Source organism: Saimiri boliviensis, chromosome 10 (genome assembly GCF_048565385.1).
Source record: "Saimiri boliviensis isolate mSaiBol1 chromosome 10, mSaiBol1.pri, whole genome shotgun sequence".
Lineage (NCBI taxonomy): Eukaryota > Metazoa > Chordata > Mammalia > Primates > Cebidae > Saimiri > Saimiri boliviensis.
Window position 1 is genome coordinate 84200091 of NC_133458.1, and position 140167 is coordinate 84340257.

Here is a 140167-nt window from a genome sequence, read left to right on the forward strand (position 1 = left end):
ACATGTCAAAAGCTGAGACAGGCTGAAAGCTAGGCCTCTTGCACCAACAGTTAGCCCAGTTGTGGACACAAATAAAAGGTCTTAAAGGAAGTTGAAAATGCTACTGCAGTGAAAACATAAAAGATATGAAAGTGAAACTGCTGTACCACTAGTACGGAGAAAGTTTGAGTGATCTGGTTGGTCTGGTAGGTCAACCCAGCCATAACATTCTCTTAAGCCAAAGCCTAATGCATAGTAGGGCCCTAACTCTCTGTAAATTCTGTCAAGGCTGAGAGAAGTAGAAGAAAGATTTGAAGCTAGCAGAGGCTGGTTCAGGAGGTTGAAAGAAAGAAGCTATCTCTATAACATGAAAGTACAAGATGAAGCATCAGGGGCTGATGTAGAAGCTGCAACGAGTTATCCAGAGGATCTAGCCCAGATCTTTGATGAAGGTGGCTATATTAAACAATATATTTTCAATGTAGATGAAGTAGCTTTCTCTTGGAAGAAGATGGCATCCAGGATATTTACAGCTAGAGAAGAGAAGACAATGCCTGGCTTCAAGGCTTCAAAGGACAGGTTGACTCTCTTGTCAGAGGTGAATGCAACTGGTGACTCTAAGTTGAAGCCAGTGCTCATTTATCATTCCATAAATCTCAGGGCCCTTAATAATTATGCTAAATCTACTCTGCCTGTGCTCTAGAAATGGAACAACAAATCCTGGGTTACAGCACATCCGTTTACAACATAGTTTACTGAAACTTTTAGGTCCACAGTGGAGACTTACTGCTCAGAAACAGGGATTTCTTTCAAAATATTACACTTACGGACAATGGACCTGATTACCCAAGAGCTCTGATAGAGATGTACAGAAGAATAATGTTATTTTCATGCCTGGTAACCCAACATCTGTTCTGCAGCCCATGAATCAAGGAGCCATTTCAACTTTCAAGTCTTAGTATTTAAGAAGTGCATTTCATAAGGCTGTCGCTGCCATAGATTAGTGATTTCTCTGATGGATCTGGGCAAAATAAATTGAAAACTTTTTGGAAAGGTTTCACCCTGCTAGGTGTCTTTAAGAATATTTGTGATTCATGGGAGGAGGTCAAAATATCAATATTTATATAGGAGTTTGGAAGAACTTGATTCCAACCCTCATAAATGACTTACAGAGGTTCAAGACTCCAGTGGAGGAAGTTATTTCAAATGTGGTGGACATAGCAAGAGAACTAGAATTAGAAATAGAGTCTGGAGATGTGACAGAATTACTGCAATCTCATGATCAAACTTGAGTAGTTGAGGAATGGTTTCTTAGGGATGAGCAAAGAAGTGGTTTCTTGAGAGGGAATGTACTCCTAGTGAAGATGCTGTGAACACTGTTGAAATCACAACAAAGGATTTACAATATTACATAATATTATTATTAACATAATATAATACTAATAATATATTATTAGTTGGTAAAGCAGCAGCTGGATTGGTTAGAATTTCAGTTTTGAAAGACGTTCTACTGTGGGCCGAATAGTATCAAACAACATTGCATGCTGCACAGAAATCTTTTATGAAAAGAAGAGTTAATCAGTGCAGCAAACTTCGTTATTATCTTATTTTCAGAAATTGCCACAGCCACCCCAACCTTCAGCAACTGCTAGCCTGCTCAGTCAGCAGCCATCAACTTTGAAACAGGAACCTCCACCAGCAAAATGATCACCACTGGCTGAAGGGCTCAGATGATTGTCAGCAATTTTTAGCAACAAAATACTTTTAAATTAAATTATGTATATATATTTTTAGATATAATGTTATTGCACACTTACTATAGTTTCATATACACACAACTTCTTTTTTTCTTTTTTTTTTTTGCTATTGATTTTTTTTTTTTATTATTGCATTTTAGGTTTGGGGGTACATGTGAAGAACATGCAAGATTGTTGCATAGGTACACACATGGCAGTTTGGTTTGCTGCCTTCCTTCCCCTCACCTGTATCTGTCATTTCTCCCCATGCTATCTCTTCCCACCTCCCCACCTCCCCGTCCCTCCCCCATTTCCCCCCAACGGACCCCAGCGTATACACACAACTTCTATATGCACTAGGAAGCCAAAAATTTGTGTGACTTGCTTTATTGCGAAATTTGCTTTATTGCTATGGTCTGGAACTGAACCTACAGTATCTCCTGCATTCAAAAACTTAATTCTTCAATTTAGCAAATAATTTGCTCGCATAAAGTTGTTCATTGACAAATGAGTGAAGTTCTGACATTTCACTTGCTAATGAAAAAGAAAATATCAACCAACACTCATGTTTATGGAATACTATTTATTAATTGCAACCGTAATTTAGGGAGGATAGAGGAATTCAGCAAAAGCATTAGAAGATATTTAATTGGCTATATGAAGATCATAAACATAATGAATATTATATCATTTTTAATAAACTGTGTGTCATTTATTCTTTATACTGAAGTATATTTCAAAAATATATACTTATGTGTGTTTTCTTTCCTAGAGAGCAAATTTATCAGCACAGCACTAACACTCTTTCATACTTTACACTGCCTTAGTTTATCCATTAACTGCCAGCTCATTTTCTTCTTTGGTATTCTCACATTTGTTTGGCTGAAATTTGAAATAGTTCTCATATAAAAGTTGAAAAAGGTAATTCCTTGTCATTATCCCTATTGTCTTAGGTTCTTGATACAGAAGCTGTGGATATTGGTTACAGTGCTTAAGGAATTCCATTTTCTTTCTTCTAGTTACACACTTTGCCTCTCTTGCCTTCCTGCCACAGAGGAGGCTATGGAACTCAGACTTGATTAATTTTCTCGACAGTGATTAGTGGATTATCAAGTGTCCAAGTCAGAGAGAATTTGTCACTAGGTTTGATACACAGATGCTCAGGGCAACTTCTTCCTAGGGTGGCTAAGCTGGATCTGCTGGCAAGTAAGTTCTCCACCATGTGAAAAAGGTATCTCTACAGCAGGAGAAAATGAGATTACTATGCCAAGAAAGGTAATTCCCATAGTAATGAACAGCAGTTAGAGCATATCCTGGTAATGCTGACTCTCCAAATCCAGTTCTTGTAGGCATTACTTCATACAGCCATTGAGTTATTCTAATATATTTCCAGCTATATGGGCAATATATTGATCTTTGCCTTAAGATAATATGAGCTGGCTTTCTCTTATTTATAACATTAGGGTTCTGACTCATAAAAATTCCTGTATATTTGGTGGGATTGGCTTCATTGAGTCTGCAAACATCCTAAAATTCTATGCAAGATTTGTGTGTTTCCATTTAGGTGTATTTTTACCCCCTGGGCTAGGATTCATGGCTTTCCTCAGATTTGAAAAAAGACCCATAAGCCTCTAAAAACTGACTAAAGTTAATGTGAATCAAAATAAGCTAAATGCATAGCTTTCTATATCAGAATTTGTTCAGCATGTACTACACAAATCAAGTGGTGGTTACATTCACCTGAGCATGAATTTGAGTCTTTCTTTGATGTTTTTGGCCTAGATTTCAAACTTTCCCATGAGTTTTAAGTCCCAAAGGCACTTAATTTTCATTTGATTTCTTCCTTGTTACTTTCTTCACATAGTAACCTATTTGTATATGTGTGATATGTTAGCATATTTCTCAGCAGAGACTAAAATGGGAGACACTTGTTATTCACTTAATTTATGAAATTTCAAGGATGAACAGTGAATAAGAAGTCAATGTCCATATTTTATCAAAACTTTTAAAAAGGACTTTTATCTATCTTTAGAAATAATTTTCAAGGAAATGGCATCAGGCATTAAACTCAAATTTGTTAAGTATGTCTCAGATGCTTTAAGATTACTTTGAGACTTCTGCGTTAAGAGAACAATGAAATTAAGTTACAGAGTGGGAAGAACCTTTATTGGGGCAAATTAAAACTAGACTTCATGTGAATGAGAAAACAGTAACACATAAGAAACATATCTTTTTCTCTTGTGATGTTAGCTATCAAGTGGAAAATAATTGCATTTACTCAAAAGCAAAATAAAGTGTTCCCAATACTATGCATTCAATACCTTTGCTTCAGAAAAAGCTAAAGCAATTTTAGAGGATGATTTTCGTCTAAGAAAGTAATTTATTGCTTCAATAAGCATGACACAGAAGGCTGTGCAGGTCCTGTTCGCCTAACTGAAGCAGTATTTTGTCAGCCTCTGTAAGAGTTTTGATTGATTGTATCTATGGTACTAAAAAGAAATTATTTAAGTCTTCCTTAAAATATAATGCACACAATAAAGTAATATAGTGACTTCTTTGAAAATAAATCCTAATTGAAAATGAAAATGCACTATATTTAAGTTTCTGAAAAATAAAAACACTTTCTCACCAAAGCCAATAGACAACATTATAAATATCCTGTCAAGGTTGAAGTAAATAAACAATGTTTAAGGCCTATAGAAGAATACAAATAGTCTAAAACATCAGATTAATGGATAAGTGTAGTAATGAGAGTTTAAGAGCTAAACATATGAAACTAACTGGACCCTTTAAGAAAATTTACATTTAAACTTCTGCATTTAGCTGAAATTTAGTTTTGCTTCTCTAAATCATACAAACCATTAAGTTACTAGTTGAGAATGATTAATTGGTACACAGAAAGAAATTCTATCCTTAGTTCTAACGCTGCAGTCGTTTATACCTATTTAATGGGTAGTTAGGGTAGTCTTACTTTTAAGTCTAGCTCATATTCTTGGAATCTATATCTTCACAAATACTCTTATGCTGTTGGCAATCATATTAATTCAAACTTATGCATAGATAGGTTAATACATAAGCATGACCCAGAAAGCTATTAAGTCCTTGTTCACTGAGCCGAAATAATATTTTGCCATCCTTTACATGACTGTGTGTATATGTGTGTGTATGTGTGTGGGCGTGTCTAAAAGAAAGATTTGGGTACAAGATTAATGAATTGGCCCTTGAATGTTCCTGATGACAGAACTCAGATTTTTATGAAAATTCATTACAACAGAACTGCAAATTAACATGGCTTTAGGTGTTGTGTTGGGCTCCAAGAAGAAAAAGTTAGATGAAAAGTAATCTGGTTTGAGACAAGAAATATGTGACATATTAGTCTTTATTATCTACTTACTGAAATTTTTTATTACTTCTGTAAGATGCCTTACCTTGATGTCGAAAGTAGCAACTGATCTCAAACTAAAGTATGCTGTAAAACAGTTTGGCACGTATTTAAGTTGTTATTCTATGTGACATACAGATGGAGTTTTAAAACACAAAATAAATAACCAACAGATCCATGTGGGAACTCTTCATACCAAAGACTTTATAGATTCTAAGGAGTATATAAAACACTGCACTGTCACCCAAGGATAATACTAATACAGAGTTAGAAAGTTTTCACCCTTATACTGCCAGAAAGGAAATTGCAAGCAGATGATATACACAGTTCATTGGTATGCTTAATACACTTACTCCATGAAGTGTAGAAAAACTGTCAAAAAAGAAATTACGAACAGCATTCCAAATGCTTAGGAAGTTAATGTTATATTTTAGAAAAGTAATGACAGAAAACCATTTTCTCCTTCATACATGCTACTTAGATATCTGCATAAGCTTTCCCCTCACATATAAAAAGGTGAAAATAAATAGAAAGCACCAATAAAGTTTGCCATTAATATTGACTTTTCCAGAAGAAGGACAATAATGTGACATCTTTCATAGCTGACAGGATTTCTGCCAGAGAAGTTGGTAGATTGTCCTCTACTGGGTTATTTCTTGTATCTATTTCTCAATTACAAGCTTATGTTCCTGAAAAATACTAACCTAGTCAATAAATAACCTTTGTTTCTGAAAAAAGCATCTGCCCTGGGTCCCTTCTCCTATTCTATTTTAATAAATAAGGGTCAGTATATGACAAAAAAAAAGCTGAAATCTTTTTTACTAGTCTCTCCAGAAATACAGCAACTAAAATTAGTCCTAAACATCCAATTTTGTGCTTTCTCCCCCTCCCCCACATACCTGATAATGATCACTCTACCTTTTCTGATTCACAGGTAACTCCTAAAGGTACATTAGACCCAACAGGCAGAAAAACAGCCTGCAAGGCAAGAATGTGAGGCCCAAATGCAGCCACCAGTTCAAGCTGAAGTACAAAGGAAGCCAAAAGTTTACCCTACTATGTCTGATTTTTAAAATTCTATAGCCCATTTTAAGTTAAAAATTCTATCTCCTCTTTTTTCAAAATGTCTACCCCCATCCAAGACATGAGGATCATTTTTTCTACCCTCTTCCAAATGTGAAACCTGCTGAGAGATTAAAAAGAAAGGAAGTCAGTAGGCACTGGGGAAAGACATAGGTCTCAGAGTTGGTTTGTTGTAGGTACAAAACATTCGAAGTATTGGTGTAAACATTTTAACGAAAGTAAGAGAATTATTTTATTTTCGGAATTTTTATGTGCATAACTTTGCTTAATAGGCAACTGACTGAACTTTGATCATAAAATAACTATGAAAACCCCAAAATGAATTTGACTGCTTACCATAATTGATACTGCTACACTTTGAAAATAACACATGAGGCAAGGAAAGAACATAGCAGAAAATTTAGAATCATAATATTTTAGGCAGTAACTGTTGATTATTTTAAAAGCCAGAGACTAATAAATAGTTTTATAGGATGCAGTTTTATAAAACTTAAAAGTAAGTTTTTTTGTGAACTCTCTGGAGAATAACTTTTGGCAAATACACTAGTGATGGAACACTTTCTATTCTGTAAAAATTATATTGTATGCAATCATTACTTTGTAGGTCTTTCCTCTACTACATTGAGCTTCTTAAAGTAAAGAGCCTATCTTTGTATCTGCAGGTCCTACACAAAGTGCAACTCAATAAATGTTTGTACACTTTATTAATTTACTTATTTATGCCTTATATTGTTATGGAATATATTCTTGAGAGTTTACATTAGAATCAGTTCTGAAGCTTTTCATAAAACAAATGATCAGGACCCACTCTGCACATAGGGCTAGATATGCTTAAAAAGCTAGAGAAATTGATACACATGCTATGACTTGATGGCTATATAGAGATATGATGGAAGCATTCCTGCCAAAGTCAGAAGCAAGATAAGGAAACCTATCAGCTCCACTACTGCTAAACTTGGACCAAAGCTATTAGCTCATGAATCTTAATAAGCAGCATTGTAAGAATTTGAAAAGAAAGAACCCAATGCAGTAGTGCGTACCTGGCACCCAAAGTAGTCCTAGCTACTTGGGAGGCTGAGAAGGGAGGAGGGCTTGAGCCCAGGAGTTCAAGGCCAACCTGGGCAACACAGGGAAATCCCATTTCCAAATAAATAAATAAATTAGAAAAGAAAGTGTAAAACTGTATGTAATGACATATTATTAGTTAGTGTACCAAGAACACAGAAGATAATCAGTAGGAAGACTAACACAAGAAAAAAGATTTAATAAGGTAGCAGATATTAAATTAACATATAAAAATCAATACCTTTCAAAAATAGAAACAATAACCAATTAAAATATATAATTAAAACAACAAATGTTTAAAATAAGGACAGAAAGAAAATACTTGGAAACAAATCAATAGAAAATGTGCAAAACCTATGTAGGAAAAACTTCAAAATATTCAAATTCAGAAAGTTGGCCTGAAGTAATGAAAGACATCCCTTCTCTTTGGGAAAGAAAACTCGATATTATAAAAATGTAAATTTCCTTCAAGTTAATATATAAATTAAATGTGATCCCAGTAAAGATACTCTGAAGTTGTTGTTGTTATTTGATGAAGATAGATAAATGCTAAGATTCATATGGGAAAATAAACATGCAAGAATACGTAGGGAAACTCCAAATAAAGAAAAGCTAGGCCTGGTGCAATGGCTCACGCTTGTAATCCTAGCACTTTGGGAGGCCATGGCAGGCTGATTGCCTGAGCTCAGGAGTTCAAGACCAGCCTGGGCAACACGGTTAACCCCATCTCTACTAAAATACAAAGACTTAGCTGGCTATGGCAGTGTGTTCTTTGTAGTCCCAGCTACCCAGCAGGCTGAGGCAAGAGATTTGCTTGAACCCAGGAGGTGAAGGTTGCAGTGAGCCAAGAACATGCCACTGCACTCCTACCTAGGTGACAGGGCAAGACTCCATCTCCAAAAAAAAAAAAAAGCTAATGAGTGGGAAGTAGACTTACATGACATAAAACATACTTTAAAGCCTCTATAATTAAAAAAAAGTAGAGTGTGGATGCATGAATAGAGAGACCAATGGAACAGAATACCAAGTTTAGAAATAGATCCAATAAAGTACATAAGGAATTTAGTAAATGATAAATGTGCAAGTTTGCATCACTGGAGGGAAATGATAGACTTTAACAAAAATTGTATTGAAATATTAGAATTTTGGAGCCAGGCGCAATGGCCCATGCCCCAGCACTTTGGGAGGCTGAGACAGGAGGAACACTTGAGGCCATGTGTTCAAGACCAGCCTGGGCAAAATAGTGAGACCTCATCTATACAAAACATTCAAAAAATTAGCCAGAACTGGTAGAATGTGCCTGTGGTCCCAGCTACTTGGGAGGCTGAGGTGGAACGATCACTTGGGTCTTGGAAATTGAGGCTACAGTAAATGGTGGTCACACCACTGTACTCCACCCAACCTGGGTATCAGAGCAGTACTCTGTCTCAGAAAACAAAACAAAACAGAACAAGAATTTTGGAAAAAGACAAAATTAGATCCATCCTTCATCTATTCAAAAGAGAATTCTCAAAACACATCAGGTATCCAAATATAAAATAATAAATTATATAATTACTAGAAGACGACATGAGTGAGTTCATTTAAAACATGAATGCCAGGGTCGCTACGCACATGACACTGTATCAGACACTGTTTTTAGGTGATCTCAATGAAAAGTTGCTCAAACTTCAGTGAGGAAGATACACTGTCATCATACCCACTTTATTGATGGAGAAACCTGACATGGATAAGCTACAAGATAGAAGGCCGCATAATTCCCCAGGTGGTCTCTCTCACCCTGATTATATAAATTAACAGCTTATATTCATAGGTGTATTCACAGCCTAAAGGAGATTTTAAGAAACAAGGTATCATACACATTACAGGCCTTTGCAGCCTTCTTCAAACTCGTCATGCCGAATAGTTAAATCCAGGCTATTTTGGGAAAAACAAGGGAAGATCCTGCTGGAAGGTCTCACAGACCCTCTAAAGGCTGGAGTTGTGCCAAAAGTTTTCTTCTCTAGCTATCTACAATACATAAAGAAGCAAAGAAGTTGCTAGTCGGTGAGCTGAAAGGTGTCAGCCTCGTTAAAGTGAAATTCAAGGACGTCAAGGATTGGTCCAACCTAGTAATGCCATGAAAATAATGGGGATTTTTGCCAAACCTGACCATATTAACATGACATATTCAAAGACTCAGCTTTAGCATTACTGACACTATTATTGATTTGTGACAATCTTTGTGACCCTGGGAGCCTGGGGACAATTCTGAAATCTACCGCTTGGGCAGGTTACAGCGTTTCAAACTTTGAAAGGCTATGTGATTGCCTGGGAGCCCAAAGTGCTACAGGTGGGTATGGGTGCACGTTTCCAGGTACCCAGTATTGATAATCTGAAAGCAGAAATAGTGCCATATTACTTGCCCCCTGACACCCAGGTCTATGTGGCTGACAACTAAAGCCTTTATGCTCAGGCTCAGATTTCTAATAAAGCCAGTGACTATGGCTTGGTGTGTAATTGGCAATACCTGATGTTTCACAAGTATGAAGAAAAGTAAGGTCCAGAAACTGGAGCCAGTAAAGGTTGGCTGTCTGATACTGAGGTTCAGAGTCACGACTTGGACTGGACAGAGGCACCAGCAGCTGTGGTGGTTGGCAGTGAGACCCATGGCACCTGGAGTCTCTGTAGCTGGCTGAGAGCACTGGCAGCAAGAGGCTGCTGATCCCTGTCGCCCCTGTCATGAACAGCCTCAACCTGGCCATGGCTGCATGCAGCCTGCTTTTTGAAGGGAAGAGACAACTATGGGTGAGGGCGGAACACTTAAGCAGGGACAGGAGTTACCACGGAGAGGTACCATGTTCAGGAGGCAAGAGGTAGGCATGATACCATCATATGGTTGTAGGAAAAATAAGAATTTCCATAAATTTCTGCTATTCCTCAGCAATAACAGGTAAGAATCATTCCTGAGATCTCCCATCTCCCCTGATTTTGAGGTTATATCTTTTTTTTTTTCTTCATGACAACACAAATAGGGGATTCATGTGGCTCTATATGTGTATTTTCAAAAATTGTCCACTGAGAAGCATTTCATGCCCAGAAAGCTCTTGAAAGCATCATCTTGGGCAGGGAGGAATTTGCTCCACCAGCTGGTGAGTGTTTTGCAATCATCAAGCACTGGTTATAGGTCATGGCCAAGTCACTCACATCTGATCACTGGTCACTGGTAAATAAAATAAACTATAAAGTGTAGAACCAGCAGATTACATTAAAAAGTTGTATTTGTGTGGTCAAAAAGCTAAATGAAAAAAGATGAATTTAGGGAAATCCTTTCTAACTATGACTCAAAATGTAGAACCATTAAAGAAAAATATTTTACTTCGCCGCTCTTATTGCCAAAGGGATTTTTATCCCATAGAAGGCTGAGCCTCTCCTCACTAGAGCATGGAAAATCAGTCAGAGGTATCTGGGATGAATCTTGCAGCTACAGGACCAGTACCCAGACATCTGTGAGTCTGGGCAAAACTGCCCATCAAGTGCAGCCTACCTCTGCCCCTCAGAGTGTTTGCCCACTTCATTCAACTGGGATTTTGCCTTTTCTTCCCTGCTAGTATTCCACCAAAATTAGGGCCTCTAGTCTCTTTCTCCAATATCCAGAGGCTCTGCACAGAATTTACTACCATTTTCCCACCAAAGGCCACATTCTACTCCAGAATTCTCCAGATTATTAGTCATTAACTGAGGACCTGCTTTGAAATAATAACCCATAACCAGAATGCCATCAAATTGACTTCTTCTGGTATTTATACTTCTTTGTACATATTTATACCTTGATATGACATGGACCCCTTGCATTACCTGTCATCTCTAACCATTACTGCACAATTGGTTCTTCTCAAATAATGACTCCTGTTAGGACCAAGACCAGGACTTCTTTCAATTTTGCGTTTTGGACTACTGGCTTGGTTTCCTCGGTGTTTTACCTGCAGTTAAGTCACTATTCTCAGTGATGCTTTTCCTACACAATCCTGTCTTTCCTTTCCTATGTCCACTCCCTATGGCTAGAATTCATTGGCTTTCTTTAATCACCAAACTGCCTTTCATTATTCTGTGGCAGACATTATAGGTCTCACTTGTATGAGTACTTTGTTTCTGGAAATGTGATGCATTATATTTCTCTGTCCACCTTTTAGTTAGGTGACATTGTCTTAGGTCAAGTTTCCCAGATCCAATCTGTAAGACAAGAATGTATATGCAAATGATATATTAAGGAAATATTTTCAAAGAAGACTAAGGAAGTGATAGAAGCAAGATAGACAACGAAATAAAGCCAAATGAAGCAAAAGTCCCACACAGGGTAGGCTTTATTAAGATCCCACAGGAGAATTTTGAAGGGCAAGCAATTTCTCTGCATTGTCCCAACCTGAAGCAAGGGACCTGAGCTAATATTCCTGTGCAAGACAGCCTCTAATCAACAGCCATGGCCAGGTGCAGTGGCTCATGCCTGCAATCCCAGCACTTTGGGAGGCTGAGGCAGTCATATCGCTTGACCCCAAAAGTTTGAGACCAGCCTGGACAACATAGTGAGAGCACGTTCTCTACAAAAAATTTAAAAATTAGGCTAGCATGATGGTGCTCACGTGTAGTCCTAGCTACTTGGGAGGCTGAAATGAGAGGATCGCTTGAGCCCAGGAGGTTAAGGTTGCAGTGAGCTGTCAACACAGTAGTGCACTCAGCCTGGGTGACAGAGTAAGATGTGTCTCAAAAAAAAAAAAAAAAAAAAAAAATCAACAGCCACTTGGGTGTATGCACCAGGCATTTGCAGCTCTCAGTGCAAAGGGGCTCCAGTAGCCCAAATGGAAGCCATTGAAGAGTCCCAGGTGCTGGCCATTGAACATATGCCAATCAGGAATTTAAGCCAAGGACAGACATTGTCTGTTTCAAGTCTCAAGTGAGTAGTTCTCTGGCCAATAACTTTTAGATGGAAATTATAATTACAGTGAATTTCATTTTCAGTGTGCACTCCTCCAGCATTTCTCCTTCCTTGTTAATTGAGAAGTTGGTCTGCTTTAGACAATGCAGCACCATAAGGTGGTGGAGTCTAGTCAGATTGCATCTTTGAGTTATGGAGGCAGAGCATTCTTCTGACCTATATTAGACATGTCTATTAAGTGAGAAATAAACTTAGTCTGTTTGTTATTATACCACATCCTCTCCTATCCTAACTAATACATATTCCATTTATGTACTTTTCATTCAAAAAGATTTGCTGAGCAAATATTATGTGCTAAATATTATGCTAGAGAACATAAAGATAAAAAAGAAAAGTTCCTTTTCCTCAGCAAGCCCCTTATCATAATAGTCTAGGTAGTGCCATGATGGAGATATGCTGTGGGACCCAGAATGCTATGTGAACAATGAGTAGGAGACTCTAAATGAGACAGCAAGGTCAGGCAAGGCTACTTAGAGGTTCCATATGAGTCATCTTATAAAGCATGAGTTAAAATTAGCTACAAAAATAAGGGGGCTGGGAAAGGAAGGTCAACAGGGGCAGTCAGAACATGAGATGCAAAGTTCTGATTTGTGAAGGACAGGATACAGTGATGACTCACTAATGTATAATATACAAAGTAGTATTTTGATATTTCATTTGTTGCAGCTTGGCCTGCCGGATTGAACCACAGACTAGTTAATTGACCGGAAGTCATTTCAAATGATGAGCTAGTTTATGACCTAAGGCAAATTATTATTTTACTTCTCTGTGTCCTGTTTACCTACTAGGAAAGATGAAAGTACTGACCTGCTTCACAGAGATGTTGTTTAATTACTATTCAAAGTTGCTTTGAAAATATCAAGCACTTCTCGAATGTAAAGAACTGTACGATTTCCTTGGGAGCTGTGGTAACAGAAGACACCGTAGGTTTAAATCCTTAGATTGCGATAAATCTAAAGAAGAAAATAATTTATTCCTTTCCACTAGTATTACAGAATTTTCTACTGATATGTCTTTAATTATGTCAGGCTGAAAAAAGAAATGGTAAAGGTATGATTATTCCACAACAAGAATAAGAAATTTTCAAAGTTACCATCATGAGCCAGACACGGGCTCACACTTGCCGTGCTAGTACTTTGGGAGGTCAAGGTGGGCAGATTGTTTAAGCGGAGGAGTTCGAGACCTGGGCAAGCAAAACCCCATTTCAACAAAAAATAAAAAAATTAGCTCAGTGTGGTGGCATGTGCCTTTAGTCTCAGCTACTCAGGGGACTGAGGTGGGAGGATCACTTGAGTCCAGGAGGTCGAGGCTGCAGTGAGCCAAGATCCTGCCACTGCACTCCAGCCCGGGTTGCAAAGTAAGACTCTGTCTCAAAGAAACAAAAAGTTACCAGGAGCATCCAGGGAACAAGTACTCAGATGACCCATTTTACCATTTTAAATTTGAATGCAAATTATGACGAACTAACATCTAATGAGCAAATACTATGTTCTAGAACTGTTCTGTTTTTCCACATATAATCTTTTGAAATTATCTGGCATCCTTGTGCCTACATAGTAATAAAAATACCTATCTAGGTTTATTACTAACTCTGTCTTACAGATAAGGAAATACAAGCAAAGAGAGTTTAACAGTGTTCCCAGCACCACTCATTAACCCCGACAGCTCATGGGTCTAGCGGTATTCTTGAGTACTTGTGTGGCTCTGAGAATCTCTGTTTCTCTGTATCTTTTTTATACATTCACAATTCTCCTTTAGGGCTCATGGGAAGAATAGTATCTTTAAGCTATTTCTATACTTGGGTTAAAATTTCTGCTTATACGACCAGATTAATAAAAGCAGTTATTGTAGAAGGCAAACTGTATAGAAAAGTTCATCTGAATTCAGCTTTTCCCTGGCCACTTTTATTGACAGTACTCAGTTGACCCACCTGTTGCCCAATATAACTTCGCTCAAGTTTGTGGGAAATCTCTGATTTTTCTCGGGAACATTTGTGGATACGTCTTTTTTGTGCACCACTATTCCTGAAACTTCTGCCCACATATAATGCAGAAGTTTTACTGTTAGAAAACTTCCTTATTAGAAATTATAGTGATGAATGCCACTTCCTTACTAGTGTCTCTAATTTGTCTCTAGAATTGAGGAAAAAGTAAAAACCCTGCCATAGTTTCATTTTACTGTACAGGCCAGTTGCCAGCGTTCTTCCTTGCTTATGCTTGGATATGACATTGAGCAATAATGCACACTAAAATAATCCCCTATATTTTCTGTTTTCTTTTTCTTTTTCTTTTTCTTTTGAGATGGAGTCTCACTCTGTCACCAGGCTGGAGTGCAGTGGTGCGATCTCGGCTCACTGCAAGCTCCATCTTCCAGGTTCAAGCAATTCTCCTGCCTCAGCCTTCTGAGTAGCTGGCACTACAGGGGCACACCACCATTTCCAGCTAATTGTATTTGTATTTTTAGTAGAGACAGGGTTTCACCATGTTGACCAGGATGGTCTCAATTTCTTGACCCCTCACGATCTGCCCACCTCGGCCTCCCAAAGTGCTGGGATTACAGGCGTGAGCCACTGTGCCCAGCACATATTTTCTGTTTTCTTTTTTTTTTTTTTTTTTTTGAGACGGAGTTTCGCTCTTGTTACCCAGGCTGGAGTGCAATGGCGCGGTCTCGGCTCACCGCAACCTCCGCCTCCTGGGCTCAGGCAATTCTCCTGCCTCAGCCTCCTAAGTAGCTGGGATTACAGGCACACGCCACCACGCCCAGCTAGTTTTTTGTATTTTTAGTAGAGACGGGGTTTCACCATGTTGACCAGGATGGTCTGCGATCTCTCGACCTCGTGATCCACCCGCCTCGGCCTCCCAAAGTGCTGGGATTACAGGCTTGAGCCACCGCGCCCGGCCGATATTTTCTGTTTTCTAAACACCAATAATATGCATCTTCCTGTAGCATATATTTAGTATTCTCAAAGGTATTGATGTGTGGAACTAATCTGTGATCTACACACTGATCAAGCAATATTAGTATTGCTTAATATTTCCCTTCATAGGATTTATTCTGAGAGCCTTATTTAGACTACACATTAAAGAAAAGCTAATAATTCAAGAGATTATAACTAGCAGTGTGTGAGCAGTGTAACCAGTCAGATCAATCTGAAAGATGCAATTATGAAAGCAAAATTGTGTCCACTTCTCTAGTGGGCATGTCCAATTATTTTTACTTGCGTGGAATATTGGTCAGACATGTAGTAATAAAACGTAGATTCACTTATAGAACAGTAATGCAAACGATAGCTAACATTTATTTTATTTTATTTGTTTATTTTTTCTGAGATGGAGTCTCACTCTGTCACCCAGGTTGGAGTGCAGTGGTGTGATCTTGGCTCACTGCAACCTCCACCTCCCAGATTCAAGCGATTCTCCTGCCTCAGCCTCCCAAGTAGCTGGGACTATAGTCACGTGCCACCATGCCCAGCTAATTTTTCATGTTTGTATTTTTAGTGGAGTCAGGGTTTCATCATGTTAGCCAGGATGGTCTTGATCTCCTGACCTCATGATCTGCCCACCTCAGCCTCCCAAAGTGCTGGGATTAGAGGCACAAGCCACTGCACCTGGCTTCTCAATAGCGAATATTTATTGACTATTTACTATGTGCCCAGCACTGTGCTAACCATTCAGTTTGCAGAATTATGCAATATACCCCAAAATCTATGATCCATATTATACATATATATGTGTGTATATATATATATATATGTATGTATTTCATATACTAGTTGATACACTGATTGATAGATGGCAGAACGTACTCCCATTATATAGACCAAACAGATGTTTCATTGACACGGTTTTATGAGGGCTTTGAAAATTTATCTAGTCACCCTACATTAACATGCAGTTTTCCCACTTATTGCCTATTTCATATAGAAAATATATTTTGTTGTCTAAGGGTTTAATCATTTCTTCCAGTGAGTTCTATCAGGAAAATTAGCCTGACATTTAGCAGGCTTTAGCAAGAGTCAAAATTTACCAGAATGAACCACAAGGAGAGATTCCAGGAGGAAAGGATTGTGCCTGGAGCTTAGAATCTTTACAGTTCAAAGAGCAGCCAGCCAAAAGACAGTATTAGGTTGGCAGAGGCATAACTGGGAGTACAAAAGAAGGAAAAAGAAAAAAAAGAAGACAGACACAACTTTGGATTAGAATCATAATATTGGCTAAAGGCAGATATTTCCGTTTCATACAAGGGGAACTTCAGAGATCAGTAACCACACAAAGTTACACAGGTGGTAAAGCCTGGAATCAAATTTTAGAAGGAGCCTGGTTCCAAATCCTTCCTACCATTTTTTAAATTATATAAGAGTGCTTCCTGGATCCATTGTGCTTTTTTACTGCAAAGTTTAAGGTGAGATGACTTCCTAAACCTTTCTTTAATCACCCTAATTCTAGGCTTTCTCATGTCTTTTGAGATTCATGGCTAGCATCAGGTAGAAGTAGTTAGAAAAGTTATATGACTAAAAAGCAGTATAGTCTAGCAACAAAGTCTACGGAGTCTGGAGTGGAAACTTTTTGAGTTTCAAATTCCAGCTTTATCACTTACAGACTGTTCTTTTGGACAAGTTATTTGAATTCCTGCATAGCTTTCCTTATCTGCAAAATGAGTACAATAATACTAATCTCATGGAGCTTTTTAAAAGGAAAAAGTAATAAAAAACTGCAAAGCATGTAGAAGAATCCTTTTCACAGAGGGAGTGTTCAAGTCATGTTGTAAGCTATTTCAACATAAATGATAAGACACTCATGTTAGAATTGGATGTGGAGATGAAAACCATGAAGGCCATGAGGGTATAAATCCTCTAAATTTGACAAAAATGGCTTCACGAAAGTGGTAGAAGAAACAGAAGAGATGCAGAGGTATATGCTAGCAAGCTGACTGAGTAAATAAGGTGTAAGTATTAATGAGAAGGAAAATAATGCAGTTTAACAATGCAGAAATTTCTAAGGACTAAGGAAAAGTTTGCTTTACCTCTGTTTTGGCTGTTTACTGAAGCAGTGGAAGGCAAGAGCTTCATGGAGGAAGCTGTAAGAGATGCAAAGATCTGGAAAGAGCTTGGAGTAGATGGAAGAAAGCTATAGAAACAGGTAAGATTAAACACAAGTTTGTCATTTGGGGATGGGGCCACCGAAGTCACAAAGTGTTAATGGAAAGGAATGTTGAAAGAGATTTTTACGGCAGAAAATGAAGACAAACTTGTCATGGGAAAGTGGGTGGGGAGGATAAGAATGAGGAAGTATTAGAGGAAAAGAAAGTAGAACATTGTATTTGGCAGAAAGAGTTAACAGCCTATTTTCCATGCTCTGACAGCCTTAAACATAAACCAGGTACGTAGCCAGCGTTAAAAATTAGGGTAGTTGGCTAGGTGGCTCACACCTGTAAGTAATCCCAGCACTTAGGGAGGCTGAGGCAGGTGACTCACTTAAGGTCAGGTGTTTGAGATTAGCTTGGCCAGCATGGTGAAACCCCGTCTCTACTAAAAATGCAAAAATTAGCCAGGCATTATGGTGGACACCTATAATCCTAGCTACTTGGGAGGCTGAGACAAGAGAATCACTTCAACCCAGGAGGCAGAGTTTTTTGTGAGCCAAGACAGAACCACTGCACTCTAGCCAAGGTAACAACAGCAAAACGCCATTTCAAAAATAACTAATGAAATAAATAAAACAAATTAGGGTAGTCAGGTGGCACAGAAAATAGAATTTTCCAGACAAGATATTAGTGTTGGCTTTTTTCTGAATCTTTATCTCATAGACACCATCTGCTTGGCCCAGAGAACCAACTCTTCCATGACATACACACATGCACAGTTAAGGCTTGATCCCTGCTGCGCGTGAGTAGTTTTAGGTAGAAATTTTTTCTTCTTGTGACTAGGTGCATATTTGGGGCAGGAATGGCTGTTCACAATTTATGAACTGTTTGGGTTCTTTTATAGCTACTCCATTAATTTTAGGGGTTCTAACAAGAGTGTGGTTTTAGAGTAACCTAGTTAAGGAGGTGAAATATAAGCTTTCTAGACCTTACAGCAATTAAATGTTTTTTTATATTTATTTTTAAAAATTTATTTATTTAGTTTTTTTTTTTTTTTGAGACAGTTTCACTCTTGTTGCCCAGGCTGGAGTGCAATGGCACAATCTCGGCTCCCGGCAACCTCCACCTCCCAGGTTTAAGCAATTCTCCTGCCTCAGCCTCCCGAGTAGCTGGGATTACAGGCATGCGCCACCACGCCTGGCTAACTTTGTATTTTTAGTAGAGATGAGATTTCTTCATGTTGATCATGCTGGTCTTGAACTCCTGACCTCAGGTGATCCACCCACCTCAGCCTCCCAAAGTTTTGGGATCACAGGAGTAAGCCACTGAACCCGGCAATTAACTGTTTTATTTAAATCTGATTAGTTCAACCAGTGAACTGTTTTGACAGTGATCCTAGTGAGTGGTAGAAGCCTCTGACCTACAGTGTATATGTAAGTAAAGCAGGAAGATAAATAGATTATGATTGGAAGAGTTGGACTGAGTATTTACTATATTATATACTTTTATGTAATATACATAATATATATTATAAAAGTATATGATATTTAAAAAGTATGTAATGTATTAAATATTTTTAAAGTATGTATTAGAAAAGTATATAACATGTAGTATTATACACTTTTGTATAGTATATGTTATATATACTACATGTTATATCTACTATATACCTTATACTATATATACTATATACTAATACTATATATTCTCTCTATATTATATACTATAATATATACTTTTTTTTTTTTTTTTTGAGATGGAATCTTGCTCTGTTACCCAGGCTGGAGTGCAGTGCCATGATCTCGGCTCACTGCAACTTCTGCCTCCCTGGCTCAAGCAATTCTCCTGCTGGGACTACAGGTACGCAGCACCATGCTCAGCTAATTTTTGTATTTTTAATAGAGACAGGGTTTCACCATATTGGTCAGGCTGGTCTCAAACTCCTGACCTCAGGTGATCCACCCACCTTGGCTCCTAAAGTGCTGGGAGTACAAGCATAAGCCACCATGCCCAGCCTGAATATATTGTTGTTGAAAAAATTTAGAACATAAGACATTTTAAATAATTTGACCTTTTGTCTGTGAATCATTTGCATATGTTAATATATTAATATACTTTCCCAAAGACTATTTTTAAAAATATAACCAACAGATAATAACATATATAACATCTTTTACTTCTAGCAGTCTTGTATTTTTCTCATTATAAAAAATAAGCTTTTATTTTTGCAGAACTTCCAAATTTATAGAGACATGGACTCTATAGATAAAGGATTAAATGGACTCTATAGTGAAGGTCTTTGGTGTACATGTTAAATGTATGAGCCATTTAAAAGTCTTGGACCAATAGGGTCGTTTTATGTTAGATACTGAACTGAATTTAAATCTCAACTCTAGGTGGCAGTTTACACCATCACTTACTTATGTTCTTTTAACAAGCAGTAGATTCATTCACAGTTTTTCCATGAATGCATAATTTTGTGAAAAAATTAGTCCCTGGCTCTTGGTATCTGTTAAAAATAGACTTGATTTTAGGAATAAAATCATGGCTTGAGATGCAGGTTTTCCATGTATCTTGTCATTCTTGGTTTCATTAAGGCGAAAGAATAAAGCAAAAGAAAATAGATAAAAATGAATGTATTAACTGAATTTTGTAGAGAAATATAATATTTTAAAATCATAGCAATAGTTCTACATCAAGGTTGTGTTTCTATCATGCAGAATAGATCTTAGTAGGAATAATTTTTCTATGAATATCCTGATTTTCAGAACTATCAAGGATATTCGAGACTCTGGATTTTCTGAGATTGTTTAAGCATATTGATTTAATTGAAGGAAAAACTATCCTATAGAAAAGGAAATTGACTCATATCTGTGTTTCTTTGCATCTTGTTGATGAAAATAGCCAAAGCTGAAGTTTAATTGCGTTGTCAAGGACCAAAATACTCAGGCTGCCCAATTAAAAACAGTATATCAAGCTGGGCGTGGTGGCTCATGCTTATAATCCCAGCACTTTGGGAGGCTGAGGTGGGCGGAACACCTGAGGTCAGGAGTTCAAGACCAGCATGATCAACATGGAGAAATCTCATCTCTACTAAAAATACAAACTTAGCCAGGTGTGGTGGCGCGTGCCTGTAATCCCAGCTACTCGGGAGGCTGAGGCAGGAGAATCACTTGAACCTGGAAGGCAGAGGTTGTGGTGAGCTGAGATTGCACCATTGCACTCCAGCCTGGGCAACAAGAGTGAAACTCTGTCAACAAACAAACAAACAAACAAACAAAAACACCAAAAACCAAAAACAATATATCAGGCGGACATGGTGGCTCATGCCTGTAATCCTAGCACTTTAGGAGGCAGATCACTTGAGGTCAGGAGTTCAAGACCAACCTAGCCAACATGGTGAAACCCTGTCTCTACTAAAAACACAAAAATTAGCCTGCTGTGGTGGCAGACGCCTGTAATCCCAGCTACTTGGGAGGCTGAAGCAGGAGAATCACTTGAACCCAGGAGGTGGAGGTTGCAGTGAGCTGAGACTGTACCATTGCACTCCAGCATGGGCAGTAAGAGCAACACTCTTTCTCAAAGAGAAAAAAAAAAAAAAAAAAAAAACTCCACCACCACTTATCCCAACATTCCTGTATGAGGTATTTTGTCCTGATTTATATTGCCAAGTGCCCCAATGACAGCATATACAGAACAACTCCTGGGCATTTACCACATAAAAAACTTACTACATTTCACAGTTCTTTCATTGTTTCAGTTATAGCAGGAGAAAAATGCATAAAGGATTTAAATTTTATCCAAAAATTAGATTTTCTTTAAAATGGAGGTAATAACAGTGTGTTGTGAGCATGAAATAAGATTATATTTGTAGGCCGGGCATGGTGGCTCATGCCTGTAATCCCAGCACTTTGGGAGCCTGACGCAGGTGGATCATGAGGTCAGGAGTTCAAGACCAGCCTGGCCAACATAGTGAAACCCCATTTTACAAAAAATAAAAATAAAAAAATAAAAAAATTATGTTTGTATGCAGTGACTGACACCTGGCACTCTACCGATTAGTTATTCTTATTCTTACTATTCTCATTTTTATTAATAAGGAATGCTAACTAAAATCTCAGAGACTGGCCAATCTAACAAACTCATGAAGGATTTTATTTAGGGAGTTGCATGCCTTTGGATCCCTTGGGCCTATCCCTGTCTCTATACTCTCCTATGTGTAAAAGGAACATAGGAAAAAGCCATATGGCATGGGCGTAGGGGGTGAGGATATTAGTCACTGGAGTGTGAAAATTAACAATTTCCAAAATGTGTTTAATTGTTTATAAAAATGAATACAAAATTATATTTGGCAAAACTTGGAATCGTTTCTGCATTTCTCCTTGTTATATATGTGTGCGTTATGTGTATGTGTATATATATATATATATATATATGTGCATATATAATATAAATGCATGTATATTTATAATATGTGTGGATGGAGAGAGAGGTATACATTTTAATGTCATCACCATCTGTACTCTCAATTTATTGAATGATATTCTTCAAGATTTATGTAGAAATCAAAGGTACCAACCCTATTAATAGAATGTAATCTCTCATTTCACTCAAGTTCCATTTCTAAATTATTCACATAAATATTTCTAAATAAAAACATCCTCTATCTTACAACAGAATTGATCCCCTACGGTAGAGTTCCCTAACTGGAATGCCACATAGGAATAAGTAATAGCTATATTAGTGTGTTCATCCTTGAAGGCCTCGGGCTCCCAGGTGGGGCAGTAGCAGTTGTGCATGGGCCAGTTGCCCTCAACAGTTAAAAGCCTTATCTATTTAACCCAATGTGCTATAAAAATATTATTACTTCTATGCGTAGTCTTGTGAAAAAAGTTGGAAAGACCTATTCTAGCATCACCAGGTATTCTCATTATCAAGTTCTGAATATGTTCCCCCATCCCCTGTTGAACAAAGGCCAAACTTCTTATGGCGCTATTCAAGTCCCTACACCAACTGGCTCCAGGCTGCCCTTCCAGGACTATTTGTCACCAGTAACCTTCCACATCCCACATAGGGATGCACTTTTCCACCTCATTTCCACGTGCCCAAATCCTAGGTGATTTAAATGCAACTGTCTCTACACAGTCTTGATTCCTCCTAATCCCCTCCTGTTGTAGAGCGTTTGTCTCTCTGTATGGCTATTCTCACGTTCTTTAGCATTTTAAATCTTGGTGTTAACTAGGATTAAGCTCAGCTACATGTAACTTAAAATTATCAAATTATCCAAAATAATAATACCTTAAACACATATTTTTTTTCTCTTTCACATAATGAAGTCCATAAGGAGGCAGTTGAAAGCTATTTCACTGCTCCATGGTGTCACCCACCTTAGGTTCTTCTGTCTTGTTTCTCTGCCCTCCTTGGCACATGGCTTCAACCTGGTAATCCCAGCACTTTGGGAGGCCAAGGCAGATGGATCACCAGGTCAGGAGTTCGAGATCAGCTTGGCCAATACAGTGAAACCCTGTCTCTACTAAAAAATGCAAAAATTAGCTGAGTTTCGTGGTGCATACCATAGTCCCAGCTACCCGGTTGAGGCAGAAGAATCACGTGAACCTGGGAGGTGGAAGTTGCAGTTAGCTGAGACTGTGCCACTGCACTCCAGCCTGGGTAACAGAGCGAGACTCCATCTCAAAAAAAAAAAAAAAAAAAAAAAAAAAAAAAAAAAAAAAAAATGGAATGAACAAATACAGGGATACGAGTAAGGCATGGGGATACTAGTCCTCTGCCCTTTCATTGACCCTGTCAATTTGAGTGACATTGAATATTGAGCTTGAAAACATCTGGCATTGATTTTATTTTCTCTTTAGTTTTTACTTTATTTTTGAGACAGGGTCTCACTCTGTTGCCCAGGCTGAACTGCAGTGTCACAATCAAGGCTTACTGCAGTCTCCGCCTCCTGGGCTCAAGCAGTCCTCTCACCCCAGCTTCTTGAGTAGCTGGAACAGGCATGTGCCACAGTGCTCCGATACTTTTTTTAGAGACCGGGTCTCATTATGTTGCCCAGGCTGGTCTTAATCTCCTGGGTTTGAGCAATCCTTCTAACTCAGTGTCCCATAGTGCTGGGATTACAGGTGTGAGCCACTGCACCTGGCTTTGATTTTATTTTATTATGCTCACTGCCTACAGGGCCTTGAGAACCAAAGTGATATTTAAATATAGGGAAGTGAGGACAGGCACAGTGGCTCATACTTGTAATCCCAACACTTTGGGAAGCCGAAGTGGGTAGATCACCTGAGGTCTGGAGTTCAAGACCAGCCTGGCCAGCATGGTGAAACCTGTCTGTACTAAAAATACAAAAATTAACTGGGTGTGGTGGTGTGATGCTGTAATTCCAGCTACTCCGGAGGCTGAGACATGAGAATTGCTTGAACCCAGGAGGCAGAGGTTGCAGTGAGCTGAGATCATGCTTGAACCCAGGAGGCGGAGGTTGCAGTGAGCTGAGATCATGCCTCCACTCCAGCCTAGATGACAGAGCGAGATTTTGTCTCAAAACTAAAAATAAATAAATATAGGGAAGTGAGATCAAAAGTGATTGCTCTGAACAGTTCGAACAATGGACATTTGGAAATCATGTGTGTTATACTTGTGTTAACAACAAATTTAAATGCCATTATTAGCAAACTTACTACTCCACTCCAACTATCTGTACGGTCCAGATTTAAAATTCACAAATCTGACCCTTGCTGATTATCAGAAGCATTGGAATTGCCAACTGTAATTTAAAAGAAGAAGAAATGTGGATGACTGTCTTTCTTGTTCCTTTCCCTCTGGGCCAATGACAGATTGTGTCATCCTGTCACTGATAGCTTTTTGGATTTAAAGAAACTTCCTAAAATATACTCCTCCATTACCACCCCCAATAATGAAAAATGTTGAACTTTCGAGGAATTAAGTCATATCCTCTTAGGTACCCCCACATACTATAATTTATAATTTGAATTCCCTAGCTCCATCTTAGATTGTGGTATGGAAGGAAGACTGTTGAATTTCCAGTTCTCTTTCTATTGGTCACTAGGGACTTATGCCTCTAGGGCTTCCTATCCTGTTTTGTGTCTGCATGAAGATATCAAGCATTTCTTAACAACTCTCAGATATACAGTTGGGAAGTAAAGGCCTTCCATTTGGGCAAGAACAGTAAGAGGAGGGGATTGGGAACTAAGTACTATGGGAATTTAAAAATAAAATAAATTGTATCTCTGTCTCTTACATTCTTTCCACAATGGCTACAATCTCTAAATTTTGTTTGACTTTCTTTTATGTGCCTAACACCATAGAGCAGACTTTATCATTAAAACTCATATTTGTTCGGGTTTTGACGGAGTTCAGAAGCTTAATCTTCTACACACTGACAGGAATATTTAAAGTTGAATCCACCCACCCATTCAACAGTTGCCTATTGAGTGAGGATAATATGACTAACTTAAAATGAACACAAAGATGAATCCCATGTCAGGCTGGCTCTCAGGAAGATGACAAGCTAACCACACAAAATAAATATCATACACGAGGTATAGATTAGCATGATTCAAAATAGCGATGGATTAAAGAAGATAGTTCTTTTCCATTTTAAGAAATTTAGAGGTGGAAAACCATGGTGACAGGGTTACTCTGCCATGTCTAGCCATGTGTAGCTTTCATTTCCAAGGCTCCTTCATGGTGTCATGCTGTTTTGGGAATTCCAGGCTTCAGAAAGAGCAGGAAAGAAGAAGAAGAAGAATGGCATATTAGATTCCTAGGGGGGCTGTAAGAAAGTGCCACAAACTTGGTGGCTTAACACAACAGAAACATATTCTTTTATAGTTTTGGAGGCCAGAAATGTGAAACAAGGTGTGAACGATCAATCAAGGCATGAACAGCACCATGTTTCCATCCAAAGCTCTACTGGAGAATCCTCCTTGCCTATTCTAGCTTCTAATGACTCCAGGTATTCCTTTGCTTGGGGCTGCGTTAAGTCCCTGTGTCTTCATATTGCTGTCTCTGCTGTGTGTCTCTGTGTTTCAAATGTTCCTCAGCCTTCCTCTCATCATTGGATTAAGGGCTGCCCCTCCTATATTTAGGATGATCTTATCTAAGGATCCTTCACTCCTACACATGCAAAGAATCTTTTTCTCATTTCCAGGTGGACTTCTCTTTCAAGACGCTATAACTCAACCCATTGTACCCTCTCACTTTTGATAGAAACTGTTTCATTTTCATACTTAACTACATGGGCAGCTGAGAAATGTAGTATTTACTCAGTGTACATGTACTCAATTAAACACCAGACAATCTGTTAATAATTATAGTAAAAGTGATATTGTTTTCCTAAAAAGTTACTTGGAAAATGTGACAGATTATTATAACACTCTGCTCATTTGGACTAATGCCCAATTCTAATGTTAGATTTGTATGCTTTATAAAAATAAAAAGTAGTAACCTCATATGAAACAAAAACTGTAAAAGTCCTACTGGGGGCTGGGCGTGGTGGCTCATGCCTGTAATCTCAGCACTTTGGGAGGCTGAGGAGGGTGGATCATGACGTCAAGAGTTCAAGACCAGCCTGGCTAACATGGTGAAACCCCGTCTCTACTAAAAATACAAAACTTAGCCAAGCATGGTAGCTCATGTTTCTCAAGCAATTCCAGTTACTTGGGAGGCTGAGGTAGAATCACTTCAACCTGGGAGGCGGACGTTGCAGTGAGCCAAGATTACACCACTGCACTCCAGCCAAGGTGACAGAGCAATACTTCATCTCAAAATAAAATTTAAAAAAAAAAAGGCCTACAGGAGTCTTGGTACCTAACAAATTCCATAATTGCCACATTTTCCTAATGTGTTCATAGATTTGGCAAGCTAGTTTATAAGCTTCTTCAGCTCCTCTTGTTATTTCTTCTCTATGCCTTAACTCTAGCACTAAGGAACTCTGAAAATCCCATATTTTTTTGAATTAATTTTTTTGAGATGGGGTCTTGCTTTGTTGCCCTGGCTGGAGTGCAAGTGTAGTGGTACAATCATAGCTCACTGCAGCCTCAAACTCCTGGGCTCAAGCAATCCTCCTGCCTCAGCCTCCTGAGTAGCTGGGACTACATGTATGTACCACCACATCTGACCAATTAAAGAAAACAACTTTTTTTTGGTAGAGATAAGATTGTATGGTATTTCCCAGGCTGGTCTCAAACTCCTGGCCTCAAGTGATCTCTTTTCCTCAGCTTCCTGAAGTGCTAGAATTAGAAGCATGAACTACTGTGTCTGGCCTCCGACTTTTTTTTTTTTTTTTATTCAAGAGAGAAGTCAGTCTACATTCGAGAAGAAAAAGCTGTTAATCTCACAGGGGGATAATGTGGGGGCAATAAAGTATTTCTTATTGAAGAGTCAATTGATTATCTAGTCAGTCCATCAAATGGAATCATTTGCATAGAGTTGAGAAAAGTAAAGAAAGCCTTCAGGTTTAAAATAAACTACACTACATGAAGAGATATTTCTGGGACTCAGAAAGCAGAGAGCAGCCTGATACTCAGTTTTGGGTGGTCAATCTTGGTTTATAATGCTGAGAAGAGCAAAGTCAAGATATAGGCATACCTCAGCAACACTGTAGGTTAGATTCCAGACCAGCTCAATGAAGCAAATGTAACAATGAAGCAAGTTTACCAATTTTTTGATTTCCCAGTGTGTATAGAAACTATGTTTAGGCCAGGTATGGTGGCTTCTACATGTAATCCCAGCACTTTGGGAGGCCGGAGTTTAAGGATTGCTTGAGGCCAGGAGTTTAAGACCAGCCTAAGCAATGTAGCAAAACCCCGTCCCTACAAAAAATTTTTTAAAAATTACCTTAGCATGGTGGCACTCATCTGTGTGTCTAGCTACTCCAGAGGGTGAGGCAGGAGGTTCGCTTGAGCCCAAAAGTTTGAGGCTGCAGTGAGCCTTGTTTGAGCCACTGCACTCCAGCCTGGATTACAGAGCAAGACTCTGTCTCAAGAAAAAAGAAAAAAAAAAGTTATGTTTACACTATACTGTAGTCTATTGTACAGAATAGCCTTATGTCTTAAAAATGTACATGTTTTAATTTTAAAATACTTTATTGCTAAAAAATGCTAATATCATCCAAGTCTTCAGCGAATTATAATCTTTTTGCTGATGGAGGGTTATGCTTCAATTATGGTGGCTGGTGACTGATCAAGGTGATATTTACTGAAGGTTGGGATGCCTGTGGCAGTTTCTTAAGACAGCAATGAATTTTGCCACATTTATTGACTCTTGTTTCTTAAAAGATTTATCTGTAGCATGTGATGGTGTTTGATAGCATTTGACTTGCAGCTGAACTGCTTTCAAAATTGATGACAATTCTCTCCAATTCTGCTACTGCTTTAGCAACTAAGTTTATGTTATATTCTAGATTCTTCATTGTAATTGCAACAATGTTCACAGCATCTTCACTAGAAGTAGGTTTATCTTAAGAATTCACTTACTTTGTTCATACAGAAGAAGCAACTCCTTATCCATTCAACTTTGATCATGAGCTTGCCACATCTTTAGGCTTCACTTCTAATTCTAGTTCTCTTGCTGTTTCCACCACATCTGCAGTTATTTTCTCCACTAAAGTCTTTAACCCCTTATAGTCATCAATATGGGTTGAAATCAGCTTCTTCCAAACTTCTATTAATGTTGTTATTTTTATTTCCTCCCATGAATCACAAATATTTGCATCTAGAATAGTGAATCCTTTCCAAAAGGTTTTCAATTTATTTTGCTCAGTTTCATCAGAGGAATCACTATCTATGGCGGCTATAACCCTATGAAATATATTACTTTAAGACTTGAAAGTAAAAATTACTTCTGGATTCATGAGCGACAGAATGAATGTTGTGTGCAGAGCTATGTAAAACAACATTAATATTCCTATACATCTCCAGCGAAGCTCTTAGGTGACTCAGTCCGTTGTCCACGGGCAGTACTACTTTGAAAGGAATCCTTTTTGCTGAGCAATGGGTCTCAACAGAGGGCTTAAACTTTTGAGTAAACTGTCATGTAAACAGATGTGTTGTTATCCAAGATTTTCCATTCCAATTCCAGAGCACAGGCAGAATAGATTTAGCATCCTAAGGGCCCTGGGATTTTGAGAATGGTAAATGAACATTGGCTTCAACTTAGTCACCAGCTGCGTTAGCCCCTAACTAGAGTCAGTCTTCCCTTTGAAGCTGGCACACATAGACTTCTCCTCTCTAGCTATGAATATCCTTGGTGGCATATATTCTAATGGAAGGCTGTTTCATCTACATTGAAAATCTGTTGTTTACTATAGTCAATTTCATCAATGATCTCAGCTAAATCTTCTAGATAACTTGCTGCAGCTTCTACATCAGCACTTGCTGCTTCATCTTGCACTTTTTTTTTGAAACAGAGTCTCACTCTATCACCCAGGCTGGAGTGCAGTGACACTATCTCAGCTCACTGCAACCTCTGCTCCTCGGTTCAAGCAATTCTCCTGCCTTAGCCTCCCAAGTGGCTGAGATTACAGGTGCGTGGCACCATACCCAGCTAATTTTTGTATTTTTAATTCAGACAGGATTTCACCACATTGGCCAGGCTGGTCTCAAACTTCTAACCTCAGGTGATGCACCCACCTCGGCCTCCCAAAATGCTGGGATTACAGATGTGAGCCACCATGCCTGGCTTATCTTGCGCTTTTATGTTCTGGAGATAGTTTCTCTCCTTTAAACCTCCTAAACCAACATCAGCTAACTTCAAACTTTTTATTCTGCAGTTTATTCCCCTCTCTCAACCTTCATAGCACTGAAGAGTTAGGACATTGCTCTGGATTAGGCTTGGGTTTAAGGGGAATGTTGTGGCTGGTTTGATCTTCTATCCAGACCACTCAAATTTTCTCCTTATCAGCCAAAGGCTGTTTTGCACTCTTATCATTTCATGTGTTCACTGAAGTAGCACTTTTAACTTTCTTCTATAACTTTTCCTTTGCATTCATAACTTGGCTATCTATTTGATGCAAGAAGACTAGCCTTTGGCCTATCTCAGTTTTCAACATGTTCTCCTTACTACGCTTAATCATTTCTAGCTTTTGATTGAAAAGTGAGCACTGTGTGACTCCTCCTTTCACTTGAACATTTAGAGGTCATTGCAGGGTTATTAACTGGCCTGATTTCAAAGATGTTTCATCTCAAGGAATAGGAAGATACAAGGAGAGAGCTGGAGGAAAGACCGATCAGTGATGCAGTTAGTATAAATACATTATCGATTAAATTGGCCATGTTATATAGAAACAGTATGTGTTTCCCAAAGTAATTACAATAATAACATGAATGATCACTGATCACAGACCACCATAATAGATATAATAATAATGAAAATGTTGAAATATTGCAAGAATTACCAAAATGTGACACAGGCATGAAATGAGTCCATGCTTTTGGGAAAATAGCACCAATAATCTTGTTCAACTTAGGGTCGGCACAACCTTCAATTTGTAAAAAATGGAGCATCTGCAAAGTACAATTAAGTGGAACACAATAAAATAACATATGCCTGTGTTAATGAAGTTCTAAGCTTTTATAAGAAACTATCCTAAACCTATTGACTATGCACATTGCCCTTGCAATCTTAGGGCAAAGTTTATCTGAGGGTTTTGTTTTGGTTTGTGAACCAATAATACATTTAAGGCAGGATGTCAATTTAAAATTGTTTTGGCTAATCTAAAATTTTTCTTCACATAGCCTTCTTTGCCGGTCTAGGGTTTCTTTTTACCACTCTACTGAGGTTCTTCTTCTTCCTTTTTTTTTTTTTTTTTTTTTGGTATCCAAAAGCGGAATAATGACTCATCTTAAAGAAGAATCTTTCATTTGCTACATATTACTCAGCTAAAACTAACAATTTTATATGAGGAAGTGATAGGAGAAATAGAAATTTCTTTCTCAAAGTAAATGAAACAGAATTTTAAAGAAGAAATCCTTGGTTGTCAAAGATGCCAATCAAGTTTAGATTCCTACACCCATTTTACTGTTCTTGACTTTAAACTGCCCATTGGAACAGACTCTGAGATACAAAGGGATAGTGAATGCTTTCCTCTTACGCAAAGGATACAATCAAGGCTGTTAGCCATCAAAGAGACAGTAAGTCTAAGCTATAAAACTCTAACCCACTGAATATATTATATGCTTAGATTTGTCCAGATTTATTACCGTTTAGCAAATCCAGGTGCAGTTTATAAGCGAAGTTTTGTAAGGAATTTTCCATTGAGCAGCCAGTGTTCCATACGGGCAATTCCTGATTTTTAAAAGCCTATTTAACTTTCAGTATTACTAAACTTTAATCCTGCAATATTAGTCAGGCTTATGGGAGCTGAAAAACAGAAGCCTAGTTTTCTCTTGTCTCCTTGGAAACAGGCAGAATTTTAAAATAAAAAAAAACTTCTGGGTGTCCTTTTAGTAGTATCCCTTTTTGGTTTTTCACCATCATTTCCAAGACCACCCAGATATAAACAGCTTCAGTATCTTCTTCCTGCCCTAAGTGCCCTTTGCAGGACTATTCCGGGTCCCATCTTACTCTCAAAGGTATTCTCTCTTCCCAGTAGTCCTATCTCTCCTTCCTAAGTCTAACTCGATTTTCAGCCCCACAGCCTTCCCTTGGCTATTATGAGGAATGCAAACTGATTGAATTAGTTTGAATTCTGTTATCAGAGAGTAATAGTTTCTTCAGTTTCTAGTTGTTTACATTATTAAAGGAGAATGCTTCTTACCCAATCAGGACAGCCAACTGGAAGAATTGTATTCAGGACAACAAAAGGAAATGAAATAGTTTCTACTATAAAATGAAGGAGTCAAACTGGGTGACTTTTCATGTTCCCTTTATCCCTGATATTCTTTAACTTTATTACATAATAAGGGTTGTAAAACAGAAGGATATTCTCAGGTTCTGCAGCCTTTTTCCTCCCACATCTGGACTACCCAGGCTCAGCTCAACTGTCATCCTTAGGACCAATCTGGACTTTAGGCTGGAATTATTTAAGAAGCTCTAAAACAATACAAATATAATGTGAATCATATATGTAACTTTAAGTTTTTTAGTAACCACATTTTAAATGGTACAAAGAAATGGTGCTGGGCACAGTGACTCATACTCATAACCCCAGCACTTCAGGAGGACAAGGTGGACCGCTCTCTTTTACCACACCTCTTGTAAAAAAGAAACAGGTAAATTTTATTTTATTTTAATATTTTATTTTATTATATTTTGACACAAGATTCTCACTGCATCTTCCAGGCTGGAATACAGTGACACAATCTTGGCTCACTGGCTCCACCTCTCGGGCTCAAGCTATCCTCCCACTTCAGCCTCCCGAGTAGCTGAGACTACAGCCAATGCCACCACACCCAGCTAATTTTTGTATTTTTTGTAGAGATGGGGCCTTGCTACGTTGTCCAGGCTGGTCTCAAACTCCTGGACTCAAGCAATCACTCGCCTTGACTCCCCAAAGTGCTGGGATTAGAGGCTTGAGCCACTGCACCTGGCCTAAACTTTTTTTTCATAGTTTATTGTATTTAACCCAATATATTTAAAATATTCAACATGTAGTCAATATAAAAAATTATAATGAATATTTTACATTACTATTTTCATAGTCTTTAAAACCCAGCATGTTTTTAAGACTTACAGCACATCTCAGTTCAGACTAACTACATTTCAGGTGCTTAGTAGCCACATGTGACTAGTGGCTACCTTAGTCACCAGGACAGTGTCATTCTAGACCACGACTTTTCACCTTGACTGCATACTAGAATCACCTGAGGACCTTTTAAAAGTGCTTACATTAAAGCTGAACCACAGACTCTATCTTAGAATCTATTGGAGTAGAACTTGACCTCAGAATTTTTTTTAAGATCTATCCAGGTAATTACAATGATTTGAGTATATTCTAGATAGGTGTTTTTCAACTTTTGCTTACAACACTTGGATAGTTTTTGTTTTAAAGAGCAACATCTAGGCTCCGCCAATGGAAATTCCAATTTTAACTGGTTTAGAACGGGTACTTGGCAAAAATATTTGTTTAAACTTCTTCAAGTGATTACAATGTACTAGCTGGGTGAAGAAGCATTGGCTGACACGTTTGAAGATAGTACTCTGTTACCTCCTTTCTCTACAATTTTCCTGATCAGCTATTAACAGGCTTCTACCTTGTTTCCAAGACCCACTTCACAAACTATACCCTTAGCCTTCTAGCTGGATGCTTGTTTTTCTTCCTCTACTTGACCCTACCTCATATCTAGCTAGTAGTCCATTTCCATAGGTCTGCAGTCCTTTGCCTTGCTGGTTTTTCTTTCAGGCACTAGAATTCTCCCTCAAGTACCCACCAGTGAATAGTTCACCTCTGACACTTCCCTGTTATTAGTTGACGGCCTGTGGGGATTCCCAGGTATTCCCCTTCACTGTATTTTATATCATTATGCTTGATTGCTCATTGGACACCTTCCTCAGACCACAGTAGACTTCCCCATGCCCAAGGGTTGCCTCTACTACCACCTATTGCCTGCCTCTATCTACTCCAGGTGCCACAGCCTTCCTCCGCCTTCAGCTGGGTTTATCACTGTATCACATGAACCCCCCCCCAACCGTCCATGGTATTATATTCAGGTTATATATTCTCCTATTCTGCTCATTCTGATACAGCCAGACAGAGCTAATAAAATCACAGGAGATTTTATGTTATGTTAAATTAAGTAATAATCATAAAATGTCTGAGTCATTTGTAAGTTAAAATATTGAAATATTAATTATTAAACATAATTTTCAGTCTAAAAAATTAAAAATAAAATCCCAGAAAAAGTAATGTCTCTATGATAGGTGCACATTTTATTGTTCATCCTCCTTCCCTGAAAGCCCCCACTAGAGTAAATCTTCTTTTTTTTGAGATGGAGTCTCTCTCTGTCTCCCAGGCTGGAGTGCAGTGACACAATCTTGGCTCACTGCAACCTCCGCCCCCTGGGTTCAAGTGATTCTTTTGCCTCAGCCTCCTGAATAGCTGGGACTACAGGAGTCTGCCACCACTCCCGGCTAATTTTTGTATTTTCAGTAGTGATAGGTTTTCACCATGTTGGCAGGCTGGTCTTGAAGTCCTGAGCTCAAGTAATCTGCCTGCCTCCATCTCCCAAAGTGCTGTGATTACATTGAAATATCACCGCACCTGGCCTAGAGTAAATTTTCTTACACCTTTAATAAACTTTATAGATTTTCCCCTTGTACTGCTTTGTGCCAAACTGTGTTCTTTCTCTTATGAGCTGCATCTCAGGTACTACTCCCACCATCTATACACTAACCCAAGCTAGGAGCATCTGGGATGCCGTTAACTTCTGTGTTCCTACTTCCAACTGGTTATCTTGTTTTTTTAAAAAAATTATTATTTTACCAAATTTCTCCATGTTGTGACACACACACTCTGCACTTATCTCCCTGCACTTATCTTTCCAGAATATTTTGAAATAGCACACACTTCCTTAAAACTTTTGCTGGCTCCCATTTGCTTACAAACTTTTGTACAAATTCCTAAGCATGACACATAGCAATAAAATTAGCAATGTATACTGCTGCCAGGACTGAGTTAAGAGCCTCCCATGTTTCAGCCTATCCCCAGTCTTCCTTTTCAGCCTCACCTTATTACACTTTTGTCTCATGCCTTCTATCTAGTCCTCCTGAACATGCGCTGTGCATTCATGTACTTTTCCCATATTGCTGTTGGCCATGTTGCTGCTCCCATGTTCATGTTTAAATGGAGTAGCCATTCTAAAGTTCTGTGATTCTATGCTTTTCTTCTACGGATCCTTAGGACTTTGTGCTGAATTATAATTACTAGCACTTACCAGATGATTAATTATTTTTGTCTGCCTGTCCAGTTAGAATGTGAGCAGAAATTTCTTCTCCTTTCTGTGTTCTCCTTCCTGGCACATGCTAGGTGCTCAATAAATGTTAGATGTAGTTATTGTATAAGATGACCATAGCTTACTGTATGTGAAACTGTGGAGATTCTTTTATCTTTACCCACTATAGGAGTTAATAATTGGTATGCATTCTGAGAGCATTTAATTTAAAAAAAAAATGAAGATTTTAGTCCCAGGTTTCATTTCTCCTTTTCTATTTATCACATTTTTACCCAATCAGTCTGTGCTATTTATTGTCTCAGATAAAAGTAAAGAGAGGTGGAATAAAGAACTAATACTGGCTTCTGAAATGTTATATAAAAACCAATAATATGTCAAAGAATACTATTTACAAGAATTGAACAATTTGAAGGAGAAAATTATTTTAGGTCTCCAAAAGTCAGAACTTCGAGAATTGAGCAAAATTTATTTTGTTTTATTATTATTATTATTTTGAGATGGAGTTTTGCTCTTTATGCCCAGGCTGCAGTGCAATGGCATGATCTCTGCTCACTGCAACCTCCGCCTACTGATTTCAAGAGATTCTCCTGCCTTAGCCTTCTGCTGGGATTACAGGTGCACACCACCACACCCGCCTAATTTTGTATTTTTTTTTTTTTTCTTAGTAGAGACAGGGTTTCCCCATGTTGGCCAGGCTGGTCATGAACTCCTGACCTCAGGTGATCCACCCACCTTGGTATCCCAAAGTGCTGGGATTATAGGTGTGAGCCAGTGTGCCCAGCCCAAAGTTTATACCAGAACTTTTCAAATCTTTTTGACAGTAACTCCCAGAAATAAATATTTTATACCTTAGGCCAGTGTAAAACACACACACACACACACACACACACAGAGACACACACACACATACAAACACACTCTCTCTCTCATGCATACACAAAGTATTACAAAACAATTGAAAACAATATATACCCTTATTACATGACAGAATAATATTTTCTATTTTGTTTTTGTTTAATTTTAACAAAAAATTGATTTTTTTAAACTATTAATGAGTCATGATTTGTGGTGTGAAAAATCTGGTTTATCCTATAAACCATAAAATGGGAAGAATTTACTGTTAAATGTCACGGCACCTTTTTCACCAGAGTGAAAAGAGATAAAATGTCAGCTGGCTGTTGAAGAAGAAGATGAAACGGACATAGCTAAGATTTTCATCCTGCCTTAGCTAGAAAACCCAAATAGGTTAAAGAGGAGTTTAAGAAAAGCATCTAAGAAGAACACAGACTCCTTAGAGAGGCTTGGCAGAAACCCTGGCGCTGATAGAACTTTAATGACGACAGCTGTTGGGAGTGTCTGGGATGCAAGGCCTGAAAGCACACTTGCAGAGGCCCACACATTCCAGCACAGGAAGGGACACAGCTTAGTGTACTTGAGTTCTCAAGCAGTGTATAGAAGAACTGAAAGTCCCGCGGGAGTAGAAATGGCCTAACATTAAAAGAGAAAACCTCTAACTGCATGGGATCAGGCCTCACAGATAGCAGCAGCAGATGCCAGCTCATAACACCCATCGGCCAAGCAGGGGCAGCTAAGGCATGGCAAATGCCAAGTTAAGACAAGACACATCTAAATGGAGCCACAGCTCTTGGACCAGATATTCCCTGTTCTCACCCTCAACACATCAATTCACCAGGGTGATCATAAATCCCCAGGGAACTTAGTTCACTTTGGGGGAGAGAAGAGAAGATCAAAGATGAGGAAGAAGAAGAGAAGGAAAGTGGTACTTTAAAAAATACTACCTGCATGAAAGTCATGTAATTTTATAGAAGAGTTACAGATATTGAAAAGGCAGGAATATGAGAGTTCCACCATCATTTCTGCACATCTGGGCCAATTTTAAACCTGCTAAACACAACTGCCAAAGTAATACAATATCCAATGGCTAGCGTCTTCCATCACCAGCAGAGGTTTTCTGAATGATATACAAAATGATGAAAATGTTGGTATTCTTCCTGTTTACCTTAACAGAAGATAGCCAGAGGAAGGACACGCTGCACCAGCCATTGATGGTGATCTCTTGGGGTAGCTGCGGCACTAGAGCAGTGAGGCCAAGGCAGAGAAGAGCAGGAAGGCCCATCAGTGGTGGGTGACGTAAATCCAGAACGAGCCTGGGCTACAGAGAGAGATTCAAAATGGAGAGTTTGAGCAGTCCCCTGGGGCAAACCAGTAACTAGAACAGGATCCTAAGAAATAACACTTGCTGAACCCCTTATGGCATAAGACCTGTGCAATGGGAACACACTAGGGTCCAATGCTGGGAGACTGAGGAGGAAGACCCCGAACCATTGCGGAAGCCGGCTGAATAGGAGACAGGCAGTGTATAGGAGCTAGTTTGGTCAAGAGTAGCTGTGAACTTGAATTCATGATACGAGTTTTACTGGTATTTCTTTTCTTTCTTTTTTTTTTTTCTTTCTTTTTTTGAGATAAGGTCAGTGGCAGGATCTTGATTTACTGCAATCTCTGCCTCCCAGGTTCAAGCCGTCCTCCTGTCTCAGCCTTCAGAGTAGCTGAGACTATAGGTGTGAGCCACCACACCCAACCACTGATGACATTTTGAACTCTGAACTTGCCTTACCTGTTTTCAAAAGCACATTGCCTCCTTATGGAAAGAGCCCTCACGGAACTCTTATGAGTCGCTACTTTCCATTCTCACAAACAACTTTCTTCCTCCAACTCTTAGATCACTCCATCTAGTTTCCTCTCTGCCCCTCTTCAATTTGAAAGATACTTGTGTTTTTTCTAACACCTTCACTTTTATCCAACATCTGCCCACTACACTTGCCTCTCTACAGACAATGTACCTTACAGTAGATGACAAACCTGCCTTCATTAGTACTCTTAAAGGTTCTTTGGCCATCCCTGCCTCAACTTTGTGTCACTTGAGAGATTTGTCCTGTTATATCCAGGTTATAAAGCACATCTGTAAGCCATTGTGTAACTGTTTAAAATACCATTCCAAGCACAGGCTACCCAATCTCAACTGGTATTTTAATATTGTGTGATTTTTTTTTTTTTTTTTTTTTTTTTTTTTGAGACAGAGTCTTACTCTGTTGCCCAGGCTGGAGTGCAGCAGTGCAATCTCAGTTCACTGCAACCTCTACCTCCCAGGTTCAAGTGATTCTCCTGCCTTAGCCTCTCAGGTAGCTGGGATTACAGGTGCCTGCCACCACACTCAGCTAATTTTTTTTTTTTAATCAGAGACAAAATAATTAGAGACTTTTGTATTAGAGACAAGGTTTCACCATGTTGGCCTGGCTGGTGTTGAACTCCTAACGTCAGGTAATCTGCCCACCTCGGCCTCCCAAAGTGCTGGGATTTCGGGTGTAAGACACATGCCTGTTCTGAAATTCTCTTTAAAAATGGCATATGTTGATATATATTCTCCCCAAATCTCTAGTAACCTGATCCTCTTCCTTGTATTAATATAAATAATAGTTCATATTTATTGAATACTCCTTGTGATACGTGTTTTATAAGTATTATTTCATTTAATCCTCACAACAACTCTATGACAGATACTATTCTTCTCCTTTTTTTCACATTTACCGGTTTATTATGAGGGATAGTACAAAGGCCACAGATGAAGAGATGCATAGGATGAGATCTCCCATTCTCTACCTGAGCTTGCCACTCTCTGGGAACCTCTGGGTGTTCAACCGGAAGCTCTCTGAACTTGGTCCTCTTGGGTTGTTATGAATGCTTCATGATGTTAGCATTCCTTCCCTGCCAGGCACAGGGCAGGACTCTCTCATAAAACCCTCTAGAATGAGGGTTTTATGTTCCATAGTTAGAAAAGTGGGGAAGATTAGAGTCCCCCCTTAGGGCAGGTGAAAGGAGGGCAGGTGAAAGTCTGAGAGTTTCTGTTTCCTGAGGCTGCCCCTGAGGCCCAATATTATAGCAAAAGATTGTAACAGGGGCTGTGGGAGTTGTGAGCCAGAAAAGATGGAGGAAAGCATAGATGGATGGATGGATGGATAGATAGATAGATAGATAGATAACCTTTTATATATCTACATATATAAACAGATCATAACACCACAGGCCACACCCCTGGCTTTCGAGCACAGATCCATTACATCAACAGAATATTCACAATAGACTCCAGTCTATCATATTGGATGAATGTCCCCCTGGGTGAGGCCATTTATGTTTGTTGGCTTTCTTGTAAGTTTTCGAAAGCAGGATTGGCCTGGGCAAACATATAACTTCACCTTTACAGGCATCTGGAATAATTGAACTAAGAGACAATGTTATCTTTTGCTCTGAGACCCTTTCAAGTTGTTAACGTAATGTTGGATTTCCCTCCATGTATAACCCATTTTTTTTTTCATTTATTTACCCTCAGCTATTATTAGTCTTCCTTTTTCCCACTTGTCATTTATTTTTTACCCAAACTTTTCCACCTTAGGAAGGAATATTAGTTTTGGCCATTGTGCTGGTCCAGATTCCTGGTAGCAATACTAGTCTGGCAAGTGCCTCTCTCTCCATCCATTCCCATCCACAGAGGGTAGGGTTACATGAGTTCTAAACTGGTGAGCCACTTTTACTACTAGGCAATATAGCTGTATTCACTTTTAGCCCCAATTTGTCAGATGGAGCAAAATCACAATCCACTCCCTTTAGGCCCATAGGAATCACAATCCACTCCCATTAGGCCCATAAAGTTTTAAAACATAGGTGCAATTTCTTTATTACAAAAATCATCCCTGCTTCAGCACTTAGGTTGTAGCCCTGGTCCTAGGACCCCTGCATAATGTGGGAAAGGAAAAAAATTCTTTTTAGATGATTTGAGAAAGAAAAAAAAAAAAACTATAGTCATTAGCCAGTGTACTCCACCCTTGATAAGAATTGCATATTCATACTAGCAACAGATACTACTATTAACCTCATATTACAGAAGAAGGAATTTAGGATTAGAGACATTAAGTCATTTGCTACAGGTCACAGTTCGAGGAGCCAGGGTTCAAATAAATTCTTTTCTGATTTCAGAAACAAAAACACATTTTAACCACTAGGTAGCTTTGCATTCCTCTCAACAGGCATTTCTACATTTTCCCTGCTCTCTCCTGTAGCTCTCCAGGACTCCCACTTTCCAGTTCTTTCCAGCAAGTGTTCTTAACTTTCCACAGCAATGCAGGAGGAGAGATTGGCTGGAGAAACTGTTTACACCTTCCCCTTCCTCCACATCTATCAGTGTCTTTCCCCCAATATGTATGTGAGAATTGTCAAATCTAGATGCTCCTTTTTTCTTCTAGGTCTTGCATTCATTCTTTCCTTTAAGTTTAATCTCTCCCTACCAATGCTTGCCTGCCTGCCTTCCTTCTTGCTTTCCTTCCTTCCTCCCTCCCTCCCTCCCTTCCTCTCTCTCTCTCTCTCTCTCTCTCTCTCTCCCCTCCCCCGCCCCTGCCGCCCCTCTCTCTTTCTTTCTTTCTTTCTTTTTGACAGAGTCTCCCTCGATTGCCCAGGCTGGAGTGAAATGGTGCCCTCTTTTGGCTCACTGCAACCTCCACCTCCTGGGTTCAAGCCATTCTCCTGCCTCAGCTTCCAGAGTAGCTGGGATTACAGGTGCGCACCACCACACCTGGCTAATTTTTGTATTTTAGTAGAGACAGAGTTTCACCATGTTTGCCAGGCTGGTCTCGAACTCCTGACCTCAGGTGATCTGCCCACCTCAGCCTCCCAAAGTGTTGGGATTATAGGCATGAGCCACTGTACCTTGCCCCTTACAGATTATGAACATGGTCAAATTCTTTCTCATCTTAAAAAAAAAAAATCAATAAGTTGTCCAGTCCTTCTAGCTACTTCCATTTTTCATGTTCATAGTCAAACTTCATGGGAGTAGTCTGTGCCACTGGTGTCAATCCTCGAGATTAAGACACCTAGGAGAACACAGGCCATGCCTGTCTTGTTTACTGTTCCACCCACCCACACTTCATGCTAAGCACAGTTCCTAGCCTAATAAGCATTTGTTAAAGTTTTGTTAAATTAAGGAAAAAATGCAGAGATGCATGGAAAAAATAATTAAGACTTTTATCACCAATAAGTTTTTGAAAGCTTTGGTAGTTCTGCTTCTTCTAAACCCAAACTCATTATTCCTTTCTTCATGTTTCCCTCTCCTTCTGTATTAGCTTCCCCTCCCTCATCATATATATGCAACAAGTCACCAGGTGAAACTGTTATATCAAATAAGCAAGCATGCATAATATAAAAATAAACACATTTATATTTGTCTCCTAGTCTCCTTTGAAATATTTCCTCTGGGACTAGTTTCCATTTTATCTCTTGATTATATCTAGGGCAAGATCCATGATTTTCTGGTCAATTTTAGTGATCAGCTGTATCACAACCCTGATGCCTCAGTCTCCCAGGGAATGATCTAAAGTCTTCATTCAGAAAAAGTGACTCTCTACTTACAGGAGATTTTTTTTTAATTAATTAATTAATTATTTTAAATTGCATTTTAGGTTTGGGGGTACATGTGAAGAACATGCAAGATTGTTGCATAGGTACACACATGGCAGTGTGGTTTGCTGCCTTCCTTCCCCTCACCTATATCTGTCATTTCTACAGGAGATTTTTAAACCAGTTATATGTGTATTATACATGTGCACATACACACGTACATATATATACACATATATGCATATATACAAATACATGTGATACGTATGTTTAAATTAAATATGAACATAATATAAATCATATATGTTTTATGCAAACATAGACAAATGTGTTTTCCTATATGTAATGTACAATATATATATTGTTCACTTGATATTCTGGCTTTCTTGTTATTTCCTTGATTGACTTGTACTGAACCTGGTTTCTGCCTCTTGGTTCAGACCTTTTGGATTCATGCCTTTTAATGTGAATTTCTCCCCAAGACGGTTTTTTATTTGTCTCCTCTTGCTCTATGCATCCAGGTCTATCAGCCAGTTCCAATCTGTGGGCCCAGATCATCTTTGAAGGAGAGGGTATAGTTTCTACTCACTTGGGAGTGCTTTAAGGAAAGACATCATATCCTTTTATCCCCCAAATGGACCTTTCCTCTTGGCATCTTAATGCTGTTCCCATCTTACACATGTGCTTTAGGACCCAGCAGAATACAGAATCCTAAACTGTCAAGCCATTTATTTTGAATCTGAAGTGATAGACATGTGAAATATTAGGTTGCACCAGATAATCAAAAAAACTCAAGTTATTCACCCCATCGTCTCTGCAATGGGAATGCCACAAATTCACTACTGAAATCTGCAATAATCAAATTGAGAGTTTCAATATTAAAATTTTAGGTAGTTTTTCCCACCCCTTCCCATAACACCCACTGATGGGCTTTCTTATTACTCCTTGCGCATGCCCGCCCCCATGTATTCTACCCCCTGTCACTCACTATTTGGCATGAGTAACTCGGCCTCTGTTTGTGCCTAGGTTCATAATGTGGCAGCTGTTTTCATTACCATCTCATTATTTCACTGAGGGGGAGATGTTTCCATGGTGATACTGAACTGCATAAGTAGAGATTTTACTACACTGAGCTTTTATCTTCTCAGTGTATTAGTTAGAGGGAACTGAGCTAGAACCTTTCCAATAGGAAAAGGGTTTGTAAATCTCCCTTCTGTTTCCTGTATCTGTCTGTGTTTTTTTCAATGAAGGTATGTTGTAATTATGAATTCTTAACAGATGGGCGTTAGTAAAGAAAACTAATAGTTGTTTATCTCTATTTTAATTAAATTGCCCTTTCAACACATTCATAGAAGCTTCCAGAATAGCATTACATAGGACAATTGACTAGCACAATTAATTTTTTTTAAATAGCCCCACCAGGAAGAGAATTTGGAGTCTTGGTAAAAATTCTGGATGGCAACTGGCCCAATTACTAATGTAATTATTGCTTGAGCTTTGATTGCTTCCCAAGTTGTCATTGCCTGAGGAAACAAAGGTCACAACAGCATTGAAATGATTATACAGTACTTTTTTCCACATGTGAATGAGTGATACTTGCTTTCATTAATTGCTTTGTGCTTAATCCTACATTGCCGGAAAGCTTTTAATACGTAAGTTTAATACATTCCCCTTTGCAGTACGCCTTCAATAATTTGATATTCACTGAAAGTAAATCTGCCGATGACAGCAAATTCTTTTTCATCATTTGCTTTTGGACTTTTAGCCAAATCACACCACATTTGTTGAACACTGAAGTTCTTAAGCACTTATGTTCTTATTTAACAACTGAAGTACAAAGATAATCAAAAAGTTTAAAGTAAACAGCATTAATAGTGACAGAATTAGTGCGGGCACAATTAAGCAAATGCAGCAGTAAGATAAATACATTTGATCAAACCAATTATGGCATGGAATTCAATTAAACATAGATTTATCTATGACCTGATTCAACGGACTTTGATAATCAAAACAATACTACTTTCACATAGTTATTGATATGTTAGTGTTATCGCTATAGAGATTTTGGCAAATTTTCAACAAATGTAAGGAAATATGTGGATATTTGATATATCAAAATTCAATGTAACAGAACATTTCTTCATCTTCTTTTTTTTTTTTTTTTTGGAGAGATGAGGGCTGACTATGTTGCCTAGGCTGATCTCAAACTCCTGAGCTCAAATGATCCTCCTGCCTTGACCTCTCAAAGTATTGGGATTACGGGTGTGAGCCACAAGGCCTGGCCATAAAACAGGTTTTGAGGAACTAGTATGTGTGTTAGACATGGTGGTAGGTTCCCCCGACCCCCAATATTTCTTCATTTATTTCTTACAGCAGCATAAAGTAAATATTACTATTTCCACCTGAATAATGATGAAGCCAACATTTAAGATGTGCAACTACTAGTCATATGTCAAATACCCAGTCAGTATTAGAGTGGGGTTCAAATTCTGGTGTTTGTTTCTAATATCTCAGCAGAAGGAATTTTGAAATTTTGGTAGTCACTATTAGTCTCTAAATAAACTAGGAAAGTGTTTTCAGTAGGGGACTTTCTGAACAATTACAGGGTGAGTACCTAATGGAAAAACAGAGTAGATAGCAAAATCAAGCAGAAAAATCTTTTATAAGGAATTATAAATATTAATAAACAATATTCAACAATATCTTAGACAAGTACATCATATATTAAAATGAAAAAATGGTTTATAGTACATGAGAATTGGTTTGGTGGCCAGTTTGAGTACAGTTTTTCCTCTCCATGAGTCCTTATTTAAAATCAAAGTACATTAGAATTGTTCATTCCTGTTTATTCTAAACTGTTTCTATTTCAAGTAAAGTCCCACTTCTAGAAGAGTACATAAATTTAACTCAAATATTCTCTTCTCTCAGTATTCAGGTATAATTCATAAAATACCTTAACTTGTACACTTGAAATAACTGTAGAGTCAAGATATGATGATCTGGCCTAACTGACTCACTTGGCATTCAAATTTCTATTTCATTAACCTGCTGAACTAGATTAAGTAAAATTTAGTCTCTGCTTATTTTTATGTTTTTATTTACATTCCCTGTAACTCTATGTTTTCTAGCATTTAAATTAAAGAGAAATTTTGGGATCAATGGTTAAGATGAAGAAAAAGTTTATTGACATAGGGTTATCAGGATATTCTCAGGCCAGGATATTTCCAAAATAAGCAAGATGAAGCTAACACAACCAAAGTGTTCAGTCAAGTGTTTGTGGAATTGAGCCTTTTAGAAATTGTAATTATAGACAAAGCAGAGCTCCACTTGACTGCTAGCCAATTATCACCTGGTACTATTTTTATACTGTCTATTATTATCAAGAAATGTCTTTACAGAGAGTGCAAGTATAATGGCCTTTTAGGCCGCTAAATGTGGATAAGAGCTCAATGTCAAAACAGATTGCTATGCCTCACCACATAGCTAGAATGAAAATTAATCAAAATTTTATGTGTGCAGATGGAAATGCTTAAGCCAGTTTTACATACCAATTACTGTTCAGTTCCAAAAACCTATAACTTGTTCAAGATTTAATACACACTGAACAGCCTCAGAACTCCTTGAAGAATAATAATTCAAACTTAATGTAGAATGTAAGTTGACTACTGTTTCTGTGTTCTTTAGTTTCTAAATTTTTCAGTTAAGATAAGTTATAATTCAAAGGCACTCAGGAGGTGCCTTTATAAAATATGTTTTCTGCTGACTGGCCTTTTTACAAAGACTTATGCAGCATATTTTTAGTGATGTAGTACCGTTGCTATTACGGGGACTGATTCTGCACTCCTTGTTCAGAATAAAAGACAGCTGAATTTAGGATCAAGAAGCAAGATTTTATTTTAGCATTTGTCATGGCTAAACCTTGGAAATTACAATCAATGAATCAAGTTCTGCAGGGCATTTTTTTTTAACCTTTTGGTGCTATTGTTTTAGTTTAGTAATGCTATTGATGTCCAGATCAAAGAATATATGTTACTATTTTTATTTTAAATAATCTTTTCTTACAGTGTAAATAATGTATACTTGGGACATGAAAATTCAAAAAAAGATAAACTAAAATGAAAATAAAAATTACTTATAATTCTGTCAGAAATAACCATTGTTACCATTCTAGTATTTATATTATAATCTCATTAATATATTTTAAATAATTGACATAATATGCTAATATTAACAATAATTTTAAAATATTAACATCTTCTAGATTTTTTAAATTACAATGTATCATACCATAATTGTCTTTTAGTAAGTAATATATTTTGAATATTTTTCCATGCCTTCAATGTTATGGCCATGAAAATATTTAATACCAAATATAAAGTGTTCCATTTAATGGATCTTCAGGGATTTTTTTAGTTTTATTACTCCCTAAAATGTTTTGAAAAATTTAGGTGCCCCATTGCTAATTTTAAGTCAATTTTAAATTTTTTATCATGGGCTTAATAGTTTCAAGGTGTGCCATTTCCATGTTAAAATATTAATATCTTAAATTAAAACTGCTAAAAATGCTCTTAAATATAGCTAATGGAAACTAGTATCATAGTGATTGGATGCTGATGATCATGTGTTTGAGAAATACATCAAGATCTTTTAGTTGGAAAGTACCGTACGCATTGTTCCTTTTCCTCCCTATATCATGTTTCCATACAACTACCCCACTAATTTTTATTCCAGTGTAATTATTTTATGTTTAAAAGAATTTGTTTTTTGAAAGCTTTTTTTTTTTGTTATATATTTACACATCTTTGAAACGAAACTACACACATGAAATGTACTTGAAGATTTATTTACTGTGGGTAACCATAGAGCTCTAAGTACTAAATTTTCTTTTGAGCCAGGCATGGAGGTACATACCTGAAGTCCCAGCTAGTCAGAGGGCTGAGGCAGGAGAATCACTTGAGCCAAGGAATTTGAGGCTGCAGTGAACTACAATCACACCACAGCACTCCAGGCTGGGTAATAGGGTGAGACTCAGTCTTTAAAAAAAAAAAAATTTCTTTTGGATTGAGTTATGATTACATTTAATACTGAATAATTGATCAAATAATTCTAAACACACTATGCTTTTATAAAATATTATTAAACATTTAACGGTAAGATTTTATCAGAAATGCATGTCTTGATACTCTTTTTCAATAGAGTATATATCGATGAATAAATCCACCTAACTTCTAAAATGAGACAAGTTTTAGTGGAAATTAACAAAATGATCACTAATAAGTGTACAGCTTATATAAGGTTTCTCCAACATTGTTTCTAAATGAATTATTTTCAGAATAATCTATAACACATTCCCTTTAAAGTCATCCAAATTGACTAATAGTGTGATAGAAATAACAAAATAAACAGAGAAGTAGTTGACATGTGATGGTAAACAGGAGACTTATCCAAAGTTAAATGTGAATTTACAGTATTAATAATATTTTAGCAAATGCTAATAAAAATATTTTCTTATGAGCCTGAGTGTATGTTAAAAGACAAAAACCCACTAATTTAACTCTACCATTGTTGTTTCCCGTCAAACTGAGGCCCTCACTGGAAGTAAAAATGGAAGTTTTTGTTAGGAAGCAAATGAGCTTGCTACCAGATACATATATTAGCCAAAACTATGAGGCACATGCTTTTGAGAGAAAAAGGCTTTATATTAAACCCGATTAGCAAGGAGACAAGAGCAGACTCATATTGTTTCCCCATTTTGGAGTTTGGAGCAAATTTATGGGCTCAGAGGTCAAGGAAAATGACTTAGGAATGTTGGTTTCACACGGTCTAATTGGAGGGCCTTATATTTGGCCATTTATGGAAACATATGTTGAGGTGGATTTCAGCCCCAGATCTTACAGGCCACTCAACCCCTCACTTCTGAAAAACTTCGGTGTTCAGGTTCCTGTCATGTCCTGGTCTTTTTGGTTCTAAGGGGAGAATTCACTGTTTCCAGATACTGTTAGAGCTCAAAGCTTTTTCTGTTGCACACGCTGAGACAACATGACTTGCAGTTTGGGGCTCTGTTGTACTTAAAAGGTAACTCAACATTTCGTTATTAACAGAGTAGACTTAGTAGACTGAGTTTGGGCTGGTCCTGAAATTGCTATCTCATTCCTCCCTTAAGTCATTTTGAAAAAAGTAACAAGAGACCCAAATGGTGTTTTGATTAAATGAGTTCCAAATGATGTCTTTATTAAATGAGACTTCACAGGCTCCAAAATTTTGAATTGCGTTTTGTTTGGCAGTCCATTGACTTTATACAGTCTGAAGAAATGCTCAGGATGCGTAAAAGACATGCCTTTCTTTAGTAAAGTGGACAAAGGTATTAGGGAAATAGGAGGTGGAAAAGGAAAACAGACATGATAATTTCACCATAGCACACTCTCAGGGTGCATCAGTTTTAGGGAATAAAAGTCATTAAAAAATGAAGATCTGGAAATTGATTTTCTTAAAACTGTCATTACTTGTGTTCCATGAAGAGCACCTTCGAGTATCCCCAAGGATACTAAACACTGGGTTGGACATCATTGGTGTATTGGTTCCTTAATAGTAAACCATCACAGTAAGACCCGCCCCCACCAACCCAATCTCTACAAAAATACTTTTTAAAAAACTAGCCAGTTGTGGTGGTGCATACCTATAATCCCAGCTACTGGGGAGGCTGAGGTGGGAAGATCACTTGAGCTCATGAATTCAAGGCTACAGTGAGCTATGATTGTACCACTCTACTCTAGCCTGGGCAAAATACTGAGACTCTATATCAAAAACCAAAAATAGGCCAGAATTGGTGGCTCATGGCTGTAATCCCAGCACTTTGGGAGCCAGAGTGGGAGGACTGCTTGAGTCCAAGAGTTCACGACCAGTCTGGGAAACACAGGGAGACCTCATCTCTACAAAAATAATAATAATTTTAAAAAAGTAAAACATTAATCTAAACATATTAAGTCATTTATAGTAAATCACATTTGATTTTAAGAAAGCTACTCAGAGGAAATTCCAACATCCTACATTTACTTACATATTTATCTAAATTTAAAAAAATTCAACAATAAGTTTATGGCTGCTAGAGACTAGCTCAGTATCCAGGGCATATTTGAAAATCCATGAGGCCCAGAGAGGAAAATGATTCTTCACATGCCACCTAAATACTTAATAGTAATGGAGTACTGAAGATTGGAAACTGAAAGCCTTTTTTAAAAAATGAATCATAGAGAAATACTTTTTCATTTAATTCTTTAAAGCTCGTCCTAAATATAGTTTCAAACAGGAATTTAAAAATTGCCAACTGCCTCATGGTAGGAAATTAATCTAAATTTCACAGAACCTGTATTTTAGTGTCATCACCACATTCATTTATTCTTCATGGCTTTTTATCAATGTCTGTTTCCTTGCTTTCTGCCTTTGCAACTTGCCCTCTTGGTATTTGGAGTCTTTAATTTCTGCACTCCTCAAAACTGGTCTGAGACTTTCCCTCTCATGCATAGTGCTTATCTTGACAATTGTGTTTGGGGTTCTTCTTGGCCTCAAGGAGACTGGGCCCAGATAGGTCTTCTGAACCAAGGAAGCCCTGAAGACCCTCTAGAAGTGTTGTTGAGCTTCATTTATGCCACATTTTACTAATGCTTTCTGCTTCTTCATTACTTTTATCTTTTTCATGGCCCTTCCTCTGCCTCATGACCTTTCTTTGCACATCACTGCAGCTTCAGTCTCACTGCCTGATTCCTTCAATATTTACAATTGCAATTTAACTAGAGCAAAAATTTGATTGACCCAGCTTGTTTCTGCCTGGTTAGGGATTTTGATGCCAAACTACACTGAGCCTGTAGATCTGAAGCTCACACTTGTTACAATCAGATTTGATGAAGGTGGGGTATGTTGATAGAGGCTTGGGGCTGTCCCTTCATAAAGGTGGCAAGTGGAACAAAATTTCTATAGAACACAGCTATGTCCTGAAAAATATTGTTTTGCATCTTGATTTTTTAAAAATACAGTATATTGTGAACATTCTTTCATAATATTTTTCTATATTGTTTTAATGCAATAGCTCCCAAATGATATTGCACATTGTATCTGGGAAGCTTAAAACAATAACAATGTTTCATCCCCAGAAATTATAATTTAATTTTTGTGGAATGAAACCTGGTCTTTAGAATTTTTCAAAGATCCCTGGGTGATTTTAAATTGCAGACAACTTAAAAAACCCCACGTTAATGGCAGCTGAGTGTTATTGAATAGAAGCAGTATAACTTATTTAATGAATATTTTCTCAATGGATTATTTTAAGGTGATTGTTAAGTTTTCACTATTTTTAACAACACTATCAAGAACATTCTTTTAGCAAAAATTTTTAGCACAATTATGGTTATTTAGAACAAATTTCTACTACTGAAATTATTGAATTAAAAAGTATGACTATTCCAAACTGCCCTCAAAAAGGATTCACTGATTTATATTTTTGCAAATGATTTATGAATCTTTTCCTATTCCAAGCTAATATTGAGTATTTATTAATTTTTTCTATTTGATAAGTAAACAAATAGTGTGTTTTCTTTGATTTTTTTGCATTACTAGGGAGTTTAAATTCCACTCCCTCTTCAGTTTATTTTGCCCTTTTATTTTTTCTTCTGCGAATTATTTATATTTGGTTTTTTTTTTTGTTTATTTTTCTCTCAGGTGATCATCTTTTGTCCCATTTATTTCGTTTTACATACTAACACTGTAGATTCTTTGCCACATATGTTATACATATTTCTAGCTTGTTATTTGCCTTCATTATTACCTTACCATTTTTTAGAAGGTAAAATAATTTAATGCTTTTTATTATTTCAATTTTTTGGTGTCAACGTCTCCATTTAGAAAAAAAACCTTTTATTATTACTTTAACCCCCTTTAAAAAATAACTTCATAAGACTAAAATTATTTGTTATATTTTAAAAAGGAAAGAAAATTGACGAGTGTGGTATGATCTTTATCACAAATAAATGAAACCTAGAACAATGTAACTGGTCTGTATTATTGAACCATTGGTTGCATCCAAGTCTTACTAGAAGCATACAGTAAAAAACACAAAAGACATGAAAAAGTTTAACCTCATCAAAAGTGTTTCCTTACTGCAACACCCCTGAAATGGAAACACTGGAATTTTCCTGGGTATACAGTAAATATACAATAGGAAAACTGATGGCAGAATAAAGCAGATAATGTTCAACTGAAGACCATCTTGCTTATTTTATTTCATAAACAAATTCCCAAATATAGACTTTAAAAAGGAGTTTGTTTACATAGTGGTACCCTGGCATTTGTATTTGTCTGTAATGTAATCTGTAGCTATAGTTCTCAAGTTCTGTGGAAAGTTAGCATTAAATTCCTGGTTAAAGTTACTCTAGAAGAATTGTGTTCATTACAGCATGTCTTTGAACCAACTCAAATATCCTTATAGTTGTCCTTCAGTTTATGATGCTGAACGTATGGTGCTTTAGCCCTATAAGAAAATAGCAAAGATGAGATTGCTTTGTAGTCTCATTTAGACAGTTAATTTTATCTTTGTTTTCTCAAGTCACATTTCATTGTGTTTCTCGATGGTGCAAAACTAATTGGCTCTTATCACAGTTACATTACCTTCAAAGGCAGATAAAATTAATGCAAAGTAAAAGATCACTACAATCAGAGATATCTAGTTAAAAGGGAGACAGGCTTGCATAAAGTGGCTGCAGAATCTGCAGAAGACTCTGGCAGAATAATAAATCATGACTTTCTCCAGGTTATCATCTTGTGCTCTAGTTCATTATTTTGTATCATTTGTTTTAACCTTGAATTGTCCCTACTACATCTGCTCTGCTGTGATTAATTCTGCTCATGGAAATAAACTGTGGAAGGGCAATGCTGTATTGCATGACTAATTAGCTACCAAATTATGTCCATAAATTAACATTTTGTTTTTATTCATTTAAATAAGTCTAAGTTGTCAAAATTTATTTTGTGTAGATCACTATAATATCAGTTTATATTTGTAACCTTTAACTGGCTCGGTTTACTTACTTTCTGGTCAACTAATTCTTAAACGGTTTTGTATGTTAACTTTCCTAAAATGAGCATAGTTTGGTTATTGTGTCTGCACAAGAGGAAGAAAGTTTTTTTCAGTTAAGCTGTATCTCTCATCAGACTCTCTGCTGTAGCCTACCCCTTCCTCAGCTCCCACTTGTCCCCAGTCCTGGCCACAGCTCCTCATCCTTTTTCTATTGGTTATGTGAAAAGGATCACTATTGTAAAAAACTAAATCTTAATCACAAGAATCTTCTAGGACTTCTACCAAGAGGAAAGACATTTTTAGGTACTGAAGAAAGAGACCAAGCCACTTAAAAAAAAAAAATACCTCAACCTAAAAAAGCCATTAGGACCAAGCAGACTCTCAGCAAACTTTAGAAGTCCACTCAAGAATGCTGTATGAAAGAGCAATATTAGATATTATTTCAGATCCAGAAATGATGAGAAATGTTTCTATATATTCTGTGACATTGCCTTGCTTGTTTCCATAGACATTTGAAGACTATGACTCAGTCTTTCTAGAACACTGTTTCTTTGATTTTATTTTAATAAAAGCGTTTAGCCCTTTTTCAGTAAGAAGGCACTGCCTGCCACCTCAGGAAACTGAATAACATGTCACAAGCCCTCAAGTTAATTTCAGAAAACTCTCCTACTGGCTGTCCTTGCCTTTTATGTAGGGTGGTGGGGGAGCCGGCTGACACTCGTTCACTAGACCCAATTGTGCAAAGCTCTTCCCAATTTCTTGTGCAAAGCTCTTCCCAATTTTTTGTTCACTGAAGGTACATTGGTAGCTTGAGTTTGGCAATGAAAATCTTTATTCCACAGAAATTTTCTAAAACTACAAATCAGGACTTTAATTTTCCAGAGAGTTGGTTGCTAAACATTTACCAGCACTCCACTGTTTAGATGTGAGGTAAATGGTGCTAGAAATGGCTATCTTTTCTTTTCTTTTCTTTTTTTGAAACAGAGTCTTGCTCTGTCTCCAAGCTGGAGTGCAGCGGTGAGATCTTGGCTCACTGCAACCTCTGCCTCCCAGGTTCAAGTGATTCTCCTGCCTCAGCCTCCAAAGTAGCTGGGACTATAGGCATACACCACCATGTCCAGTTAATTTTTGTATTTTTAGTAGAGATGAGGTTTCACCACACTGGCTAGGATGATCTTGATTTCTTGACCTCGTGATCTGCTGCCTCGGTCTCCCAAAGTGCTGGGATGACAGGCCTGAGCCACCGTGCCTGGCCAGGCATGGCTCTCTTATGGTGCCTTTCCCGGTTAACTCTTAACTAGTTCATAGTAGAAGAATCTTTACATTTATATTTTCTCTCTCCCTCCCCTTACCCTCTCTCTCTTCCTAGAAACATAGTTCATCATGTCTCACGTTTCCTTAATTCTCAGCCCTGTTTTAAATAAACATTGTAGGAATTCATGTTTGAAATAAATACCCCTGAAAATCTCTGAGTTAAATAATCAGGAGACAATTATTCCCAGACCTTTTAACTCAGCTGAGTCAAGTACCACCCCAGTTATCACTCCAGTCAGGTTTCCACAATATATGTCTCTGCTTTACATGGGAAGCACCACCTTATGTCTTCCTTGATACTTGGATAGTTTTGACAGAGGAAAGCACCACATTGTTGAATCATGATATCATACGTAATAGAATCACTCCTTAGCTTAGTGACCAATGTGTTTTCAATGCAAAGAAAATATTTGTCTATAGAGCACTTTTAAAATCAACTCTATTTATGTTATCAGTCTATTTTATGCCTCCTATCCTTTTTCTAAGCACCATAAGAAATTTAAAAAGTGGAGCAAATGGTCATTTCTTACAGAATCCTTCCAATCCTCCTATGAATGGCAGGACTAACAAAACATATGAAGCAATTAGGAAAGAACTAATTACTAAACTGTTTAAAAAAATACTGGATCAATGTAGGAAAGAGCTAGAGGGGCCAGAAAAAAACTTCATGTTGGGATTTCTACTGGAGCTTGCCTTTGAGCAATGAGTAGGACTGGAACATGCAGAGAAGAGGAAGGAGGGTAGTTTATGTGGAACCAACAGCATAGAAAAGGACTTGACCTATGAGCTAATTGTATCTGACTCTCAGGAATTCTTGGGAAATTTGATTGGATGGACCATGGTTTCATGGGACCAACAGGTTTATATGCCCACTGCACAGTTATAAACCAATACCCTGAGACAGAAGGGCTTGCAGCAGAGAAAGAGCTTAATAATCAGGGTGGCTGAATGAGGAGATAGGAGGAGACCCTCAAATCCATCTTCAGAAGGAGTTCAGAGCTGGTGTTTTTAAGGGAATCATGGAGTGCAAAGGGCTGAAAATTAGGGTCAGTGATTGGCCCAGGTAAGGCGTATAAAATCATCAGGATGTGAAAACTGCATTCTTTGGTGAGTAAGCATCTCATGGGGTCCTTCAGCTGACATCAGCAGTTTCACTGGTATGCAAGACCTGACTGAATATCTCAAAGGGAAAACTTAACTTTTCATAATATTCAAGTTGTTATCTATAGAGTAGTTAAGGGAACTGTAATCCAGGGTCTATGTGATTCTAGGACAATAGGCACCACACAACTAGGAGGAAGCAGGTCAGAAAGCAAGCTGAGCTAATGATTAATGCAGAATGTGCTGCAAACTTGGTTTATTTTAGTTTCTCCTCTTCTCTTCCTACCTAATTAATTTTATAAAGTTTATAAGGATAGTTTCCCTGGGAGGTTCTTTTTTTTTTTTTTTTTTTTTTTTTTGAGACAGAATTTTGCTCTTGATATCCATGCTGGAGTGCAATGTCGCGATCTTGGCTCACTGCAACCTCCGTCTTCCGGGTTCAAGTGATCTCCTCCTCAGCATTCCGAGTAGCTGGGATGACAGGCACCTGCTGCCATACCTGCCTAATTTTTTGTATTTTTGGTAGAGGCAGGGTTTCACCATGTTGGCCAGGCTGGTCGCGAATCCCTGACCTGAAGTAATCCATCCACCTCTGCCTCCCAACAGCCAAACAGAAGAATTTTTCAAATGCAGTAGGCAATAGAAAATGAATATTGGGCTTTTGAACATCAGAATAATGAGATTAATGATGCCTTTGAAGGTTACTACCAGCATTATGCAGGAGAAAGTGTGTAGATAAGTATTAGTGGCAAGGGAACAGGTAGAAGTGACTTAGGTCAACCTTGTTAGCAAGCACATAGGGACCTCAGCAGAAAGCTGGTCAAGGCCAAAACTGGGTGGAGAGTTACTCACAGTGGCAGAGATTAGGGTATGAGAAGTGAGAGGGTGGGCCCAGTGAGGTCAGATGGGGGCTCCAAAAGCAGAGCACTGGAAAGGCACAGCAAACCAGGGCATGATACCAGCAACTGCCAGCATCAGAAGACTGGATTTGATGAGCAGACACATGACTGGAAATCTAGATAATGATGCAAGAGAGTTGAGCAGATGTGACAGTGCAGTACATGTGAAAGAAACCAGCTTCTCCTCAGGACAGGACATAGGCACTAGGGCTAGCAAGTTTCTAGGGTCTTCAAATTACCTGGGGCTCATGGTAGGGCCACAGTCCAAATGGGTATGAGGGCACAGAGCTGACAGAATACAGAGAAGAAAGTGAATCAAAGGGAAAAGGTAGTCTAACAGTTAACATAAGAGGGGAAATCAGAAGGGGCCAACCCAAAAAATACCCAAACACCTGAGGCTGAGTTCTTATATGGCAGATCTTGGGCTTAGCCACATTGGTGGTAAAGGAGAAACAGAAGGCATGTGGAACCACCACTGTGGGTAGCTGTTCCATTGCTGTGATTAATTTAAAACCTATACCAGGTTGCAGATTCAAAGGTTTTGGTCCTGCTTTTGTTAGGATTTGCTGAGAAGCTAGAAAGTTTCTTTGAGAATAGCCAAGGAAAGGGAGGTTAGAGACAACAAATAGGGGTTGACCTTTGGAGCTGGTGCAAGACGGCAGGTAGCAACAGCCTATAATTTAATTTTTTGATATTTTGGCCTATTGATACATGTTTTGAAGAAGTACACGTTTGAGGAGTAGAGGAAAGACAAAATTTGGGAAAACTTGACAGGTGTACACATTCAACTTCAGTATAATTTTGAATAACTGTCATGTTTAGGAAATGCATTTTCTTATTTATTTAGATTTCTGATTACTTGAGTTATTTAGAAAACATTTTGGGGCATAAGTTTTTTCTACATCTGTTTTTCTTGGGTTAGCTTAACTCTCCTGCCTTATCACTATATATAAATCAGTATTTCTTCAATAATTGAATAGTGCACATTACTCACAGTGATTACTCTTTAATGAAGAAATATAAAGTTTAGTCGTAGACAATACTTTATTAACTCCAGGACAAACATATTTGTAAATGAGGCCCCAATTTCAGCTTTTCTCATCTACTGTGAGAATTCAGTATACCATACTGATGATGTTGAGGGTCCCATTTAACTCGAAGGGACTTTGATTCCATGGTTTCCTTACAAGTCTAGGGCACATGCCCATATACATTAAAAAGGTTACTCAAATATTTTGCTTGTTTGACTATCTATTAATTGTTAAACTTTGCATAAATACTATTTTAGGATAGCTATTAAAATTTCCATGGTATATTACCCAAATTCTGTAACTAAATAGAGGAACACACAAAAAGTCTTATAGTGAGTCAGCTAATGGAGGGAGATTTCTGTTTCAAGTAAACAAAAGGAGAAAATCTGGACTTTATTTCATGTCCACTTAATGTGACCAAAACTGTTCTGGCTGTTTCACACATGTTTATATTAAATTACAGCAGCTGTGTGAGATATTTTGCCTCTTTTGCAGAATTGAAGAATCAGAGATTCAAAGACATATATTTATTGGTTAGTAATATAGCTGGTGACACAGCTAATATTGTAATACTATATAGCTAATGGACTGTAATAAAGTTGTACAGTAATATAGCTGGCACAGCCAGAATGAAGCTTAAGCTCTAATTCTAAAGCTCATTTTTGTTTTCACTGTCCCTCTGTATATATAAACGTCTGTATATATAAACTTTTGTAAAAGAAATTATCAAACTCCATTTTTTTCCAGATACTGCAGTTGTGACATTTATATCAGTATATGTTGCCAAGTTAATAAGTTTAACTGCATAGATCAACCTGAACTTTTTTAATATAATAATTTAATATTTTCCCAAATAAAAATCAGCTAAGCTCTTGTCTAGGGATAACCTTACGAGAGGGATGGCATTTAAGTTTCACCTTCCATGCTAGGTCTTATCAAATGACAGTGGCTGCCTGGATACCTGCATGGAGAAAGAATCTGAGGTCAGGTCTCGAGTCAGCAGAAAGGAATTTTAGGGTCCATGAGAGATGAAGGCCATAGTCACAGGAGGGGAAAGTAGCAGCTCAAGTATTGACCAGAACTGCCACAGGTATTAGTAAAGTAGTATGTGTTTTGCAATATTAATGTTCAAAACTGTCTTCTGCACTCAAAATTATCTCATCAGTCTTGTTTTTGAGACTTAGTGTTTCCTAAGCTTGCCTGATCATAAGAACCATTGAGATAATTGTTTTAAAATATTGTTTTCAGGCTGGGTGCCGTGGCTCATGCCTGTAATCCCAGCACTTTGGAAGGCCAAGGCAGGTAGATCACCTGAGGTTGGGAGTTCCAGAACAGCCTGACCAACATAGAGCAAGCCTGTCTCTACTAAATATACAAAATTATAGGCATGGTGGCACATGCCTATAATCCCAGCTACTTGGGAGAATGAGGCAGGACGATCACTTGAACCCAGGAGGTGAAGGTTGTAGTGAGCCAAGATCACACCATTGCCTGGGTAACAAGAGCAAAACTCCATCTCAAATATATATATACATATATATATATATATATATATATATATATATATATACACATAGGTTAACTATGTATATAAACTATGTATACATACATAGTTTCCCAAGCCTCTTATCTGAAGGTTCAGGAAGTCAAGAGTGGGAGGCCAGGAATTTGATGACCTGGCAAATTTGGTAATGTATGAGTTGCCAGTGTTTTCAGAAAGCCCCTGTGAACTTCGTATTAGTGAGGAATAATTTAAGACATAATTTTCCTAGTAGAGACTTGAGCATTAACAGTCAAGGAAGAAACAAAAGATCAATTCGAGGTTGGGTGTGGTGGTGCACTCCTGAAATCTTACCGCTTTGGAAGGCTGAGGCAGGAGAATTTCTTAAGCCCAGGAGTTCAAAACCAGTCTAGGTAACATAGTGATACCCCATCTCTCTACAAAAGAAACTAAAATTTAGCAAGGCATGGTGATTGTCCGGTGGTCTCAGCTACTCAGGAGGCTGAGGTAAGAGGACTGGTTGAGTCCAGAAGATTGGGGCTGCAGTAAACCATGACTACACCAATGCATGCCAGCCTGGGTAATACAGTGAGACCCTCTCTTGAAAAAAACTAAAATAAAAAAGGTCAATTTGATGGTGATTGACTGGAGATAGAGAAGTTCAGAGTGTGTGATAGCTTATCTACATTATCTGACTGCCCCAACTTGCTGACTTAATCACATTCTGCTGTGCCTCTTGCTCACTCTACTCCAGCCACACTGGTCTTCCTTCTGTTGCTGTAAGGCATGCATGTTCCCATCTTAAAGCCTTTTTTCTTGCTGTTCTTCCCTGCATCTTATGCTATGCCTGGAGACCTTCATAGGGCTGGTTTTCCTAATCCTTCCTGAACTGGTAGGTTATTAGGTGGAAAAGCCAAATGGTAAGTGTATTAGTCAGTTCTCATGATGCTAATAAAGACATATCTGAGGCTGGGTAATTTATAAAGGAAAGAGGTTTAATAGACTCACAGTTCCACATGGCTGGGAAGGCCTCACAATTATGGTAGAAAGTGAATGAGGAGCAAAGTCTCATCTCACATGGTAGCAGGCAAGAGAGCTTGTGCAGGGGAACTCCCATTTATAAAACCATCAGATTTCATAAAACATATTCACTACCACAAGAAGAGTATGATTCAGTTGTCTCTCCCTGCCCCAGTCTTGACATGTGGAGATTATTAAAATTCAAGGTGAGATTTGGGTGGGGATACAGCCAAACCATATCGGTAAGCAAGGCAGAAGAAGAAAAGCACAATTTTCAGTCTGTGAAACAGGCACTACTCATTGCCTATCCCACAACCAGAGACTCTTGAATGTTACAAAAAGGGAGGCTCCCTTCCTGTGCCCAAAGCAGTGAGTTATGCCAGTCATTATATAGCATTTACAGTGAAATCAAGATGGAAAAAAATTAATGGTTTTCCTAGAAAAGAAAGAGACTGATGCATATAAAAACAGAAGAAAGTCACCAGTTGCGTGATAATTAATCAGGATAAAATGTGTTATTTAAAACAACTCAATCATTGCCTTATCTTTTCTCATTCTTACAGAGTACTCATAAGTAAAATCATCTGACTGTTATCTTTGAAATAGAATTAGGATTTGGGAAGCATCTTAATAAACACTAACTGAAGCCACTCTGAAGAAAACATCATTAATCATGTCATCTGATAAGATATTCTGTCAGCATTACATTTAGAAATTTATACTCAGACTAAATTCTTGTAAACAACTCTTGTATGCATTAGGAATTAGAAAAATGAAGGCTTCTTTGTTTACTATAACACTAAAAAATATGTTTAGGCCTAATTTCTCAAAATGGAACCCACCCAGGTACATGCGGTTTCCCAATTGCAGAATCTTTCCAGTACAGTTCAGTTTGCACAATGCTGCTGAATTCTCTTTAGAAAGTACTATTTTTGCTCAGCGCTGTGGCTCACACCTGTAATCCTATCACAAGGGGGGCACATCAGTTGAGATCAGGAGTTTAAGACCAACCTGGGCAACATGGTAAAACCCCATCTCTACTAAAAATACAAAAAATTAGCCAGGTGTGATAGCACACACCTGTAATGCCAGCTACTCCAGAGGTTGACACACAAGAATCGCTTGAACCGGAAAGGCAGAGGTTGCATTGAGCCAAGATTGGGCCACTGCATTCCAGCCTGGGCGACAGAGACTTCATCTCAAAAAAAAAAAAAAGAAATTACCGTTTTCATTGCATCAGCCATTTAATGAAAATCCACTTAAAAAGCTACAAGGGCTCCTCATTGCTTTTTTAAATACATCAAAAAATCTTTATGCTGGTATTTAAGATGCCTACTGAGTTATTTCTAGGTTTACCTATCATTAGGTAAGGTTTGTATCAATTTTTAAAAATCAGCCAAAGCACAATATCTATTTAGTACTCTATTAATTTGTTTAGACTCTATTCCTGCTGAGATGGTTGGCTAGATCTATGAGTCACACACTTAATTTCTTCAGCAAAAGGTTATCTAGCCACACCCTTGGCCTTCTAACCAGAGCATGATTTTCTAGCACTGAATTTCCCAATTTTCACGTTCTTTGCCATCTGGATAGGCTAAGAATATCGACAAATCAAGTGCTGGTTCCTGTTTACTTAATTGTTCCTTCCACATTTATAACTTTCCTCTCCCTTTTTACTATAAGCAGCAAGGAGGAACCAGGCTGCATCTTCAACACTTAGCTTGGAAATCTCAGCTAAATATCCAAGTTCATCAGTTAGAAGTTCTGACTTCCACCCAACAGTAGAACACAATTCAGTCATGTTTTTTGCCACTTACTTACAAGGACAGCCTTTTCTTCAATTTCCAGTAACATACCCCTCATTTTCTTTTGAGGCTTCACTGGAAGCATATTTAATGTTGATATTCCTATCAACAATCTGTTTGCGAGGATACATGTATTCTCTAAGATTAGAGAAGCAATCTTTATCATCCTCTTCCTTCAGAGCCCTCACCAGAATCTCTTTTAACAATTCTGTTTCTACCAGCAGTCTCTTCAAAGCAATTTAGGCTCTTTCTTTCATATACCTCAACATTCTTTCAGCCTCTACCCATGACCCAATTCCAAGGCCACTTCCACATTCCTACGTAGTCTACATAGCAGGACTCCACTTCCTGCTACTAGAATCTGTATGAGTTTCCTGCGGCAACCAAGGCGGGAAAAGGGGCAGGACAGTAACAAATTACTATATACTAGGTAGCTTAAAACAACAGAAATTTATTCTCTAGAGGCCAAAAGTCTAAAATCAAGGTGTCAGCAGTGTTGGTTCCTTATGGAGATGCTGAGGGAGAATCTGCTTCTGGTGTATTTCCCAGCTTCTTGTAGCTGGTGGCAATCCTTGGCATTTCCTGGCTTGTAGGTGTTACTCTAATCTCTGCCACCATCTTCAATGACTTTCTCCTTTGTGTCTTTGTCTCTCCAACTTCCTTTTGCCTGTTCATTCCTGTAATGGTATTTAAGGCCCACCCTAAATCCAGCATGATCTCTCCTCAAAATCCTAAACTTATTTACATCTGTAAAGACCTTTTACCTAAATAAGGTCACATTTATAGGTTCTGGGGGTTGTGATTTGGATATATCCTTTTGGGGGCCACTATTCAGCCTACTAACCCTCTTGCTCCCCAAATTTCATGTCTGTCCACATGTATAAAACCTGTTCACCTCATCTCAACATCTCCAAAAGTCTCAGGCCATAATAAAACTAGGTTCCAAATGTCACCTAAATATCAGCAGCCAAAAGTGTCAGATCTTGTCCTCTAAATCAGGTATGAGTGAGACTATGGGTTTAAATTATCCTGGGGCAAAGATTCTTCTCTATCTCTGGATCATGAACATAGAAAACAAGTTATCTACTTCCAAAATACAACAAAGGGACAGGTGTTGCATATCCTTATGCATGAATTGTTTTTACAATATATATTCTTACACATTCCTATTCAAAAAGAGAGAAATTGGAAGGAATAAAAAGGTCATCAGTCCCAACTCTGAAATCTAGTAGGACGAACTTAATTAAGTTTTAAGATCTAAGACTAATTCTCTGTGGCTTGATGCTTGCTATAGACAAAATGTGTATCCCCAAAATGTATATGTTGAAATCCTAACCCATAATATGATAGTATTAGGAGGTGGAAATTTTGGTAGGCAATTAGGTCATAAGGGTGGAACCCCCATGAATGGGCTTAGTGCCCTTATAAAAGAGACCTCCAAGAGTTCCCTACCCCTCTGTCATGTGAGGACACAGTGAAAAGACAACTGTCCATGAACCAGTAAATGGACCCTTACCAGACATAGAATCTTCTAGCACCTTGATCTTGTACTTTTTAGTCTTCAGAACTGTCAGAAGTAAATTTCTGTTGTTCATAACCCACCCAGTCTGTGGTAGTTTATCACAGCAGCCTGAGTGGACTAAAACGATACTCCACTTGCTGGGGGCACAGCTCCAGCCTCTGAGTCTGCGGCAATGGCTCTGTTAGCCTCTGGGACTATGGCAGTAGCTGATTCTGCTTCTGGATTGTCCTCAGAAGCCCTAGCTGGCCTCTGCACCACTCTACCCTTAGAGTCATTCATTCCTTCTCTCAAAGGGTAGCACGCATTTGTAGCTGAGTACCTTTGTCTGTTTCTGGCTGTAGAATCCCAGAAGTCTTCTGAGTTCGGGTCAGGAAGATGTCCTGTGGACCAAAACAGCTCAGTTTCCAGGGATTGCCATAGATATGCCCACTAGCCCAGGTTCCTGTCACTCAGTCATCAGAAGCTACCTTTATTGTGCCCTTTATTCCTGGTGGGAGAGGGAGAAGTGAGCTCCCTCGGTTCCAGTATTTATTTGGTATACCTGAGTTTGGGGCACCCTTTTTTTTAAATCTTTACAAAGCTTCATTGAAATTGTACATCAAGGTGACAGTAATTCAGTGTTTTGAAAACAGTAACAAAAAGGGTGCCCCAAACTCAGGTATACCAAAGAAATACTGGAACTCAGAGAGCTCACTTCTCCCTCTCCCACCAGAAATAAAGGGCACAATAAAGGTAGCTTCTGATGACTGAGTGACAGGCACCTGGGCTAGTGGGCACATCAGTGGTGATCCCTGGAAACTGAGCTGTGTGTAAAGAAGTCTGTTTTGGTCCACAGGACATCTACCTGACCCAAACTCAGAAGGCTGCTGCAAGTTCTACATTCCTTTTAGAATAAGCAACAGCAACTGCTGCAGCCTTGCCTGCTAACTAGGGGCAGAGGTCCTGAGCAAGGTGGTGCAGGACCTTGTAAAATCACACTGTGTGACTTTACAAGTAGGATGTTTTCATGGTTAACACTGTCACCTTATTATGTCCGGAATATAAAGCTGGACAACCTGCTGGCTAACTGGTCAGTCCTCAGGATCATCCAGCTCAGTGGAGAAATCCAGCAGTGGGTTAAAAAGTCTGTTCTGAGAACACATTATTACTGAGCAGAGTTCATGTGATTTCTAGTCATGGTGACTTAATAAATTGCCTTAAGGCTGCACGGCAAACCACCTCTGTTTACAAACAGTACTTAGTGCAAGTGACTGTAATAAACAATTGTTTCAATCTTATCTTTTATGAGTTGTGAGTTTTATATCCTTCTTAAAAAGGCTTTCTCAGATGGGTGCAGTGGCTCATGCCTGTAATACCAGAACTCTGGGAGGCTGAGTCAGGAGGATCTCTTGGGTCCCAGAGTCCAAGACCTGCCTGGACAACATCATGAAACTCCATCTCTACTAAAAATACAAAAACTAACCAGGTGTGGTGGCATGCATCTGTAGTCCCAGCTACCCAGGAGGATTGTTTGATACCAGAGGAGACAGAGGTTGCAGTAAGCTGAGATCACTTGCCACTGCACTCCAGCCTGGGCGACAGACAGAAAAAAAAAAGGCCTTCTGCACTATAAGAGTGTATGTGATTCCACATTTTCTTCTTGGGCTTTACAATTTTTTTTTTTTAATAACCATTTCTCTGGAGTTTTTTTTTTTTGTGTGCATCATTTGAGATTGAGATAAAACTTTGGTTTCCTAATCAGTAGCTAGTTATTTGTCCCCATTGATTGATCAGTGTCATATTTATCTGTAATATATGCTAGTTTTATCATATGTGTTCATAGTTAATGTGATGCTTTTTTTTTTTTTTTCCAAAGAGATGAGGTCTTGCTCTGTTGCTCAGGCTGATCTCTTAACTTCTGGGTTCAAGCAATTCTCTCATCTCAGCATTTCAGCCTCCGGAGTAGCTGGGACTACAGGCATGTGCCACAATTCATGAGTTGATGTAATGACATTTTGACAGATTCCCCCTTCCTCTCTCTTTCTTTCTCTAAATATGGTTGTCAGATCTCAGCCAATGGTAATTGGTATGTGTGACTAATTGTATAAAACAGTTATCAGGTAATAAGCATAAGAACACTTATAGCTTCAACTAGGAAGCCCACCGCTTAGCTACCTCAGGGTGAGTATATTCTGCAGCATGTGTTATTTACTATTCAATGGCTTGTCTTTTGTTTATTTTGTATTCTGGAGAGAAGTTTGTCCCAGATGGCTGATTAAGTGTGTGAAAATAATAAATGTTGAATATGCTTCATATAAGCAAGAAAGTAGTGGTACAATAGGTCTTAAAAGTAGAGGCTTTGGAGAGGCTTTTGAAGAGGTGTTTACCAGGATAGAATCAAGGAAGCAGAAGGTTAAGATCAGCAGGAACTAGACATTGTTAAGTGCTAACTGACACTAAAAAGGCCATCATAAGCATCACTGAGATCTGGATTGACCAACAATTCTATGAAGACAGCTAGGAACAAACTATCGCAGGAAGTTCATCCCCACTTCAGAGAATCTGAGTAGACCACAGAAGTGGTTGCCAAAGCAGGATATCAGGAAAACATCTCCATAGGGACTTTGCAATAGCAATTCTCTGATAGAGTTGATTCAGTTATGTACCTCTTTCCAGTAACACAGTCCCTCCACTAAATAGGGTATGTGTGTACTAAATTCCTGTAAGTATACATGGATCTGTTTCAGGAATATAAATTCTGCAATATTAATTTGTGTCCATTTCAGCATCAATACCACATTTTAATCCCTGTAACTTTGTAATATTTTAATTTATTATAACACAAAAAATGTCTTGAATATTTTTGCTTATTTACTTTTCAGAAAAGCTTATGTTAAGAACAGAAAACCAAACCCCACATGTTCTCACTTATAGATGGGTGTTGAACAATGAGAACACGTGGACACAAGAAGGGTAACATCACACATTGGGGTCTGTTGAGGGGTGAGGGGCTAGGGGAAGAATAGTGGAGGTGGGGAGATTGGGGAGGGAAAACATTGGGAGAAATACCTAATGTAGGTGATGGGGGGATGAAGGCAGCAAACCACCATGGCATGTGTATACCTATGTAACAATCCTGCAAGATCTGCACATGTACCCTAGAACTTAAAGCATAATACAATAAAATAAAATTTTAAAAAGCTTGTGTTAAGTTCCCTTTTCTTAAAAATCTCTTCAGCCAGTTGCAGTGGCTCACACCTATAATCCCAGCACTTTGAGAGGCCAAGGAAGGCAGACCACTTGAGGTCAGGAGTTCAAGACCAGCCTCGTCAACATGGTAAAAATCTCATTACTAAAAAAAAAAAAAAAGAAAAATTAGCTGGATGTGGTGGCTGGCACCTGTAATCCCAGCTAGTGAGGAGGCTGAGGCAGGTGAACACTGAAACCCGGGAGGTAGAAGTTGCAGTGAACCAAGATCAGGCCACTGCCTTCCAGCCAGGTTGACAGAGGGAGACCCTGTCTTAAAAAAAAAATTAAGATTTTGATTGGGTTTACACTGAGTTGATAGGAAACTATCATGTTTGCAATATTGTTCTTCCTATCCAAGTTCATAATGTATTTATTCAGGTATTTTCTATATCCTTTAGCAACTTTTTCATACAAATCCCACATTTTGGGATTTATTACTGGTCATGTAGATTTTATTGTTTTAGGCTGTGGAAACATTTCTTTCAGTTATGTTTTAAAATTATATTTTTCTGGTATTTAGGAAAGCTGACATTTTATCTTACATACTTTCACTTTACCGACCTCTCTTATGAATTCTGAATTTTTCTTTTTTTTTTTTTTTTTTATTGCATTTTAGGTTTTGGGGTACATGTGATGAACATGCAAGATTGTTGCATAGGTACACACATGGCAGTGTGCTTTGCTGCCTTCCGTCCCCTCACCTGTATCTGTCATTTCTCCCCATGCTATCTCTTCCCACCTCCCCACCTCCCGCCCCTCCCCCATTTCCCCCCAACAGACCCCAGTGTATGGTGCTCCCCTCCCTGTGTCCATGTGTTCTCATTGTTCAACACCCGCCTATGAGCGAGAATATACGGTGTTTGATTTTCTGCTCTTGTGTCAGTTTGCTGAGAATGATGGTTTCCAGGTTCATCCATGTCCCTATAAAGGATGTGAACTCATCGTTTTTGATGGCTGCATAATATTCCATGGTGTATATGTACCACATTTTCCCTATCCAGTCTATCATCGTTGGGCATTTGGGTTGGTTCCAGGTCTTTGCTATTGTAAACAGTGCTGCAATGAACATTCGTGTGCACGTGTCCTTGTAGTAGAATGATTTATAATCCTTTGGATATATACCCAGTAATGGGATTGCTGGGTCAAATGGGATTTCTATTTTTAAGTCCTTGAGGAATCGCCACACTGTCTTCCACAATGGTTGAATTAATTTACATTCCCACCAACAGTGTAAAAGTGTTCCTATTTCTCCACATCCTCTCCAGCATCTGTTGTTTCCCGATTTTTTAATGATCGCCATTCTAACTGGTGTGAGATGGTATCTCAATGTGGTTTTGATTTGCATTTCTCTGATGACCAGTGATGATGAGCATTTTTTCATATGTTTGTTGGCCTCCTGTATGTCTTCTTTTGTAAAGTATCTGTTCATATCCTTTGCCCATTTTTGAATGGGCTTGTTTGTTTTTTTCTTGTAGATCTGCTTTAGTTCTTTGTAAATTCTGGATATCAGCCCCTTGTCAGATGGGTAGACTGCAAAAATTTTTTCCCATTCTGTTGGTTGCCGATTCACTCTACTGACTGTTTCTTTTGCCGTGCAGAAGCTGTGGAGTTTGATTAGGTCCCATTTGTCTATTTTGGCTTTTGTTGCCATTGCTTTTGGCGTTTTGGTCATGAAGTCCTTGCCTACACCTATGTCCTGAATGGTTTTGCCTAGATTTTCTTCTAAGGTTTTTATGGTATTAGGTCTGATGTTTAAGTCTTTAATCCATCTGGAGTTAATTTTGGTGTAAGGTGTCAGGAAGGGGTCCTGTTTCTGCTTTCTGCACATGGCTAGCCAGTTTTCCCAACACCATTTATTAAACAGGGAGTCCTTTCCCCATTGCTTGTTTTTGTCAGGTTTGTCGAAGATCAGATGGTTGTGGGTATGTTGTATTTCCCGTGAGGCCTCTGTTCTGTTCCATTGGTCTATATCTCTGTTTTGGTACCAGTACCATGCTGTTTTGATTACTGTAGCCTTGTAGTATAGTTTGAAGTCCGGTAGTGTGATGCCTCCCGCTTTGTTCTTTTTGCTTAGAATTGACTTGGCTATGCGGGCTCTCTTTTGGTTCCATATGAAGTTTAAGGTGTTTTTTTCCAGTTCTGTGAAGAAGGTCATTGGTAGCTTGATGGGAATAGCATTGAATCTGTAAATTACTTTGGGCAGTATGGCCATTTTCACGATGTTGATTCTTCCTAACCATGAACATGGAATGTTTCTCCATCTGTTTGTATCCTCTCTTATTTCGTTGAGCAATGGCTTGTAGTTCTCCTTGAAGAGGTCCTTTACGTTCCTTGTTAGTTGTATTCCTAGGTACTTTATTCTCTTTGTAGCAATTGTGAATGGCAGTTCGTTCTTGATTTGGCTCTCTTGAAGTCTATTACTGGTGTATAGGAATGCTTGTGATTTTTGCACGTTGATTTTGTATCCTGAGACTTTGCTGAAGTTGTTTATCAGTTTCAGGAGATTTTGGGCTGAGATGATGGGGTCTTCCAGATATACAATCATGTCATCTGCAAATAGAGACAATTTGATTTCCTCCTTTCCAATTTGGATACCCTTTATTTCTTTTTCTTGCCTGATTGCTCTGGCTAGAACTTCCAGTACTATATTGAATAGGAGTGGTGAGAGAGGGCATCCTTGTCTAGTGCCAGATTTCAAAGGGAATGCTTCCAGTTTTTGCCCATTCAGTATGATATTGGCTGTTGGTTTGTCGTAAATAGCTTTTATTGTTTTGAGATACGTTCCGTCAATACCTAGTTTATTGAGGGTTTTTAGCATAAAGGGTTGTTGAATTTTGTCAAAAGCCTTCTCTGCATCAATCGAGATAATCATGTGGTTTTTGTCTTTGGTTCTGTTTATGTGGTGAATTACGTTTATGGACTTGCGTATGTTGAACCAGCCTTGCATCCCCGGGATGAATCCTACTTGATCATGGTGGATGAGCTTTTTGATATGCTGTTGCAATCGGTTTGCCAGTATTTTATTGAAGATTTTTGCATCTATGTTCATCATGGATATTGGCCTGAAATTTTCTTTTCTTGTTGAGTCTCTGCCGGGTTTTGGTATCAGGATGATGTTTGTCTCGTAAAATGATTTGGGAAGGATTCCCTCTTTTTGGATTGTCTGGAATAGTTTCAGAAGGAATGGTATCAGCTCTTCTTTGTATGTCTGGTAGAATTCAGCTGTGAACCCATCTGGACCTGGGCTTTCTTTGGGTGGTAGGCTCTTTATTGCTGCCTCGACTTCAGACCATGTTATTGGTCTATTCAGGGTTTCGGCTTCTTCCAGGTTTAGGCTTGGGAGGTTGCAGGTGTCCAGGAATTTATCCATTTCTTCCAGGTTTACTAGTTTATGTGCATAGAGTTGTTTGTAATAATCTCTGATGATGGTTTGGATTTCTGTGGAATCTGTGGTGATATCCCCTTTATCGTTTTTTATTGCATCAATTTGGTTATTCTCTCTTTTCTTTTTTATTAATCTGGCTAGTGGTCTGTCTATTTTGTTGATCTTTTCAAAAAACCAGCTCCTGGATTTATTGATTTTTTGAAGAGTTTTTTGTGTCTCTATTTCCTTCAGTTCTGCTCTGATCTTAGTTATTTCCTGTCTTCTGCTAGGTTTTGAGTTTTTTTGATCTTGCTCCTCTAGCTCTTTCAATTTTGATGATAGGGTGTCAATTTTAGATCTCTCCTTTCTTCTCATGTGGGCACTCATTGCTATATATTTTCCTCTAGAGACTGCTTTAAATGTGTCCCAGAGATTCTGGTATGTTGTGTCTTCGTTCTCATTGGTTTCGAAGAACATCTTTATTTCTGCCTTCATTTCATTGTTTATCCAGTCAACATTCAAGAGCAAGTTGTTCAGTTTCCATGAAGCTGTGCGGTTCTGAGTTAGTTTCTGCATTCTGAGTTCTAACTCGATTGCACTGTGGTCTGAGAGACTGTTTGTTATGATTTCTGTTCTTTTGCATTTGCTGAGGAGTGATTTATTGCCAATTATGTGGTCAATTTTAGAGTAGGTGTGATGTGGTGCTGAGAAGAATGTATATTCTGTGGATTTGGGGTGGAGAGTTCTGTAAATGTCTATTAGGTTTGCTCGTTCCAGGTCTGTGTTCAGGTCCTGGATATCCTTGTTGATTTTCTGTCTGGTTGATCTGTCTAATATTGACAATGGGGTGTTAAAGTCTCCCACTATTATTGTGTGGGAGTCTAAGTCTCTTTGTAAGTCATTAAGAACTTGCCTTATGTATCTGGGTGCTCCTGTATTGGGTGCATATATATTTAGGATCGTTAGCTCTTCTTGTTGCAGTGATCCTTTTACCATTATGTAATGTCCTTCTTTGTCTCTTTTGATCTTTGTTGCTTTAAAGTCTATTTTATCGGAGATGAGAATTGCAACTCCTGCCTTTTTTTGCTCTCCATTTGCTTGGTAGATCTTCCTCCATCCCTTTATTTTGAGCCTTTGTGTATCCTTGCATGTAAGATGGGTTTCCTGGATACAGCACACTGATGGGTTTTGGCTTTTTATCCAATTTGCCAGTCTGTGTCTTTTGATTGGGGCATTTAGTCCATTGACATTTAGGGATAGTATTGTTATGTGTGAATTTGATGCTGTCATTTTGATGCTACCTGGCTGTTTTGTTGGTTAGTTGATGCAGATTCTTGATTGTGTTGCTGCTTTTTTACCATTTGGTGTGTTTTTGGAGTGGCTGGTACTGGTTGTTCCTTTATATGTGTAGAGCCTCTTTCAGGAGTTCTTGTAGAGCAGGTTTGGTGGTGATGAAATCTCTGAGTGCTTGCTTGTTCACAAAGGATTTTATTTTTCCTTCACTTATGAAGCTGAGTTTGGCTGGATAGGAGATTCTGGGTTGAAAGTTCTTTTCTTTAAGGATGTTGAATATTGGCCCCCAGTCTCTTCTGGCTTGTAGGGTTTCTGCTGAGAGATCTGCTGTGAGTCTAATGGGCTTCCCTTTGTGGGTAACCCGACCTTTCTCTCTGGCTGCCCTTAGCATTTTCTCTTTCATTTCAACCCTGGTGAATCTGACGATTATGTGCCTTGGGGTTGCTCTTCTTGAGGAATATCTCTGTGGTGTTCTCTGTATTTCCTGGATTTGAATATTGGTCTGCCTTGCTAGGTTGGGGAAGTTTTCCTGGATAATATCCTGAAGAGTATTTTCCAGCTTGGATTCATTCTCTTCATCACATTCGGGTACACCTATCAGACGTAGATTAGGTCTTTTCACATAGTCCCACATTTCTTGAAGATTTTGTTCATTCCTTTTTGCGCTTTTTTCTCTGTTCTTGCCTTCTCTTTTTATTTCATTGAGTTGGTCTTCGACCTCTGATATCCTTTCTTCTGCTTGGTCAATTCGGCTGTTGAAGCTTGTGCATGCTTCACGAAGTTCTCGTGTTGCGTTTTTCAGCTCCATCAATTCACTTATTCTCCTCTCTATGCTGTCCATTCTCGTCAGCAGTTCGTCCAATCTTTTTTCAAGGTTCCTATTTTCTTTGCGATGGGTTAGAACATGTTCTTTTAGCTCATTGTAGTTTCTTACTACCCATCTTCTGAAGTCTGATTCTGTCATTTCATCACCCTCCTTCTCCATCCGGTCTGGTTCCCTTGCTGGTGAGGAGTTGAGATCACTTTTAGGAGGAGAGGTGTTCTGGTTTCGGGAGTTTTCATCCTTTTTACGCTGGTTTCTACCCATTTTTGTGGGTTTATCCACCTGTTGTCTGTCTCTGTCCCAGGGAGTTGGAGCTTTATGAGTTTCCGTTGCACTACTGCCTTTTTTGATTTTTTTTTTTTTCAGGTCGGACCCGCCCAGCTGCCCTGAGCTCTTCCCTGTAGTCCTTTTTATATGGGCGTAGTTAGAACTGTCTGGGCAATGGTGGCCCCGCCTCTGTTATGGCGGATTCTCTCTGTTGTGGCAGGTTGCCTCGGCAACGGCGGGTTGCCTCGGCAACGGCTGCCTGCCTCCGTAGAGGTGGAGAGTCTCAGTAATGGCGGAAGCCCCTCCCCCACGGAGCCGGACCGTCCCGGTTCAGCTGTGCTTGGTTTGAAGGGCTCAACCCAGAGGGTTTCCAATTACTGTTTTTGTTTTGGTTGTTGTTGGGGGTGGAGGGGTGGGACCGACTGAGCCTGATCACCTGGCTCCCTGACTCAGAGTCTTTTCTTTTAAGTTGAAAGACCCCGCGTTCCGGTCGCTTGTTGAAAAGGCGCCGGGATCTCCCGTACTGCGACTCACGGAGTCGGCTCGAACCGCGGCGCCAGCTCCTGGCGGATTTTTTGCCTAGGAATCTCCTGGCCTGGCTCGCTATTTCAGATGAATGGGCTATTCTGCCGTCTCAAGGCTCTACTCGCCAGCTAAGAGGGCTCCCAGACCAGTGGCTTTTGTACGGAGAACCGCAGCAACAGGGAGTGGTCACAGCAGCCGCGCGGGCGGAATCAGCCCCGCGGTGGCCAAAACAGCCGCACCGGCTGGGACTGCGACGCTGGCGACCCCTCTGCCTGGGTATCTCCTGGTCTGTGGGCAATAAGAGTTCATCTGGAAATGCGGCGTCCACTCACCCTCTGCACTTTCACTGGGAGCTGAAGTCCTGAGCTGTTCTTAGGCGGCCATCTTGAAAGTCCTCCTGAATTTTTCTTTTGATTGTTGGAATTTTTGTTGGCAATCATGAAATAAGCAAATAATGAAAGTTTTGGCTCTTTCCTTCTGGTATTGATATCTCTCTTTTTTTTCCTTGCCTCATTCTCATTGGTTTAGAAATTTAATGGGAATGTTTTCAGTTTCATCAGAAAGTATGTCCTTAATTAGATCTATGTCAGATTTTCTGCAGCAGGTCAAGCAACCTTTGTTCTATTCCTATTTTACTGAGAGTTTTATTTTTTTACAATATTGTTAAGATGATAGTAGTAAAGCTACTATACTATATATGATCTACATACATTTATTTTTAAAAATTTACTCAGATGTTTTGTGACCTATTATGTATTTTTTCTTTTTTTAAAAAAATCTTTAGAACCTGTGGAACCTATTATATTTTTAATATGTATATTTGCTTCTTGCATGCTTAAAATGTAAATTATGTTTAATTTCTATATTAAGCTGTGATAATGGAATCATTTAAACCTTTTAATTCCTTTTTTTTGATAATTTATGTCAGTTTTGTCAAAATTTCCTTGATTATGATGATTGTACATTATTCATTTCTTCTTACATTCTCACTGTTTTGCTTTTATTTTTATACTTCCATGTTGAGTTGTTAGGTGCATAAAGATCATGATGATTATAACTTATTGATGGGTTTAATCAGCAAAGCATGTTCCACTTTTGTTTTGATTAAAAGTATCATTCCTAATTTTTTTCTGTTACCATTTACATGTTATATTTTTTTCTGTCTCTTTAATCCAAATTTTCAGATGTGTTTCCTATAAGTAGCATGTCATTAGGTATTTTGCCTACTCAATCTAATAATGTATCTTTTATAAAATTAACCTATTGACTGTTGTGATTGTATATATTTGGTACTTTATCTTTGTTATGTTTTCTTTCTTATTTCCTATCTTCAGCTCCATTTGTTGAGTTTCCCTTAATCCCCCACCCCTTTTTTTCTTTCTAGGAGTCTGGAAGCCACTTATCCCATTCTTCTCTTGTTTGCTCCTTACCGTTGAATTTTAGAAAATACATTATTTAAACTCATGCTTTCCTATAATGTGAATAATTGTTGTTGATAACCTCCATCCAAAACTAGACGAGATCCTTAATATATTTACATTAACTCTAACTCCTCCCAGCCTCCCATGTTTTGTGGATATCATCTGGAACTTCATTTACAGATTAAAAAAAATTGTTTCATAATGTGGCCCAATTATTTTATGTGAGTTTTACCTTAATAATTGCCATGATTCTTATGGTAACTTCATAAAAAACATTTTTCCATCAGTTTCACTTTTTTCTTTGCTTACCACTATCTCTTTTATTCTATGTGTTCTTCTTGACTGTATATATTTTTTATTTTCAGTATCTCCAAGAAGTACTTTCAGGAAACATTAATAGTAGTAGTTTCTGAGTCCCTTAATATTGTCTTCATATGTCAATGATAGTATGGTTAAGCACAGAAATTTAGGTTAAAAATAATATTTCTTTAGAACTGTAAGGAAGTTATTCCATTGTACTTACTGCCTAGGAGTTCAAATGAGAAGTTTAAAGCAATCTGAGTATTTTCTTTAAAGCTTTTTTGTTTTTGTTTTTCTCTTTAGACATTCTTAGTGATTTTCTTTTTCTTGGAGATCAGAAATTTCTCTTGATAAATTTAGGTATGGTGTCTATACCACCCCACTCTGCCTCACACATATATGCAAACATTTTACTGGTTTTCCCTAAAAAGGACAATAACATCATTTTAAAAATATAAATCTGAGGACATTTGAGGGGCCAACAAAATACAAAAAAAAAAGAGATAAAAATTAAATGTTTAAATTTAAAAAAAGGCACTACAATGTCACCTAACATCTAACTACCATGGTGGTAATAGACTAAGGAAGATTAAGTTACAACAAAAATAACTAATGTAAATATCAGAGGTTAGGTAGCAAAAAGTGGATTTGCTTTCCAGAAGACTATGGTATCACTGACCATTTGGGCCCAGTAGGATATTTAGCAAGGAAAAGGTCAAGATGGGTGGAGGTAAAGCTAAATCCAAAGGAATAGGTATAACTGAGAATTCAAGATAAACAGTCTCCAAATAGATGGTGACAAATCCATTTTCCTCCTCTCAAGAAGCATTTGCTCTACTTTGTTGCCTCCTCTCAAGATCCCAGTGGCTGCTCAAACTGAAAGTTGCCTATTCCTACCTTTCAGGGGATTCAGCAACCAGATCTAATTTTGTGATTGCTCAGGGCTCTTGCTGCAATTGAGCATAGAACTTGGAGAATCTGAAACAGAGTTGGGGTTGGGGGTAGGGAGTAGATTGGGTGGCTTTGTTGCTAGTTGTTCTGAAAAAAGAAAACTCTGAAGCATTCACATGTAAGCCTTCTAATCACTTTCAAACCCCCTCTACAAAACACCCTCAAAAGTCTGAAATCTTGCAACAGAAGGGCTACAGTTAAAGCTGCTGGGCTCACAAAATCATCAAAGAAGCCAGATGAGACAACCCAGTCACGAAATCCTAGCTATTATTCTTTTTTTTTTTTTTTTTTTTTTTTTTTTTGAGACGGAGTTTCGCTCTCGTTACCCAGGCTGGAGTGCAATGGCGCGATCTCGGCTCACCGCAACCTCCGCCTCCTGGGCTCAGGCAATTCTCCTGCCTCAGCCTCCTAAATAGCTGGGATTACAGGCACACACCACCATGCCCAGCTAACTTTTTTGTATTTTTAGTAGAGACGGGGTTTCACCTTGTTGACCAGGATGGTCTCGATCTCTCGACCTCGTGATCCACCCGCCTCGGCCTCCCAAAGTGCTGGGATTACAGGCTTGAGCCACCGCGCCCGGCCCCTAGCTATTATTCTTAACCTGTTTTCCCCTAATTTAAGGTAAACTCATATACCTGATGTGGGATATAGAAAGTTATACTGAAGCAACCTGGATCTTCTGCGGAACTTCTCATCAAACACTAAAAAAAAATAAAGGCAAGGTTTATTTTTCTTAATCTTACTGTATTTTAAAATAGCATAACCCAGAAGTAATTCTGTTATAAAGGAACATGGCTGAAGAGGTAGGAAACAGATTCCCCATTATGAGTTCTCCTTATGGCTTCTGCGAGGATCATAGAGATGTCAATTACTCGTATTTTGGAGCAATGCTTCATGTTATCCTCTTGAGGTATGGTATTGGTAACTACCACTGCTTCAAAGCATGCAGTATTGATTCGAGAAATGGCTGGGCCAGAAAAGATTCCATGAGTCAAAATAGCATAAACTCTGGTGGCTCCAGCTGAGAGAAGTTTGTCAGCTGCGAGGCAGATTGTACCACAGGTATCTGCCATGTCATCTACAAGGATAGCCGCACGATCATTCACATCTCCCACTAACACCATGCCGTCCACTTCATTGGCCTTCTTCCGTTCTTTATGAATCAAGGCAAAGTCCACGTTCAACTGGTCTGCAATCGAGGTTACTCTCTTAGCTCCGCCGGCATCTGGAGAGACAATAGTGCAGTTCTTCCACTCAGAGATATTCTCCATTATCCACTTCAGGACAGTTGGCTCTGCATACAAGTTGTCTACTGGGATATCAAAAAAGCCCTGAATTTGAGAAGCATGTAGGTCCATGGTGATTATATGATCTGCACCTGCTATAGACAGCATATTTGCAACAAGCTTGGCAGAGATTGGGGCCCGGCTCTTATCCTTCTTATCCTGTCGGGCATAAGGGAAGCATGGGATGACTGCAGTAACTCGGCTAGCTGAAGCTATCTTGCAGGCATTAATCATGATCAAAAGCTCCATTAGACTGTCGTTGATTTCGCCACAACCACTCTGAACGATGTAGACATCCTCTCCACGTACACTTTCGCCAATTTCCACACAGGTCTCCTGGTTGCTGAATTTCTTAGTCACCACCTTGCCTAGCTCCAGGCCTAGGCGGTCGGCTATTTTCTGGGATAAGTCCAGGTGGGAGCGGCCACTGAAGATTTTGATATTTGGCATCTTGGCCAACTACCAGACGCACTCGGTCCAGTGACCCAGCTGCCGCTGAGACTGGAACGGAAGTGAACCACAGATTCTAACAGCTTCAGTTGTTACTCAGCCGTTAGGGTCCCTTCTGCCTCACAGTGCGCAGTCCCAAATTGACCTTTGGTCTTTTGAAAAAAATTGTACCTCCCACTTCACACTTTTAATAAACTAAATAATCAAGTATGTACAGTGTATGGATTTTTTTTTTTTTTTTTAAGACGGAGTACCACTCTTGTTACTCAGGCTGGAGTGCAATGGTGCAATCTCAGCTCACCGCAACCTCCACCTCCTGGGTTCAGGCAATTCTCCTGCCTCAGCCTCCTGAGTAGCTGGGATTACAGGCACGGACTACCATGCCCAGCTAATTTTTTTGTATTTTTAGTAGAGATGGGGTTTCACCATGTTGACCAGGATGGTCTCGATCTCTTGACCTTGTGATCCACGCGACTCGGCCTCCCAAAGTGCTGGGATTATAGGCATGAGCCACCGCGCCCGGCCGGAATTTTTTTTCTATTAGCATCTGTATTAGTTTCCAAGGGCCATTTAAACAAATTTGAACACAGAAAAATATAAAACTTATACAAAGCAAAACCCAACTTTATTTATTTATTTATTTGAGACGGAGTTTCACTCTTGTTACCCAGGCTGGAGTGCAATGGCACAATCTCGGCTCACCTCAACCTCCGCCTCCTGGTTCAGGCAATTCTCCTGCCTCAGCCTCCTGAGTAGTTGGGATTACAGGCACGTGCCACCATGCCCAGCTAATTTTTTGTATTTTTTAGTAGAGACGGGGCAAAACCCAACTTTAAAAGGAAAATTACCTACTAGAGAAAGTATATGCAAGGGATTATTTTAGAAAGAATCTCCCCAATGAAGTGAGAAAAATACAACAAAATAAAAAGTTGAAAAATAGCATAAATAGGCAATCACAGTAAAAAAAAAAATGTATGAGAAACGTGAAACAATGAAAGTAATCAAGACGATGCTATTTTCACACATCAGGTCGCCAAAATGTTAAGATAGATAAGGTCTTCTATTCGGATGGAATATATAAATGTGCAGATTTTGCTTGGGTAATTTTGCACATAACATTTGACTCATTATGTATACTTCTAGGAATCTATTTCAGTGAAATTTCCACAACCACCCCAAAAATACACAGCCACATAGTGGTGTTGCTGTATTCATTGATTCAATAAATATTTTGTGAACACCTCCAATATGTCAGGAATTAAACTACTTTTAGAGTATAAAAATGGTGCATGACAAATATTAATTGCCCTAGAATTGTTTATAAAAGCAAAATCTGAAAACCAACAAATGCTCATCACTAGGTAAATTACCAAATAATTTATTATATATACATATGCAGTCATTCAAGAGTTTAAGTGGAATCATATGAAAATGTCTCCTAGGCATTTTTTTAAAGGTGAAAAGCAAAGCACAAAAATATGCATAGTATTACATTTATTTATTTAAGATTACTTGATACTGAAAGCATTCGATTAGCATGGAAGTCCTCTTTATAATAATCACTTCTGGAGAGGGAAGTAGGTTGTGAGAGTTGAGAATGAAGGAAGACTGTTATATTTTACTGCTCTCTGTGTGGCATTTGGACATTTATTACTTTTATAATTAAAAAGATGAACAAAATATATTTGGTAATTAAATGTTTGTTAGCAAATTTTAAGTACACAGCTTCCATGGTGTACTGGGGCTTGAAATAGAGAGAAAGGAAGTAGAAAGGACCGTAGATACCAATAATTTCATAAAAATAATGGAAGCATCAGATACAAGTCAACCATGTGTATCCTGCTAATTGCGTGCCTGACATTTGGATACCAGGATGTTTCCATTTAGGCTAAAACCAAATCCTCATTTTTTTCATCTTGTAAAATAACCAAATAATTTAATAGGTTTTCTCACCACACTTCCAAGGTTCCTTAATGTGTTGGGTTCATGAATAGGATAAAGTCAGAAGTGGGATAAGAAATGGCATAGGCGACAAAGATGGGTAAGATTTAGCAATGTCTGTGAAAAGCATTAGTTGTTTATTTAGAAAGGTAGTTTTACATATTGAATGAGATATTATTGTAAAGTCATATAAACAGCCATGTTTAAAATATTACTCCAAAATGACTTACTGTTGATCCAATCACTTCTCTCCTGATATCAACATGCTTTTCTCCTTAGTTCAGCCTCTTCCTGGTTGACAGAGTATGCTAGCCCATTTCTGTTCATAACCCTTCATTCATGTTCTTTTTATCAAAATAATCAACTGACCTGTCTATACCACGTAATTCTCACCCTTAGCCAGACTACTACTATTGCTATTTTCTTTAGCAATCACAATATGTAGTCATATCGTGATTGCTAAAGAAAATCCCATGGCTTAATTTAGAAGCACTAAAAAGTATTTGTAGTTTCAATTTATTTTTCTCTTACTGTTCTCAGTACGTCACACATTTTTCATTTTTTAAAGAAAAACAAAACAGGTTCTAAATAGGTGTAATATTACCTAAATAGGATTAAATGCTAATGTAAACATTTAATGTTCCTACTTGGTTGCATTTTCCTTGAGGTGTTAAGGAGAAATTTTTGTCTTGCTGCTATTTGTATTTCAAGCTCTAGCTGTTCCTATATGTTATATTTCCAGAAATTTGTCTAAAATCATAAAGTGTTAAAGATAGATATGGCCTAAGAGACTACCCAGTCCGATATCACAATTCACAGGCAGGGAACTAAGGCTCAGAGAAATGAAGCAAACTGCCTGGGATCTATCAACTAAATAGAGGCAGAGTGTGGATTAGAATGTGGGATTCCTGAATTTCCAAGTAAGGCTTTATCAGTTACACACTTTTAAGGCTTTTCTTTGAGGTTTATCAGAACAAAGAAAAAATTTAAAAGTTAAACAAAATATTTGCATATATATATATATATATATATATATATATATATATTTTTTTTTTTCTCTTTTACCAAGCAACTACAATAAAGACCAAAATCCCAAGCATGAGACTGGAAAGTTTTTTGCTTAAAAAAAAAATTTTTTTACCCAGAAAAAAATGAATCATTAGTAGTGTAAAGGAAACAGCTTTGTTATTCTAACATTTCTGTTACCTACCTGGTCTATTGCAAGGGGATTTAGGATCTGTTTATTTTGGTCTCTGCAGGTTGAGAGGGACATCTATTTTTATCATTGACTGCTTTTCACAAGTTACAGGTAGGAATGATGCCTATTGAATAGCACTTCTATTAAGAACATTGTTTTTTAAATTACTCTGGAAACAAAAATTGTGATATAGAGACAATGCCTTATCTTTCTCCTTCCCAAGGCAAGCATATTTAAATGTCATTTCTATGGATTTGTGAGAATTACTGTATTTTGAAGGTCTTTTGAGTCAATACCCAGAAGATATACACACACACACACACACACACACACACACACACACACATATAATATTACCTTGGTAATAGTTTCTTGCTTTACTGACTCTTCTTTTACCCTTCACAATTTCAACATAAATAATTCAAAGAGAGCTCTGATGTGGCTTGATCAGCTAGAGAAAAAAGAAATTCAGTCAGTTCTTTCAGAAAGTGAAGGAAAATGGATGTTGTATTTTAAATGAAATAAATGCTTTCACTAAACATACTTGCAGTTGACAAAATGCTAGATGTTTAGGTGGCAATTATAGTTTTTTGATAAACTGTCAAATCCTGTCACAACACATGTTACAAACAAGGACAGATTTAGATGTCCTTTATGACAGCTTTGTGTAGGTTGAGAATGTTTGGCAGTTAATTTCAAATGAGGAACATATTTTTCTTTCCAGCAGTTATCTCCTTGTTTATTAGGCAGAGTTTCTTTGTGCCTTTAATCTTAACTCATTTGACTCACAGTTCCAGATCATTATTGTAACATTACTTTACCTCATTTATTTTATTCATAATAATCACCCACAATACTTGGAGAAATCAGTTTCCTACAGTACTTCACATTGATATAAATGCTTTAAGGTTTGTTTTCTGATTGTTTACAATTAAAGTTGACAACTGTGTGTGTTTACTGAGCTTTTCGTTGGAAATCTGTCATTTGACACAATAAATGTGTAGATAGCAACTAAATAAAGCTGAGTGAAGCAAATAGAATAGGAGAATTTTTTTTTTTTTTTTTTTTTTTTTTTTTTTTTTTTTTGAGACGGAGTTTCGCTCTTGCTGCCCAGGCTGGAGTGCAACGGCGCGATCTCGGCTCACCGCAACCTCCACCTCCTGGGTTCAGGCAATTCTCCTGCCTCAGCCTCCTGAGTAGCTGGGATTACAGGCACACGCCACCATGCCCAGCTAATTTTTAGTATTTTTAGTAGAGACGGGGTTTCACCATGTTGACCAGGATGGTGTCGATCTCTTGATCTCGTGATCCACCCGCCTCGGCCTCCCAAAGTGCTGGGATTACAGGCTTCAGCCACTGCGCCCGGCCAGAATAGGAGAAATTTTTGTGATTCAGAAATGTGGCTTTAATTCTGAGTGTTAGACTCATGAGAGTATTTTTGAAATGCACTTTGGAATTAAAAAAAACTCCTTGGTGAACTTATAAATCTTAGTATAAAATAATCTTGGAATGACAACAAGGTTACATGAGCTGAACATGTCATTGGTAAAAACAGACAAAGCAATATATTAAAGGTTCCTTAGCTAGTAAATTGCAAATAAGAAAATATCTTTTCAGTATTTCTGTGAAATATTTTAAAGTATTTCAAAGCAGTTTTTGATAATGAATATTTCCTTTCAATGTTAGTCTCATGTAATTAACAAAAAGGTATGTTCATTATATTTTGACAGAATTCAAGCTTCATTTATGCTATTTAAACCTCTTTAAAAAGGCAGTTCTTCCTCCTCAAAAGTGACCATTTATTTAATCCTAACAATAAACATTGAGACGAGTTGTGCACTCACCTAAGTGAAAATTTAGTACAGGTTGTTTTGGAATGGTTCTGCAGTTTTCAAACTTCAGAGTATCAGGATCACTGAGAGGACTTTACCTACTTGATTAGTTACCTCCGTGAACTTTTACCTCCTAGAACGCAACGTTCAAGCTCTATCCCCAGAGTTTCTCATCAGTAGGCCTGGGGTGAAGGCCTAGAGTTTGCGTTTCTAACAAGATATTAGACAAGACTGATGCTGTTGTTCAGGTGACTACACGTTTGAGAGAATCTATTTCATTTTATCTAAATTTATTGGCTAGATGCTTTCCATAAGATTCTCCTATTATATTTTTAGTATCTGCAGCATCTTTAGTACAATTCCCTTCGTTATTCCTGGTATTAGATTTTTGTAGTTATTCTTTCTTTTTGAACAATTTCACCAGCCATTTATTAATTTTATCAACCCTTTCCAAAAAACCTAATGTTGAAATCGTTGATATATAATACTTCTTTGGCTGCTTGTCTTTAACTTTGTTGACTTCAACTTTATTTACTATTTACTTTCATTTCATCTTTAAGTTTATTTTCCTGTCCCTTTTCTAATTTGAAATGTGTGCTTAGCTTATTATTTATCACTAGTAAAGCTATATATTTTTCTTCTAAGGGCTGTTTTACCTGAAGTTTTATGTATAGTATTTACGTTATTGTTCAGATAAGGCCAGTTTCCAGGTTTTTATGGTAAGTTCTTGGTTTCAGGTGCTATTTTAAAGTTTATTTCTTAATTTACAAATATATGGGGACATTTCTAGATATTTTGTTGTTTTGGGTTTCTAGTTTTAATCACACTTAGCCAAAAACATACTCTGTGTGATTTTAGTCCTTTGGCATATGCTGTAACATTTCTTATGGTCCTCCATGGTCACTTTTCATAAATATTTAGGGTGTACTAAAGAATAAATGTACTCCTGAGTCGTTAGGTGCGATATACATACTCACACATTAGATCTGGGATCTGGTTTGTTTGTAGTATTATTTACATCTTCTATAGCTTTACTGAATTTTTTTCTGTTTTATCAAATACTGAAAGAAATATGTTTCCACAGTGTCTGTTGGTATATATCTATTTCTCCTTACATAGACCTCTCTTTCTTATTTCTCTTCATATGTTGAGGCTTAGTAGTTATCTGAAATTTAATTTGTTATAACTTTTTGATGAACTATGATATTATTTTAAAGTAAAACTAAATTTTCTAGTAATGCCTTTTGCCTTAAATTCTATTTCGTCAGTTGATTATTTTACTATATTAACTATCTTTTTAGATAGCATTTTGCTTATTTTCCTATCTTTTAGTTTCAATCTTACTGCATGTTTATGTATTAAATGTGTTACTTATAAATAGGATATGGTTAGATTTTATTGTCTCTCCTAATCAAAGTTATAAATTAATGAATACCTTTATCCTCTTCTCAGAAAATGCAAAGACTATCATGTCATTTAACTTCATTTAGCCCCTCCTGACATAAACAGTAGCAGCCAGCTATTATCATTTTGTCTCTTTTCTCCTTTCTTTCTTTTACTTCCACAATCACATTATTATTATTGCTTTATACAATCAATGTCCATTTGGATATGTTTGCCTATGTTTTACTGTCTTTGGCCCTCTTTTATTGTCACATTTTAAGGCTTATATTTGGGATGACTTTTCTTCCGCTTAAAGTATAGCCTTAACAAATTTTTCAGGTGCTGCTGGTGAAAAACTCCATTTTTTTCTTTTTTTCTGATAACATATTCATTCTACCCTCATTCTTTTTATTTTATTTTACATCAATAGTTTTGGGGGAACCAGGTGGTTTTTGGTTACATGGATAAATTCTTTAGTGGTGATTTCTGAGACTTTGGTGCACCCATCACCTGAGCAGTGTACACTGCACCCAATATGTAGTTTTTTTTATCCTTCATGCTCCCTTTTACTCTTTCTCCCGACTCCCCAAAATCCATGATAGCATTCTTGTGCCTATGTGTCCCACTTACAAGTGAGAACATAGGATATTGGTTTTTCCATTCCTGAGTTACTTCACTTCAAATAATCATGTCCAACTCCATCCAGGTTTCTGTCAGTGCCATTATTTCATTACATTTTATAGCTGAGTGTTATTCTATGGCATATATATATATATATATATATATATATATATCACATTTTTAATGCACCTGTTGGTTGATGGACATTTAGGCTGGCTCCGTATTTTGCAATTGCAAAATTATACTGCTGTTAACGTATGTGCAAGTATCTTTTCATATAATGACTTATTTAACTCTGGGTAGATACCCAGTAGTGGGATTTCTGAACCAAATGGTAGCTCTATTTTTGGTTTTTTAAGGAGTCTCCTTAATGTTTTCCATGGCAGTTATACTAGTTTACATTCCCATCAGCAGTGTACAAGGATTCTCTTTTCACCACATCTATGCCAACATCTATTACTTTTGGATTTTGAAATTATGATCATTCTTGCAGGAGTACAGTTGTATCTCACTGTGGTTTTAATTTGCATTTCCATAATAATTAGTAATGTTAAGAACTTTTTCATATGTTTTTTAGCCATTTGTCTATCTTTTGAGAATCGTCTATCCATGTCCTCAGCCCACTATTTGATGGAATTGCTTGTTTTATTCTTGCAGGTTTATTTGAGTTTCTTGTAGATTCTGGATATTAGTTCTTTGCTGAATGCATAGTTTGCGGATATTTTCTCTCTGGAATGTCTGTTTACTCTGTTGATTATTTCTTTTGCTGTGCAGATGCTTTTTAGTTTAATTAGGTCCCATTTATTTATTTTTGTTTCTGTTTGCCAGAGTTCATCCCACAAACTCCAGCTGCATGATGGATAAATAAATGCACTCATACATAGAATATAGTGAACCAGTGGGCCAAGGAGTCATGAGCCACTTACAGAGAGAGACTGCAGCTACACAACACTCACTAGCTTGCCCTCTTCCCATTTATTCAGTTTAGAGTTGCTAACAGAGGCTTTAAGTCAACACACTTGTAGAGAAAGATTAAAGGTCAGGTTCCAATACCCAAAGCAAACACCACTAGTGGATAATATCCCTGGTCAGCTTCCTCTCCACCCCAGAAGAGGGCCATCTGGCTCAAAGATTAGTTTTAAGACCATATGAGTAAACAAGTTAGTTAGGTAAACTCTCCCACATACCCTAGCTATTTGCTTTATTTATTAACTAAATGTAAGGGGGATTTAGGCTGTCTTCAGCTGAAACTTCTACTGAAACTATGAAAAAAAACCCTTAGGCCTTCCAGAAGGGTTTGAAACTATAATCTTATAATTTTTTCTACTAATTTTCTCTTAATATTTTTGCCAGCACCCTGAATGAATTCCCACATTTGTTGCATTTGCTTTTGTGTTCCTGGTGATGAACTCTTTGCCTAAGCCAATGTCTAGAAGAGTTTTTTTGATGTTATTTTCTAGAATTTGAATGGCTTCATGTCTTAGATTTAAGTCTTTGATTCATCTTGGGTTGATGTTCGTATAAGGTGAGGGATGAGGATCCAGTTTCATTTTTCTACATGTGGCTCACCAATTATCCCAGGACTATTTGCTGAATAGGGTGTCCTTTCCCCACTCTATGTTTTTGTATTGTATGTTTTTATGATCTTTGTCAAAGATAAGTTGGCTGTTAGCCAACTATACCCTGGTATACAGTTTGAAGTTGGGTAATTTAATGCCTCCAAATTTGTCCTTTTTGCTTTTGTTTTGTGGGTTCTTTTTTGGTTCCATATGAATTTTAAGATAGTGTTTTTCTAGTTCTGTGAAGAATGATGATGGTATTTTGATGGGAATTATGTTGGATCTGTAGATTGCTTTTGCAATATGGTCATTTTTACAATATTGATTCTACCCATCCATGAGCTGGGATGTGTTTCCATTTGTTTTTTTGCCTATGATTTCTTTCAGCAGTGTTATATAGTTTTCCTTGTAGAGATCTTTTACCTCCTTGATTAGGTATATTCCTAAGTATTTTTATTTTTTTATTTTTTGCAGCTAGTGTAAAAGGGGTTGAGTTCTTGATTTGAATTTCAGCTTGGTCAGTGTTGGTGTATAGCAGTGTTATGGATTTGTGTACAATAATTTTGTATCCTAAAACTTTACTAAATTCATTTATCAGATCTAGGAGCTTTTTGGATGAGTCTTCGTAATTTTCTGTGTATACAATCATACTGGCAAACAATCACAGTTTGACTTCTTCTTTACTGATTTGGATGCCCTTTATTTCCTTCTCTTTTCTGATTGCTCTGGGTAGGACTTCCAGTACTATGTTGAATAGAAGTGGTGAAAGTGAGCATCCTTGTTTTGTTCCAGTTCCCAAGGAAAATGCTTTCAACTTTTCCCCTTTCAGTATAATAGATGACTTTTATTACCTTGAGGTATGTCCCATCCATGCCAACTTTGCTGGGCGTTTTAATCATAAAGGAATGCTGAATTTTGACAGATGTTTTTTCTGTGTCTACTGAGGTGATCATATGATTTTTGTTTTTAATTCTGTTTCTGCGATGTACCACATTTGTTGACTTATGTATGTTAAACCATCCTTGCATCTCTGGCATGAAACCCACTTAATCATGGTGTACTATATTTTTGATACATTGTTAGATTCAGATAGTTAGTGCTTTGTTGAGGATTTTTGCATTTATGTTCATCAGGGATACTGGCCTGTAGTTTACTTTTTTTTTTGTTTCATTATATTATATCACAGAATATATTTTTTTCTGTATCCTCTATTTATTTTTTTTTTAAGATGGAGTTTCACTCTTGTTGCCCAGGCTGGAGTACAACAGTGTGATCTCAGCTCACTGCAGCCTCTGTCTCCAGGGTTCAAGCTATTCTTGTGCCTCAGCCTCCTGAGTAGCTTGGATTATAGGCATGTGCCACCATGCCTGGATAATTTTTTGTATTTTTGGTAGAGACGAGGTTTGTCCACGTTGGTCAGGCTGGTCTCAAACTCCCAACCTCAGGTGATTGCCTGCCTTGGTCTCTCAAATTGCTGGCATTACAGGTGTAAGCCACCACATCCACCCATCCGTATCTTTTAACTGGAACATTTAGGCTCATTGCAACCTCTGCTTCCTGAGTTCAAGTAATTCTTTTGCCTCAGCCTCCCAAGTAGCTGGGACTACAGGCACCTGCCACCATCCCAGCTAATTTTTGTATTTTTAGTAGAGATGGGATTTTACCATACTGGCCATGCTGGTCTGAAACTCCTCACCTCAGGTGATCCACCCACCTTGGCCTCCCAAAGTGCTGGGATTATGGGTATGAGCCACTGTACCTGGCCTGAAACTTAAAAAAAAAAATACTTGATATAAAAGCTGTTCTGTAAGATGTGTCTGGTAATTCTAATATCTGAAAATTTTGGAGTCTGTATCTGCTGTTTATTTTTTTTTCCTCATGATTACTTTTTTCTTTTGTGCTTGTTTATGTTTAACTATGTACTCTCATGGTAACAGAATTTATTTCTACTAAAATTCTTTGAAGTCTAAAATGAAAGTTTCTTTTTCTGGAGATAATTTCTTTCTAACCCCTGCCTGGAAAAGCTACTAGTTTGGGACTACCCTAAATCAAGAACAGTGCTACAGTTCCCCCAGATTATCTTGGTGATATAACCCCATATGGCAGAACTATGCAAGAGTGACTTAAGGTCACAGTTTCTCAGGAATCTTCTCTCTCACACCCCAACCCCATAATTTTCATCTGCTGGCTGCTGTGCTCATAAGTCATTCCTCTCTGCTATGGATTGTGGCGACAGGCTTCCTTCTGGTTCACCATTGCTTTGAAGCTGGAGTGCTCTCAGGTCCCAATTTAATGAGCAGAAAGTCTCCTACTAGACTTTTCACCTTGGGCAGGCCCTGAGCCTTAACTTCTCTCTCCCTTGGCTAATTAAGTCTTTAAAACTGAAGCCTAAGATTATTATATCCAGTCTTAGCTCTTGTATCAATAATTTAGGATGAGCCTGTTCTTATATCCCCTCCCTAAGGGCTGAATGGTGGAAGCTGCAAGCAACATGGCCACTGGCAGAGAACACCTGTGCCCTGAGGAGAAGCCATCTTAGGAAGATCAGTGGTAGCAGAGGCTGTGCCATGGTGGTTGATGAAGAGGTTGGAGTGGACTAATATGTGGGCTCCTGTATTAAATAGAAGAAACTAGTAGTCTGAGAAACTGTCAGAAAGAGTTCACTGTAGGACACTTTGAGATGGGGTAACTTTTGGAATTAGCTAGTTTAAGTTTGTGTCATGTTTACAATTCCAACTTGGTTTTCCCATGTCTGATAGGACCTTGGAAATCAGGTCTAAAGTTGTATTTATAATATACTCGAGGTCAGTACTAATGAGGCAGGAGAATAGGGTTTGAAGGCAGGGCACCTGAGGCCTATTCATGCTAACCGAATAACCAAATATCAGAGGCTGCTCCCTTTTCAAGCCCTCATTTTTTCTGTGAGGCAGTTGCAAAATGAAAGTACCACTGATTGGTCTCCTCCTGCAACCAATCAGACTGGTCATGGGCCTACTCTTCCTGTCCCACAACCAATCAGACAGGTTGTAGGCCACTACTTCATTTGCATAGAGTGAACCAATGGGAAATCTCTAAAGGGTATTTGCAGAGAAAAATCTGTAACCAAGACTTCTGAACCACTTGCTCCAGTTCACTCCCACCTTGTGGAATGTACTTCTGTTTAAAATAAATCTCTGCTTTTGCTGCCTTGCTTTATTTGTGTGTTTTGTCCAATTATTCGTTCAAAATATCAAGAACCTGGACAACTACCTTTAACCAGTAACACTAACAGACACTAAATATGTGTAATAAATATATATTCTACATATTACCTTCTAGTAATTCATCTTCAAAATGTTACTTGTAATTGTTGACTTTAACAGTTTACTTCACCAACAGTCAATTTTTGTATAAATACATTCTGTTTCATATCCTTATATGTTAATTTGCTTCTTATCAATTCAATTCATGAGCTCTCATTTCAAATAAACTACAATGAAAAACAAGAAACAGCTTACTAGTGTCAATTTGTTCTATTCCTTTTTAGATATAAGTAAAAGAAGTTTTGCCAGTGGTTAAGCTAATATTTTATCTCTCAAAAATTACATATTTTTAAAGCACTATTTCATTGTCACTAACTTTAGTTCTTTTGTCTGTTTAGGGTACAGAAAAATGGTGACTAATAATCTTTCCAAGTAGAAGTGAGCAAAATAGTTGATTTCTTGTGAACTTTAAGTTTAGTCTAACTGCCAAGGGGTGGTTTGGTGTTGTGGTTATGCACAGACTGCCTGGGTTCAAATTGTGCCTCATTAGTCTAAGATCTCAGTGACTTTAGGAAAATTACTTAACACATCTTTGCTAAATTTTCCTCATCTGCAAAATGAATAAAACAGTAGTACCAACCTGTTAGGGTTGTAAGAATGAAATAAATAAATCAAATGTAAAGGACTAGAATGCTATACATTATAAGTATATCACATATACTTTATAAATATAAGCTAATTTGTATACAGGATACAAATAGGTGTTGAAATTTTTTGAAAACCGATAGTGGAGTCCTGGTCTACATGGGCATCCACTTCAGGTCCTTTTTTACTTCCCTTTTATCTTCCTCTTAGAGAGCCAAGAACAGTGAGGGAGAACCGGCAAATTATCACCATGTCCATTTCTCTCTAGTGTGAGAGTGAGCCGTGATGAGAGGGGCTTATGCTGAAGGTAGTTCTGTTCCAAAGAGTTCAAGGTTCCATCTGTTTCCTTGAACCAGGTGAGCCTTCACCCAAAAACTCCCCAGTCAGCTGAGAGTTGGGAAGGCACTGCTCAATCTGAAGTGCAAGGTGAGGATAGAACATTTTGACTAATCAATAGGGTGGGGCTATGCAAAATCTGAAGCAGGACAGTGTAGTCTAAAGAATAGCAACAAAATGACCGGAGTGGTAGTGCGTGAGACTGAGAGGAGCCTTTTTATGTTGTACCTGGGGAAGGTTTTCAGGTGAGAGTGAAGCCTAGGTCTATAGGTGGAGCAGGTTTTTATTTCCTTTCTCCATGAGTTGAGGTATGTTTACTTTGACATCTTAATGCATCCTTGTGATAACAGACTCTCTCCACATGTAGGAATAGAGTATCTTTCCTTTCAAAAAAAAGTTTAGTTATAAGGCCTTGTGAAAAATTTCTGATTAACCAAAAGAGGACAGTTCCTTGCTTTCCTCAGTTTATCTTACATAAATTAAGCATATTTTAAACTATAGATCAAAAAATCTTTTGAGTGTTTTAATGCTGACTTCTTATAACTCTATCTTGTCTCCATTTTTTTTTGTTGTTTGTTTGTTTGTTTGTTTTTTTTTGGTTTTTTTTGAGACGGAGTTTCGCTCTTGTTACCCAGGCTGGAGTGCAATGGCGCAATCTCCGCTCACCGCAACCTCCGCCTCCTGGGTTCAGGCAATTCTCCTGCCTCAGCCTCCTGAGTAGCTGGGATTACAGGCACGCGCCACCATGCCCAGCTAATTTTTTGTATTTTTAGTAGAGACGGGGTTTCACCATGTTGACCAGGATGGTCTCGATCTCTTGACCTCGTGATCCGCCCTCCTCGGCCTCCCAAAGTGCTGGGATTACAGGCTTGAGCCACCGCGCCCGGCCTTGTCTCCATTTTTAGTATATTTTATAGCAATAAATGGTGACTGGGAAACATACTCTCCCTCTACTGAGATTCTATGATAGCAGACTATTCCTCACAGCAAGACATCGCTGAAACATTTTGAATAAGAAAATATATGCTTTATTTATAAATATCTCTGGGGAAGGAAATTCCATAGACCCTTTTGATGATTTTCTATTTTTAAGATACAACTCATTTGGGAAATTCTCTTATATCTTGCTTAAGTCTCTCTGCTGAAGTTTAATCTCATTCCTGCTCATTCATTCCTCGGTAAAGATGGAGAGCAGCTGATATCATCCTCTTTATATACTGGAGAACTCTCATTTAAAAACCCCCTTGCTGAATAATATCACTCAATATTCTCATATTGGTCCCATTTTTAAATCCTTTGATCATTTTTACTGGCCTCCACATCTCTCTTAAATGTCTGAATCTAAACAATTGAACTATTATGGGTCTGACCAGTGTAGTATTATACTGGATGTGTCACTTCACATTCCTAATGCTTAACTACTATTTATACATTCCAGTATCGCACATGCTTTTTTAAGAACAGTAAAAGCATTTCAATGGAGGTGATACATTATCTCCTAGCATTTATTTGTGTCATAGGTAAACTAAGGCCATTTGAAAACAAACGCCCTCCCTTCACACACACACACACACACACACACACACACACACACACTCACACAGAGTGTATCTTTATGGTAAATTGTTTCCAATCAAACAAGTTTTTTTTTTTTTTACTGTGTTATTCCATTTATATAACAAAAAAACATTAAAGGCAATCTCGCTGTCAAAAGTCAAAACTGTAGTTAACCTTGAAGGGATGGGGGCTACTGAAAGGGAGCTTGGTGGGTTTCTGTGGTACTGTTATTAACCTAATTTCTAATCTGGGTTCTGGTTACATAGGTAATTATGATGTATAATTTTCTTCTTTTTTTCTTTTGGAGACAGGATCTTGCTCTGTTGCCCAGGCTGGAGTGCAGTGATATGATCATGGCTTACTGCAACCTCAGCCTCCTGGGCTCAAGTGATCCAGCTGCTTCAGCTTTCCATGTAGGTGGGACTACAGACACATACTACCATGCCCAGCTAATTAAAAAAAAAATTACTTGTAGAGGCCATGCATGGTGGCTCACACCTGTAATCTCAGCACTTTGGGAGGCTGAGGAGCGTGGATCACTTGAGGTCAGAGTTCAAGAACAGTTTGGCCAACATCTACACAAAACACAAAAATTAGAAAGATTTATAATCCTTTGGATATATACCCAGTAATGGAATTGTTGGGTCAAATGAAATTTCTATTCCTAGGTCCTTGAGGAATTGCCACACTGTCTTCCACAATGGTCAAACTAATTTACACTCCCACCGACAGTGTAAAGGTGTTCCTATTTCTCCACATCCTCTCCAGAATCTGTAGTCATAAATAATTCTATTATAAAGACACATGCACGCATACGTTCATTGTGGAAATGTTTACAATAGCAAAGACCTGGAACCAACCCAAATGCCCATCAATGATAGACTGGACAAGGAAAATGTGGCACAAATACACCATGGAATACTAAGCAGCCATAAAAAACGATGAGTTTGTGTCCTTTGTAGGGACATGGATGAATCTTGAAACCATCATTCTCAGCAAACTGAAACAAGAACAGAAAAACACTGCAACTTCTCACTCACAGGTGGGTGTTGAACAATGGGAACACATGGACACAGGGAGGGGAGTATCACACACTGGCTTCTATTGAGGGGGCCTAGAGGAGGGACAGCAGCGGGGGTAAGGAGGTTGGGGAGGGATAACATGGGGAGAAATGCCAGATATATGTGACAGGGGGATGGAGGCAGCAAACCACATTGCCATGTATGTACCTATGCAAACAATCCTGCATGATCTGCACATGTACCCCTACAAGTACCCCTATTGAACCTAAAGTACAATAAAAAATATATACGTATATAAAAAGAAAGAAAAACACCTCTACATGAAAAAAAAATACAAAAATTAGCCAGGCATCGTGGTACATGACTGTAATCTCAGCTACTTGGGAGGCAGAGACAGGAGAATCGCTTGAACCCAGGAAGCGGAGGTTGCAGCTAGCTGAGATCGCGCCATTGCATTCCAACCTGAGAGAAAGAGTAAGATTCCATCTCAAAATAAATAAATAAATAAATAATAAAGAATTAGTTGTAGAGACAAGGTCTTCCTATGTTGCCCAGGCAATGCCAATCATTGGTCTTTAGTGAGCACCTGTTTGAAACAGCTCATTTCCTATAACCACATGACACTTTCATAATGAAAATGTTTCAAAAGACACAGCCAATGACCCTTGGCAGCAGAGCAAGACCTTCAGATTTTCCCATTTAGAAATCTGTTTTTTTGTTTGTTTGTTTTTTGTTTTTTTTTTTTTAAAGAGACTGTTGCCTAGGCTGTAGTGCAGTGGTGTGATTATGGATTACCTCAACTTCAACCTCCTGGGCTTAAGCAATCCTCCTGCCTTGGCCTCCCAAATTTCTGGGATTACAAGTGTGAGCCACTGTGCATGTCTACTTTTTTTTTTTTTTTTTTTTTTTTTTGAGATAAAGTCTTGCTCTGTCACCCAGGCTGGAGTGCAGTGGCGCGATCTTTGCTTACTGCAACCTTTACCTCCTGGCTTCAAGTGATTCTTGTGCCACAGCTGCCCGACCAGCTGGGATTGCAGGCATGCACCACCATGTCCAGCTAATTTTCTTTTCTTTTTTTTTTTTTTTGAGATGGAGTTTTGCTCTTATTGCCCAGGCTGGAGTGTGATGATGTGGTCTTGGCTTGCTGCAACCTCCGCCTCCTGGGTTCAAGCAGTTCTCCTGCCTCAGCCTCCCAAGCAGCTGGAATTACAGGCACCCACCACCACGCCAGCTAATAATTTTTGTGTTTTCAGTAGAGATGGATTTTCACCATTTTGGCCAGGCTGGTCTGGAACTCCTCCTGACCTCAAGTGATCTGCCTGCCTTGGCTTCCCAAAGTGCTGGCATTTACAGGCGTGAGCCACTGTGGCTGACCAAATCCATTTTTGCTGAAGAGTGTATGCCTGTACAGAACAATGTGAGACAGAATATACACTCAAACAGTGTTAATATGGTCATCTCTGGGTGGTGAGATTAGATAATTTTTTTGTTTTCTTTCCTTAAAAAAAAAATCATCTACACTGCCTGCATTCTTTTTTAAAACAAATTCTTAACAGTTATTAAGGATTATGTTCCAGAGTATTCGAGGTTAGTTACTGCTTATTACAAATTGAAGAAGAAAAAACACAAGTTGTAAAAAGGATGAAAATGACGGATTTTTAATAATTCATTGAATAATATTTATTTTAAAAAGCCAATGTGTCTGAAATAAATAAATGGCTGTTGAGTTGAATTGTTAGATTTCATCGGTGATATACTTTTCATCTTTTCACTTGAAATGTGAATTGTATGCATAGTGTTTGTGTTTGAAGTCTGCATCTGTCATTAGTATAGTTAAATAAAATTGGGATAATTATGGTATGAAACTGAGACCAAAATTGACAAAGTAACTCAATGAAATTTAAGATTCCCCTGATTACTGTATTAGTTTCTCAGATAATTTCTCAAATTTATGATTCACTCTAAAGTGTACATGGCACAGATTTTCTTATTTTAATTCAACGTTTTCATGATAGGTTTAAGATGCTGCTTCGTTGAGTGACAGAATTTGACTTGCTTCTTTCACTTATGGCTTTGTGTCTTTAAAGAGCATCTTCTACCACTTTTTAAAAACATTGCAATCAGAGACGTTTGATATTAAATCCTTCTTTCTATCTTTACTCTCTTTTTTGGCTGATGAAATCTTTGTTTACTTTTCATTGGGAGGCTTAGATTATGGCCAACCACTTATAGCATATTTATAATTTATTTATGATTCAAAACAAAATAAGACCAGAAATTAGTGAAACCTAACACTTGAGAAGTTCCATAAGTTTGGATGTGCTCAGATTATTATTTTTTCCTATAACTAAGTTACAAATCACTGAGATGTAACTTATGTGCAAGCACTGTATGGGATGTCATGAATATTTAGTGCTTTGTTTCTATTTCTAAGTCTGTGAAGTTTCATAAATCAGCACTGTTTTTGCTTGGTTGCTACATAGCTGTGATATTCATGCTGTCTCTTCTGTACTATAAAGGCTGAATTTCACCCAATTTTCATACAAAATTCATTCCTTGTAGGTAAGATAAACTATGTTGGTCCAATGTTAAGAGTTATGATTTAAGTAAAACAGAAGGGGAAACTACAAATCTAAAGTTCTCATTTAGGCCAGGCATGGTGGCTCCTGCCTATAATCCCAGTATGTTGGGAGGTCCAGATGGGAGAATTGCTTGAGCCCAAGAATTTGAGACCAGCCTGGGCAACATAGTGAGACCTTGTCTCAACAAAATTGAAAAAAAAAAAAAAAAAAATGAAGTTCTCTTTTCACTTCAAATCCTATATGCTGTTTATAGGTTAGTAAATAGTGAGATATTATGAAGCTGTTTCCAGTTTCATGATCTGTAGTACAAAATATTGGCTGGGCATAGAGGCTCATACTTGCAATCCCAACACTTTGGGAGGGTGAGGCAGGTGGATCTCTTGAGCCTAGGAATTCAAGACCATCCTGGACTACATGGTGAAACTCCATCTCTACAAAAAATACAAAAATTAGGTGGGTGTGGTGGCCTGTACCTGTAGTTCTAACTACTCAGGAGGCTGATGTAGGAGGATTGCTTGAGCCCAGGACGTCAAGGCTGCAGTGAACTATGATCACATTACTGTACTCCAGCCTGAGTGACAGAACAAGTCCTTGTCTCAAAACAAAAAAAAAAAAATTAAAACTAAAATATTACTACATACTTCCTGTCTGAAAACCCCATTGGCAATGTTTCCTCAGATTTCACAACTGAAAACATAGGCCCTCAGCCATTTGATTGGAGTGTTATCCTTTCTAAACCAGTGATTGCCAGTGTGGCCAATCATCAATGTTTTATTTATTTCCATCCCCAACCCCAGAATTTTTTTTTTCTCAGTAGCACTAGACCAGCGATTCTCAAACTTGACTATATATTAAAATCACCTGAGGAGATTAAGAAAACCCTAATGCCTCAGCCCCAGCCCCAGAGATTCTGAGGTATGTGGTTCTGGGTCTCCCTACCGTAAGAGGTATTCAGGTAAACATCCAGTCACGTTTGAGAACTACTGCTGATGTGGTTTGGCTTGGTGTCCTCACCAAAATCTCATCTTGAATTGTAATGCCCATCTGTCAAGGGAGGGAAGTGATTGCATAATAGGGATGGTTTCCCCCATGCTGTTCTCATGATAGTGAGGTTTTATAAATGGTAGTTTATTCTGTGCACCCAACACACACACTCTCTCTCTGTATCTCTCACCTGCCACCATGTAAGACATGCCTACTTCCCCATCTGCCATGATTATAAGTTTCCTGAAGCCTCCTCAGCCATGCAGAACTGTGAGTCAATTAAACTTCTTTTCTTTACAAATTACCCAGCCTCAAGCAGTTCTTTATAGTGGCATGAGTACAGTCTAATACAAATAATCTAAACTATACCATATTCAGTTTCCTGCAGTGAATATTGATTTGGTTTACAATTTGACAATTTCATTACCATCTTCAAATACTTCTCTTTTTTTACATTTATAAAACAACACGATGAACCCTGGGAGAAGCAGAGGCTGACACCTCCAAGCAAATTCTGGCATAAGGAAATGTCTGAGCCTATTTACCTCAGCAGGAGAAATACATGACTTCTTTGAGAAGTGCTACAGAAGCTTCTTCTCGCCAGATGGTGAGCCTAAAGGCAGGGAGATTGAAGACGGTAGAGCCAATACGTTGATTTTGCTGTGCCCAGGACAACCAGGAAGTCTGTTTTAGCTTGAGTTGGCTCTTGAAACTCTGGTAATAATAGCTAATTTACTGAGTGCTTACTACAGACCAGACACTTAAAATCCCGCTGCCGTTTTACAGGAAAGGAAATGGCAAGCACAGAGAGGTTAAGTAATTTTCCCAGGGTCACATAGCTAGTGTATAGTAAAGTCAGGATTTGAACTCTGTCTGACTCCAGAGGCCTCATGGCTGCCTGTGATGCCGTTTGACTGGCTAGCTAGACTATACTGTGGTATAAGGTATATAAATGAAGGATATGGAAGCAGATTAAGTTTGATCTCATATAACAATGTAAACATGTAAAACTTGCTTGACTTCTTTCAGATTCAATGATCTAATCTGTAAAATGGGGTTAACAATAGTATCTGCCTCATAAGGTTACCATGAGGCTTTTAAATAAGGGGTTATTGGGAGGCAGAGGTTGCAGTGAGCTGAGATTGTGCCACTGCACTCCAGCCTGGCCAAAAGAGTGAGACTCCATCTCAAAAAACAAACAAGCAAAAAACAAAAAAACAAAATAAATAAGGGGTTATCCTGGTGTCTGGATTATAAAAGCACTCAGGAAATAACTTTGTTTTTATGTCAATGAAGTTCGTGCATCTAAAACCGTAGAAGTTTTGGGCTGGGCTAGGTGTCTCATGCCTGTAATCCCAGGGCTTTGAGAGGCCGAGGCAGGTGGATCATGAGGTCAGGAGTTCGAGACCAGCCTGACCAACATAGTGAAACCCTGTCCCTACTAAAAATACAAAAATTAGCTGGGCATGATGGTACACACCTGTAATCCCAGCTACTCAGGAGGCTGAGTCAGGAGAATCCCTTGAACCTGGGAGGCGAAGGTTGCACTGAGCTGAGATCACACTACTGTACTCGAGCCTGGGAGACAGAGCAAGATTCTGTCTCAAAAAAACAAACAAACAAACAAATAGAAGTTTTGGCTTTGGATGTTGTTGCCATTCTTCTGGTGGGTAGGAGAGATAGTAAGTAAGTAGCTCCAGCCAGGATATATAGATTAGTCAAGGCCTATTCTAGTCCTGAAATTCTCTAATTTTCATAAATTGTACCATTCATTCAGATACGTTATCTTTACATGGCAAAATTCCTCTATTCCCATCCTTATGGTTAACCATTTAATTTGTGAAATAAATTTTTTTTTGTTAATTTACATAAGAAAAGCAAAGCTTTACTCATAAAATATGCTACTACTCTCCAGGTGCTACGCTGAAGATTTTTTGGGGATTTAAGATGGTAACTCACTTAGAAGTTCCCCATGCCATGGCGCCACATACAGTTACTGAAACGGGAGTCAGAATAATTGGATTCTAATCTCCATGCCTTCCTTCTTTAAGTACTGGATAATTTCAGGCGTGTCACCCACCCTCTTATGTCTTTGGTTGTCTTATATGTAAAATTTAGAAGCTATATTATGTGATAGCAATGATTTCTTCTCACTCTAATATTGTGTGATTCTGGATATTACAAAATAGCAACAAGGATATATTTATATATGTAAACTGTGCATATACTGGGAACTGCAGTTCTCACCCACCAGTCTATCTTTTTAGTTCCAACAATTTCTTCCTTATTATGGGCTCATCTGTCAAAATGAAGTAGGATTCTGTGATTTCTAACTTTTTATGATTCTATTAATCTTTTAGTTTTTGTTACCAGCCATTTGCCAAAATGTAACAGCACTCATGCCTAGAGATCCCTTGGTTACTCCCTAACAACTCCTGGAAATTCATTTATCTTCTATCTTCTAGTTTTTTATTACATGAGTATAGTGTTTCTCAAATATTGATTTCTAGATATACATTTTGATTACACAAATCATGGAAATGTTTTCCAAATTCACCAACAAAGTTGAATTAATGGATAGAAGATTTCTCCCATAAAAGATGTTTAGGATCCCTGACACCTGACACCATTTGTTTGCATTAGAACAAAATATGATAGTGTGTTCCATGTACTGCAAAATTATTTAGAATTTTATAAAAAATATATCTGCCTTAGCACCTATGTTCTCTAGAAAACAGAACCAGAGGCAAGGCTTACATACTAATGTTTTGTTGAAATGTTCAATCACACAGCAGCTAAAGTGACAGAAAAGAAAATTAAGGCAGAAAAAGACAGGAAGCAAATGTAAGGTCATGCTTTACCATTCTCACCACAGCTTCTAATAAGTCCAGAAGCAACATGGCTACTCCTTGGCAGGTGCATCTGCCCAACCTTGCATGAAGTCTTTAGATGAGCCATATAAAAAAATTAACCTTGGAACAATCCATCAAACAGAAAAAAACAAAACAAAACAAAACAACCAAGGGACTTTATTTAATGACTCTCCCACTGGCCAAAATGTACTCTACAGGGGTGACACAAGTCAGTTTCAGAAGATGGAACTTTCAAAGGAGAAATCAAGCAGGCTCTAACAGACTCAGTCTGTGAGATGTTTAAGGTACAGGAAACAGGTGAGGCCAAGGGAATATGAGACAGTGCTTACTATCGTATTTATCTGACACAATGTCTATGTTCTATCACGTGTCACAAAGACCCCATGATTTTCAGGTGGTATAACTTTTCAAAAATTCTAGGCCCCATAGTGCACCAAACAGTAGCTGCAGGATGACAAGTTTATCAGTAAGTGCCATTTTTCTAGCTACAATAAACTCTAGAACAGTGCTTCTCAAATGTGAACATGGAGGGGAATCATCTGGGAGAATCCTGTTAAAAATGCAAAGTTTGGGCCGCGCGCGGTGGCTCAAACTTGTAATCCCAGCACTTTGGGAGGCCAAGGCGGGTGGATCACGAGGTCGAGAGATCGAGACCATCCTGGTCAACATGGTGAAACCCCGTCTCTACTAAAAATACAAAACATTAGCTGGGCATGGTGGCACGTGCCTGTAATCCCAGCTACTCAGGAGGCTGAGGCAGGAGAATTGCCTGAACCCAGGAGGCGGAGGCTGCGGTGAGCCGAGATCACGCCATTGCACTCCAGCCTGGGTAACAAGAGCGAAACTCCGTCTCAAAAAAAAAAAAAAAAAAAATGCAAAGTTTGATTCAGTAATACGAGGGCATTCAAAGTGCAGTGTATGACCAGCATCACTTGAGAGCTTATTAGAAATGGAGTAGCAGGCTGACCGCAGTGGCTCACACCTGTAATCCCAGCACTTTGGGAGGCCAAGGCAGGTAGATCACTTGAAGGTCAGGAGTTTGAGACCAGCCTGGACAACATGGTGAAACCCTGTTTCTACTAAAAATACAAAAATTACCCAGGCATGGTGGTGGGTGCCTGAAATCCCAGCTACCCGGGAGGCTGAGGTGGGAGAATTACTTGAACCCAGGGGGCAGGGGACAGAGGTTGCAGTGAACCAAGAGTGTGCAAAAAAAAAAAAAAAAAAAGCAGCAGTTTATTAGAAATATCTCTTTCCTGAATTACTGAAATAGAATCTTTGTTTTAAAAAGGTCCCTACCTGATTTGTACACTCTTAAGGTTTGAGAAGCATTTGTCTGGTCTAATAGGGAACTTCTCAAACTAACTGTGGCATAAATACAGTTCTTTTAAAAATCACCAATCTATTGCAATTGTATTACCAATACAAAAAAATGAATTACTAGAAAAAGAATGTTTTTAGAAGGTATAAAAATGCAAATGCAAATTTTTATCATTTGATGCAAAAGACAAAATTATTCTGTCAAACTGCTTTAAAATTCTTTGTCTCTAGAAGTTTATTCTAACTCAGCATCTATACTTGTCATAGCAAAGAGTTCTTAGAACTGTACTGGTCTGTGAACAAGACTAAGTAGCATTGGTCTTCAAAGGCAAGTTTTGACTTTATCCTTTTCATAAGTTTGAAATGCTTTAGCAAAAATAATTATATTACAACACTTACAATGCAGCAATAATCTAATACATTTACCGAAAATGTTTTTCTTTATGAGAGTGAAATGTAAACTGTAACTTTTGAACTTTATTCCCCTTGCTTTCCCCTCCCTTCATCTCTTCCCTCAACTGGGAGTATATTTTTAAATTATACTGGCTAGCTTCAGATAACTCCTACATTCAGTGACTAGATCCTTCAGGTTCTTTCCATGGTTGAAATGTAAGTAGATACTAAGCCTCACCTGCATTTAACCTTAATGGGAGTGAATTGTTCAGATTCTTTCCTGAAAACAGTTTTTAATGAAAGGGAGAAGAGGAAAGCCTAGGGGGATGGAGTGACTCAGCTGTGGAGAGAAGATACCACAAAAGGGGGCCAGGTCTGTCTGGGCTACATGCCTGGTAATAGAGCACCAAAGACTTACTCGTGATTTGAATGTTAGAATTATTGTCCAAGTGGAAAAGAACCTAAAAATTTGACGAAGAAGGAAAGCTAAGATGACTGCATCCTGAAAATATACAAGGCTTTAAGGTATTTTTCTATTTTATTTACTGTAAGAAAAAATAGAAATTACTGTTTATTAAAATAGTAATTTTACTAGAAACTTCAGATAGCAAATTAGGTATATGTTGGGTATACATAGTTTTACATATATATATACACACACACATATATGTATTTAGGTATATATTTATAGATGTATATTTATAGGCATATATTTATAACTATCTTTCAAAGATTTATGTATCTTTGAAAGATAGTTGCTAGGCAAGTAGGTTTTCCAGTCCCCATTGAGGATTCATTTCATAATCAGTTTAAGCCTACATTTTTGAAACTGAAAACCTTACTCATCTGGCAGAGAAAAGGACCATAATTACTGAGAGAAAATGCAAAGGTCTTTCAGAGCATCCAGCTTTTACTTGCAGACTTTCTCCTTCATGGGCTTTCACCTATACTTAAAAAAAAATCTTGTTTAGCTGCCTTGGGATTTTGTGCATTAATTTACAATCAGGTTAGCTATTATAATGCAATATTTACTTTTATAAGATCAAAGTACAAACTTTATGAGGACCCATGAGAGATCCTTTTCTCCTGACAATGTATTAGGAATACAGTGCTTCTCTATCTAAGCACTCATTCACTTTTTACTTTTTTCTTAGCACTGTAACTTTTGAACTTTATTCCCATTGCTTCTTCCTCCCTTTATCTCCTCCCTCAACTTGGAGTATATCTTTAAATTGCTAGGCCCAGCTGGTTTCAGATAACCCCGACATTAAGTGACTAGATTCTTCAGGTTCTTTCCATGGTTGAAATGTAAGTAGATATTAAGCCTCACCTGTCAAATTGGGCCATGAAGACTCATTAGGTAAAAGACTTGGATAATTTATTTCACCTTTATGGGCCTCGCTTTCTCATTTTGAGGGTAGAGATAAAATTGTTACCCACTTTATAGGGCTCATCTCTAAATTAAATGAGATAATATGTCTTAAGTGTTTAGAATAGTACTTGGAACATAATTATTAAAAATGTGAACCTTGGCCCAGTCCAGTGGCTCACACCTGTAATCCCAGCACTTTGGGATGCCAAGGCAGGTGGATCATGAGGTCAATAGATTGAGACCATCCTGGCCAACATGGTGAAACCCTGTCTCTACTAAAAATACAAAAATTAGCTGGGTGTGGTGGTGCCCGCCTGTAGTCCCAGCTACTCGGGAAGCTGAGGCAGGAGAATAGCCTGAACCCGGGAGGTGGAGATTGCTATGAGCTGAGATGGTGCCACTGCTCTCCAGCCTGTCAACAGAGTGAGATTCCGTCTCAAAAAAAACCAAAAAAAGTGAAATTTTATTACTTTTTAAATCATGGAATTGGTGATTCTTATAACTGTTCGTTTTCCATTTTGTTTGTTCTCCTAGAACATTAGGATCACTTTTGCTTTTTCAAGTAGCTATTCACCATTTCTTTCTCCTTCTTCCCAATACTCCATCAGTTTATTTATTTATTTAGAGATGGAATCTTGCCTTGTTGTCCAAGTTGGACTGCGGTGGTGTAATCATGGCAGTTTTTACCTCCCAGGCTCAAGGTGTTTTTCTACTTCATCTTCCTGAGTAGCTAGGACTACAGGCACATGCCACTATGCCTGGCTGATTTTTAAATTTTTTATTGTTATGTTGCCAGGGCTGATCCTGAACTCCTAGGCTCAAGTGATCTTCCTGCCTTGGCCTCCTGAAGTACTGGGATTACAGATGTGAGCCACTGTGCCCAGCCCATCAGTTCATTCTTTAACCTGCTGTTTTGCAAGCATATCTGCAGACTGACTCAAACCTTCTTTTAGAATAAAATGGTTTATCAATCAATCAATCAGTCTCTTAACAACGGGATTAAGATCAGTCCTATGGGATCTGGAAAAAAAATTGGACTATGAATTCGCCAATGGACAAGAATTGTCTCAAGTATATTTTGAAACTGGTTGACTTAAGTCTGATTTCCCGAACCAATCACTTGAAAGAGAGATTGGACTACTATATATATTGTGACTGGGGCCAGTCCTCAGAATTACATTGCTGGTACACAAGGGGCATGGTGGGATGGATGATGAAGAATCAATACCAGTTACAGTACAGTATTCTAAATAGGAAAGTATCTTACTCATCTTTGTATTCCCAATAGCTAGCACAGTTTCTGGCATCTAGCAATACTCAGTAAATGACTAATGAATGAACAATTTATTTCTGCCTAGGTGCCACATTTCCATCTGGCAACTTACCAAACAAAGGAACCTGTTATGACTATGGAATTCCCTTAAATGAAACTTTTATTTTCTGGGAACAAGACGTTCCTCTGAAGTCAATCTCCAGAAAACTTCTTATGATTTATTCTTTGAGTAATTCACTTTACTCTGTATGCTAACATTATCAGATCACTTGAAGGTCCCTGAAACCAACATGCTTCTTCACTCATATTTGTCTTTGAAAATGCTTATACTTCTATCTAATAAAGTACTTATTCCTTCAGTCTGGACCTAGGTCTCTGCCTTTTTGTGGGGAGATTTCTTTGCTATTGACTCCATTAGGCACAGCTGGGCATGCCACTGTTTATGACCCCACCATGCCCAGTATTTATTCTTGTGGTAATTCTCTCTACATTGTTTTTTTCATAACTTGATGAGCAGACAATATGTGAAGGAGAAAGAGTGCAGGTTTTGCAATCAGACAAAACTGGGTTAGGTCCTTGCTTGACAATGTTTTAGCTATGTAACCAAACCCTGTTACTTAACTTTGCCAACAGTCAGGTTACTGGTTTTGAAATCAGGATAGTAAAGTCTATTTCATGGAGGTGTTGTGAAGATTAAATTGGGTAGCATATGCAAAGGTCAAGCACATAACTGGTAGTCAATAAATAAATAATAGAGTAGGAGCTCAATAGCTAAAATGTAGTTAGCATGATTTGAGAGGGTTTTTTACAAGTGAAGATCATGTAACAGATTTATGATGTAGGTTAAAAAATCAATATGAATTATGACATTAGAGTTTTTAGAATTAAAGTTAGAGTTATAGATGTGCAAAAATGAAAACCATGTTTTTAACTTCTTCCTAAATAGCCCATAGCATAGAAGTATGTGTTAACAGGCAGTTGATGATTTTGATGAACGATCAGCAAGTGATTTAGTCCCTTTCTTTACATTTCCTTAAGTATCTATCTCAGAGTCATATTTAAGAGTGATTAGCATGGTATTAGAGCAATAGTGCTCCAAAAACCTCACCATAAGTACTGGTTTCCAGATGAGGCTATTCTTGAAAGACTTAATTTAAGCTTTTCCACTTAGCATTTAATGTGACTTATTTTGTACAATGACAAAGCTGCAGGTGTTAACAAAATCTAAGAGTTTAAAAATGTGCCTGTGGTATATTTAAAGTGACCAAAATAACTTTTTTTAAGATTCAAAAATAAACTGTTGACATAAATCACAAAAATACCACTGCTTAAGAAATAAGATTTGTAGCATTTCATCGTTTTCACTCAAAATTAAAGGTCCTCCATACTCTAGCCCCAGTTTACCTTTCAGACACCTCCACTGCCCACCCCCTCCCAGAACCTCTACATTGCAGTTTTATGATGAAATTTTTCTGCCTCTGCCTTTAATTTCTTCTTTGCCTCTAACATATTTCAGTGTATAGACATGCCTTTTTACACCTTTTTATTCCAACTAAAGCTGAAGCTCAGGACCTAGCAGGTGGGCAATACTCAGGGTACATTGGATTAATGGTGGGTGACTTAAAGAGAGGGCCACATGGAGCAGATATGGAGAAACCAGACACAGCCCATCCTTCATGAAATGGACTGAAGGCCTCCTGCAAAGGGCAGTTGCAAGAGTTGTTGGAGTCACTGGCTGGTCTCTCCAGTCTATGTCCAAAGCTCCCTGGCAGTATGCCTGATGGAGAAGGAGCATGTCCTGAGTGGCACAGAGCTGAGTGTCCCAGACCTGCCCCAGAGACAGTGGCTGAAGGTCAGAGGAAAGGGAAATTTCAAGTGAATTATGAGGCCTAACACTTAGCCAACTCTTCAGCCCAGCTATTCTCTCCCCAATTTCTTTCTTCCTCAGAATTTGTGGCAGAGGCTCAGGAAGAGGTCTCCAAAGACAGAAGGTAGGCCAGGCATGGTGGCTCATGCCTGTAATCTCAGCACTTTGGAGGCCAAGGCAGGTGGATCATTTGAAGCCAGAAGTTCGAGACCAGCCTGGCCAACATGGCAAAACATTGTCTCTACTAAAAATACAAAAATTAGCTGGGCTGGTGGCTCGTGCCTGTGATCCCAGTTACTTGGGAGGCTGAGGCAAAAGAATCACTTGAACCTGGGAGGCAGAGGTTACAGTGAGCCAAGATTGCACCACTGCACTCCAAGTGACAGAGCAGATTCTGTCTCAAAAAAAAAAAAAAAGCTGAAGAACACACAACTGAGAGCCACTGAGCGAGTGATGGGCAATGAGTCCTTTTAGTCAGCAATGCAGAAGAGATGAAGCTTGAAACCTTTAAAAGGGGTAACATAATTGTTATAAAGATAACTGGGGAAAATAGGATGCTTTAAAAGACTTACTAGCATCCCTGTTTCACTGACTCCTCACAGTTCCAAACTGCAGGTTGAGTATCCCTTATTCAAAAGCTTGGGACTGGAAGTGTCTCAGTTTTTTTTTTTTTTTTTGGATTTTTGAATATTAGACATAGGTAACGAGATATCTGGGGATAGGACCAAAGTCTAAACAGGATATTTATTTATGTTTCGTACACACATTCTTCACATAGACTGAAGGTATTTTTATACAATATTTTAAATAATTTTGTGCATGAAATAAATTTTCGTCTGCATTTTAACTTTGTTCTATCATATGAGATCAGGTGTAGGATTTTCCTCTTGTGATTTCATGTTAGTGTTTTGGGTTGTAAGATTAACTTAATTCAATGTAAATGATGACTACATGAAATGCTTTTCTTGACTTAATCAAATATTGCCCAATTTAAGTCCTACAGATGTTGACCTTCTCTACACTCTCACAGCCCCAGTTTGCTAAACTTCATGTCATAAAAGCAACCCTTTTTTTAGCTTCTGAATTTAAAGCATTGATTTTTATGTTTTATACCTATCATTTGACAATGGCTCAAGGATACATTGTACAACTGGTTGTATAAATGATACAAGACTAATGGTAAGAGACTTAGTCACCTTAGCCTCTGATTAGTTTGTATTTGACAGGATCAACCATGTAGCAGCCCAGAACCTAGAAATTTGGGAGCTCTAGTCTATGCTAAAGTTTTCAAGATCATTCTAAAAAATGAATAAATGAACACTCAGCAGAAAGTGCCTGTCACAAACACCATATGACACGTTGAATCACATGGTTGTGTAATATACATACCAGCACGTTCTAGTGGGAATTTTTCAACAATTAACATTAGTTCCCCAATGCTGGGAAGATGGCCGCCTAAGAACAGCTCAGGACTTCAGCTCCCAGTGAAAGTGCAGAGGGTGAGTGGACGCCGCATTTCCTGACGAACTCTTATTGCCCACAGACCAGGAGATACCTAGGCAGAGGGGTCGCCAGTGTCGCAGTCCCAGCCGGTGCGGCTGTTTTGGCCCCTGTGGGGCTGATTCCGCCCGCGTGGCTGCTGTGACCACGCCCTGTTGCTGCGGTTCTCCGTACAAAAGCCACTGGTCTGGGAGCCCTCTTAGCTGGCGAGCAGAGCCCTGAGACGGCAGAGTTGCCCATTCATCTGAAATAGCGAGTCAGGCCAGGAGATTCCCAGGCAAAAAATCCGCCAGGAGCCGGCGCCACAGTTCTAGCCGACTCCGTGAGTCGCAGCACGGGAGATCCCGGCGCCCTTTCAGCAGGCGACCCAAACGCGGGGTCGTTCAACTTAAAAGAAAAGACTCTGAGTCAGGGAGCCAGGTGATCAGTCTCGGTTGGTCCCACCCCTCCACCCCCAACAACAACGAAAACAAAAACAGTAATTGGAAACCCTCTGGGTTGAGCCCTCCAAACCAAGCACAGCTGAACCGGGACGGTCCGGCTCCGTGGGGGAGGGGCTTCCGCCATTACTGAGACTCTCCACCGTTAAGGAGGCAGGCTGCCGTTGCCGAGGCAACCCGCCGTTGCCGAGGCAACCTGCCACAACAGAGAGAGTCCGCCATAACAGAGGCGGGGCCACCATTGCCCAGACAGTTCTAACTACGCCCATATAAAAAGGACTACAGGGAAGAGCTCAGGGCAGCTGGGCGGAGCCCACAGCAGCTCAGCAAAGCCCCTGCGGGCAGGCAGAGGCTAGGCGTGCTGCTAGCTGGGCGGGTCAGACCTGAAAGAAAAATCAAAAAAGGCAGTAGTGCAACGGAAACTCATAAAGCTCCAACTCCCTGGGACAGAGGCAGACAACAGGTGGATAAATCCACAAAAATGGGAAGAAACCAGCGCAAAAAGGATGAAAAGTCCCGAAACCAGAACACCTCTCCTCCTAAGAGTGATCACAACTCCTCACCAGCAAGGGAACCAGAACGGATGGAGAAGGAGGGTGATGAAATGACAGAATCAGACTTCAGAAGGTGGGTAGTAAGAAACTACAATGAGCTAAAAGAACATATTCTAACCCATCACAAAGAAAATAGGAACAAGCAAACCTAATAGACATTTACAGAACTCTCCACCCCAAATCCACAGAATATACATTCTTCTCAGCACCACATCACACCTACTCTAAAATTGACCACATAATTGGCAATAAATCACTCCTCACCAAATGCAAAAGAACAGAAATCATAACAAACGGTCTCTCAGACCACAGTGCAATCGAGTTAGAACTCAGAATGCAGAAACTAACTCAGAACCGCACAGCTTCATGGAAACTGAACAACTTGCTCTTGAATGTTGACTGGATAAACAATGAAATGAAGGCAGAAATAAAGATGTTCTTCGAAACCAATGAGAACGAAGACACAACATACCAGAATCTCTGGGACACATTTAAAGCAGTCTCTAGAGGAAAATATATAGCAATGAGTGCCCACATGAGAAGAAAGGAGAGATCTAAAATTGACACCCTATCATCAAAATTGAAAGAGCTAGAGGAGCAAGATCAAAAAAACTCAAAACCTAGCAGAAGACAGGAAATAACTAAGATCAAAGCAGAACTGAAGGAAATAGAGACACAAAAAACTCTTCAAAAAATCAATAAATCCAGGAGCTGGTTCTTTGAAAAGATCAACAAAATAGACAGACCACTAGCCAGATTAATAAAAAAGAAAAGAGAGAATAACCAAATTGATGCAATAAAAAACAATAAAGGGGATATCACCACAGATTCCACAGAAATCCAAACCATCATCAGAGATTATTACAAACAACTCTATGCACATAAACTAGTAAACCTGGAAGAAATGGATAAATTCCTGGACACCTGCATCCTCCCCAGCCTAAACCTGGAAGAAGCCGAAACCCTGAATAGACCAATAACATGGTCTGAAGTCGAGGCAGCAATAAAGAGCCTACCACCCAAAAAAAGCCCAGGTCCAGATGGGTTCACAGCTGAATTCTACCAGACATACAAAGAAGAGCTGATACCATTCCTTCTGAAACTATTCCAGACAATCCAAAAAGAGGGAATTCTTCCCAAATCATTTCACAAGACAAACATCATCCTGATACCAAAACCCGGCAGAGACTCAACAAGAAAAGAAAATTTCAGGCCAATATCCATGATGAACATAGATGCAAAAATCTTCAATAAAATACTGGCAAACCGATTGCAACAGCATATCAAAAAGCTCATCCACCATGATCAAGTAGGATTCATCCCGGGGATGCAAGGCTGGTTCAACATACGCAAGTCCATAAACGTAATTCACCACATAAACAGAACCAAAGACAAAAACCACATGATTATCTCAATTGATGCAGAGAAGGCTTTTGACAAAATTCAACAACACTTTATGCTAAAAACCCTCAATAAACTAGGTATTGACGGAACGTATCTCAAAACAATAAAAGCTATTTACGACAAACCAACAGCCAATATCATACTGAATGGGCAAAAACTGGAAGCATTCCCTTTGAAATCTGGCACTAGACAAGGGTGCCCTCTCTCACCACTCCTATTCAATATAGTACTGGAAGTTCTAGCCAGAGCAATCAGGCAAGAAAAAGAAATAAAGGGTATCCAAATTGGAAAGGAGGAAATCAAATTGTCTCTATTTGCAGATGACATGATTGTATATCTGGAAGACCCCATCATCTCAGCCCAAAATCTCCTGAAACTGATAAACAACTTCAGCAAAGTCTCAGGATACAAAATCAACGTGCAAAAATCACAAGCATTCCTATACACCAGTAATAGACTTCAAGAGAGCCAAATCAAGAACGAACTGCCATTCACAATTGCTACAAAGAGAATAAAGTACCTAGGAATACAACTAACAAGGAACGTAAAGGACCTCTTCAAGGAGAACTACAAGCCATTGCTCAACGAAATAAGAGAGGATACAAACAGATGGAGAAACAGTCCATGTTCATGGTTAGGAAGAATCAACATCGTGAAAATGGCCATACTGCCCAAAGTAATTTACAGATTCAACGCTATTCCCATCAAGCTACCAATGACCTTCTTCACAGAACTGGAAAAAAACACCTTAAACTTCATATGGAACCAAAAGAGAGCCCGCATAGCCAAGTCAATTCTAAGCAAAAAGAACAAAGCAGGAGGTATCACACTACCGGACTTCAAACTATACTACAAGGCTACAGTAATCAAAACAGCATGGTACTGGTACCAAAACAGAGATATAGACCAATGGAACAGAACAGAGGTCTCAGAGGAAATACAACATACCCACAACCATCTGATCTTCGACAAACCTGACAAAAACAAGCAATGGGGAAAAGACTCCCTGTTTAATAAACGGTGTTGGGAAAACTGGCTAGCCATGTGCAGAAAGCAGAAACAGGACCCCTTCCTGACACCTTACACCAAAATTAACTCCAGATGGATTAAAGACTTAAACATCAGACCTAATACCATAAAAACCTTACAAGAAAATCTAGGCAAAACCATTCAGGACATAGGTGTAGGCAAGGACTTCATGACCAAAACGCCAAAAGCAATGGCAACAAAAGCCAAAATAGACAAATGGGACTTAATCAAACTCCACAGCTTCTGCATGGCAAAAGAAACAGTCAGTAGAGTGAATCGGCAACCAACAGAATGGGAAAAAATTTTTGCAGCCTACCCATCTGACAAGGGGCTGATATCCAGAATTTACAAAGAACTAAAGCAGATCTACAAGAAAAAAACAAACAAGCCTATTCAAAAATGGGCGAAGGATATGAACTGATACTTTACAAAAGAAGACATACAGGAGGCCAACAAACATATGAAAAAATGCTCATCATCACTGGTCATCAGAGAAACGCAAATCAAAACCACATTGAGATACCATCTCACACCAATTAGAATGGCGATCATTAAAAAATCGGGAAACAACAGATGCTGGAGAGGATGTGGAGAAATAGGAACACTTTTACACTGTTGGTGGGAATGTAAATTAATTCAACCATTGTGGAAGACAGTGTGGCGATTCCTCAAGGACCTAAAAATAGAAATCCCATTTGACCCAACAAACCCATTACTGGGTATATATCCAGAGGATTATAAATCATTCTACTACAAGGACACGTGCACACGAATGTTCATTGCAGCACTGTTTACAATAGCAAAGACCTGGAACCAACCCAAATGCCCAACGATGATAGACTGGATAGGGAAAATGTGGTACATATACACCATGGAATATTACGCAGCCATCAAAAACGATGAGTTCACGTCCTTTGTAGGGACATGGATGAACCTGGAAACCATCATTCTCAGCAAACTGACACAAGAGCAGAAAATCAAACACCGTATATTCTCACTCATAGGTGGGTGTTGAACAATGAGAACACATGGACACAGGGAGGGGAGCACTACACACTGGGGTCCGTTGGGGGGAAATGGGGAAGATGCGGTGGGGTGGGGAGGTGGGAAGAGATAGCATGGGGAGAAATGACAGATACAGGTGAGGGGACGGAAGGCAGCAAACCACACTGCCAAGTGTGTACCTATGCAACAATCTTGCATGTTCATCACATGTACCCCAAAACCTAAAATGCAATAATAAAAAAAAAAAGAAAAAAAAAATTAGTTCCTAGTACTTTTAAATGAAACTTCACACTTACTGTGAAGTTTTATGTTTGTCTATTTCTTAAATTCATAAGCATTCATTGTTAAAGTTTTAAAAAGTAAAAAAAGTGTAAATAAGTAGGAAAAGTCATTGAAAATCCCACCACTCATTTTGGCATATTTCCTCCATTTTAAAAACACATTTGAAACTTTACTATACATGGAGTCTCAGTTCTAGCTCTTGCATTTAATATATAACATAAGGATTTTTCAAAGCCATTTAAAACACCTAGCAAACATAATTTTTAAACCAAAATGAATATTTCTTTGTTTCCTATTCTTACAATATGAATAATTCATGCTAGTTATAGAAATTCCAAATAATACATAAGTATGTATAGCAACAGTAATCCACCACTCAGAAATAACCACAGTTAAATTTAGTGTCTATCCTTCCAAATTTTTGCCCATGCTTTTAAACATAAACTTGTATGCATATATACAAATAAATATATATGTAAACACGCAACACTGAGATCACACTTCATATAGAGTTTGGGAACCTATATTTTTTACTCGATACATTTTGAATATCTATCATCTTCATATTTGTGTATTCTTTACCCTTTTTAACAGCTGCATAGTGCAATATCTTAAAAAGAATCTTAATAATTACACAAAATTGTATTGCAAGCTTGTTCAACCTGGCCCAGGATGGCTTTGAATGTGGCCCAATACAAATTCATAAACTTTCTTAAAACATTATAGATTTTTTTTTTTACAATTTTTTTTTTTAGCTCATCAGCTATCATTAGTGTTAGTGTATTTTATGTGTAGCTCAAGACAATTCTTCTTCCAGTGTGGCCCAGGGAAAACAAAAGATGGGACACCCCTGTTGTACTGAACGGATGTGCTACAGTGTCCTTAACTTTTCCCCACTGTCCACTCCCACTGCCCAATAATGGAAATGGAGACTTAGTTTGTTTCTTGACTTTGAAAACTAAGAGTGATGCTCAACTGAAAACAGTATTGTGGTGGACATCTTTACCCATAAACAACTGTCCAAGTACAAAATTATTTTCTAAGATAGAATTCTACTGTTAGAATTATTAACTCAAGACATGAAAAAGCTTAGGACTCTTGATAAATCTTATACATATTTTTAAAAAAGAATATCTGGATTTAAATGGTTTTACTGGCCAATGAAACAAGAATTTCTGTCCAGAAGGTTAAATATTTTGAATAATATTCAAAAATTTTGTGAAAAAGAATTTAAAGAATTTCTTCATTTGCCTCTGAAAGGAAGCTTTTAATGTGGTAATTTTGGTCTTTAATATTTTAGATGGTTCTGTGTACCAATTAAAGAATATACTGCATTGCAAAAAATGTTTTTAATTTTAAAATTTCTTTGCTAATTCTTATTTTATGCAAATGCTTATATCTACCTCCCTGTTGCTTTTTAATACACTATATCCTAAGTCTTTTAAAATTTAAATTTGCACTTCTGTCGTTATCATTGAATACATTGGATGTACTTTTATATCATTTAGCATAAATTTAAGAAACACTGGTGTAGATGGCTGGTACATGTGTAAAATTTGCTTGTAGATAGCATTGAGGGTGGTTTCTAGTCCTATCTTTTGTCCTTTATAATGCTTTCTGGGAAAGTTTATGGCACTAAACATATGGTTTGCATACCCAGAAGTATGAAATTAGTCTTCAGGAGCTATATTAACTGCTTTCATTCTGTAACAATTCTTAATGTTAGATGAAGTTTTAGTTAGGAACTGTGAAGTAAGTCTCTCACAAACTTCTATGAAATACCTGTGTTCAGAGTTAAATTTTCCCAAGAACTTTGCTCAAGAAATTACTTTTCACCTCAGTTCAATGTTAATTTGCTCTCCCTGTAAGCAAACAGAATGCAGCAATACTATTTCTATCCTAAGAACATATGCACATTGTTCCATTAGTAGTAATATTTTCATCAGAACATTGTTTAACAGTAGCAAGTGATAACATTTGTAGGCAGTAATCAGAGACTTGACAGCTTTCCTCACCACTAACATTCTTCCATCTAGGAGAAGAGAGATGTAAACGAAGTAGAATACTTCAGAAAATGATTATTAGCCAATGCTAACTCAAATGCCAAGTTGAAGTTGAATTACTTGTTTTAAAAAAGGCAAAATGATCTTCTGACATTGCTGTTTCCTAGCAGCTTCATTTTATAGGTGATAGTCATAACAGAGTAGAGAATGAAGTAGGATTATGCAAATTTCCTCATCTTGCACAGAGAAAATAAGAGTTTTGATGTGTGAATTTCTTCAACTTCCTGATATGCACCTCAAATTTACCAGCATTCATTCCATCTTCTTTTTTCATCTGTGAGAAGAAAAAAGTGCCTCTTCTTTCCAAAGCTAAACCCTCTCTTCTCCTTTGGCAGTAAGTGCATTAGTCAGATATCTTTTGTCTTCTGGTCTTGGGAGCTCAACTATTAAAAACCTTTGAAAGATGCAGCTTCTGCTCTTTCTCTTTTTTTTATTTAAATAGAATTGTACAGGGTCTTACTGTGTGGCCCAGGCTGGTCTTGAACTCCTGGCCTCAGACGATCCTCCTGCCTCAGCCTCTCAAAATGTTGAGATTACAGACATGAGCCACCACACCTGGCCTATTTTTTTAAAGCTAACTTTTACTTTTCTATCTATATATGCCTTTCTCAACAGAGTTAGAGAGAGAACTAATCCCTACAGAAAGTGATTTGAGTGACTATTTTTTTTTCAAATCTGCCATAAATGGTATCCTTCATCATGCACAGGAAAAAGGTTAATTCATAACATACAATGAGTGCTTTAAGACGTTAAGGGAAAATAGAAAAGTCAAGGTATTAATTTCCCACCTCCTATATTCACTGCCTTACTGAACGTGCCGTTATCCTCTGTTGGCCTCTCCAGACCCAAATTCCATTCTCCTCCATCTGTTTCTGTGCCTTGCAAGGATGCACTGAAGAGCCTACATCTGTGATTTCCCTTCAACTATTGCTATCAGTAGGGCTCAGCCCATAGGCATCTCAACAGGAGTTAGGTGAGAGCGAGTTGAGCATATCTGTTGCTATTTCTCTGGATCCCTCCTTGGAATATCACCTTGGGCTGCATATGTTCCTCAATTAAAAGATACAGCTCTCTCAAGGTGGGCCTTTCCTCTACAGGACTCTCTTGCTGGGTTCCAGTGACTGCATCACTGGGTTATTTAGGCCTTGAGGTTATTTAGGCCTCAATGTGATAACAGCTCCATTACTACTAATCTGGGGGAAAGGCACTATTCTACTGTTGTAAGTCATGTAAAATTCATGCGTTGTAGTATAGAGTTCTACTGGATTTGACAAGTGCACAAAGTCACACATCCACCACCACAATCATAACACAAAACTGTTCCATCATACCCCCAAATTCCCTCAGGCTGTCTCTTTGTATCAAGACTTCACCTTCCCCCAGCATCTGACAATCACTGATCGATTTTCTGTCCTTAGAGTCTTCTATTTCAAATTATACAAATGGAAGCAAACTGTATGTAGACTTTGGGGTCTGGTTTTGTTTACTTAGCAAAAGGTACTTCAGATTCATTGTGTGTTATGTGAATCAGCAGTTCTTTCTTCTTTATTGCTGAGTAACATTCCATTACATGGAGATGTCAGAGTGTGTTTATTAATTAATTGCTTTAAGGACATTTGGGTTGTTTCCAATTTGGGGTGATTATAAGCTGCCAAAAACAGTTAAGAGCTGCTACAAAACTTTGCGCATAAGTTTTTGTGTGAGTAAAAGTATTTGTTTCTCCTGAATGAATAGCTAGGATTTTTTTAAAAATAAATTTTTAACTCAAGATGGATTAAAGATTTAAATATAAAACACAAAACTATAAAAACTCTAGTAGAAAATGTAGGCAACACCATTGAGGACATAGGCATGGGCAAAGGTTTCATGACAAAAACATCAAAAGCAATTGCAAGAAAAACAAAAATTGACAAATGGTATCTAATTAAACTAAAGAGCTTCTGCGCAGCCAAAGAAACTCTCATCAGAGTGAACAGACAACCTACAGAAAGGGAGAAAAAAATTTTGCAATCTGTCCATCTGACAAAGGTCTAATGGATAGAATCCACAGGAACTTAAACAAATTGACAAGAAAAAAACAAATAACTCCATTAAAAAGTGGGCAAAGGACATGAGCAGACACTTATCAAAAGAAGATATACATGTGGCCAACAATCATACAAAAAAAAGCTCAACATCACTGATCATTAGAGAAATGCAAATCAAAACAATAACAAGAAATGCAAATCAAAACAATGCCAGTCAGAATGGCTATTATTAAAAAGTCAAGAAACAACAGATACCATTAAGGCTGCAGAGAAATAGAAAGATTTTTACGATGTTGGTGGGAATGTAAATTAGTTTAACCACTGTGAAAGACAGTATGGAGATTCCTCAAAGACCTAGAACCAGAAATACCATTTGACCCAGGAATTCCAATACTGGATATATGCCCAAAGGAATATAAATTATTCTATTATAAAGATGCATGCATGTATATGTTCATTACAGCACTATTCACAATAGCAAAGACATGGAATCAACCCAAATGCCCATCAATGATAGAACGGATAAAGAAAATGTGGTACATATACACCATGGAATACTATGCAGCCATAAAAAGAAATGAGATCATGTCCTTTGCAGGGACTTGGATGGAGATGGAAGCTGGTATTCTCAGTAAACTAACGCAGGAACAGAAAAACCAAACACTACATGTTCACCCTTATAAGTGGGAGCTGAACGGTGAGAACACATGGACACAGGGAGGGGAAAAATACACACTGGAGCCTGTCAGGGATGGGACCAGGGGAAGGGAGAGCATCAAGAAAAATAGCTAATGCATGCAGGGCTTAATACCTAGGTGATGGGTTGATAGGTGCAGCAAACCACCATGCAACAAGTTTACCTATGTAACAAACCTGCACATCTACACATGTAACCAGGATGTAAAATAAAATGTTTTTAAAAATGAATTTTATAATGTTCACTGATTTTATACAATTTTCTGGCTCCCGTGTGTAAGATAGTTGCAGCCTGATTGAGTGTGTTCCTGATCATTGTCAATGACTAGGCCAAGATGAGGAGGAGATTAGCATAGCTAAGAAGTTGAAGGCTAAGACAGACTGGTTCATGCACCAAGAATGAAGGAGGCAGAACAAAATAAGCAGAACCAGTTCACAGATGGCTTTGATTGTACAGCTGTGTAATCTATAGTTGTAATATAGTTGGTTTCAGTTATCTCAAATATAATGATAAATTGTATGGTCATTGACTCGAAATTTACCATTCTCTTTTTCTCTTCTTCCCTCTCTCCCTTCCTTCCTTCTTTCCTTCCTTTCTTTTTTCCTTGTTTCCTTCCTCCCTCTTTCTCTCTGGAGGGCAGAGGTTGCAGTGAGCCCAGAGAGAGCACCACTTCACTCCAGCCTGGGAGAAAGAGAAAAACTTTGTCTCAAAAAACCAAAAAACAAAGACTTTCTTTAGAGATAGTATAAACATTAGTCTGGTTTTCTTAATTACAGTTTCAGCTTTAGTGTAGTGTGAATTCAAGAGGTATTGTTGTCTTTCCGATGTTCCTCATTCCAATTGGAAAAACTAAAAAGATGAAGGAAGGCATTATTTATTTTAAAATGCATCACAGTACCTTGTATCAGCAGTGGACACTCACTAGGTGTTACTGATTGACGAGGATGAAAGGACAGATGCGACCCAGGAGTGTATTTACCAATGTAGACAATCCCTTCTGGGTGATGAAATCACAGAAAATGGAAGCCACTTGCACAAAAGAAGAGATAGAAAAACAAAGATTTGGTTTGTAACATCATATATTTTTTCTAGTTGTTTTAGAATTTCCATTTTTAGATGAATTTCTCACTGTGTGAATTTATGAAAGGCAAATTGCAACTTCTACTATTTTTCTCTCAAGCCATCCACTTATTTTTCCACTCCACCTTCCCCAGATGATTGCATTCTGTTAGAAATGTTATATGGAATTCTGTGTTTTACACAAGAAATGAACTGAAAGAGAGGGGTTGGGATTTGGGGTTTTGTATCATAAGCATCTCTTGTATTGCCTCCTGCATATACTCACAGTAAAATTATGCTCAGCAGGTAACAGCAAACCTGAGCAGGCTGGATTAAAAAGAAAATACTAGAAAGTGAAATCACCAAATGAAACTCTCCTATCTATAGAGCATCAGTGAAAAAATGTATAGATTGAGACAAGATAAAATCCTCAGAATAAAAATCAAGATGAAGGCATTAACATTCTCAAACATTCACAGTGTAAAATTGATTTGTTAAATTCATTTATCAAGTTTATTTTATTGCATGCATCCTATGTGCCAAGCATGATTCTAGGCACTTAGGGATACAACACTGACAGGATAAAAATCTCTGTCCTTGTCAAGTTTGCCTCTAGTGGGAATGAAGACACATAGTATTCCAATAAATAAGTAAAAAATGAAGTACATTGATGGAGGTTAGTACCATAGGAATAAGCAGGGAGGGGATAAAGAGTGACAGAATGGGGGGTGCTGGTTTGTAAATTTAAATATGTGACTTTTGGGTAAATACTAAAGTTTTAAAAGAGATGTGTTTGCATATATATGGGAGAAGGGCATTCCTGCAAAAGAAGCCACAGGTGCAAAGGGTCTGGGCAGTGGTGTGTCTGGCATGTTCAAGGGACAGTCAGATCCATGAAAAATGAGATATAGCTCTAAGACATGAGTGCAGAGAAGTCATTGGGGGAATAGATCATCTAGGGATTGCTAAGACTTTGACTTTTATTTGTGTTGGCTTCTGTCTTGACAATATGCTGTGGAGTAAGAGCGGAAGCAGAGAGACAAGTTAAGAGGATGTGGCAATGATCCAGGTGAGAGGTAATGATGGTTAGAGAGTGAATGGTGGAGGTAGAGAGATGTGGTCAGATTCTGGATATTTTGTAAAGATAAAGCTAACAAGATTTGCTAATGGATGGTATATCACTTGTGAGAGACAGTAGTCAAACATAAATCCAAATTTTTGGCATGAGTAGATGGAAGTTTAGAGTTATTATTAACTGAGGGAAATAACTGTTAAGAGGAACTTTAATGCAGATGGAAAATTAGATGACTGTTTTGGACATCTCAGCAGACTTGTTTGGTAGCAGATACAGAACATGGAATGAAGGGAGAGATCTAGGCCAGGATATTCATTTGGAAGTCATCCATATACAGATGGTATTTAAAGTGATAGGACTGGTGTGCTCACCAGATCAAATTCTCAGTTCTAATACAGTTGTATTTTCTCATGGTGATGGTGCAAATAGGTTGATTTTCAGGTGTTTTGACATACTAGAAATCGGTCTAATGACAACATAAAACACAGGCATTTTCTCTATTTTCAGCTTCCAATTTTAACATCACCTTGGCTATAAATATTGCTGCCAAGTGCAGCTGGCGTCTAGTGAGCAATCTAGGCCCTCTAACCTCAAGGCCACTAGAAGACAGTACTCACACTTGTTGCAGCTCAAAATAAAACAAAATGAAGCAGAGCAGACAATATTCAACTTCATAATGTATTGGTGAATAATGAAGAATTTATTGCAGATTTTGTGGTTTGACAGATGAGAAAATTGACATTGCATACTACATAGATAAAATGTAACAAAAATTTCCTTCTTTGTTCTTCCCCGCCACTAGCAGTCACCTCCATTCTCTTTCTTCCCCAGATCCCCTACTATCTTAAAGAAACTTCCTTACAACCCAAACGATTCATTTCTAGTTTCAGGGTTGCTTATCCTCCACCCTCCACAAAACAAAACCTTTCCCTATATTTAACTGAATCAACTTCTCTCACAAAGAAATCTAGCAACTTATACTCTAATTCATTTGTCCTTTAAGTGACCAGTCATCCATACCAATGCACTTCTCATCCAAGTGTCTGTCATATGAAACAGGTCTCTTTAAAAGAGTATGTGTGTATATGTGTGTGTAGGAGAGGAAAAAAGAGAGAAAGGGAGAGAGACAGAGACTGAGTATTGAAGAGGTGACTTTCCAAATCAATACAGACTTGTTCTCAAGTCTGAATAAAGACTAAAACGTAGGATAAAAATGTATTATTTTTATTTGGTCATAATTTGCATAAAGAGGAATATAAAATGCCAAGAAAATTTTAATATCTTCACGATCTTTATAACTCATTTTTATCATTCAATTACTTATTCATGTTAACATAATTATTTTCAAACTCTGTTCCCCTGCCATATAAATCTGCATCATTGGTTAATTGAATGTAATCCATATATATATATATATTTAACACTTTTCCATACACCAGTCTTCTCCACTTTCAAGGATGCTGTACTATGCTGTCCAAATCTTCCATTCAGAACTGAGGGTCTCCTTCTCTCAGCTGATGGGACGAACTTCTCTGGCCATTCTGCATCCAATTGGTTGAACTAAGGATAAAAGTGCTCAGCTCTTTCATCCCAACTCAAGATATCTGGAAGTACTGTCCCAGTGTCAGAGCTCCCCATGGGGTTAGCTGAGGCCTTGTTGTGACTGCACCAAAGCTCACCTTCTCTCTCTGCCTCAGTCTTGCTGCCTTTTGCTTTCCCAAGGTACTGCCACCTAGAGCTCTGCTTGGTAAGCTTTCTATACACCAATCTCCGTCTCAGAGTGCTTTCTTGGGAAACCAATAGCAGCACACTCTAATTATCATTTTCTTCTGGAATATTCAAGAACATCTGAGATTGAGTTTTCTCACATCTGTTTTTGAGTTCTGGGGCCCTCAGCTCTTCTCTCTTTGCAACTGGTCATTTCTGGGAACTCTGCAATACTGCCTTTTCCTAGCAGGAGGCTCTCTAGAGCACTCTGTGTTGGGCAGGCATCATTCCCTCTCTGTCCTAAGCCTTTATTCCCCTACAATAGCACCCACACCAAGCTATAAGGGTACATTAACTTACTGAAGCATTACAGGCAACAGAAGCTATTACAACCAAATGTGATTGAACACTTAGTGTAAAGGGCAGAAGCACAAAATGGTAAACCTCTCATTGGGGGACCCTCATGAACACCTCCTGGGTCTTTATTATTATGTCATTTGTTTGTGTGTATGTTTTGTTTTTTTAGAGACAGAGTCTTACTCTGTAACTTAGGCCAGAGAGTAGTGGCATGATCTTGGCTCACTGCAGTCTTGACTTCCCCTGGCTCAAGCAATCCTCCCACTTCAGACTCCCGAATAACTGGGACTACAGGCACATGCCACCATGCCTGGCTTTTTTTTTTTTTGTAGATATGGGTTTCACTATGTTGTCCAGGCTGGTCTCAAACTCCTGGGCAATCAGCCCATCTTAGTCTTCCAAAGTGCTGAGATGATAGGTGTGAGCCACCGTGCCTGGCCTTTATTATGTTATTTATTTTCAAATTCTGCCCCACCTCATAAGCCCCTCATTTTCAAACATTCAGAGTGTACTTCTTCCTTCTCTTTTAGGAGAATTCTATCCTCAAACTACAATATTTCTAAGATCTACTTATTCCATGCCAGGGCATATTAATCAAATTCCTAAACTCCAGGCATCAACTGGATAGTGCCAAGTGGGGTCTGACACTTAAGTGAGTTCACCATGTGGTCTGTTTACCAATGTAATGTGCAGATATGTCTCCTCACTTTTCCTAACCATTCAGTAATTCACCATTAGATCATCTACTAAGGGTGAATGAAAATTCTGAGCAAGTATATCTAACTCAGCATTGTCTGATACCATAGCTACTAGCTACATGTGGCTACTGAGAACCTGAAATGTGAAAAATTGTCAAGGATTTCCTTCCATTATTTCAACTCTTGCCCCTTCACAATTTCACTTTTACAGGTATCCGTTACTTCTGACTCATGAGTTGTGGGTTGACTAACTTCTGATTTTAGAATCCTCTTGGCTTCTAAGTCAGTTACGTTCATCCGTTTTGTTTTCCAGCCTCTAAAATTATGGTGTTCTCATCTTCTTTCTCACTCTTCATGTTCTCATGGATTTATGCTTTTAAAATCTTCACTGTTATTTCAATGGGGTTTTAGGAGAAGCTAAGATAAATACATGTTCAATCTACCATATTTAACTTAAAGTTTTAAATAGAGTACCCTCAAACAGTTAAACTTTTCCTTTATAAACACCGTTTATGATAAAATTGTAGAAAGGTCATAATGATGAAATATAGGAATTATTCTTCAAAAGTATTCTGTTGTAGCTTAATATTTTAGCTACTACTGAGGTTAAATCAATTTGAAATAGGAGAAAAAAGGATTTGCTATAATTCCATATGAAATATATTAAAATAGCATTTCAATATAAGGATTTGTGAAGATAGCCTATCAGTTGTCCTATAATTCTCTAGTCCTTTCTGGGGAAATAGCTGCTTCATCCCTTTAAAACTTCTAAGTGAGAAAAAACAAGCAGAAAAGAATATTTCTCCAGTAAGCTTTCTTGAAAAACATAATTTATGTCTCCTGTGCCCTATATTTTTTTACTTCAGTCTTTCTGAGGCTATAAAGTAACATATTTTTAAAATTATGGATGCATTTCATATTTAAAGATGACAAAATATGCCTTTCTTACTAGTCAGCCAAAGATTTAGGGAAAGTAGCACTTCATTCTTGAGTATTAAATGGACAAGTCTGAACAAACCCCAGGGCAATGGAGAGAAGAGGATACATATTTAAGAAATATAATACAAATCTAAAATGATTTTTAAAGCATTAAAGTATGCAACTGTTATTAAGTAAGTAATACCCTGTAAAATATAGCTGCTGAAGTATATTTTTCAAGGGTTTTGAACTGACACTAGAACATTCTTAAGAACAAAAGATCAAAATCTCTTTTAAAAGAGGAGGAAGATGCTATTGATGGTACTGGGGATTTATAATACTCTGGATTCATCTAGAGAAAGTTTCTTTAAAGCATAAAAATAAATGCATCCATAAGAGGTAAAATACAGACATTACCTTAAAAATACAAATAAATACCAAGTTTGGAGGTATAGTATGGAAACATATAGTCCAAAACTGACACAACTAAACTTTTCCTTACTGTGTTAGATTAGTCCCCATTCATTGAATCATCGAATTTTTCTGATTACTTTTGCAGTCATTAAAGACCACTTTTGTTTGTGATTTTCATCTATCTTTTTTTCCCAACAAGCTTAGTTTTGCTGTTTAGTAGATTTGATATGAACCACTATGCTAATGAAATACCCTTATGGGCACATTTCCCCCCCCTTACTTTATATGTAGCGGTTAGCCTCAAATCTGAAATTTCCTGTCTTTCCAGTTCTTCTAAAATTGCCTAGTTGGGAGTATTGACACTCTCTTTTGAAGACTGACAGAATTATTGATTTTTCAACCATAGCCCCTAAAAACACACTATAATGGAAAGAATGCTTTCCTGTAACAAGTGCTTCAAAAACAAATTCCTTTTTGGACCACAATTTACATATTTTAATTGAAGGATCCATCTCTTTGCAACATGCTACTCGTCATATAAATACTACTATTATTGTATCAGATATATGCATTGAAGATACACATGTACATAATTAAGTTGAAACACACACACACACACACACACACACACACACACACACATAGAGACACACACACACAGTGATCCTTCCCTCACCAGTGAGACTAAAGTGTGGATAGATATGAGCAGGTCCTTGACAACTTTAATACAGGTAGGTGGAAATATCCAGCATTCTTGGGAAACCTTGGAATTTTAAGCTTTGGTGAGTTGCCTGGTGTGCCTTAAAACAGGTATCCAATCTTATTCTAGCGATGATGATAGAGCAACATGGTAGTCTCAGTCAGAATATTTTGTGGTTGACGATTTAAAGATTTATTCTTTTGACAGGTGGTTTCAGCCTATATTATAGTCCAGGCAGGAAAACAGATGGCACAATCAAAGATGTAAAGAGGGTTTCAGTGACAGCTTATAGAGGTTTAGGCAAGGTTTTAAAAAGTCAACAAGCAATAAAGTATCTAGGAACTGGGTACTTCTGGTATTCTTGCAGCAATAGGAGCAAGTCCTTAGTATTCCTAGGTCTGAAGAGTTGAGAAGTGAGGCAATTAAACAAACCCTGTGAGAGACATAGCTCTGGGAGCTTCAAGCTGAAGAGGCATGCAGATGGAGCTGGGAGTGGTGGTACTAAATAATGTGTGACCTCTCTCTGACCCTCACACTGGCCAAACCCAATCAGGTGCCCAAAGGTAAGGAAGCCCAGGTGATGCAGTCTGCAGAGGTCAGCCATCTGGGCTGACTGAGAAGAGAATGAATGAAATATTCTCTTTAAGCTGCAAAATGTGACCCAATTACCATGAAACTGAAACTACATTGAAATTAAACTGAAAATGTGACCCGTTTACTGATCACTGATTATACAAAGCCACAAAAGATGAAGGGCTGAGCATAAATGAACAGTTAAGGTTGGAATCCAAAATGAATTGACACATTTAATAATATGCTCAGTTAATAATGTGTTCATTTTTTATTCATTCAGACATCTACCTGTCTATTTAAGTGGTTTACTATAGAATGTGATTATATTCAAAGTCTAACCTAATTTTTAATTTTTAAAAAGCTTTTTCCTTTGTTAGTATATCAGAGGGCTAGGATTAGAACCAAGGAATAATAGGACTGAAAGAAATATGCAGCATTTTATGTAATAAGTTTATGTGAGAATGGAGTTCTAATTGCATGCCTGAACAATTTTATGTTGAGTAGCTTGAGAAAGAAAAAGAAGCAACTGGGCCTGTTAGGACAAACGAGAAAGAGGACTAGATAGATTTGGGTGAGTAGGAAAAGAGTGAACTCGACCAGCTGGAAATGCTGGTAGCAAGTTACATATTTGTTTGTCTACATTGAGTCCCTAGAAACAATTCTATAGCTACAGCAGCAAGCTTATCCTGCTTAAGGTGACCAAATTAACAGAAATGTATTTACACTAGAATATAATCAATATCATATTGTTTTTATTTTGATGGATGTGAGTGAAAATGGGGGAAAAGTAAAGTTTTGGGTTTGGAAAATAAACTGATTGATTAATCTCATGTGCCTTTTATGTAATTGTATCAGTTTGGGCTTAATTCTATACACTCCTGCCTTCTTTTCTTTACTCATTCTGGAGTGCACCAAGGAAGGAGCTGCCTAAGTGCTGGTGTGAAAGCCAAGCCATGGAATCCAACAGACTTGGAATCTAATCTTGGTTCACCACTTACCAGTTCTGTGAACTTAGGCAAGTTACTTGATCCCTCTAAGCCTCAGTTACCTCATGGTTAATTATGGCACATTTCTTATAAGGTCATTATTTTGGTTGATTGAGATAGTGCATATATAGAGAAATGTGATACTTATGAAAGCTCATTAAATGTTAGCTGCAGTGATGATGATGATCTCAATTCCAACGACCATGTCTGAGATAGTTCTGATTGTTATTTTTGCTAGGAGCAATAGCCACTAAATTTTAGATTTGATAAAATGGCATTACTTGAGAATGTCACAAGTATGTATTATAAATAAAACTATTATTAAAGTAGATTTAAGATAACATTTTAATATACACACCTGTAAATGAAGAAACATTCAATATGAATTTAGTTTTGACCACAAATTCCTCCTAATCAGGGAACCCTGAAGAGCCGGGGATCTACATCTTAGTTAACTTGTTCAGTCCTCTTGGTCTTAGTCTTTGTTCTTTTTCAATAAATATCTGTTTCACAGTATCTTTACTTTCTTGGCCTCATTCCCTTAAAATGCCTCTTTCTATGCTATTATTGATGTTGCAAGGTAGGTCTGGATTGCTTTTGCAAGTAACCAAGTTTACTGAATATGTGTATTACCAAGACTTGCTGACTTAGTGCTCAAGTCTTATGAGCTTCCTTTGTTTTGCTCATATTTCCGAACATTGCATATTTTGCCTTCTGCATTCAATAAACTGTACAGTAGAACCTAGTGTTGCTACTTCAGTATAATTGGTTAGGAGCCGGGCCCCAAAGTCTGACTGTCTGTGTCTGAATTAGGCTACATTATTCATTCATTAGCAGTGAGATTTAACTAGTTAACATTATTCTGTCTTAATTTTTTCCTCCTCTTTAATGGTGACAAGTATCAGTTTCTGAACTGTACGGTTGTAAAATTAAATGAGATAATCTATGTGTTAGCACCTTGTCTAGTGCCTTGTATATAGGAAATCCTTAATAAATATTAAAATATACTACTTGAACTTCCTCCACATGAGAGGATTATACTTCTTTCCACTGAAGTTAAGCAGGGCCAAATGATTTGCTTTAGCTAATGAAATACGAGCAGAGCTGATGTATGTAACTCTCAAGCGGAAACTTTTAGAGCCAATGCACCATCCACCATAGCTTTGTTCCTTCTATTATGAGAATGCACTTTCAAGATAGCTATTTTCTATGTGCCTAGGCCCTGGAATAGAGATATTGTAGAGGAGAATGGTAGCTGACCTGCCAAGGACCAGTTTCATGAGCATAAAATAAACCTTTAAAGTGTGTGTGTGGAGTGGGGGTGTTTGTAATTTTGCATGACTTTTAAAAAGCAAATACATTCCTTATGCCATCAGAATTCATTGTCAGACTATTCCTTATTCACTGTCTTTCTATCTGTAGGTCTTTGTTTATGTTTATTTTTTAATGACAGAAATATCTGTAAAGACATGCTTTTACTTTCATAGTAAATTTGCCCACTGATCCAGTAAAAGACCTCTACAATGCCACCCTTAAGTCAACTCCATGGTACCCTCTGTTCTGTTCCACCATTGTCTTATTTCTTGACACTCTGTTTGGAGTAACATGAATTATGTGAGTTTAGCTAAACAATCTTAGTATTTTATCTTTTAAAAATTATCTGCCCACTGTGATAGTTTAAATGCTGTTTATTGGAGTCTTTAGCTTAGAAGAAATAAAGCTTATATATTATTTAAACAAATTGACATTAACATGAATTATATTTTTTTAAAGACAATGACATGATGAGAATTTTTTAATGCATTCTTTCTTTTTTCTTTTCTTTTTTTTTTTTTTTTTTTCGAGATGGAGTTTCACTCTTGTCACCCAGGCTGGAGTGCAATGGTGCGATCTTGGCTCACTGCAACCTCCACCTCCCAGGTTCAAGCAATTCTCCTGCCTCAGCCTCCCAAGTAGCTGGGATTACATACATGTGCCACCACACCCAGCTAATTTTTGTATTTTCAGTAGAGATGAGGTTTCACCATGTTGGCCAGGCTGGTTTTGAACACCTGACCTCAGGTGATCCACTTGTCTTTACTTTCCAAAGTGTTGGGATTACAGGCCTGAGCCACTGCTCCCAGCCTACTTAATGCTTTCTAAATGTTCCTGAATTACATGTAAATAAAAACTGGGAATTTAGAAATAACTAGTAGAGCTTGTTACACAATAAAATCTAGAGATTAAAGTTTAAAAAAAAACTCTGAGAAAAATTTGTTTTCCAATTATATTTAACAGTATATGATTAAAGATTTTAATGATCAAAACTATTGTAAAACAAACTTTTTTTAAATTGCTCACAAAATTAATCTTTGTTTTTAAACTTGAATTTTCTTAAGACTATTTTGTGGATATATCCTGTCTTCTCAGACAGTTCCAAGGAGGTACAGATGAGACTGTACTCTTTAATAGGCAGTTGCAATTATCCTTAGAAAAGGAAGGTTCCTGTTGGGCGAGGTGGCTCTCACGCCTGTAATCACAGCACGTTGGGAGGCTGAGGTGGATGGATCGTGAAGTTAGGAGATTGAGACCATTCTGGCTAACACGGCGAAACCCCGTTTCTACTAAAAATACTAAAAAATTAGCCAGGCATGGTGGTGGGCGCCTGTAGTCCCAGCTACTCGGGAGGCTGAGGCAGGAGAATTACTTTAACCTGAAAGGCAGAGGTTGCAATGAGCCGAGATCATGCCACTGCACTCTAGCCTGGTTAATAGAGAGTGACTCTGTCGAAAAAAAATAAAAAATAAAAAATAAATAGAAAAAAAATAAAGAAAGAAAGAAAAGAAAAAAAGAAAGAAAGAAAGATCAATCACAGGAAGGGAAGGTTTGTTCCAGTATTCTTAATGTCAGGAAATAACAACCCCAAAGTTAACAGCAGAAGGTTTAGAATGGGGGCAACAGAAAAAGAAGGTTATCATGTAAAACTGTCTTTCACATTAATCAAAACCATAATCAATATATTGAAACGTCTTGGCTATGTAGTTGGAATTTTGGCTCAGTAGTTGGAAATAAGTTAGAACGTGGGAGGCATACTTTTTCAGTCTTTTTAAGAAGTATTTTAAAAAGCACTTACACAGAAAAGGTATAATGGACAGGGGTTATACTGGGAAGAGGATGCTAACACAGAAGCTGTGTGATAAATCAAAGTGGGCTCTTGGTTCTGGAATAACTAATTTTGAACTGTTGTTTGGGCAGATCAGTTAGAATTTGTGGATCTCAGCTTCCTTATTTGCAAAAGCTAGATGGGTTAGATATGGTCACTAAAATCAGGTAAATGAACTTCTGAAACTCTGTGAAATTCTGTAACGAAGTACATCTTTAAAAAGTTTATTGAATAACAAAATTTTCCTATTACTGTCAATACAACATTTTTTAGGAAACTTAACTTTAAGGACTATGGAAGATATTATAGGTTGATTCACGCATCCATTCTAACTCTCTTTCCCTTAACTTTCTCTAGTATGGGGGCTAGAAAAATACATAATATACATATAATTAAGAAACAGAATTCTCTTCTCCACTCTTCCTTGCAGACAGCATTGACAATGTGTCATAATTGTGGCCAGTGAGAACTAGGCAGAAGTATGTTGAACTTCTGGGAAAGCCTTTTTCCTCATGCCATCAGAATTCATTGTCAGACTGTTACTTGTTCACTGTCTTTCTATCTGTAGGTCTTTGGGTGAGCAGGAAGTGGTTTCCTGATACATATACAATCCCTTTTATATTTTCCTCTTGTTTTTTCTTCCTTTCTAGAAAATAGTCTGATGGCTGGACCTGCAATCACCATTTAATGAAGAAAAGGCCACAAAAATTACCAACCTTGGCCTTCTATTCTTGAATTGCCAAATTAATATTAACAGCTGCCTGTCTTTAGACTTCTTATGTTAAAATTAAATAAATAAAACTTATTTTGCTTAAGCCATCATTTATATTTTTCATAGCTTAGCAAACCCTAACTCTTAAAAGGACTAAAAATGGATCCCTTCAAAAAAGTATCCTAAAAATTGTATATATATATTTTCATATGGGAAATAAGATTATCCAGCTGAAGATGGTTGAACATCCCATCTTCGAAAGGCAACATGAACTTATATTTTAACATCATCAGGTAATATTATATTAGAGCTGAAATATAACCTAATGATCAGTTCGAATTCACTGAAAAATAGCCCATAAATGGCATGCATTTGTTCACATTCTTCCTCTAACTTAATTGGTATAAAATTTATTTATGTTTTTTCCTGATAAGGGCTTCAGTTTATCTACTAATATTATATACATGTATAAATGTATAAATGTAAGCAATGTCTTGCAATGTAAGCTGATTATAGATTTGAGGTACATGGATCACCTTAACATAAAGTATTTATGATAACAGATATGAAAAGGAATATTTTAAATTCACCCTGAAAGCACACATGTATTTTCAAAGGCTCTCATTTGTTTCATAATTCAAAAACTTTGTTGAGGGCCTGCTAACATGCACATGATAATGATGCTTCATATTTGTACATGACTACTTGCAGTTTAGAGTATTTCATAAATAAGCATTGGGTTGTGATTCAACTTCCCCATGACTTAGAATTTTTGCATAAGAAAGGAATTATTAAAAATAGAGGCAGCATATTCATTCAGTTCCCATTCAAAATATAGCAAGAGAAAGAAATCCTTAGTGGGTCACATTACAACTTCTATTACTGCACAGACCTTTCCTTTCAATGGGGAATTCCTGAACGGATGATGAGCAGTACAATATCCTTCGTTGCAGACCTAGAAATTGACAAAATTAATGGAGAAAAAGTTACTTAAACCTCCAGGAAAGGTATTTTCAGCAACCATAAGAAAACTTATTTTTAGGATGAAATGACTTCTATAAAGAAATGATCTCAGTAAAAACTGGAACTTTTATGAAGAAGGCTAATAACTTGCTCAAATATTTTTTTGGATGACAAAATGAAAGCCACTTGATGGGAAATACTATGAAAACACATGTCAGTATACAGGCACACTGACACTGGCCTTGGACATTGGGTAGTGATAGGTTTGGCTGTGTCCCCATCCAAATCTCATCTTAAATTGTAATGATCTCCACATGTCAAGGGTGGGGCCTGGTGGTGATAATTGAATCACAGAGGAAGTTTCTCCCATACTGTTCTTGTGGTAGTGAATAAGTCTTATGAAATCTGATGGTTTTTATAAGGATTTCCCCTTTGGCTTGGCTCTCATTCTCTCTTGTCTGCTGCCATGTAAGATGTCCCTTGTTCTTCCACCATAATTGTGAGGCCTCCCAAGTCATGTGGAACTATGGGTCAATTAAACCTCTTTCCTTTATGTATTACACAGTCTTGGCAGTGTGAGACAGACAAAAACAGGTAGCTTCCATGTTAAGGGGACTCTGCCTGAGGCTGAATGTACCTTCCTGCCTTACAATTATAGATGCACATGCTGACTCAGTTTTAAATCTCACTACAGAACTCAAACTTCAGGTTCAACTTTCCAAAAATCCTATTTCTGGGAGGTGATATGCACAGATTCTGCGTACTTGCTCCAGTGTGGGAGTGCTGCCCTTTATTCTTAGGACTCTCATAGCTCTTTGTTTTCACCCTTTCATATCTGGTAGTATTGAGGGAAAGAGCCAGGTTTGGTGGGGCCTGAAGCTTATACACATCTGGGGCTCTTTCAAATAAAATAATACTAAATTATGAATACAGTTTTAGAAGGTACCTGTGCAAATGAGGGCTCCTGAAGCCTAAGCTTCATTAGCATTATGGTAAAATCCACCTCTGATGGTATATTCTTTTAATTAAATTTCTTTGTTCATTACTTCTAAATATTATACCTTTACTTTTTGAAGTAAATGAAAAGTAAATGATGTCATCATAAAATTCATATTCAAAAAAATGATTATAGATTCTGCCTCAGTGTTCTGCACACAGTGAGGTTCAATTAATTTTATTGACAGTGCTATAACAAGATATGAGTCTTGTTCCTTTTAAAGAACAATGTTAATTTTTAAATATAATGGGAAAACATTTTAAAAGATACCTGTATCATAACCAAACACAAACAGTCCTAAAAGGCTGCACCCCAAAGGTGATCACTGATAAAAACTGAATGAAGCATAGCATTTGGTGGTCTCATTTTAGGACCATAGGATTTTGCAATCAGACTAGATAGGCTAAGTAATGTTGTAACAGCAACAAACCCCCAAATCTCAGTGGTTTACTTCAGGCTCACATTTACATCCTCAGTGATTTGGAAAAGTTTCTGCTAATGTGACCTTTATTCTTGGAAAAGAGAGCAATTTCTTTTACATAGAAAACTGCTGGTTTAGTGTCTGAGGACAAAGATAAATGGCAAAACCAAGGAAAAGCTGTTAAAGACTGCTTGAAAGTGACACACACCACTTGCTAAGATTTCATTGGCCAAAGTAAGATATAGCTAAGCCAGGTATCAGTGAAATGGGAAGTATGACCCCTTAGGGAGTACCATAGATATTTCAAATCATAGTAAAATGTACATGGTATTTCTTCCTCTAAAGAAAACTAGAAAACATCTACCATCACCTTTACCACAAATAAATCATTTATCTTCTCCTCCATGTCTAATATTTTTTTAAAATGGAAATTTAGCATGAGGCTTTTTTCCTGCTAAGCAGAGAATAGCAGAGAATAGTATCACCTTTCTTTTCAAATTAATTACTCTATTTTAATTGACAAATATTGTGTATACTTACTGTGTACAAAATGGTGTTTTGAAATATGCGTACATTCTAGAATAGCTAGATTGAGCTGATTAACACATGCATTACCTTACATACTTATTTTTTTGAGGTGAGAACATTTAAAATCTACTCTCATTAAGTTTCAGGAACATAATACATTGTTATTAACTACAGTTACTATGTTGTACAATAGATGTCTTGAATTTATTCCTCCTGTCTAGTAGAAATCTTATATCCTGTCACTAATATCTCCTTAACATCTATCCCAGACTTGTTCCTGGTAACCACCATTTTACTCTCTGCTTCTATGAGTTCAACTTCTTTTTATTCCACATATAAGTGAGATTGTGCTGTATTTGTGTTTCTGTGCCTGGCTTTTTTCACTTAACATAATGCCCTTTAGTTTCATCCACATTGTTGAAAATGACAAGATTTCCTTTTTTAAAAAAAAAAAAACACACACACACACACACACACAACATTTTTTTTTTTTAAAAGATGGGGTTTTCACCATGATGGCCAGGCTGGTCTTGAACTCCTAACCTCAGGTGATCCACCCACCTCGGCCTCCCAAAGTGCTAGGATTACAGGCGTGAGCCACTACGCCCAGCCTCAAGATTTCCTTTTAATTAAAGGCTTAAGAGTATTTCATTGAGTGTAGATACCAAATTTTCTTTATCCGTTAATCTGTTGAAGGTCACCTGGCTTGATTCCATATCTTAGCTATTGTGAATAATGCTGCAGTAAACATGGAATTGCAGATATCTCTTCAACATATGGATTTCATTTTCTTTGGATATATGCTCAGTAGTGGGATTGCTGGATGATACGATAATTCTAATTTTAGTTTCTTGAGAAACTTCCATACTATTTTTCAGAATGGCTATACTAATTTATACGAACCCATAGTGTACCAAGTTTCCCTTCACATCCTAACACTTGCTATATTTCATCTCTTTGACAATATCCATTCCAAGAGGTATGCAGTGATATCTCATTGTGGATTTAACTTGCATTTCCTTAAAGATTAAAAATGTTGAATATTTTTTCATATAGCTATTGGTCATTTGTATGTTTTTCTTTGAGAAATATCTGTTCAGATCTATTGTCTATTTTAAAAACTGTGTTGTTTTTATGCTATTGAACTATTTGAGTTTCTTATATATGTTGGCTATTACCCCTTTAATCAGATATATGGTTTGCAATATTTTCTCCCAAACTTTGCATTGCCTTTTCACTCTGTTGGTTGTCTTCTTGACTGTGCAGAAGGTTTTTAATTTGATTTGATCACATTTTGTTTACATTTGCTTTAGTTGCTTGTGATTTTGGGGTCCTAGGTAATAAATCATTACCCAGACCAATGTCATGGAGTTTTTCCTCTTTTTTTTTTTTTCTAATAGTTTTGCAGTTTCAAGTTTTATGTATAAGTCTTTAATCCATTATGAGTTGATTTTTGTTTAGGATGTCAGATAAGGGTCCAATTTTGTTCTTTTGCATGTGGACATCCAATTTTCCCAACACCACTGACTGAAGAGACTATCTTTTCTTTCTTTTTTTTTTTTTGTTTCCAGATTTTTTAATGATCGTTATTCTAACTGGTATCTTTTCTTTATTGTATGTTACTGGCACCTTTGATGAAAGTAAATTGACTGTAAATACTTGGGTTTATTTCTAGGGTTTCTATTCTATTTCACTTGTTGATATGTCTGTTTTTGTGTAGATACTATGCTGTTTTGATTGTAATTGTTTAATAATAGATTTTGAAATCAGAGTGTGATGCATCCAATTTTGTTCTTTTTATTCAAGATTGCTTTGTCTCTTTGGGGGTTATTGTGGTTCCATATGAATTGCAGTTTTCTCTTCTAGTTTTATGAAAAATAACATTAGAATTTTGGCAGAGATTGCATTGAATCTGTAGATTGCATTCGGTAGTATGGACACTTTAACAATATGAATTCTTCAAATCCATGAACATACAGTATCTTTCCACTTATTTGTATCTTCTTCAGTTTCTTTCATCGATGTTTTATAGTTTTCAGTATACAATCTTTCATTTCCATGGCTAAATTTATTCCTATGTATTTTGTTTTAGAGGCCATTGTAAATGATATTAAATTTTTTTTTTCTGAGATAGTTCATTGTTAGTGTACAGAAATGCTACTGACTTTTGTATGTTGACTGTTTCCTGCAACTTTACTGAATTCATTTATTAGTTCAAAGAAGTTTTTGGTGGAGACTTTAGGGTTTTTTATATATATGATCATGTCATCTGCAAACAGAGAAAACTTAACTCCTTTGTTTCCAATTTAGATTCCTTCTATTTCTTTCTCTTCCTTATTTGCTCTTGTAGTACTATGTTGAATAGAAGTGACAAGAGCAGGCATCCTCCTCTTGTTTCTGATCTTAGAAACAATGCTTTGAATATTTCACCACTGAGTATGATGTTAGTTGTGGATTTGTCATATACGGCCTTTATTATGTTGAAGTATATTCCTTCTATACCTAATTTGGTGAGAGTTTCTTTTATCATGAAAAGATGTTGAATTTTGTAAAATGTTTTCGCTCATCCATTGAGATAATTATATGGTTTTTGTCCTTCATTCTGTTAATGTGGTAGATCACATTTATAGATTTACATACATTGAATTATCGTTCCATTCTGGGGATAAATCTCACTTGATCATGGTGAACAATCCTTTTAACTTGCTGTTGAATTTGGTTTGCTAGTATTTTGTTCAGGACTTTTGAATTTATGCTCATTATGTTTATGGCCTATACTTTTCTTTTACTGTAGCGTTCTTATCTGGCTTTGGTAACAGAGTAATTCCGGCTTCATAAAATGAATTTGGAAGTATTCCCTTTTATTCAATTTTTTGGAAGCATTTGAGAAGCATTTGTATTAGTTTTTATTTAGATGTTTGGTAGAATTAAGGAGTGAAGCCCTCAAGTCCTGGGCTTTTCTTTAATGGGAGACTTTTTATTATTAAGTCTTCTTACTCGTTATTCGCCTGCTCAAATTTTCTATTTCTTCATGATTAAGTCCTCTTAGGTTGTATGCATCTTGAAATTTATTCATTTCTTCTAGGTTATCCAATTTGTTCATATATAATTATTCATAGCAGTCTCTTTGTATTTCTATAGTATCAGTTGTAATGTCTTTCTTTAATTTCTTATTTTATCTATGTGAGTATTCTTTTTTCTTAGTCTAACTAAATGCCTGTTATGTTTATCTTTTCAAAAGAAATAAACTATTGTTCACTGATCTTCCTTGTTTTTCTAAAATCTATTTCATTTATTTCTGCTTTTATCTTTATTATTTCCTTCATTATGCTAACTATGGGCTTAGTTCGTTCTTTTCCCCTTACCTCCTCGATTTGTTGTTTGAGATCTTTCTTATTTTTTGATGTAGGCATTTATTGCTATAAAATTCCCATTTGACCCAGCAATCCCATTACTGGTTATATACCCAAAGGATTATAAATCATTCAATTTTAAAGACACATGCACACATATATTTATTGTGGCACTGTTCACAATAGCAAAGACTTGGAGGCAACCCAAATGCCCATCAATAAGACTGGATAAAGAAAACGTGGCACATATACACCATGGAATACTGCACATCCATAAAAAATGATTAGTTTATGTCCTTTGCAGGGATATGGATGAAGCTGGAAACCATCATTCTCAGCAAACTGACACAAGAGCAGAAAACCAAACACCACATGTTCTCACTCATAAGTGGGTGTTGAACAATGAGAACACATGGACACAGGGAGGGGAACATTATATACTGGGGCCTGTCAGGGGGTGGGAGGCTATGGGAGGGATAGAAGGGGAGTGGTGGGCTAGGGGAGTGATAACATTCCGAGAAATACCTAATGTAGATGACGGGGTGATGGATGCAGCAAACCACTGTGGCATGTGTATACCTATGTAGCAAACCTGCACATTCTGCACATGTACCTCAGAACTAAAAGTATAATAAAAATATGCTTTTGCTATATCCCATAACTTTGGGCATGTTGTGTATCCAGTTTTGTTTGTCTCAAGATATTTTTTAACTTCTCTTTTAATTTTTTATTTGACCCATTGGTTGTTAAGGAGCATGTTGTTTAATTTTCATGTATTTATGAATTTTCTAAAGTTCCTGCTATCGATTTCTGATTTATTTTCATTGTGGTCAGAAAAGCTTCTTGATATGACTTCAATTTTAAATTTGTTAACACTTGTTTATTGGCCTATACTATTGATCTATTCTTGTCTAGGTCACTAAACAATTTTCATGTGCACTTGAGAAGAACATGTATTTTCCTGGTGTTGGATGGAATGTTCTGTAATGTCGTTTTGATCCATTTGGTCTAAAGTGTAGTTTGAATCCAACATTTTCTTATTACTTTTCTATCTGGATGATCTCTGTCCATTGCTGAAAGTTGGGTATTGAAGCCCTCTGCTATTTTTATATTACAGCCTATCTCTTTCTTCAAAACTATTAAAATTTGCTTTATATATCTAGGTGCTTTGATGTTACCTGCATATGTATTTATAATCATTATATCCTGTTGATGAATTAACCCCTTTATCATTATATAATGACCTTATTTGTTTACTTTATCTGATATAAGCATAGCTAACTCTGCTATTATATTAATAAAGATATCCTGAGACTGGGTAACTTATAAAGGAAAGAGATTCACTTGATTCACAGTTCAGCAGGACTGGGGAACCTTCAGGAAACTTACAGTCATGGCAGAAGGGGAAGCAAACATGTCTTTCTTCACATGGTGGCAGTAAGAAGTGCTGAGCAAAAAGAGGAAAAGCCCCTTATAAAACCATCAAACTTCTTGAGAACTCACTCATTATCACTAGAAGAACAGCACAGGGTTGGGGGGCGGTAAACGCCCCCATGATTAAATTACTTCCCACTGGGCCCCTCCCAGGACAGTGGGGATTATGGTAACTACAATCAAGGTGAGATTTGGGTGGGGACACAGCCAAACCATATCAGCTACTAACTTTTGGTTTCAAGTTGCATGGAATATGTTTTTGTTCATCTTTTCATTTCAATCTATGTGTATCCATAAAGGTGAAATGGGTCTCTTCTAGCCAGCATGTAGTTGGGCCTATCTGTTAATATACTTTCTGTCTTTTGATCAGATAATTTAATCAATTTACATTCAAGGTAACTACTGATAGGCGTGGACTCACTATTGTCATTTTGTTAATTTTTATTTGGTTGTTTTGTAGATCCTTTGTTCCTTTATTCCTCTCTTACTGTCTCCCTTTGTGATTTGGTGATTTTGTTTAGTATGATTTGATTCCTTACTTTTTATCTTTTATCTACTGTAGGATTTTGCTTTGTGGTTACCATGAAGCTTATATAAAATATCTTCTAACAGTCTACTTTAAGATGATAATAAGTTAATTTTTATTGCATAGAAAAACTCAATACTTTTATTTTACCCCCCATTTTATGTTAAAAAACATTTTTTTCAATGAGTCAAGAATGTTTATATTTTGTTTTGATGTTATAATCTACATATTTTTATATTGTAGATACCTTAGCAAATTATTATAGCTATTATTATTTTTAATAGTATTGTATTTTAACCTTTATACTAAATATAAATGGTCTGCATACCACTATTATAGGATTAGAATATTCTGAATTTGTGTGCTTACTTTTACTAGTGAATTTTATACTCTCATATATATTTTTTGTTACAGATTAGAGTCCTGTTCTTTAGCTTGAAGAAATCTCTTTAGTATTTCTTGTAAGACAGGTTTGGTGGTATAAACTCCCTCAGCTTTTGTTTGCCTGTGAAGTCCTTATTTCTCATTTGTTTTTAAAAAACAACTTTGCTGAATATCAGTAGTCTTAATTGGCAGGAATTTTTTTTTTCGTTCAGCACTTTGAATATATCATCCCACTTTCTCCTGGTTTATAAGGTTTCTGCTGAGAAATACACTGCTAGCCTTATTAGAACTCCCCAGTGTGAGATATGCTTTTCTTCTCTTGCTGCTTTGAGGAGATACACTTTGTCTTTAAATTTTGACAGTTTGCTTTTAATATGTCTTGGTGTAGTCTCATTTGGATTGGTCTGATTGGAGACATTCGACCTTCCCATACAGCTATCTTCCACCAGATTATCTTTCACCAGATTATATAACATCTTTCATCAAAACCCTGTCTCTACTAAAAATACAGAAAATAGTGGCAGGGTGTAAGCTGGGAGTAGTGGTAGGTGCCTCTACTCTCAGCTACTTGGGAGGTTGAGGCAGGAGAATTACATGAACCTGTGAGGCAAAGGTTGCAGTGGGTCAAGGTCATGCCCCTGCACTTCAGCCTGGGTGACAGTGTGAGGTTCTCTCTCTCTCTCACACTGGCCCTTAATCTCTCTTTCTCCTTCTTGAAATGGTATAATTAAAATATTTTCTCTTTGGATGCTTTCCCATACATTCTGTAAGCTTTCTTTATTCCTTTCATTCTTTTTTCTGTTTTCTCCTCTTACATATTTGCATATTCTCTTCTTATATACTGTCAAATAGCCTGTCTTCTGGTTCACAGATTCTTTCTTATTCTTCATCAATTTTACTGTTGGTGCTCTCTATTACATTTTGTATTTCATTTACTGTATTTTTTAGCTCTAAGATTTGTTTGATTTTTAAAGATAATTTTAATCCCTAGTACATTTTGCATTTTTATCATTTATTGTTTTCTTGATTTCATTGAATTATCTCTGAATTTTCTTCAAGTTTGCTAAGTTTTCTTAAAACAACTATTTTGAATTCTATATCAATCATTTCATAGGTCTCAATTTCTTTAGCATTAGTTAGTGCTTTATTTTCCTTGTTTGGTGGTGTCATGTTTCCTTGATTTTTCTTGAACCTTATGGGTATGTGTTTGTGTCTGTTAATTTGAATAAATGAGGACTTATTCCCATCTTTGCAGACACACTTTGTCTGGAAAAGTTCTTTACCAGTCAGCCTATCTAGAGATTCTGGGCATGCTATCTGGTGTGGTTCATAGGTAGAATTACTGCTTGATTTCCCAGGGAGGCTTTCCTGGCATGCAAGTCTTTGGGTTTGCACCTAGGGTCTGCATCCTTTGGGGGGTGGACCTGGTACTGTTGTGTGCTTTGAGGCTGAATCTGCAGAAGATGGGCAGGCACTAAGATGGGGCTGGAAACTGGCCTGGCACAGGGGTGGCCCTGGAGCCTGAGTCTGCAGGTGTAGGCCTGGGTCCTAGGACCAGCACTGCCAGTCTGGGGCCTGGGTCAGCAGGGTTGGTTCTGGAGCTTCAGTCTATGAGGTCTGGCTTGACATTGGGGTCTACTGGGTATGTTGAGACTCTGGGTCTACTGGACCCTGCACCCCTGCGTTATAACCTGGAGCCAGGGATCACAGGTGATGGCTTAGTACTTGAAGCCATGAAAGCTATCCTGGAGCCTGGGCTCTACCAGGATAGGCCTAGACCCAAGGCCTGTTGAAGAAGGCCTTAACTGTGGGTTCACTGGAGTATAGGACCACAGGGGGTCACCTGAGGGGTATATTTTGTACATGGATTGTTCAAATTAAAGTTTCTGTAGGAGTACAAGCACTGGAAACACTGCAGGAGTACAAGTATAGCACCATTTTGCTGACATCCTGATCCTATAAACTTTCTTAAGGGTAAAAATTCTGTTTAATACTATTCTTGCACTTCACATGTATTAAGAACCTACTTTATTGAGGGCTCTGTGCTGATCTTTGGAAATAAAAATTGAATGACTATATAAGAATTCCAAATAAGATAAACAGACACTCTGCCCTAAAAGAAGGGGCCATATCTCTACTCCTTAAGTGTAGGCTGCACATAGTGACTTCCACTCAGAGAATATAGTATATAAAGGAGAAGAAAAAGAGTAAATTTACAGTGGAGAAACCTGACAAACATTACCTCAGCCAGGCGATTAACATCATCAACAGTGGTAAATCATGTTGCTTAGTATGTACCCTTGATATAATGCAATGAAAATGGAACTTGATAATCTTCCTTTCCAAAATCCATAACTTTAGTCTTACCATGAGAAACACATTAGGCAAATTACTACAGAGAGGCATCTTCCAAGATAGTTGACTGGTATTCCTCAAAACTGTCATTGTCAGAAAAACAAGGAACATCTGAGGAAGTACCACAGCAAGAACCATAAAAAGACATGATCACTAAATATATTGTGGTCTCCTAGATGAGACCCTTAAACAGAAAAAGCACTTTAGTAAAAACTAAAAAAAAAGACAAAAAAAAAAACTCTGATAAACTATGGATCTCAGTTGAAAATGTACCAACACCAGTTCACTAACTGTATAAAATGTATCATACAAAATAAAGATGATAATAGCAGGAGAAATTTTGTGTGTGTGCGTGCACACGTATATTGTTCTCTATACAGCTGGCAATTGAATAACAGGTTTGAACTACATGAGTCCACTTATATGCACATTTTATTTCACCTCGACCAACCTTGAGACAGAAGATGAACCTTTCCTCTTCCTCTTCCTCCTCAGCCTATTCAGTGTGAAGATGAAGAGGATGAGGACCTTTATCATGATTCACTTCCAGTTAATGAATAGCAAATATATTTTCCTTATGATTTCCATAATAAAATTTTCTTTGCTCTAGCCTACTTTATTGCAGGACTACTGTATATAATCCATATAGCATACAAAATGTGTGTTAATTGACTGTTGATGTTTTGAAAAGGCCTCTGGTTAGTAGTAGGCTATTAATAGTTGTTAGAGAGTCAAAAGTTATATGTGGATTTTCAACTTCGCAGGAGGTCAGTTCTCCCGGTCCTTGTGTTGTTTAAGGCTTACTGTACTATTTCTGAATTTCACCGTAAATTTAAAACTGTTTTGAAAAATAAAGTTTATTTAAAACACTACAAAAAATGTGAATGAGTTCTCTTTATCCTCTTAGAACTCAGTTGAGAAGAGACTAAAACAACAAAAAAAATTACAGTGTCATATATGCAATAATGTAGGTTTGAAGATAAAACATGCCAACTCAGCCAAAATGTTTAAGATAAACTACCTTTTCAACTAAGTCATAATTTAAAATATTTGAATCTCCAATATCACTCAGCATGTATCTTACTCAAAGTCAGCATTCAAATATGTAGCAGAATGATAAGGAGGACAGATCCCATTTGTGAAATAACCCGGAATTGGGATACTCCAATTATTAGACTTAAGTGAAGGTTAACTATGCCTGGTATCACCACTCTAAAAGGTGAAAGTAAGTTTCAGTTCAAATTTTGCCAGACATATGTTTATTACACAAAATCTGTTTTAGATGCCCAGTGAAATCCCAGGGATACTTCCTTTTATGTGCTTCAACCACACTTTACATGAAAGGTCTCTTGAGAGACAATAGAGGGAGATTTTTTCCCATAGAGTCAATGGTAGGCAAACAGAATCATTAAAACAAAACAAAACAAAACAAAACAAAACAATAAAAGCCTAGGCAAAATAGTGAAGACTCATCTCTAAAAAAGTTAGTCCCAGCTACTACTTGGGAGGCTACAGGATCACTTGAGCCCAGGTAAAGAAAGGCTGGAGTGAGCCCTGATGGTGCAGCTGCATTCCAGCCTGGATGACAGTGCATGGCCCTGTCAAAAACAAAACAAAAACTCCACAAAAACCAAAAACAACACAAAACTGCAAAAACTTAAAGGCTGGACACTTGACCATTTCTTAACTCAATTTTGAAAAGTAAAGGGTGAAAGCTCACTAGGTAGTTATATCTGGCGTATACAGAAAGCAGAAATATCTCTAAGATACTTGAGGCAATACCATCAATTTCATCCATGAAATGAGAATCTATTAGTAAGATTCATCATGCCAATGAACAGAAACCTCAGTGGGGACAGTTAAGTACAAGCTCTAGTACCAACAGCCTTTGCATTATGGCCTTTTTATTATTTATTGTTTTTTAAATTTTTATTTAAAGCCAGCTGACCATTCCTGCAGTATGAATTCTTTATTTTTTTAAATTGTATTTTAGGTTTTGGGGTACACGTGAAGAACATGCAAGATTGTTGCATAGGTACACACATGGCAGTGTGGTTTGCTGCCTTTCTTCCCCTCACCTGTATCTGTCATTTCTCCCCATGCTATCTCATCAGAGCAAAGTGAGGGATAAATCTAGCCATCACACACTTTTGTCTTCCTGAGAATCCAGACAAGATGGTACTCTTTTCTCGAGTTACCTTGCTATTATGAAATTGGTGGTCTAGCTTTATTCCTGAGGTTTCTGTTTGTTTGTTTGTTTGAAATGGGGGTTTCACTTTGCTGCCCAGGATGGTCTCGAACTCCTGGGCTCAAGCAATCGTCCAGCCTCGGCTTCCCAAAGTACTGGGGTTATAGGCTTGAACTACCGAGCTTAGCCCCTAATCCTAAATTTTAATCCGAACTCTGCCACTGTGAGACCTTGGGCAAATCACGCTACTCCCATGGATCCCCAGTTCTCTCCTCTGAAAATGAGGGCACTGGGTTAGGTCTCTCTTGCTCTTTCCATCTATATAATTAATCTATGAGCTGTTTTAGGTGACGTAGAGAAAAACCATAAATATAAAAGCAGAGACACTAGCTTTAATTCATTTGACGGTCAAATTACAGACACCATAAATATTAGCCTCTTAGAGTGATTAACAGCGTTAGCCAAGTATGTTTAGGATTACACTTAAAAATATTTTGGTGTTGTCTGCTTTATAAAGGAATCTACAGCTACTAGTGATACTAGTATAGACTTAAGTTACAACAGGAAAAAAAAAAAAAATCCCCAAGGGAAAAATACTAACCACAGAACGTGATCAAAATTCTCAGACCTACTAACTCTGCTTGCCTTCTATCAGGGTTGGTTTCAGAGCGAATGCTCCTCTCTGTTTAGCCTTAAAACGCGGCAAACCTAAGTCATGTTTCCAACAGCAGTCACCATATTCCCTCACGTTTCCAGTTGAAAAGCCCCAAATGTAGCATTTTTTTTTTTTCCTCTTAAAATTCCCTTGAATGATTCTTTAAGC

General features: G+C 37.8%; 2 protein-coding genes and 1 long non-coding RNA gene across 3 annotated transcripts; 2 read left to right on the top strand and 1 right to left on the bottom strand.

The window, feature by feature from the left end:
* Nucleotides 1-346: 346 nt before the first annotated feature.
* On the top strand, nucleotides 347-10104 carry LOC101030057 (rRNA methyltransferase 3, mitochondrial). Its single transcript, XM_074378828.1, is given in 7 exon segments — nucleotides 347-558; nucleotides 9114-9267; nucleotides 9270-9363; nucleotides 9366-9434; nucleotides 9437-9524; nucleotides 9526-9896; nucleotides 9899-10104. Coding segments are annotated over 7 exon segments (1194 nt in total).
* Nucleotides 10105-17070: 6966 nt separating this feature from the next.
* On the top strand, nucleotides 17071-90190 carry LOC141580107 (uncharacterized). Its single transcript, XR_012512158.1, has 3 exons — nucleotides 17071-17161; nucleotides 17267-17355; nucleotides 90130-90190. It is a non-coding gene; the product is annotated as an uncharacterized LOC141580107 (long non-coding RNA).
* PRPS1L1 (phosphoribosyl pyrophosphate synthetase 1 like 1) lies at nucleotides 73851-74917 on the bottom strand. The gene has a single exon (XM_003938680.4). The coding sequence runs from the start codon at nucleotides 74851-74853 to the stop codon at nucleotides 73897-73899; it is 957 nt and encodes a 318-aa protein (XP_003938729.1). The 5' UTR covers nucleotides 74854-74917; the 3' UTR covers nucleotides 73851-73896.
* Nucleotides 90191-140167: the final 49977 nt, after the last annotated feature.

Bases quoted from the DNA above. Each gene is read 5' to 3' on its own strand.
- PRPS1L1 (XM_003938680.4), bottom strand. From the start codon at position 74,853: ATGCCAAATATCAAAATCTTCAGTGGCCGCTCCCACCTGGACTTATCC.